Below are 144,179 nucleotides of genomic sequence, written 5' to 3' on the forward strand. Positions count from 1 at the left end.
TATTAGCCAGATAACTTTAAACCTACATAAATATTGGTGTTATCTGGGTAAGTTTATCCAGATAGCTTTGGGTATATTCAGCGACCAACTTAACTTGTGATGGATATTCAGCAGGACTATCTTCAGCCAGATATTTTGCCCACTGGCTTACTTAATATAATATATGTAGAAAAACAGAGAGATGTATGTACAGAAAATATAACCGTGAAGATTAGTAATGATGTATAATTTTTATTACAAGCAACTGTATTGTTTTTCTCATGTGATATTAATAAGATTACTATATTTTCTTTTGTTATAATGAATTTCCAGATATAGTGAAATGTTTAAGAAGGAATAGTAGCTCATTTTAACACATTACCACTTACCATACCCTATTGCCATGCATTATTGCTTAATAAAATCCTCAATAAAAAAAATAAGCACATAAATAGATAAAGCATGCAGAGGCATCGCTTCAAAAATGCTTTCTAACATAGGAGAAGGTATGTTTGGGAGGAATAGGGGTGTAGGTGGGGTTTTGTATAATGGGTATAGGTGGGGTATGTGTCTGTTTTGTGTGCATGGGGGTAGAGTATTGTGCATGTGTGTGGGCTGTGGCAGGGTTTCAAGAATGTGTATGTTTGGTGGCATGGGGTATGTTATATGTATGAATGTGAATGATATAGAGCTATATGTAGTTGTGGGTATATAGGGGAATGTATGTGTGTGTTTAGGTGCTTAGGGATTTGTCTGAGTGGATAAAGGTTTTGCAAGGGGCTGGGTATTGCAGTATTGTGCATGTGTGTGCGTTTTAGGTGAGGTATGTAATTGTGGGGATGTGAGGGGAGAGTGTGGGATGGGATGTGGTTAGGACATGCGTGTGAATTTAGGTGGCTTAGAAAGTGCTTTACTGCACCTTCCTTCTCCATCTTGCATCAGTTATTTTTCCTATATCTGTCTCTTTGGGTGTGTGTAGGTGTGGATTTGCGTGGGTTTGCTAGTGGGGGTGGTGGAAGGCATGGGGGTATGGGTATGTAGGTGTGAGAGTGTGTGTGTGTCTACAAATGTTTATGCATTTGTGACTTTGAACATGTGAGGGAGGTGACGCTGAAAGCCCCTTTTGGGGCCACCCTTTGCCAGCTGCTTCAGGGTTTCCCTGTGAAAATCGGGCTGACTATAGGATTGGGGCACCATTTTTGGCACGTACATTTGCACAGACATTCCCCTCCCCTGACCTAACCCCGCCACTTCCCCTCCTCCTTTCCAATGAAGGCAAAAGTACCTACTCTGTGACCAGCGCAGGTAGATTTAGTCACAGAAGGGGTTGGGCTATTTTCTCTGGGGCTTCTCCTGTGGGTAAACCATTGTCTAATTAAGGCAAAAGGTTTGAAAATTGCCCTTTAGTTGACCAGCTAAGCATCAATGCTGAACACTTTCAGATGAAAAGTTCTGAAAGTCCTCGGTGAGGAACTTTTTCCTATTGTAGATTTTCAAGGTAAGAAATAAATTAAATGGTCTGAGGTTTGTTCTTTTTACAGAAAACAAAATCACCAGATTGGTATAGAAAGTTCAGAAAGGCCAGTAGGGCAAACTCTGTTACATTAATGAGTAGCTGGGAGCTGCCAAGTTGCAGCAGCTCAGGAGAAGCCTGCAGTGGTTTCTAGACCACCTAGACTCCGTTTTCTTTTGTCTATGAAAATAACATCAACACAACTAAATAATACACCACAAGGGGAATGTTTTAAAGAAATTAGACAAAAAGACCTCATCAGAAACAGCTAACAGAGGATCATCTGCAAAATTATTTTTAGGGATGAGCACAGACAGTTTTTGGTTTCATTTTGTTTTTCATTTCATTTTTTTTTTTATCTTCTTGTTGGTTATTTCATTTCTTTTCATATTTTAAATGAAAAAAAAAAAAAAAGAAAATCAATAAATGAAATAAAAATCAAAGAAAAAAAATAAAGCAAAAAGGGTGGTCTGGGGCGGAAACAAGAGTTGCGCATGTAACTTGCTATTTTGTGAGATGTGCATAGATTTGGCATCTTACTCACATATATTTACCCCTGCTTATTATCTGGCATAAGAGAAATTAAACATCTTTATTGTGAAGTACTAAGGGGGTGAGGGGTTTGAGAGAACTGAGGGGAGTTCAGGTTGAAGAACCAAGGGGCAAACTGGTGCTCTAATTGGTAAAAACTGGTCATTATGCATGCAAATCGCATGCAAAGAAGGCAATTATAACAGGGGAGGGAACCCTGATGGGGAGATTCAAAATATAGAAGCTTGGAAATATTTATGAAAAAAATGTTTGCGTCTGACTGTCAGCAAAATAACTCTCCAAAGAAAAGATGGAAAGTTGTCAAATTTGGCTTGCTGGCAGAAAACAGGACTATTTCCAATGAGTTCAAAAACCAGAAATATTGGGTCAGTATTCTCAGAGAACAAACCCTTTCAAAAAAAAATCCCCATTACTCACAGTCTCCAGCAGCGTCAACTGCAGCAACAAGGCAGACAGAAACATACAGCATCAACAGGAATCCGGCTGTACCTACCGAGTCTACCTCAAACAAGTGCAAGCAATTGGAAACACCAGCCCAGTGAGACTCTGGGTTCCCTGCCATCCTAGGTCCAATTCAACGCCTTCAGGAGCTCTTCAATGGGACACATGCTCCTCCCACCCCTGTAAGTGCGATAGGGAGTGGCCAGGGTACGAATATCACAAACACATCAGTTGATTCTAAATGAAAAAAAAAAAAATGGTGCATCCCATGACTGGCGACAGAACACAACCAATAGGTAACATAAACCTTGCACAAAAATGCGAGGCACTGTTTCAAACCCCAAATGATTTGCAGGTTCTTCCAATTATCCCACGTGTGATTTATTTTTATTTTTTTTTGCATACCTTTGACTTTTTCAGAATCAAATATTTTGCAGAATACATGCCCTACATTTGTCTAAGAAAGGCATTTACACTCCTGGCAATGGTATCGTGCCTTGAAGCAGAATGCATGTTTGATGGAGAGAGTATGATTTTTGCACTTATTCATTCTGGCAGTCTGTCATCTTTTCTAACTCCTCTCATTGCAACATCAACATAAAAAAAAAACCTTTATGTAATTACTTGGTCTTCAAGAAGAAATGTTACAAATAAACTGGGGAATTTGTCTATTACTGTTGCTAAGAAGAAGATCATGAAATTAACCCTTGGTCTGTTTCTTTCTATGAATTTTATATGGTCTTTTCGTTCATCTGTATTTTCTGCATTCCATATTGTACAGGATGCTGCAATATTCCCTGATTTGCTGCTCACTATTCACTAGCTATAGTTTTTAAATAGGGTGCCAACCACTGCTATACTTGACAACTCTGAAAGCAGCTGCGATACTGTCCAGCATGGCACAAACTAGTGCTGTTTATTATTGGGTGGTGAATGTGTCTGTGACAAAAGATGTAATGCAATGTCAGCAGAAATAGTAAATGTTACCACTGTGTCACAAAGACCAATCATGAAAATAAATTGAAGATGGGCAAAGTTATTATGCTCTGTTATTATGATTAAACCCCATCTCTGAACCAGGTATTTGCCTATCCACATGGTTCACTGGATTGCAATTATTGATCATGGGGGGGGGGGGGGGGGGGAGGAATGTTTAATAGGATCTCTGTAGGCAAACTGAAGCATCACACAGGAGGAATTCCGCCAGGTGCAAAAATCTTGAATTAGATGTTTATGAGGCATCCTGAATTCTTCCTGCTTCTCACGGAGAAGCTGCACCCCTTCGCACCTCAATGGAAATTCCCCGCTATTTTCCTGCACCTCTCTACCAGGCCCTTCAAGAGTAGGCTCCCATGGTCCTCAGGCCCTAGCCCTGGGGCATCCCTCACAGCAAATGTGCAAAGCAACAGATACCCCAAGAGCCCCTTCATTTATTGACCTTATCACATTTTTCTCCAACATCACAGAGTAATCTGCCTAAAGACTCCTGCCTCTCCATGCTAGCTGCCAACCCTCCAGCAGCTTTGTTATTGCTGATAGAATATATTACATGAGGTATGGGGGCTATCCGTCACCTGGGTGTTCAGCACAACCCACCTGTACCCTGATGCTCGGACCCTGCTAGAACTGATGCCTTGCCCCTGACTCAGCCAAGTTCCACCAGTGTGCCATCATGGAGAGGTAAGCATGCAAAGCATTTGTGCTGGTCCAGATATGGCTGGTGAAATGAACGCCACTCCCCTTTACCTTAATCAATTGTGCCTGCATGCGACTACAGCACTGTTTGTACAGGGTGGGGATAACCTGCCTACTACATGTAGTCCTGGAGGGTACTTTGTAATTGAGAGATAATACATACAGCAGACACTTAAAGCCCACATTCTCCACTATTTGTAGGGGCTGGTCATCAAGGGAAATCATTTCCCTGATGGGCTTTATTACTATTTTAAATGCTACCTGTCTCTTAACCACGGACAGTGATACAGAACACCACCCCATTTCCTCTATAGTAGGTTGCCACTTGAGACTCATTGCAGGAGGCTGCTGGCCTGCCACTTGACTGCCTGAAGGGGCCATGGGATCATCTTGGTGAAAAGTCTTCCCCAATTCAACCACTTTCCTCTGGCTTTTACTTTGAGTAGCAAAAGGCATCTCCAGGCTACTACTGCCACCATTCCTTGATGCCAATGCTATGGGTGTTACTTCTGCAGGTGATGTTGCATACCAGTGTTGTTAGATGTCCCAATAGTTTTCCTTGACTAATATCCTTACTTCAGTTAATACACTGGACAAATTGTAGTCTTCCCTCACTTTATAGTACCTTTAGACTAGGGATGTCTTGCATGATCTCTTCTCTAAATCCTTGAGGGCTACTGCTGACACTGGAGTTGAGGTTGAAGTTAGACCCTGAGGAAAAAGCCCAGGGGCATTGCTCATGTGCTCTAACTGCACTGCTTGCTTTTCCTGGGAATTGATCTCAACACTGTCAGTATAGTCTATCTCCCCTACCACCTCACTGGAAGCTAAGTCGCTACTAACTAAACCTCCTAAATTTTCTTCAGGTACTATCTCAAGTTCTGATTCATGGAATCTCAGACAAGATTTTTCCTCAGAATCATTTGTTGAAAATACTGCCTCTACTGCCTCAAAAGCAGTAACCATAGAAGTCGAGGAATGTGCTTCTGGTTTAGCTGTTGCATATCTATTGCCATTGTCCATGCCCTTGCCATGCTAATGCCAGCCTTGGATCCCTCTCCTGCCTTTTCCCTCTGCTTCTAAACAAGAGGGAAAGGAATATGTGGTGGTAGCAGCACCATACTCTCCAAATTTCAGTTTCTTCTGAATTAAAGTGGCTTCCACTCCTGCTGATCTCCAGCTAAAAACATCCCTTTCCAGTTTAGGGGCAGGATGGCCTTTTTTCTTTCTGCTGCTACTGCTGGCTCTGCAGTAAATCCTCTCCCTTGGTATTCCTTGCTCTGCCCTTTTCTCTCAGTGTCATGATGGAATTTGAAGTTCCTACTGGGGGTTTTGATATTCCAAAGGAATTTAAATATATTGATACTATGCCACCACTCACAGTACTATTCTAGTGCGTGAAAAAATGCCTGTCTTACACACACACACACACACACACACACACACACACAGATACAGCATATATGTGGCACTGCTTACTGATTCCTTTTACACAAAAACAAAAAACAAAAAACAGAACCAAGAAGGCTGGCAGCCTGGTAAAATTCTTCTTCACTTCAATGTCTCTACTAACCTTACTGCACTACACTATGCTATGTCAGACACTCAGACAAAAAGAGAGTCTTTGCTCCACTCCTACTCTCCCCAAGTGAACAGAGAAAATAAGCAGTGCCAATGCCTCTCTTTTTCTGTCCCAGTGAGTGAAACCACTGTAGCAGAGAAGATCAGAAAAAGCCCCTTACCAGTGCCAAAGCCAATTTTTTTAAAGCTTTTTTTTTTTTTTAACTCTCAGATTCTCAAAGACAGATCCTGTTCTTCCAAATGGTAGAGAGGAAATAGTTTCTTGCACATGCTCAGACCTTTCAGTGGGAGGGCATCAGTGTCACTTGATCCAGATGGTAGCTGTAGGCTAATTAAAAAGATGCTTCACTGTGATTTGTCCTCCCATCTAGTCTTCTTGCCAGCTTGTCCTGCCTCAACTCCCTGGAAGTTGTGATGTCACAGGCAAGAGTTGGTTGCTGTAGTTACCAGTTGTTTGATCAGCAGTGCACAGCCATGTTCTTGAATGGGAAACATAAATGAATGAAACAAATATTTTGGTTCAAATTAATGAGACTCCTCCATTTGTTTTTGGGATCCACAAATGAAACAAAAATGGACTCATTCATTGCATTTTACTCAGGTGATAGGGATGTTTATTTATCAAAAACACATCCCTATCACCTATACAGGAAGGACATGCAAAAAATTGACGAGAACAAGCACACTATTGGTTGGTGCCAGTATTGGGGCTTCAAAGCGTCAAAGTTTTACTACTACTTTGAGTTTCAATATTGTAATGATGTCACATCTTCTTCTTCTGCTACATTTTCTATATGTAACTTAGGAATAAAAAACAGTTCTAAATGATGATAATATTCTTGCAATATTAGGTAAAACAACAAGTTAACCCTGTAATTTAAATATGATGGGTTAGTAAGGTCTTCAATATTAAACAGTTATTACCTTTAGCATTTTTCTCATTCATACAATTACACATTCATGCAAACATATACTACCTAGTTTGTGGCAAACCGTTAAATACTTAACTTGGGAAGTACTACAGAAAAAGGTTGAACTTTTATGAGTTCTTGCTAACTGGTTTCCTGAACATTATTTGATTTCTATTACAAGACGAGAACAAAACTGAAAGGAAAATCAGCAATTGTTATTTACTGTCAAACATGCTAACTGTCTTTCTTTTGACTAATTATTTTACTATTCAAAAGCTATTAAGTTGCAATGATGTGCTTCTCTCTTGTATTCCTCCACTCTCAAAAGATCATTCATTATGCTAATTGCACTGTGGTGACAATAGGCCCCCAACAGTTGTCAAATTTACAGAAAACGTGTCTTTAATCTTTCTCAGGCAATAAACATATGCTCGGGATATACTCCTGGAGGCTGCTTTAAAATATGCTTTGCACGCTGTAAATTGGGCAATCCTTTACAGGAATTCTGCACAGAGGTTTTTTGAAAGCTCCAACTGTTGGCTCCCTAATAAGCAATTAGGAATCCTGTATTCTTCTTTATTGTGTATACCACTGATTAACGGTGCCTTTCATTTTTAACTTATGCTTCACTGAGGTTTTACGTAATCTTTTCAATGCATTAACAGTTATGGGAAGAAAGACATAGCATCTAAATAATGCACAAACTAATAGAAATATGTGACAATATATGTACACACATCTTGCTGCTTCAGAAATCTTCTGTTTAATTGAACCCTGGTGTGTGAGTGAGTGTATATGGAGCTGTACTGTGCTACTAAAGGTTAGCATGCACACAGGGTGCTTTTGCACTAATAGACTGATTTTCAAAAGATATAGATCCCCTAAATTTTGAAAATTGAATTTGTACTCTGTCTGAGCCCCTACATTTTGGTATCTAAATTCACAAGGCTCCCTAATTTAGGTGTCTTAAGAAGGCAAGAGGCCTGGTCAGGGGGGGTGAAGTTAGGGATTTAGTGCTGATTTCCAGTGTTGGGTAACTAAAGGTATGTGAATCAATGGCCGTCCTAAATTTAAGTGCCTCACTTTCAGGCACCAGTTATTTCATTTAGAGACCTATACACGACCCATAATTAGGCACCTAAATGTGACAGAAGGCACCACTCTGCACTCACTTCAGAAGCAATTCATATCCAGACCCACACTACAGCAGCGGCATCAGAGTCTGTACACCCCCAGTCCTTCAGACATAGCGTCAGTCCCCAGCCCTGTACTGAAATATCCAGATGCAAGCCCACCCCCACTCCCAAGATCCAGCCAGTCCCCCAACACAATTTTTGAGTCTAGAACCACACATAAACCCCTTCTCTTTCAGTACTTAGTACTCACTGTTCAGCTTCATCTCACTGCACACAGATGCAGCTCTTGAGATGGTACAACCCCCAGTCCGTCGGAGCTTGGTGTTAGTCTCGAACCCTGCACTGAAATAACCAACTGTGACCTTCCTTTTAGGTCCTGCCAGCCCCCTTCCCTCCCCACAGTACAATCTCTGTATCCAAATTCCAGACTTTGTCTTAGAGTTGTCTATGTTACTTCAGAAAGAAAAAAAAGGCCTCTGATGCGTAGTGCTAAGTAGCTAGTTTTCCAGCCACACAAGGCTGAATAACTAAGAAATCTAACCAGTTATATTCAAACATAGCCAGTTAGATTTTTTAGTTATCCGATTACATGCAGCCCAATAGCTTTAGACAGATCCATTCAGTGGGATGTTTATCCTGTTGAATATACGAGACAAGCTATCAGGCTAACTTGCCCACTCACCAGCTTATTGAATATGGACTCTCCCCCTCCCCCCGGTGCTGAATTAATATTGTGAATTTATTTATATTCTTTGGGATCTAGTTTACCTGTTTAACTAACATGATTATCGACAACTCCATTTAATTTCATATCCTTTTCTGATCTTGCCTCAGTCTGTGATCTTTTATGATCAGATATGAATTGAATTAAATTGGTTTGTTTTTCATTTTATTTTGGTGTTTCTTTTTTAGATTCTGGCTTTTTTTGTTCAAGATGCTTTCTTTGGTTTGTATTAACTAAAAAATCAATATATATATAATTTAAAAAAAGATTAAGAAAGAAAGGAGACAATCATTCCGAAGAATGGAAACAAGATAGCATAATAGGCAATATATATATAGATGGACTCTGGCACCTCTAAGCACATTATGCTTTTAACCCGTCTTCTCTATTGTATTATATTTATATTACTGCCTGTTTTAACCTCTCTTTCTAGCTGATTAAGCTTCCAAGTTCTTACTCCTTGTTGAATGTAACTTTTGCCTCTTCCACTTCAATTGTTTATTTACTTAGTTGTCGCTTCAGTTTTTTTACCCTTGTTCGATGTAAACCGATCCGATATGGTTATTACTATGAAGGTCGTTATAGAAAAGTGTTAAATAAATAAATAAATAAATAAATAAATATTACACATGGATATTTTGATCATTGCGTCCTAGGAGTATGGAAAGCCAATTCAGTATTTCCTTTAGTAGAGGAAATAAACTATCTTAAACTCCCCTCTAAAAGGTAAATTTTGAAAGCAATGAATGTGTTTAGATTAGCACATGGGTGCGCAAATAGCACATATTTGAGCAAATGCTATTTTATAAACCTCAAACATACATGCGCAAGTAATAGTGCATGAGTAAATTTTCTCATATAAAAAGGGGTGGGCTAACAGTTAAAATGTATAAGTTGCTATTTTATAACCTGCAAAAGCAACGCGCATAGGGCTGTTACCTGTGCATATTTACACCTGCTAATTATCTGGTGTAAGTCAGAATAAAATTATTTATAGCCAAATACTGACTGGATGAAGGGTCTGGGGAAACTGGGGAAGAACCTAGAGCTAGACAAACTGGTGGACTAAGTAGTATAATTTCCTTCATGTGCACATGTTGCAAAATTTGATGATTTACACACAGAAAAGCAGATATGAGAGTTAAATTTCCTTATGTAAATAATTAAAATTAAGAGCACAAATACATGTGCATAGTAGATGTGCACCACTTATCCGGATAAATCTTAAAAAAGCCCTACTTTGCCAGATAAGGAGGTCATTTTCATAGCATATCGCCTATCTTGATGGACTCTCTACCTGGGTAACATCAAGCTAGGCTGAGAGAACATTGCACAAATCTCATTTTTGGGTGAGTTTCCTTACTCTGAAGGTCATCAAATCTTCACAAGGGAGCACTGTTCTGTTCGTATGTCTCATTTTGATTGTCAAAGTGGCCCCTAACCCCTACACTAATACCTAAACCTCACCTCGAGTAACTAGGTGGGCCTCCTATAGAGATATAAATACCTACCTAGGATGAGAGCATTATGGCTAGCTTCTCTCTCTCTCTCTCTCTCTCTCTCTGTGTGTGCAATAAAGTCCTATCACACAGCTTAATGCTAATGAAAAAGGTGTAATTAAAATACATGTTAAAGCTGAGCAATAAGGCTTCACAAAATTGTAGGGATGTGCAGAGCAAAATTTTATGTTCATATTTTTTATGTCCGAAAGGGGGTCCCACTTGCGGCCAATATGGACATAAAAAAAATCCAATGAGTTGGGTATATGTACATATGTGCAAAAAAAAAATGTAAACCCCCTCACCCTCCTTAATCCCCCCCCCAGACTTACCACAACTCCCTGGTGATCGAGCGAGGAGTGAGGACGTCATTTCTGCAATCCTTGGCGAGAAGCATGTGACGTCGGCGGCACGTCGAGTGACGCGGCGTCACGTGATTCCCGGCTCGTTCGCGCCGGACGGCTCGTTCGGCCCAAAAAGAACTTTTGGCCAGCTTGGGGGGGCCTCCTGACCCCCCCAAGCTGGCCAAAAGTTCTTTTGGGCCGAACGAGCCATCCGGCGCGAACGAGCCGGGAATCACGTGACGCCGGCGTCACTCGACGTGCCGCCGACGTCACATGCTTCTCGCCAAGGATTGCAGAAATGGCATCCTCACTCCTCGCTCCATCACCAGGGAGTTGTGGTAAGTCGGGGGGGGGGGGATTAAGGAGGGTGAGGGGGTTTATATTTTTATTTTGGCTCAACAATCGCGATTTCCCACATATCGAACATATCTATGTTCGATATGTGGGAAATCCGATCGTTTATGTCGAATCAATTTTTTAAGTAAAAAAAAAATATGAGTTGCGTTTTACTAATGCGGTCAATCCGAATGCACACCCCTACAAAATTGTTAACCCAGCCCACTGTTTTACAAATCACACCCCAAACTCCTCCCTTTTTTCTTATTTGCAACAAACCATACATTATGGTGCTTTCGCAGGTGTTAAAGGTGTTTTCGCATGCATTAAAGGGGCTTAACACATGTAAAAATGCCTTAACACATGTGAAAATGCCTTATAGCAATTTGATAAATGACCCTGTTAGCTGGATAAGTCTTAGACAGCTCTTAGCTGTAGAATTTTGAGACTTTTCTATGTTGAAAATACATGCTGCATATCTTTTAGATACATGAACATGTTGTTAGGTAGATTTAAGCATATTTATATAGTGTGTGTGTGCATTTGCATGTATGATATAAAATATAAGTGCATGTACATGCGCATTCATATAGTTGTGTATATAGGTGCACACACACTTGTTTTAAAGTTATACTCCCTATGAGGAAAGTGAAGAAGCTAGTACATAATATAGATTCCCTTCCCACAGCTTTTATTTTGCCATCTCTTGGTAAAATGTTCTTGTATTACAATGACAAGCACCCTTGCCCCTCACCCCTCGCTCCCACCCACCAGCACGCGCATGTGCACACTCACACACATCTTGCTAACATATTGTCATCTTAGATTTCATAGAAAAGGTTGTGAAAATTCTATTCTTACAGTATATATGCTTAAATTCACAAATGGCTAATATTTGACAAAATTAACTCAGGGTTTGTTATGCGCCCTGCAGCCGTCCCGCGCACGGGCCTGCTCACCTTCATGGTTCCACAGCGGGTCCCAGGATGACCTCCCTCACGGTAGTTGCCAGTCCTGCCAGGCCCCGGCGTCCTGCGACGGCGGTCGCCGGGCCTTCCACTGTGCGCCAGGCCTCACGCAGAGGCTCGGTGTCCTCTGCCATGTAAGCCACGCCTTTACGTGCGCGCGGACCGCCCGGACTCAAGTAGGGCCAGGGGCGGGTCTTAACTCCGCGGCGCACCCTGATTGATCCCTGAATATAAGGAACTTCCTGTCTCTGCTTCCTTGCCTTGGCAATCGGGTCGGTTTGTTCTAAGATTGCCTCTGCGTTTGTTCCTGCTCTTGCCTGTTCCTAGTCTCGTTCCAGGATCCTTCTGTTCCAGTTTTGTTCCTGCATCCTAGTTCCTGCTTGTTCGTCTGTCTGTCTACCCAGGTAGTACCCTCGGTCTGTCTTACTGGTACTGACCTCAGCTTGCTCCTGACCTGCCTGCCGCCTGCCTCAAAGACCTCAGCTTGTTCCTGACCTGCCTGCCGCCTGCCTCAAAGACCTCAGCTTGTTCCTGACCTGCCTGCCGCCTGCCTCAAAGACCTCAGCTTGCTCCTGACCTGCCTGTCGGTCTGCCACCTGCCTCAAGACCTCAGCCTGTCTTTGACCTCGTCTGACCTCCGGTATCTGACCTCTGCTTCATTTACCATTCCTTGGACTGACTCCTGGACTCTTACCTCTGCCTGTTCAACCTCATCTCCAGATTCTGGTTCTGTTCCTAGCCTTGTCATCGCTTACGCTATTCTGGTCCTCCTTGCTCCACCTGACCTCCAGTCTCGAACTTGACTGCGCTCCCCCTCTGTCCATGAGCACGCTGGACTTTCACTCTCCCAGGAGACCCTGCAAGGCCCACCTAAGTCCAAGTGGCCCGGGACCCTATGAGCTTCTCCTGGGGGGGACCTCGGGCTTCCAGTGGGGAAGCTCTTCCTAGCCTCTGTCTCCTCCAGTGCTCCGCACCCTGGGGACAGTTCCCTCTTGGTCCCTACAGGAGGCAGTTCTCCACTACCTCAGGACAAGGGTCCACCCCTGAGCGCAACAGGGGTTCTACATAGAATATTTAAAATTCAGGATCAAGAGCATTTAATGTTATCATGTTTCTGTTATTTAAAATAAACACTTTGCTGGAAAACTTTGGCAGTCTTTCAGAACTCATTAGGGTATTTTCTTCATTTCAAAATGCCTTTCATTTATCATTGCATATGAAGTTGCAACATGGAATATTACACTGCTTTAATACTCAACAAGTTATCCTGTCTGCCTAATGTTAATTTTTTTCTTCCTATTCTAAGCGCAACTTCACTGCTTCATACTATACACAAGAGGAAAATAAATATGTATGAAGGGAATTTCAAAGTCTGTATTAATGTGTACAAAAATCTGTATTCTGCATGCAGCTTAAATGTTGTTATTTAATGAATAGCAGAAAATTGTTCTAAACATGGAACTGCATATCTTTCTGCCTGGCATTCCAAGCGATGCACATCCTGTGTAACGCTGCCGTACCTAAGACCTTAACTGCCTTTACAAATAGGGACTGGCATGCTTCTACTGTAGAACCTGGCATCACACGTACCAGTGTTTACAAATTGGGTCAATACGATAAAATCATTCCAACAACTGTGGTGTGTGCTCTTCCAGAAATTAGACATAGGAAATGCAGTTAATTAACTATTAGGATAAATATTAGGTATACGGAGTTGGATATCTAGTGAGATTGTTGGGTTATGTTCTTTGGAAGAAATTGCTTGCAATCATTTACATGGGTCATGCACCTTGTTTCTGAAGCCACATTATGTGTCTGGATGTATTTAGCAGAGGTTTGTATTTTCTTCTACGTTGTGTTTGTCTATTTATACTATGCCTCTGCTTAATTTCTTCACATGTATATATGCATGTGTATTATATATAATACATCATAAATAAAGAACATACAAATATTAGGTATAAAAGGAATACAATTAGTATAGGATACACCAAATGATTAAGCGATACAAAGAAGATGACTAACACATTGTCAAGATGTGCATGCCAAACCAATGCTGGAAATCTGTAACAGCTTAAAATGAACTTTGTACAATTCTAACTTCCCTTGCATGCAACTGTAGTTCAGACTATGCCACAACATCTTAGAGTTGCATTGGCCTCTATTATTTCCACAGTTGAATCATTTTCATAAAAGTTTATCTTTCTAATGATTAGACAGGACTTTCTAAACCTGTCCTGGTGGCCCCACAGTCAGTCAGATTTACAGCAATAAGAAAAGTGCATGACGGTTAACATAATGATCTCATCATTGGACTACATTTTATAATGGAAAGTTTTCCATTTTTTCGAACAACGCATTCTCTATGGCAACTGGGCAACATTCTATGGCAACATTCTCTATGGCAACTGGGCAAATACCTAGAGTACCCAAGTGTAATCCGCTATGAAAAGTAGAATCTAAATCTAAATAAATAATATCGCTCAAGTCTCTCCCATTCCCTGAAATTAGGTATTCAACTTTCTTGCCCTTATGGCAGGAATCCAAAACCTCTTCAACTTCGTACACCGCATCTCTGTCAGAAGCTATATCCTATGGTTCATGTAGCACTCTGGGCCATGAGAGTATTACTGATGCTCTTTTTAAGATTTTAATATGTTCTTACTTAGTTTAAATGTTTTATCAAGTATTTTATGTATTTCATGCCTATTATTTGTATTTGGAAATTCAAATGTTTTTAATTGTGCATTTGTTAATAGAGTCTGTGTACAATAGCAGGAATAATGCACAATGTCAAAAAACAGATTCTGAAAAAAATGTTCCAACTTTATGTTTGCATATTTATTGCCTTATGCCTATGGATATACATGCAAAAATAAAAATGGACGGGGAGAAAATCGTCATCAAATATCATCATGAGAGCTTTCAGAATGAAGGAATCCCTTATTACACGGCCACAGGCAGCCTGACTCTACTTACATACATACAGCTGCAGCAGTAAAACGGCTCCTGCTAACTTCCAAATAAAATGTTTTAAATGATTGAGCAACCTGCTTTATAGGAGAGAAAAGCTCTGTTCAGTATAGAATTAATAATGCAAGGATTTAGACATTTTGTTGTCTGAAGAGATTTTCTTGCTCAAAGAGCATGAAAAAAAATGTTCACTTAGTTCATTGTAAAGGAACTTTTTTTCAAAAAAAGACAAATATCAGCTTGCTCATTCAAGCTGTCTGTTTTTGAAAGGGATGTTCTTGTTTGTTGCTGAAAGCCTGCTCTTTCACTCTAGTTGCATTCCACAGGAAGTATACAAAATAAAAATGTACAGTTCTACATATGAGAGCCATTTTTTTTAAAATTAAATTTCAAACTTCAAATCATTGACGGAAATTTTGATAATAGCTCATGGACACACATATCCGCATGTATGCCGGCTCGCACTAAAGGTCATGGTAATTTTATAAGATATGTGTATATATGTGCGCATGACATAAAATAGGCTGGATGGCTGTGGGCATAATTTTATATGGACACGTGCATGTGTGCACAAATGCTTCCTCTATTGCTTAAGTGGGTGAATTTTTTAAGGAGTGTGTGCCGATGCCATAGGGAGTTTTCCCAGTTCACCCATTTAAGGGCTAGGCCTTGCCAACCTCACTCCCCCAGTGTTTGTACCTGAGGCAATGGAGGGTAAAGTGACTTGCCCAGGGTCACAAGGAATGACAGTGGGACTTGAACACTGGTCTCCTGGTGCTCTAACCACTAGGCTACTCCTCCACTCCTCTTTGTGTTGTCCACGTTAAATTTCATCTGCCATTTGGATGCCCAATCTTCCAGTCTCACAAGGTCCTCCTGCAATTTATCACAATCCACTTGAGATTTAACTACTCTCCAAAATTTTGTGTCATCCGCAAAGTTGATCACCTCACTCACTGTACCCTTTTCCAGACCATTTATAAATATATTAAAAAGCACCGGTCCAAGTACAGATCTCTGAGGCCCTCCACCGTTTACCTTTCTCCATGCGCGCGCGTGTTATAAAATCGGGCGTAGATTTGTTCGCGCCGGGTTGCGCGAACAAATCTGCGCCCGAGCGCAGGTTTTAAAATCTGTCCCTTAATTTCAGACCAAGTAAAAATCTCTTTAAAAGATGATGTTTTTTGAGACAAGATGAAAGGAAGGTGATAGGATTAGAGTTCCAAGGTATGGTTTAATAGACTGCAAAGAAGGGAGCTGTGGTCTGTATTGAAGAACTCAGTATTCCTCAGATAAGCCATCTAGTGCAAGAGTCTTACTCAATGAGAGATGCGTTATATTAACTTTGGCTAGGGCTTTGTCATTATCCAAGGTTATAGTTTCCTCAAAAAGATGCTATAAATTATTCAAAAGGACATAAACACATTGCACACTGCTAGAAATTTCTCAAGTGTCCAAAGGCTTGAAATATTGCTCAAATTTGTGATTAATCACCTGGAGATTTGAAGTGATTTCATTAGTATGTATTCTAATTCAGATATCAAGTTCCATCCTGTTTCTTGTCTACCCTGCTAGAAGAGCAGTTTTCCTTTCCTAATCACCACATCAGTATAGCTTAGTGTAAATCAAAGCAGTACCGATTTTCTGGAATGGTTGCTATGTTTAATAAATTCATATTCCTGCTTTCTTTCCTTTCAGGATTTCTTACATAAGTAACACTGACAATACTTCTATGATTAAAATACAGAGGATTAATTTCCTCTAATATGTTACATGTATTTTATATTAAAAATAAAATAAGTGAGATCAGGGGCGGCTCAAGGCAATCTGCTGCCTGAGGCGAGGAAAAAATGCCCCCTCCCCCTCCCCAAGATATGTTGCAGGTCAAATCACAGAGAGAGCAGGGGGAGGGGGTTATCCCACTAGGAGTCTATCCTTTTTGGTGATTTGAAATGCGAGGGTCAGGGTTCCCAGAGGAGTGGCAGATAGAATGCTAGAGATATTCCAGGAAAAACCTCGCAAAAAGCAAGATACTTGCAACCCATTTGGTATTAGACCTATTGTAAAGTGCATTAGATGTGAGCTTGGCCCTCAGAAAGCTTTGAATAAACCGAATGGCAAATTATAATACAGTAAACCTCCCATACCAAGATGGTACTAACTGCCAGAACTCAAACAGTATCAACCCTATCCATGAAAATCAACACTGCAAATATTACATCAGGCCCTAAAACACCAATACACCTCCTATTAGGAAAGCAGAACAAGCCAGGAGCATAAGAACATAAGAAGTTGCCATACTGGATCAAACTGAGGGTCCATCAAGTCCAGCATCAAGTCTAGCAGTGGCCAGTCCAGGGTACAAGTACCTGTCAAGTACCCAAACTTAAATAGATTCCATGCTACTAATGCTGATAATAAGCAGTGGTTATTCCCTAAATCAGCTTGACTAATAGCAGTTTATGGACTTCTCCAGGAGCTTGTCCAAACCTTTTTAAAACCCAGCTATGCTACCTGCCTTAGGCCTGGATTTATCAAAATGCACTAAATATCGCATGCGATAGGAAACGGGGTGTGTTTTATGGTAATAGGTAGTTTAGCGCAATTTGCACTAATACCTATGTGAAGCACTATCTTTTTCACACTTTGTGATAAGTGCCAGAATTGTTGTATTTCCTACATACAACCACTGGGGGGACCATGTTTAGTAGTTTTAAGGTCCTGGAGAGCCACCTCCTACCAACACTGGAGAGAGAGAGAGATTAGCCATAATGCCCTCACACTAGATAGTTATTTATATCTCTGTGGGAGGCCCACCTAGTAACTCGAGGTGAGGTTTAGGTATTAGTATAGGGGTATGGACTCTCTACCTGGGAAACATCAAGCTAGGTTGAGAGAACATTGCACAAATCTCATCTTTGGGTGAGTTTCCTCACTCGAAGGTCATCAAATCTTCACAAGAGAGCTGTTCGTCTCTCTCCCCCTCCCCCCTTGGTGGTAGGAGGGCCCTGATAGCTAGGCCTCTGACTGTGTATGTAAAACTGCCCCCCCAAACCTCACCCCAAGTTAAAGGTGCCCCCCCTCTTACAGTGGTATAAATAGCAAAGTTACATATTGTTCTCTACAGAGTCTTTCTCTCTCTCTTTCTTTCACAGCTAACATGGGCACACAGGCCCTAATAACCCTGTAAGTTTGTTATATTTTTTTGTTTTTCTTAAATCTGTTGAATTATCTTCAAAAACATTAAATTGTTTTCTTGCTCCAAAATATACATAGGGGTAGATTTTCAAAGGGTTACACCGATCTCCAGGTTTAAACTCAGGTGACTTTGCTATCAAACACACTTTCTTTCATCTTTTCCTAAGAGCATAGCTACTGTTTTTTCCTCATTTCTGCTCATTTAAAAAAAGTACTATGTGCCAAATAATTTGTATTGAAGAAGTCCCTCAGTAAAGTTGTTTTATGTTCAAACACCACCACCAAGTATTGACTATTGGCACAAAGACATAGTAAGAATCAATCTATACTTTAGGACCTGTACATAAATCTTTCCCCCAACAGAGAAGCCACACTAGGAAGTTGGAAGAGTGAGTTCCTCATTCTTAAGACAAGCCTGGTAAGGGACTACATAGACAGAAAGCTTCTTTTGTTCATATTCTGATGATCAAGAACAAAATGGTAGAAAGTTTTATTGTATGTACTATTGCTCAATAAACAGTTGTGATAAGAACTACAAAACACACTCAACAATTGTCTTAAAGAGCTTAACACAGATATATACCAGAAATATTCTACTAAAAAAATATAAAATCACAATTGAAATAAGCTTATAGGACTAATAAAAATCATACCCATTTGTTTCCTTCTCAAATGTAAAGCCTTGAACTTTTCCATAAAGTCTAGTTAGACAGAGATTGGCATATTTTAATTCCCCTTCTCTGACATATTATAGATCCTCAAATCATTACTTTTACAAAATCTGGATGTTTTTTCAGTGGGTTTAAATGTTATTTCCTGTGTCTGTCTAAAAATTATAATCAAGGAACTTTAGAAGTCAAATTGATAGACAACAACCTTTTACTCAAACAAGCTATAGAATTCTGGTACAACATACACAATTTCCACTCTAGAAATACTGTAAGATAAGGGTTAAGGAGTGAGGCAGGGACAGGAGTCTTTATTATTTATGTATTTGTTTGTTTATTTATTTATTTAAGAACATTTAGACATCACTATCCAATTAAAATGTTTAAATTCCCAAAGCAATATACAATTAAAATAAAAAAGAAAATGCAATACACAAAAGAAAAACTAAAACATAAAAATAAAATAAATCACAATCTATATATTACCCTTTTGAACACTGCCCACCATTTGTTAAATGTCATCAATAACCTTATTTCCCTGAAAACATCAGCCAAGTTTTCAACTTCTTCCAAAATTTAATCAGATCACACTCCTGCATTTCTAATGGTAAAGCATTCCACCATTGTGGAATCACAGTTGAAAATAAATGGTTTCCCAACCTGACAAGTTTAAAAGTTTGAGCTGAAGGAAGTTGAACTAGATAACACCAATATCCAACTTAGGTAACACCTGCTCCATCAAAGCTGCCATAGTAGTCTCCCTACTACAATGCCTTCTAAATCCCACTTGAGCTAAATCAAGTGCCTCTGAGGCTTCCAAAAAAATCTTAAATCTGGGCTGTTACTATTTTTTTCCAAAATTTTAACCTCAAAAGGAAGGTTTGATACTGGATCCATTTTAAGATTCTTCAGAATTACGTTACAACAGCTTTCTTCAATACCATAAGCATCATGCCTTCCTTCAATGATAACATCAAACTCCACAAACCCATCGAACCCTGATCTGACAAACCATTAATTAGCCAAGAAGGGCAAGGATCAAAGGGAAAATAAGATTACTTCACAAATTCCAGATAAGTCTTGAATTCCACAAAAGAATCAATCAAATTCAGGCAAAATCTTGTAACCTATCCAATTTCTGAGCACTATATCCTTCATATATCTGAGCTCTCTCTTGCATCCACACTATGCCCCTATCTGTAGCCAGCTCCTGTTTCAATATAAATATTTTAGACTCAAAATAGGCAGCTAAAGAATCACAATCCAGAAGGTCACCGTACCCCATTGTCATATCACTGTCTTTATCCAAAAGAGACCTCACTAAACTAAACACTACCCTGGGGTTATTGTCAGCTTGGTCAATAATCCCAGATTAGTATTTCCTCTTAATTTGTATAATGTTACTAAAATCAATGGTAGCCACAATTCTCCACCTAATTCTGTCTTTCTATAACTCAGATTTCCTTCAACATTGTTCTAACTGGCATAACTTACACTTCTGTTCTTTTAGATCAAAATTATACTGGGGGTCCTTGAACTTTTATTAGGTCTCTTAACAGGTCCTAGAGCTGAAGTAACTAAAGCTACCCCTTACTCATTAATTTATACCATTTATAGGTTAAGCCCTCCACATTTTCTATTTCTTCCCTAATCCACTCTTCCTCATTTAAAAGATATTCAGTTACCTCCTCAAACTTCAATGAATCAAACCTACCTAAATGCACACTGACCCCTGAAAACCAAACTTTCTCTGCCTTGAGAAATAGTAACAAAACCTAACATAACTGCATAATGATCAGACTTGACCAATGTAATATACTATCATCTGAGAGATATATCATCAATACTAGATCTGATGGACGGTGAATATCATGGCAAGCTAACTCAGACCTGAAAACCAAATCCAGGGTACAACCCCCCTTCATGAGTTGGATCCTTAACTGCATCAAATTGTTAATGGATAAAGTAGCCAAAAATTGTACAGGTTTGGAGCATCACCCCTATATACCTGCAAATTAAAATCTCCTAATACAATAAAATAAACATATTTTATTATCTGAGCTCCAATCACTTCTGAGACTGCCCTTAAGGATTCAGAGGAGAGACCTGGTGGACAATACCATAATAAAATAGCAATTGGTATAGAAAAATTATGAAACTCTTTATTTATAAACTTTCAAGGCATACAAACATTTAGACAACAAGAATTACCATTTGCAGTTAAACTGTCAGTAAGTGACAAGTGTAAGCAAAGAAATCAATGAAAGAGACATGCAAAAAAGACATTCACCATCCATCTGATCTAGTAATGATTATATATCTCCCAGACGATAGTATTTTTAAGCTATTCATTTTTCAGAGTATATCGTAGAAGTTCAAAATTAGCCAACTCCCAAACTTGAGCTCATCAGTGATCTGTACAGGGGTTACTCTTCCAAAACGTTGTGATAGTCAATCGGGCAGCCAATAGCAGTTGACCAACTAGCATTCTATGTTTGTGTGGATCCATTGACCTCTCCTACCTAACAAGTAAACCTGTTATTGGTGCTGTATATATAGGAAGGCTTAAAATATCTGCAATTTCTTGGGCAACCTTTATCCAGGAGTTTTGAAGTCCTTGACAATGCCACCACATATGAATATAGGGTGCCTATTTTACCACAACCTCGCTGGCAGTAAGTATTGGAGTCGGGGAACAAATTGAAAAAAATGAAAAAGGGTTCAATAAGTTCTGTGCAGCAACTTAACCATTAGTTCAACCCACTGCATGCACAGTGAGCTGTGATGAGCCGCTGACCAAATACTTTTCCAAGTCTTAGTGTCTAGGGTTGCACTCAGATCCACATTCCATTTTTCTATCAATGATGGCGAGATCGCTGTTTCAAACTAGTCAAACAAGATACCCCAATACATAGCAGTGATGCCTCTGGCACAAGCTTCAGAGCCTCCTAGATAATTGACCATTTCATTTAGAGATTACAGAGGTACTGAGAGGTCCATTATGTCCGCCAATGCAAATTTCAATTGCAGGTAATTAACATGAGTATCAGAGGGCAAGTCAAATTCCTGATAGAGAGAGGTAAAGGTTTGGCCCATCTTCCCAAAGTTGAGAAAGACATTATAACCTACAATCTCTCCAGCCATGGAACGTGAAAGAAAAGGTATTACCTGAGACGAGAGAGCTCCCATAGATAGGAGCCAGAGGCGATAAAGCTTCACCATGCTTACCAACATAAATTCACATCCAGACACAGATTCAGTAAAAGCTTTAGTAAGAGGTATACCATCCCTAAAAATAACAGACACTCCCCCCTCTTTTCATAATTCTGTTTCGCATCACTAACGTAAAACACACACAGGGCAAACCTAAGAAATGGCCACAACTCTGTTACTGGACAGCCAAGTTTCACTAACAAATACCATATCCATACCCAATTCTAAAATCAAATTATGCAAAAAAAAAAAAAAAGCCAATTCTTCTGAATAGCATAAAATTCAGCTTACCATCAACACACTGAACCCCAGCCAACCCCTTCAATATACCCTGACAATCTGAAGCCACCAAACAATCCTCCCTCCTTACATCCATCCCCTCTACAATTCCTGAAAAAGCCTCTTTATCCTTACCATACCTCCTCCTCCCACTACTACTGTAATTAGTTCTCCTAAATCTCTACCCATCCTTCTCCCAAACCCCTAAAACTCACCTCTTCAGCTTACTGGGGCAGCTCTTCTGAAATATTAAAAAGTCTAAGCTGGTGACATCAGAGGTAGGAGGGACTGCTAGCCTCATTGCTATGCTGGGGCAGGGCTAGGGAGCCTAAATTAACACAGGGCTCACCACTTATGGTCTACTCAACATAGAAACATAAAAGCAATGGCAGAAAAGGACCAAGGGTCCACCCAGCAAGCTTCTTATGTTAGTAACTGCTGTGCTGTGCAGTTTCTCTTAAGGGTAGCAATTGCTGCGCTGTGCAGTTATTCCCAAACCTTAGAACTCATAAAAATGTACTGCTAGCAATATTTTTACTGGGTAATGAGCCTTTTTCAAAATTCAGACAGTGCTGCTTGATGTGCTTTGCTATTTGGCTTGGCTGTAGAAGCGGTCCTGTGTTTTTTTTTCTCTTATGTCTGCGCATCAGTACCCCAGACTGTAAAAGTCAGGGCCCGTGTTGGTTGTCGCTGAATCCAATTTCTCTTTCCCGCCACCTCCCGAAGCAGAGAGCGATGTTGCAGTTGCATCAAATGCATCAAGGCTATTGGTTAAGGATAGTAATCCCATGCCTTCTGTTAAGGGTAGTAACTGCTGGTCTCTGCTGGTTAACCCCCATGCTTATCAGTTCCCCAGACTGTAAAAGTCAGTGCACTCATTGGTTGCTATCTGAATCCAATACCCCTTTTCCCCCCTGCCATTGAAGCAGAGAGCAATAATGCAGTTGCATCAAAAGTATCAAGGTTTATTGGTTAAGAATATTAACCACCGCATCAGCAGATAGATGGTAAAAGCAGTCAAATGCCCTCTTCAGGGATATTGAGGCTCTCTTTGGAATATGTTAGCCAAACTTCAGAATTCCATTTCTAAATCCTCCTCCAACATTGCTGCTTTAATATCTACAGTCAAATTCCAAGCTTCTTCTCAGGGGCAGGCTATGCAAGACCTTACAGAGAGACCTGGGGAACTGGGACAAAGTCTAGAGAATTCTACAACTTTTCAAGCAATATCTACCCAAGGCCGAATGCCTTGGGTAGATATTGTTTAAAGAGGTACTTTATTGAAGTGTTTAAGCCTCCAAGTACCTCTGCTAAGTAAGGTCAATTTCCCGCCCTATGGTAAGCGGACTGAGGGACAAGTCTCTCAAATGATAGCTTGGAGGAATCTTTGGTGAAGAAATGGAATGAAGCCACTCTTTGGGAATTATTTTCAGTAACACAGAGAGATGATTCTCTGCTTGATTTTTTTGTTGAAGGACAAGTTTATTTCCTGGACAGGGAATCTGGATTTCACCTCTGTAAAGTGACACAACACAGGAAAAAAGTTCTAGTACTGTTGCCTGGAAGAGCAAGTAATTGATGCAGAGATGTTGGTTTAAATCTCCTTGTAAATGCCTTGTGAAGTATGACAATGTGACATATGGTTTGGGTTTGTTTTTTTTTTTAACTGTCCCAATTGCATTTCTTTCTGAACGCAAAGAAAATTTCTGGGGCTAATATTATGGGTTCTGATTTGAGTCCAGACTAGTCCCTGATGTGTGGGGATGTGACATCTTGCAATGTGTACTTAGTAGTGGGCACGCCGATTTCTTTTCGCTGCTGTCCTTTATCTTCCTCCAGGCCATTTCCTTTTTGATCTCCCTTCACATATTTTGGTTCGGTAGTAGAATGCCATCCTTTTCTTTTTCTGTTTGTGAGTTTGATGTTTTTTTTGCCTTTGATGTACATTCTTTTCTTCTGTAGCAAGTATTCTTGTGTTTTAGTAGGTTGTTAATTTTTTTTAAATGACCGATTCACAGATTCTACATTGAAGCATTTACTATCAATATGATTGTTTAGATATTGCATTGTAGATTTATAGAGAAAAGCCGGAGAGCATGACAAGAGACTTTATGCCTTGAAAAATGTTTCATTTTCCCTAGAACAGGAATGACAAATTCTAGTCCTTAAGTTCTGAAAATGGGTCTTGTTTTCATGCTAGTCATTAGCAAAAGTGGCTCATCATTAATAACGTGCATTAAATTAAATTGCTCCTAATATAGCTACTTGTAATGTAACTTACTGTAGTAAGACTGGCAGTGACTCGTGGGGATATATGTAATACACATTGTTTAGCTACAGCCCCCGTTGAGATTAATGGAGCCTATTTACAAATAATGGCCCTGATTCACTAAGGTTTTTCTACCATTCTGTGTCTATTGGAGAAAAGCTTAGTAAATCTGCTACAATCTGTATTAACATGTGCAACACATGCATATTATTAGTGCATTTTAGTAAATATATCACATAGTAATTAGCTTACAGAACTCAGCAACATAGGGAAAAAGTTACTAATCTATCATCTGCAATTTACTGCATGACCAGGAATGAGTCATTTATTCTCCACCATCTTAAACTTAGGGCCCAGTCCTCAAATGTCCTCCCCCTACTCAACATATGAGAAAACTCTATGAAATTGGCCCTTAAATTGTAAGCCCTCTTAGACTGGTACCTATCCAGCATGCATGTTCCCCCTTATTCCAGTAGCATGACTGGGTAGCTCAGACACTCTTGCCCACCATGAGTGCTGGAGCAAAAAATCTTCCAAGAATGTCCCTCAATACTGATACATGACCAGCAGGGGGTCTTCACCATAGTGACTTTTCAGAGAACCACAACAGTGGCAGTCATCTCCCCTCTCCGAACTTAAGTGTATTACCTCTATATACTACACACAAGCCATGAAAGTACAAGCACAAGTCTGTTGCACTATGGCATGCAATATGACTTGTATCACAGGTCTGGCTAGCTATCTAGCACTCTTAACACTGATTGTGCAATGCAAGATGGTCTTTGTTCCATATAAACACAAAGTTCTAGTAAACCCAGTCTGATACAATGCCTTATATGAATTTCTGCTCTATTTTATGCCATGTTTTGAATTTGTGCATGGGCATTATTTATTGCTATATGTGCTGTAGACACTGGATAAATGGGCATTGGACATCCGAACAATAAAAAATCTGCCTGCCCTTGCAGCATGATATGAAATGTTATGGGAATATTTCCAACAGTACTTGAACTCTTGCTCTCTAATTTTGAAATAGGAAACATAAAACCTGCTAGCTATAAATCATATTGCAGAACAAGTTCCTAATGATCTGTCATGTTCAATGATGCAGTTGGTTGCTACCCATCATCATATACAATGACTCTTATCATGCCTGGATCATGGAATTTTATAACCTGTGATACTCTACAATTCACAATTTGCTGATCAGATAATATTTTGAAGTCTGGAATCAATGGCTACCTTTGTTGCCTGTGAGTGTTGTAAGGTATTATCCAAACTGAAACAAATCCTCAAACTTAACAGTAGTTCCTTCCTGCTGAAATTTTTCATTCCTGCTGGTTGTATCATATTATTAATATTAATGATAAGTTAAAGCTAGGATGGATGAATTAGTTTGGAGGGAAGGTGTTTTGGACAAATTGGATAAACCTGAGCCAACAGTGGCTTGACTCGAATAAATTGTGATCTTTTGCCTTTGATTTTATAGCTCCACTTGGGTCAGTGTGTATGCAAACATATCACATGCATGTTCATTAGGGATATCCTGAAAACCTCACCAATATCTGCCCTCAAGGAGTATAAGTTCTCTGCCCGCTTGTTAAAGAAAAAAAAAAAAGAGTTAATCAAAGCAACACCATGTTCCAATAACATTTAAGAAGGGTTGTGACTTCACCCATTTCACCTCAAAGAGCCTAATCCAGTCCTAATTTTGTCTCAGTGCATGCAAGGAGATGTAGAACTACATTCCTTAGGGAACTAAACTAGAGTTACATGCATGCAATGAAGCAAAACCAGAACTGGATTAGGCAACAACCCTACTCAAATGTAACAGCAACATTTGTTTTAATCTCCTTTCCCTCTAACACAGGGGAAGGGAACCTCCACTCTTCAAAAGCCATATACCAGGATTTTGAGTTTTTGGGAGACTGTGCCCATTCAATTGATATGATTTAAACCAAACTAAAAATTGACTTATTTGGATCCAATTTAATATTTAGATCATTCAAATGCATATCTCTAGTACCCACAGACTTTTTTCACACAGTTTGAAAGTTGCCTATTTTATTTCCAAAGCAGTTTAACTTTCAAAGTACACCATAATATGTGCTTTTTCTTGGAATACAACATGCCTGTTTGTGAAAAACAGTACACAACATGGAATATTTTTATTTTTCACTGTGAAGTATCTGTGCCTCACCATTTCTGACCTCAAAATTATCTTTCATTCAGTGAATTTCTTGTCTATTCTTTTTTATAAGTATTTTGTCTGACTTGATGAAGAGAGGATAACTCGAAAGCTTTTCACAAATGTGTTAAGTCCAATAAAATGGTATCGCCTACAGTTTGTTTGCTGACTCTTAATTCCACATGGATACTTGCAAAATTCACCATTGATTTCAATGGAAAATCACAAATTTCTGTTAATCTTATTTTATTCATGTTGTTGGCATTTATTGTTTTGTTTTTTTTATTAAGACTGTTTTTTTATGTACTCCACCTTTTACTGAGGATAAGATTGTTTTTTATTTAAAAGTATTTGTTACCAAAGAAACAAGTTGCCACACATTATTCCTAGTTTAAAAAAAAAAGAACTGTTACTTTAATGGATTATACTGTATTCACAACTTGTGATCTACTTTTAGTATAGGGTTCATTCTTACAGTAGGGTTCAGTGTTGGATTATATTCTGACTCCAGTGTCATAAATATTCATTTGACAAGTATTGCACTCTTTATCAAATTCATGGCAGTCAGTGACCTAGCTAAGGCCAATCGATAACTGACTTAAAGCTGTCCTTATGGTCTTTAATTACAGTGCTCCAGTTGAAACACTACTACAGACTCAGTGCTTTATTTGCTCTTTGGTAATACAAGTATTCTATTTTAATTAAACAGATGTATTCTAGTTCAGGATGAAAGGGCAATTGCATGAATACAGGACAATTTGCTTCCAGTCTGGACTTTTAAACTCTTGTTCCAAAGCCTTCTGGGTTTTATATGAGATTTTTGCATTGGGTTGTTTTTGGATTGTTTTTTTTAGTGAACTGGTTTCAATTACATTCCAACCAGGACAGATGAGGAAAGGGAGGATTATATAACCAGAAATGAATCAGCACAGTTAGAATATCGACTGATAAATATGAACCAGATTTATTGACTCCCATATTCATAGTTTCATAGTCAGCCAGTTCAGATTTTTTTCACTAGGTTTGGATTCAAATATTCACAGATACCCAGCCATTGCCAAAGTACTTGGAGATTTGTACTATGTCTGAATAACTCAATATGTTTACTGTCTGCAAATATTCATAAATGCACACATGTTTCATGCAGTTCAGGATTCACATTCTCTTCATTTTCTTTTGAATCTGCAAGCATGCACATAAATCTGAACCAAATTTTTGGAAGACAGGGCAGGGGATGATGAAATGCTAACAGAAATTAGGGAAGCTAACAGAAATTTGGCAACACAGTAATAATGGGAGATTTCAATTACCCTGATATTGATATAAAGACAGGAAACAGAGAGTAGGATTAAATGGACAATTTTCTCAGTGGAAGCGAGTGGACAGTGGAGTGCCTCAGGGATCTGTATTGGGACCCTTACTTTTCAATATATATATAAATGATCTGGAAAGAAATACGACGAGTGAGATAATCAAATTTGCAGATGACACAAAATTGTTCAGAGTAGTTAAATTACAAGCAGATTGTGATAAATTGCAGGAAGACCTTGTGAGACTGGAAAATTGGGCATCCAAATGGCAGATGAAATTTAATGTGGATAAGTGCAAGGTGATGCATATAGGGAAAAATAACCCATGCTATAATTACACAATGTTGGGTTCCATATTAGGTGCTACAACCCAAGAAAGAGATCTAGGTGTCATAGTGGATAACACATTGAAATCGTCGGTTCAGTGTGCTGCGGCAGTCAAAAAAGCAAACAGAATGTTGGGAATTATTAGAAAGGGAATGGTGAATAAAACAGAAAATGTCATAATGCCTCTGTATCGCTCCATGGTGAGACCGCACCTTGAATACTGTGTACAATTCTGGTCGCCGCATCTCAAAAAAGATATAATTGTGATGGAGAAGGTACAGAGAAGGGCTACCAAAATGATAAGGGGAATGGAACAGCTCCCCTATAAGGAAAGACTAAAGAGGTTAGGACTTTTCAGCTTGGAGAAGAGACGACTGAGGGGGGATATGATAGAGATGTTTAAAATCATGAGAGGTCTAGAACGGGTAGATGTGAATCGGTTATTTACTCTTTCGGATAGTAGAAAGACTAGGGGGCACTCCATGAATTAGCATGGGGCACATTTAAAACTAATCAGAGAAATTTCTTTTTTACTCAGCGCACAATTAAACTCTGGAATTTGTTGCCAGAGGATGTGGTTAGTGCAGTTAGTATAACTGTGTTTAAAAAAGGATTGGATAAGTTCTTGGAGGAGAAATCCATTACCTGCTATTAAATTCACTTAGAGAATAGCCACTGCCATTAGCAATGGTAACATGGAATAGACTTAGGGGTAGATTTTCAAATAGTGCGAATTGGCCTACTTTTGCTGGCGCATCAGGCGCAAGCAAAGGTAAGCTGGATTTTAGTAGATACGCGCGGAGCTGCGCTTATCTGCTAAAAACCTGGATCGGCGCGCGCAAGGCTATTGATTTTGTATAGCCGGCGCGCGCCGAGCCGTGCAGCCTACCCCCGTTCCCTCCGAGGCCGCTCCGAAATCGGAGCGGCCTCGGAGGGAACTTCCTTTTGCCCTCCCCTCACCTTCCCCTCCCTTCCCCTACCTAACCCACCCACCCGGCCCTGTCTAAGCCCCCCCCTTACCTTTGTCGGGGGATTTACGCCTCCCAGAGGGAGGCGTAAATCCCCGCGCGCCAGCGGGCCTCTTGCGCACCAGGACGCGACCTGGGGGCGGGTACGGAGGGCGCGGCCACGCCCCCGGACCGCCCCGGGCCGTAGCCACGCCCCGTACCCGCCCCCAAAACGCTGCCGACACGCCCCGATAAAACGCCGCTGCGCTCGGTCCCGCCCCCGACATGCCCCCGACACGCCCCCCTCCAAAAACCCCGGGACTTACGCGAGTCCCGGGGCTCTGCGCGCGCCGGTAGGCCTATGTAAAATAGGCTCACCGGCGCGCAGGGCCCTGCTCGCCTAAATCCGCCCGGATTTGGGCGGATTTAGGCGAGCAGGGCTCTGAAAATCCGCCCCTTAGTTTTTGGGTACTAGCCAGGTTCTTATGGCCTGGATTGGCCACTGTTGGAAACAGGATGCTGGGCTTGATGGACCCTTGGTCTGACCCAGTATGGCATTTTCTTATGTTCTTATGAGTGGGTAAATGTCACATCAAGACATGCTAGGGAGGTAACATTTCTAAATTAAATAAATGACTGCTTCATGGAACAGTTTGTCAGGGGAAGCCATTTTAGAACCAATTCTTAGTGAAACACAAGATTTGGTGGAAGAGGTAGCTGTAGTGGGGCCGCTCAGTAACCATGTTCATAATGTGATCAGACTTGACTTAATGACATTAAGTAAATCTACAGCTCTAACATTAAATTTTCAAAAGGGAGACTGATAAAATGAGGAAAATAGGAAAAACATGAACAATACAACTACAAATATTAAGAGGCTTGGACATTGTTTAAAAATACCATCTTAGAACCCCAGACCAGATGCAATCCATGCATTAAAAAGAGAGGAAGGAACACCAGCATGGTTAATGGGTGAAGTGAAAGAGCTTATTTTAGCCAAAAAAAAAACTTCTTTCCAAAATTGGAAAAAGGATCCATCTGAGGAAAATAGGAAAAAGCATAAGCATTGGTAAGTTAGATTTAAACATTGACATGAAAAGCTAAGAAATAATTTGAAAAGAAGCTGGCCGTAGAGGTAAAAACTCATAATAAAATCTTTTTAAAATATAGATATAAAGCAGGAAGCCTGTGAGAGAGTTGGTTGGACCAACAGATGATCAAGGAGTTAAAAGGGCACTTAGGGAGGATAAAGCTATGACAGAAAGGCTAAATGAATTCTTTGCTTTGGCGTTTACTGAAGAGGATGTTGAAGAGATGCATGTGCCGGAAACAGTATTCAATGATACTGATTCGGAAAAACTGAAACAAATCATGGTGAACCTGGAAGATGTAATAGGGCAGATTGACAAAGTAAAGAATAGCAAATCATCTGGAATAGATGGTATACACCCCAGAATTCCGAAAACTCAACAATGAAATTGCAGTTCTATTGTTACGCTCCCCACCCGCGGTCGTCCCGCAGAAAGGACCGCTCACCTTGGGGGTCACACAGCGGGTCCCAGTCCTGTCTCCCTCACGGCCCTTCAAGTCCAACTAGGACCCGGCGTCCCGCGGTGGTGGTCGCCGGACATTCAGTCACGCGCCGGGCCTCACAGCGTCTCAGCAGCTAGCCATGCCCCTACGAGCAAGCGTGCGGACCAGCCACCCTGATATAGGTTCCAGGGCGGGGCCTAGTTCTGCGGCGCACCCTAATTGAATTCATGTTATAAGGAAGTTCCCGGCCTCACTTCCTTGCCTTGGCAATCGGGTCGGTTTGTTCCTGAGATTGCCCTTGCTCGTGTTCCTGCTTGCTTGGTCCTAGTCTCGTTCCAGGATCCTTCTGTTCCAGTTCCATTCCTGCTTGTACCTACTTCCTTGTCCTGCTTGTTCCTGTGTTCGTTGTTCGTCTCCCTGGTCTTACCTCGGACTGACTTTCTGGTAAAGATCTCAGCTTGTTCCTGACCTGCCGCCTGCCAAAGACCTCAGCTTGTTCCTGACCTGCCTGCCTGCCTGCTGCCTGCCAAAGACCTCAGCCTGCTCTTCGACCTTGTTTGACCTCTGGATCTTGACCCTTGCTTCGTTGACCACTCCTCAGACTGATTCTTGGACTTTGACCTTGCTCACCTGACCTTGCTTGATTCTGGCTCTGTCCCTAGCCTTGTCCTCACCAACTCTATTCTGGTTCACTCTCCTCCAACCTGTTTCCAGCTTCAAACCCGATAGCGCTCTCCCATTGTCTGTGGGCATGCCGGACTCTGACTCTCCCAGGAGACCCTGCGAGGCCCACCTAAGTCCCAGTGGCCCGGGTCCCTACAGGCTCCTCCCAGGGGGACCTTGGGCTTCCAGTGGTGAAGATCTATACTGCCTCTGTCTCCTTCCATGCTCCGCCCCGAGTGACCAGTCCCTGTACTGCCACAGGAAAGGGGTCCACCCCCGAGCACAACATCTATTACTAGTAATTTGTAAACTATCATTAAAATTGTCCTTTGTACCTGAAGATTGGAGGGTGGACAGTGTAACCTGATCTTTAGAAAGGGTTCCAGGGGTGTTCAGAGAAACTATAGACTGGTAAGTCTGACTTCAGTGCCAGGAAAATTCATGGAAACTATTTAAAGAACAAAATCACAAAACATATTTATTTATTTTATTTATTTAAAAACTTTTCTATACCGTCGCTAAGTTATATACCATTGCAACGGTTTACAAATAGGCACATAGACTAAGGTAAGCAAATGTAGGGTATCTTACATTCTAACAGGTGCCAATAAAGTTCGGTTACAATTTCATAAATAAAATCATTATTTGAGTAATGTTGGTCAAGTCCAGGTATATTATTGAGTTACTATCGCTTTGAAATATTATTTCTTAAAAGTAGGATTGATTAAATTCATTCTCATCTGCATTACCTTGTACTTTCATTCTCTACCCTCCACACTCTTTAGTGAAGGCTTTTTTAGAGAGCCATGTTTTTAGATTTTTCTTAAAAGTTTTGATATTATTCTGTAATCTGAGTTTGGGTGGCATCGTGTTCCATAGTATGGGCCCAGCCAATGATAAAGCCCTTTCTCTCACTTGGGTTAATTTTGCTGACTTTACTGAAGGGATTGTTAGTAGTGCTTTGTTTGCTGAGCGGAGGTTTCTTTGTGGAACGTGTACTCGTAAGGCTGTGTTTAGCCAGTCTGCTTTTTTATCATATATTAGTTTGTGTATGGTGCATAAGGCTTTGTATTTTATCCTGTATTCGATGGGTAACCAATGTAAGTCTGCTAGAGTTTCGGTTATACGGTCCCTCCTCTTTTTTCCCGTTAGTATTCTGGCTGCAGTATTTTGAAGTATCTGGAGTGGTCTTATCGATGTGCTTGGGAGTCCTAGTAAGAGTGCGTTGCAGTAGTCAGTGCTAGAAAAGATAAGTGTTTGCAATACTGTTCTGAAGTGGGCAGGTGTGGGTAATTGTTTCAATCTTCTGAGGACCATAAGTTTTGCATAGCCTTCTCTTACTTTTATAGATATGTGTTGCTTCAGGTTGATTTCTGGGTCCATTATTACTCCCAGATTCCTTACTTTTTTGGCTAGCTCAATTTTTTGGTTATTTCTTAGGGTTATCGGTGTTTGAATGATTTTAGTATGTTTTCTCTCAAGGTGAAGGAATTCAGTTTTGTCAATGTTGATAACCAGTTCCATCTGGTTTAGTAGTTGTTTAATTATGTCTAGGTACATGTTAGCTAGACTTAATGTTTTTTCAATTGTGTCGCTTATTGGTAGAATTAATTGAATGTCGTCTGCGTAAATGTAATGTATTATCCCTAGGCCTGCCAGCAGATGACATAAGGGTAGCATATATATGTTAAAGAGGGTAGCAGACAGCGCTGAACCCTGAGGTACTCCTGTTTCAAGTTTAAATTTTTCTGATAATGTGTTTTTATCTGGACTCGAAAGAACCTGTTGTTTAGGTAGGATCTGAACCAGTTTATTGTTTTGTCACATAATCCAATTTCTTCAAGTCTTTTTAGTAGTATTTTGTGGTTTACTGTATCAAAGGCTGCAGATAAGTCGAGCATTATAAGGATATAATGTTTACTGTTATCAAAACCTCTTAGTATGTTGTCTGTTAGTGAGAGAAGTAATGTCTCAGTGCTGTAGTGTTTTTGGAAGCCGTGTTGTGAAGGGTACAGTATGTTATTATTGTCTAGATGTTCAGCTAGCTGTTTCTGTACTGTTTTCTCTATTAATTTAGCTAATAATGGAAGGTTTGAGACTGGGCGGTAGTTAATGAGGATTAATGGGTCACTGTTTTTCCTTTTTGATGATTGGCTTAATGATTGCCCCTTTTAGTGTATCTGGCATTAATCCTTCAGTTAGGGATAGGTTTATGATATTACTTAGTGTTGGGGTTATTACATTGGTAATCTTTTTTATCTCAGTTGTTGGTATTGTATCGATTTTGTGTGGAGCAGGGTTTATATAGAGAGACATGTATAATGGGACACAACCAGCATGGATTTATGCTACATTTTTTGAAGAATTTATTAAATAGATCAGATATTTTCTACACATTAAAAAAAAAGTGGAAGAAAGGCAATTATTTTAGCCAAAAGTACTTCTATCAAAAATTGGAAAAAAAAATCCAACAGAAGAAAATAGGAAAAAGCATAAGCATTGGCAAGTTAGATGGAAATCACTGATAAGGCAGGCAAATTTCAAAAGAACCTGGCTGTAGAGGCAAAAACTCATAATACAATTGTGATTGAGTGACCCTATTTGCCCTCTTTAATCTGTGTGGGTCTAGGCATTTATCCTGGTCCACCTTAAATCCTACTGAGAGAGAGAGAGAAAGACAGAGCTCAGTGGGTGGAACCCTGCTGGGATGGTTTTGGAAGTAACATTATTTTGACTGTACACGAGAATATACAGAATATCTGACTCAAAGAGGCTTGAATTCTTGTATGGTTTTGATTGCTACTAACTCTGTCCGTAGGTTATTCCAGGCATCTACCACCCTTTCTATAAAGAAGTATTTTATCATATTATTACACAAATGATCTGAAGCAGAAAGGCAATTAATCTGATTATGTGCTGTTTCTTATCACCTTAATTTAACAGGACAAGCACTAGATGTTCTCTGTGACATCAGTAATTTTGTACTTTTCAGCATTTCTTAGCTCCTCACTATAATGACCACCGCTTGTAATACACAGGCTTTCAAAATAAAGGGTGGGGGGGGGGGGGGGGTTGTTGTTCTTTTGGTACATTAGCAAATCAAAATATTATTAGTGGCAACATTCAAAATCTGAGCTTCTAATACTAGCCAAGTACTTTTTACAATAAGTCACTGCTCTGACTCATCACACCTACACTTCCCTTCGCTGCCAGTATAATGCATTTACATGGAAAGATGAACTTTGACAGCTGGCATCTCCTGTTCATTATTTTTATACTAGCAGGTCTGCAAATAATACTGCGAGGCAGAACCAGAGACAGAGGAACCAGAAACTGCCTTATGTCATTGTACCAAATATATTTGTGTTGAAAGAATGCATCTTTCCTCTTCAACACCCAGAAATAGAACCATGAATTGCTTTCTTTAAGCATTTATGTTCTTTTTATTGGCAAAACTACAGGCAGATAATATGTGGTTTTCAACTGTACTGATTTCCACAAACCAGGCTAATCCAGATTTGATTTGTAATCAGTTCCAGCTGCAATGCATGGAGTTCTGTCTGCGTTCTTTTTCAAACAGGTCAGCGTGAACCATATAAACTTTACTAGCACACATTTGGGTGGGAGCAATGAAGTCATTCCTGGAAAGCAGAGAGTTATGAAATGATCCTGCATCTGTTAAACAGAGCAAAATGAGTGCACATGGTTTGAACACATGCTCTTTCAAATTTTTTTTCATTATGAGATTGATAATAATTTGTCCGATTTTATACCACCCAACCACATATTTCAAATTGAACAGTTTAATCTTCCATATCTTCTTGTGCCCATTCCTGTTAAATGCAATAGCAACATGTGTTATTTGAAATCTTGTCGCATTATTGGGCTACTGCACCACAAAGCAATTAGCGGGACCAGATGTCCTTATTCTCTGAGGGAAAAATAACTTCCAGTTAAATACAGCTTAATGAAATATATTACACAGTACTTTTCAGTGCTTCTTGTCAACTTGTCGGTTAGTGGATTCCACTACATGATATGCAACATGGGCAGTCAGGATCAACTTAACCACACCCTAGCCCTCAACAAGAACAACAAATCAGCAACTCCTGGCAGGGGGAGGAGACACCACTTCTCATGCGGGGGGGGGGGGGAGAAGGGGCTATCAGGCCCGATGGTTGCTCCTTCTTCCTTCAAGTCTGAGGTTGGATTGGGGGTTGGCTGGGTGACAAGATTGGTGCTACCTCCCATGGCAGTCACACAGCGAGTCTTTGCCCAGCACTTCTGAGTACACTTGGTAAGGCACAGGCTCCAAGGAATGCCAGTTCTGGCATCCACTGCACAACTCCTGCTCAGCCCTCCTCCCTTCTTTTTTTTTGTTGTGTCCTGCCTTGGCCATGGAACGATACAGCTTGGACTGGAAAGATGCCATAGACTGGCACAGGCATTGATAGACCAGAGGCAATGGGAGTGGAGACAATAACCAGGCAGTGCAAACCAGGAGTCAGGAACCAGGAAAGGGAATCATTACACTAACAAAGGCCTGACTTTTACTTCTAGCCTTACATCCTGCTCCTCATTAGGGCTCCACCCTCTCTTTCTCCAATCACTGGGGACAGATAGCGATTGCCATATACAATAGTACCTTTTCATGGAGAAAATGATAATGGTTCTGACGTTCAATGTGGTCATTACTACACTGTAATGCTTTTTTCACAGTACATACAAGAAATAGTGTCACTATAATAAGACAGAGTCTGGACTGAATTTAAAATGAGGATCATTTTTATCAGATGAGTTTTTAAGAGGAGGAATTTTCCCATTGATAGGGACATATTTATGTTGAGATATGGCCATGTCAGGGGTTTGCCTTTAAAAAATATAAGCGAAGGGATATAGTGAATGATTTTCACGAATATATTTATCAGTCTGTAAGGAGAAAAAGAAAATAGAAAAATGCTGGTACTGTTGCATGTATTGATGAATAAAGTGAATTAATAGTGAAATGTATTCACCTTCTATTATCAAATTATATCTGCACAGAGAATCCCTCTCAAAATAATGAATTGGATGCAGTCAGTGATAGTAATTGTCTTTATTTGTTTAAACTATGTTATAGGGGGATTATTGATATGTTCTATCATTTTGTTGATAGATATGGCACAAGATTACACTCTTAGTGGATTATACAGAGAAGTTATAACTTAATTCCATTGTTATATTGTATCTTTTTTAAAAATCTACCCCTTTATTTGCAAATAGAGTGCAAATAAACTGCTTAAAGTGAATTAATCGTACTAAGAAGTGAACATGGTAACATAGATGCAATAACACATAAAGCATACAAACAATGTTAATATAAACGTAACATGACTGTTTTTACATTATGTTTGTATATAACTGTTTGACTTTATTGTTATGTGCTATTTTTTTTCTTATGCTTTGTCAAACTTGCTTGCTATATTGACTATGTATGTAAGCTGTAACCCGCTGCGATTAGTGGATCAGCAGGCTATAAATTGCTTAAAGAAATAAATAGCGTGCATTGTTTCAGGTGGCATTTCACAGACTTTTTCTGTGAATATTATACACTCACTGCTATATTCTCACCCATCACACCTGGGATTTCTATTCATCGGGCTCCCAACGCACATTTTATTTCCTGGAGGACTTTTATCTTGCTTGACTCTAAAGCATTCTTTATATATCGTCCCATCCCTCCAGCAATTTGACATGCATCAATCTTGGAAGAAATAGTCACGGCATTAGCACCCAAGTTATTTCCTCCCTTGTTCTATGTAAGACAACTTTTGTTACTGTCTGTTTTGGTTGTAATGTAAACTGGATTGATAATTAACTCTGTTATTTGAACTTTGGTATAGAAAAAGTTATAAATAAATAAATAAATAAATAAATAGATTTCTGTACTGACAACTTCTTTGTAGCATAGGCACAATCTGTTGTCCAGTTGTGGGATTTGCAACATTAAAAAGAAAATGAGCTGATCCTGAAGAACCTCACATGAGCTTTTAGTGAGAGACTCCACAAAGGATTCCCTGGCAGCACAGAACACATCTGAAAGCACTTAGGATCTGAAAAGACTCTTAGTAACCCACAGGACAAGGGTACAGGTGAAACATTAAACAGTCTCGGAGAAAGGTCTGTCAAGATCCATGCCCACAAGAAGACGACAGAAGATGGACCTGCTTGTCTAGTTTGCTTCACACTACTGGGAAGATTGCATCCAGACATTTCCATAGGCCTCCCAGAGTCCATGGATTCAGCATCTGCAGTACATCATATGGATGTGCTCTTGTTTTAAAATGACATGAAGCCACCAACAACATTTTCTTATTTCAGATGGGTATAATACAAAAACAAATTAAAATTTTGGTTCATGCACAATGTTGCTTTAGTGTATATTAAACAGTTTCAGCACATATAAAACAAAATAAACAAATGGAACAATATTCAGGGGAAAACACAATTATCAAAATGTCAAAAATCCATAAAGATATGATGACACAAAGCAACATTATTTCCCATGCACACTGCTACTACATCAGGAGTGACCTCGTGAGACACTGGCATTACAAGGAACACTAATTAGAAACACACAGAGAGCCCACTAACATTCTTTTGCAGGGTTGTCTTACAGGCCCTGACCTGTCTGTGGAACCCAGCAGGTGAGGAATATTTGGAAGGAATGGGGACAAACCAGACCCACAACCTTTAAGTTTGGGGACTTGATGAAGTATTAACATATTTCAGGGAAGGGGAGTAACAGGGTAGGGGTCTTGCTGTAGAGAAGCCAGAGTTTTCAGATAGAAATATGTGCTACAATAATGAACTTACTCATTTCCTTATCTTCTCCAGGTCCCAACAGATTTGTGGAGATCAAGCCAAACTACTAAATACACAGGACCCATGCCAGAGAAGCCCGTCAACTTATAGAAGAATCAGAGGAGGATGACGATAATTCCATCATCTTGAAGGCTATGTCACACACATTGTGGACGACCAACCATACCATCGCACAACATCATGCCTAGAAAGTTAGGAAGAAGAAGAAGGACTGACCTCATACAGAGCCTTGGCCAGCCCCAGATAGAACCATCCCATAAATGCCTGGGAAGAACCTGACTGCCCAGAGTGAGGCGGCCACTGCCATATGAACGTCTACCTCTTCAAAATCCTGCCATGAAGAGGCAGCATGATGACCCAATTTATGAGGGTCTCAAAGCTATAAAAAAGAAATTGTATTCAATTTCCATAGTAATAAGCTGCTTTGTATGCATTTGCATGTGATACAGGTCATTACCAGGCCTTCATGGCAGTGGGTTTACAGGCCAGAAAATAATGCATGGAAATTGCCACATTCCAAGACTTTATTTCCATGCAAACCTTTCTGAGCAGTAAACATATATAATTTATATAGTTAGGGCCTAATTTTCAAAAGCATTTATTCACACATAATTGCAGTTTTATGCACATAAATGATCTTTTTGAAAATTGTTTACAGATACATCATGTCCTATCGCTCAAGGAAAAAAATATGCTATTTACTTTTATATTATTCTTTGAATAGTGTCTCAGCACTGAACTTGCTGAATGGAATATGACCTTGCCAAAAGCAGAAAGATTATATAGTAGGATACATTTTTCATTTAGCAAACTATTTAAACTAATCTTATTTGTATCTTGGATTTTTGTGCTAGAAATTTCCACAAATAAATTGGTTAATGTATCTCAGAACAGTTCAATGCATTTATCTGTAACCCATGGTGCAATATGTTTTAGGAAATCTTGCTATAGTCTTTATACATTTACTTACTCCACTATTCATCACATCATACTGTAGCTGGAGCTAAAAAAAAAACTTACATACCAGTGCTTATACATTACCCATATTCTTATCACCTCCAAGGTCTTCTTGCTTGTCATTTTTTGCTCAACCTAAAATACCTGGCACCATCTGCTTGGAAGGATAAGGCCCATATACAATACTTAGTAGTAAGATTACACGGTTTCCCACCATCCCATCACATCTAAGGATGAAATCAGAAGTTTTTGAACATGGAACTGATTTTCTTTTCTGTGTTGCAAAAGCATGACATGAATTCAAGTGAAGAAAAAATAAAAACAGTAAATTCTTGACAGTTGGTTAGTGCAGGGATTGTCTGGTACATGTAGAAACAGTTTGCTGTTTTAATACGGATCATTTGATCTGGCTTGATTTCGAATCAGTAAATTGCTTTTCATCTATTTTCCAATGTGGAATAATATTTCTACATTTGACATGTATATGTATGTTGATTTTAAAACCACTTATAGAGCATTAGCTAATTCTGCAGAAGAGAAATTCATTAGATAAATAAATACATAACCACTAAGGATTCCTATGTTCAAAATATTTCTCCATCTGAAACACAGCATTGGGTTTGCCTTGCTACCAAGAAAGAAATTATATTTCTGGATCACAATTTTATTTTATCTCAATTACATAGTCTGGGTAAACAAATAAGCATGGGTGTAGCTTGCTTATTGCGGCGGTTACTACCCCTAACTAATTAAGCTAGATATTTGCGATATGTATACTTTACAGGAACATCGGTATAGAAAAGTTAAAAATAAATAAATAAATAAATTTCTCACTTAGATGCAGTTCCAACACTGCTCTCTACATTAATGGTGGGGGTGGAAGGGAAATAGAACCAAAAGGTTACTAAGAGCCAAGAGAAACAGATAAGTATGAGAAGAAAAAAAAAAGTGCGAAGATTGCTGGGCAGACTGGATGGGCCGTTTGGTCTTCTTCTGCCATCCTTTCTATGTTTATTTTTTTTTTTTTTTTTAACATAAATAGCTTTATAAGGAAGGACCTTTGTTTTCAGTTATTTTATTTTGACAAAAACAAGAGTCAAAAATCAAAGAATGCACACAAAGGCATATGGGGCATTTACAGTCAGTATTTGGATGTTTAACAGCGAGGTGTTTGCCATTTTAAATAATCTTGGAATTTCTCCTTCACATAGAGAGATGCTGGCACCGCCGATAAACTTACCCCTGAAGCAGGGTACAGCTCGAAACATGACATCGTGTTGGGTGACCTGTATTGCTGTGGCTCCTCTTCACTCTTATAGAGCCAGCAAGGGGCGGATCATCGGGACTCCTCCCAGGGAGTTGCCTGCTTCTGGGCTATAAAAGCCTTGCTCTAGCAGTCATGCTTTGCCTTGCATTGGAGTTACACCTCTCTGGATGTCTCCTCTTCCAGCGCGCCATCAGGCCTCCATATTTGCTTCAGCTTGGTGTCAGTGTCTTGCACGTCCTGATGTTTCATGATGTTCCTTGGTGTTTGTCCCTGATCCTGATGTTTTTAATCTTGCTTCTGACTGCCAGGAGTGCAGTACTTTCCCTGAACTGCTTGTGCAGCGCTTTTCCTTTCCTGCACGAGTCCCGCTCCTGTGGGTATAGGACAGGGTGGTTCGTGACCAGACCAGTGGTACTAGCTGTGTAGGGTGCCCTGAGGGACCGTGCCAATGTCTCAACCTTCCTACTTGTTTCAGCGTCTATGTCTACAGTACCTTGCTTTAGAGTCTACGTCTACAGTCTGTGGTTCCTGAGTCTTCGTCGTCTGTTTTTGAACCTTCGTCTGCCCACACCCTGAGTCCGGCCTGCTGCCTCTCGCCATCTCAGTGGCAGGTCCAAAAGGGCCGGGAACGGTCGGAGGACTGTTCATCACCAACACTCCACATGTTGGTTCCAGAGGCATGCAGGTCCGGTTGGGGGTCGGGCTCACGCTACACCTACCCCTGGTGCGGGATCATGCCAGGGGACAAGGGCACACTCTCTCTAATGGGGACCGCTCTCCTAGTGCTCCCTGGTAACACACTCCTGGATAACTTTAACCTTAATCAGCAATATTCAAAGAACACAGCGTTAAGTGACCACCAGAAAAAAAAAATTAAATCTGAGTGGACCTAGTGGGCCCTAACGCCCCTCTTCCTCCAAATCATGATTAAAACCGTAAGGCCTCTCAGCTGATTGTTGCTTTCACTCCCCCTTCACCAGCCTCCCACCCTATTCACCATCCAGCTTTAAGCCTCACATCCCAACAGGCACCCTTCCAGAGCTCTCCGTTTAGTTGGGTTCACCAAAGCGTGATCCCCATGGCTTCTGGAGTTGTTTTTGCTGGAAGCCACCAGGATCAGGGTACAAGTGCACCACAATCCTGGCTGACCATAGGGTTTTGGAGGGTGGAGGTGGGAGTGTTAGAGTTAGGGTGGCAGGGGATGAGTGAAGGTGTCAGTCATTTTGGATAAATTAGTAGCGATCAACCCGAGAGGGCTTACACTTTTAATCATTCTTTAGGGGGCCTTGAAGGGGGGGATCCTGTCACAAGGCTCACTCGGCCGCTTTTTTATTTTTGTTTGATAGCCACTTAATGTGCTATATTCTTTCAATATAAATCGGTAAAAAAAAACAAAAAACAAAAAAACATGTTCCCGATTACTTTAATCTTCTCTTGGCCATGTTTTCAGTTACCTGAATAACTGACTAAGTAAAAAATATCAGAGTTACTGGCTAGGTTATTCCGCTAACTTTATTCCGCTCTGGAAAACCCCAAAATACCTCACACTTATCTGGATACATTTTATCTGGCAGGTGTTTCTTTGTGCGGATTAAGTTTGTGTGCATTATTGCAGATCCTGGTGCTATGTTAGGTGCCTTCTGTTTCCATTTCTCCTTAATTGTACTGCATGCAGAGTAGGTGTTTTGGGTTTCCATTCCAGTTTCTGCATCCATTTTTGTAATTTGTGGTCTTTTAGTACTTGGTGAAGGTTGATCTTGTGTGTATGACCAAGGTGAGTTATTTAACTAGCACGTAGGTTAAATAGCTCACCTTTATTTGTTGTGTTTTCTCAATAATACGTGCATTGGTGGTGAACTGCTGTCTTTCTATAGGTAGGGCTATTGCACCTGGTAGTAGAGGGAGTTTGTGTTGCTGTTATTGAGATAACACCAGAGTATCTTTTTGGTATGGTGAGATGTACAGGGAATGTTCTAATTCTGCTTTATACCCACTGCTGAGGGTCGGGATAGGTTCCTGTGGATGCAAAATGGTCATTTACATTTAGCCTTGTGACTGTCGTGTGTTCAGTGTGTCACGCATGTGAGAACTATCTATCAGGTGTGTCCCGACAGAAAAAAAGATTGAGAATCACTGTTTTATAAACATACAATGAGAGAAGTACATTTTTAAGGCATTTTCCAGTTTGCAGTCCACACTTGGAAAATCTCCAATGAAGCAGTGTATCTGGTAACATTAAAATTTTTTAAGACAGTTGGCAGCGTGACAAATGTACCAATGTGATACTGAAAACAGACTATATCATGCAGAAAATTGATGCAGAGGGTCTGAGGCACCCTCCAGGGATAAGGTACAAAGCAGTTTGGAAAAGCTATCGTTTTGCAAAACTCTGTATACAATAAATCAGTGTTATAAATGTCTGCCAGCTGTTCTGTTCCAATCCACCTCTGGCAAAACAATATGCTAGTGACTTACTTATCTAAAAAGAAGCGTTTGAAAAATAAATGTGTGCTTCACAAATGATATCATGAGAATTTGGTATTTAAAATTTATCATTGGATTTCAAGCTAAGACTATTTTGCGAACGATAAAATTCTGATGAAAGTAATTACAAAAGAGAAAACAGTGAAATCCAAAAATAATAGGGAAAATGCAAATTATAGTAAGGTTTCATGAAAAATAATGTCATATAGTCATTAGTTTGGAGCAAAAGGTCTACAGTTTAAAAAAAAATGGCTGGAATTCTAGTTTTTCATTTTTAATAACAATGGGATTGGATCATAACACAGAAAGAGAGCAAAGAAAGTGAAATAAAAAAAGCAATGTCTATTCCTTAAACCCCCCCAACACACTCGCACAACTATAGCTTAGAAACATTTCCAGCTACATTTTATTCACCTTCACCAGTAAATAAATGCAATCATGTCATACACTTGATTTTGAAAAGGCTCCCAAAAGCCCTTCTTCAGCATTGAAAATCGCCCACCGCCCATGTGCCCTCTGGCATATCACCACGCTGGCCCTGTAGCCATTTGGGGACGGCAATGTCCTCGGCACCAACCAATGACATTGTCCTGCAAAAAAGTCAATCTTGGGTTGCTGCATCATCAGGGTGTGTGTGAGGAGAAGAGAAGCAGCTTCCCCAAGCTGATCGCATGGCTTATGCAGCCGTGCCATGAAGGTACTCTCTGAGCCTAACCCCCCACCCCCACTCCTGAAAGCTGGAGCCCAGAGGCCGGTAGGTGCAACAGTCTCTCTGACAGATACATGTATGTCCCGTCACAGGTAGCACGTGGGCATTTGTGCTTGGGTGGGGGCGGCCTCCCATTCGTTTTGTTTTTCATGTTTCATTTTGTTTTGCGCGTATTTAAATTTTTAGCTTGTACCAAAATAATTTAGGGCACTCTAAAGGGGTTATTTCATAATACAGCACATTATGAGGGTCATTTATCAAAAACACATTAGGGCCCTAACGCCTGGGAAGAGGGAAGGGGGAGAAGGAGGGACTCACTTATATCTGAACTTTTTATATCACCGTAAGAGAGGGCATTATGAACTCAGGGTAAAGGTTTGTAGGGTGAGTTGGGTTTTGGGGGAAGTTTTACATGCACAGTCATATGTACAAACAGCACAATTACCATCAGTGAAGATTTAATGTGATTTGGAGGAATGAAAGGTGAAAGAAGAGTAGATTTGTTCCATGTTTTCTCTACCTAGCTTGATACACTCTTTACCTAGCTGCAATCAAGCTAGGTAGAGAGAACATGGAACAAATCTACTCTTCTTTCACCTTTCATTCCTCCAAATCACATTAAATCTTCACTGATGGTAATTGTGCTGTTTGTACGTATGACTGTGCATGTAAAACTTCCCCCAAAACCCAACTCACCCCACAAACCTCACGCCGAGATAGTAGTGCCCCCTATTACATTGGTATAAATAGTTAACTTTTGTGTGAGTCTCTCTGTCTCTCAACACCAATTGTGATAAAAGCCTGTCTAGTCAGTAACACAGCATGCAATGGACTTCTCAGCTTACAATGTAAAAATAACACAGGTGAGATAAATTTAATATGCATTGCAGTAAAATACCAATGCAGCACCAGGAAAATTATCCTAACCACACCCCTTTTTTTTTTTTTTTATCGCGGGTGCTATTTTTGCTATATTTATAGCAAAATGATGAATCTAGGACTGAGTTAGCTAACAAAAATGTGCATAAGTTAACACCAACTTTGAAAACGAACTTAACTTATCCTGCAAAAACTATGTGCACAAAATTATACTTAATATTTGGTACACCTAGTTTTGCCAAGAGAATTTGAATGTATGTCAAAAAACTATGAGAAGTCCCAATCCCCCTGAACAACATTTCTGATGAAAGAAAGCCAGGTTTTCTGAAATATTTCAGTCATGCCGAAACTTCAGTCCTTGTTGGGAATGAATATTAAGTTCATTGGGAGGCTGATATAAACTGCAACATGGTGCACTGTCAGCTATTTAACATCAACTGACATACTGTACAATACCTGAGAAGGAATCATACTCCAGAGACCCTATCCTGTTAATAGGAAGGTCAGCTACATTTCCTATCACGCTCCTGCAGATGATGGAATATGCTTTTAGGCAGTAGGGAGTTCAGTCTTTGTTTAGTTTTATGTCACATGCAGTTTGCCTCGTGTGCACATTCTGAACACAGCAGATAAGAATGCTGCAACTCCAAATGTGCTTTTAAGTTAGAGATGGATTCAATATTTCTACCCATTCTCATTTTCGTATTGTCAAATGTCGATGAAATACAACACCTCTTTGAAATTGCTTGGTGGTAAGATTGTGCAAATGTTGTGAATGCTAGTTTGAAAACTGAACTAAGCTCATGCTGGCACGTTTGCGCCAAGAGATTATTTGCCAGATACTGTGTGTCTTTGCAAAATGTGTTTCACTAGAAAATGTGTAACATTTTCTAATGAGTTTGATCAACCTTTCCTTCACTGAGATTGATGCATTATGTCAAATCACAACAAGAGACATACATTACACACACACACATCTAGAGTCCGATGTACTAATCAGTGACATTTTTTTGCAAATAACAAAAATTGCACCCAATATTCCTTAAATAGTGCATGTTATTTGCGATAATATACATCATTAAGGGATTTTGCACTCTATGAATATTTGCAAAAAAATGTCACTTTCACAAATGTAAATATTTCGTACAGTTTACTATACATGAAATTGTATTCATATCCAAAATGAATGATCTTCTGTGATGTACAACGTGGAGAGATGCTATGCTGTCCCATCCCTTTTTACCATATCCACACCCCCCCCCTTTACCCTGCCCACCTAACTTGTGAAGGATTGAGTGTTACATCGTTGTTCAAGAAGGTAAAATTGGTCCTTTCCTGCTGATTTCCTTTCCTTTAGTCCTAACAGACCAATCCAGACCAATGGGGGTTTCCTCCTATCAACAGAGAAAGGCAGAGGACCAATCTATTTGCTCCTCTCTATATTACATGGTCCAGTTGGAGAAGGCATCAGTAGTCTATTGCCCAAGCTTGATATGCGTTCCTTCCTGCTATGCCTGAGCATTAGCATATCCTTTTTCTGGATATGTACTTTGTTTTATTCTATCTTCTCCTCCAAGTGACTTTAAAACACTCTATATCTTTGTGTCTTAAGGTCAGACGAAAAAAACAAAATGCATTGAGAAAAAGAAACCAAAATCCGAGCCTTAATGTTGCTCTTCCCCTTCCTTGGGTTTTCACGGTATAGGGAATAATTACTCTTCCTGCTCCATATCTGTCAATATTTTCCTTTCTTTTATAATTACCGTAAATAAGGCATGAGAGGGAAAAAAAGAAATGAAAATTCCTCTTAGGGTGGGTTCTGGACTGGTCTGTCAGGAATAAAGGAAAGGAAATTAGCAGGTAAGGACCAATTTCACTTTCGTTCATGTACTGCAGACCAGTCCAGACCAATGGGGATGTACCTAAACAGTACTCATCCCGGCCAGGGATGCTCCATAGCTGCCTGTCTCATTCCCCTGGCAAACACTGCATCCTTCTGTTCCTGAAATCTAACCTATAATGTTTAGTGAAGGAATGCATCAAAGCCCAAGTGTTGGTGTTTGAGGTAGTTGTGGCTGGATCGTTGGGCCGGTGGCAGATGACCACGCCCCCGGGGGAAGATCCCGAGAAGGACCACCGGTCAGGTTCACAGTATGGAGACAGACACACACTAGTTCCTTTATTAAACAGTATATTGAACCACCAGAGGTGGCAGTAGTGAGCTGGAAGTGCCCGGCAGGGCTGTAGTCCCTCAGGTACTGGAACAGCGATCCTGGATAACTGAGCTGTAGAGAAACTGAATATAGTGAGTAGACAGGGTATGCAGAGTTCAGGAACAGAACCTTGATGGTAACACTCACACAATAGTCTCTAGAAGTAGTCCAGGTGTTGGAATGAGTTAGGCCCTCGAGGAGCGAGTTCCTGGTTCCAGGGAAAGCTCAGAGAGAGATGGTAACTCACTGGTGTAGTAGGCAGCGATGACTTCCAGGCAGAATAAGTATTCAGCAACCAGTCTGGGAACATGGGCCCTCGAGGAGCGAGTACCGGTTCCTGACTGTGACCTGAAAAACAAAGAGAGAGCGAGGCCCCCGAGAAGCGGGTACCCCTGGTAAGTCCAAGGAGGCAGAGCAGCTTAGGTAGAGTAACCCCCGCCCTTGCTAACTCCATAGTTAGTGATTTCTGAGACTTTATATATCCGATACAGATGACGTCATCTCAGGGGGACGCCCCTGAGGTTCGTGCCACTGCTGGTACATCAGTCGGGGCCGCGCCACGCGCGCGCGCCCTTAGGCTCTTTATGAATCATGGCGGATTGGCAGCGTTGAGCCATTCCGGGGACGCCGGGAGGAGTCGGCAGAATGACGCCGCAGCAGCCAACCTTCCATTTGAGCAAGAGGGAGTCGCCAAGGAGGTAAGGAGGGCGGAGTGGAGAAGTCGAGCAGCGACGGTCGCAACACCAAATAGCTGCTTTGCAGATATCTAGTGGCGAAATCTGCTCTGACCCATTGCTGCAGCTTGTGAATCCTCTGCTGTGGCAAAAATACTTTGCCCACTCGTATCAAATCGAGCCCTCGGATGCACCTATTCCTGAGATGGCTGCATGTGGCTTTTGGCTTGGTTCACTATCCAGCCTAAGCTCTGCAATATCTGTATCACCCTCTGAGTTGCTTGCACCCCCTCCTGGACTGAGTTGGCTCTTATCAGTCAATCGTCCAAGTATGGGTGGATGCAGATTCCCTCCTTGCAGAGGAATGCCACTACTACAACCATCACCTTTGTGAAAGTTCCAGGGCCTGTTGCATGTCCAAACAGTGGTGCCATGAACTGAAAATGGTGCCTATCACGAATCTCAGAAACTATTGATGGCTTTGCTTGATCGGTATGTGCAGGTATATTTCTGTGAGATCCAAGGAGGATAGGTATTCTCTTTTTCTCATTGCTGCAATTACTATCCTCGGTGATTCCATCCGAAAATGGGGTATACTCAGGTACGTGTTTGCCCCTTTTAAGTCCAGTACCAGTTGAAACATGATTGCCTTCTTTGGCACAATAAAATATAGGGAAAATTTTCTCTTCATCACTCTTGCTTCAGTACTGGAACAATGGCACCTAACTAGCAACCTGTGTACCGTCTTCCAGACCTCTTTTTCTTTGAGTCCTGAACATGCATCTGACATAACTTTTGCATATTGGAGCTTTCAGTTCCATCGCATAACCTTGATGAACCACCTGCAGCACCCATTTGTCGCCTGTGATCTGGGCCCACTCCTCATAGAACATCTGTAGGCAGCCCCCCTCTAGTGGAATAGAGGAGTGGCTTCCACCATTATCAGAAGGCCCTTTATCCTGAAGGTGCCACTCTGAACTTACCCTCATGGTTTCCCTGCCTGCTGCTTTGAAAAGACTGCGACTTCCCAGAGGACCTAGGCCTCTGCGGCCCAGCTGTCTCTGGCCTATACTCTCTGATGTCCCTCAGACGAGATCTAAAGGCAGTGCCTCTGGCCATGGGCTTCCTGTCTTCTGGCAGTGATGGCAGCTATGATTCTCCAAATTCCTTTACCATTATGGCCAAATGCTCACCAAATAACAGGGTTCCCTTTACAGCCTGAATCTGTAGCCCAATTTCTTAGCCATAGCAACCGCCTCAAGATAACTGCCATGGCCACCTACTTAGAAGAGATCCTTATATCATATCATATAATGTGTCCACCAAAAAGGCTGCTGTTACTTCCATGGTTAACTGTTCTGGACCTCCTTGGTCCTGGTCCTTGCTGCAGCCAGAAGAACATTGCCCTTGCTACATAGCCCCTGCAAATTGCCGCTTTAGGGCTAAACTAGCCAGATCGAAGGATCTCTTTGTGGATATGTCTAATTTGCGATCCTGTGGATCCCTGTGACTGCACTACCTTCCACAGGAATTGTGTTTCTTCTTGACACGGCATCCATCTGAGGTGTCTTAAAGCACTTCTCCTTTCCTGCAGGTGATACAGGCCTTCCATGGTTCTGAAATTCTATTGGGCCAGCTCCAGAGTGTCCCACTCCACTGCCATTATATCTTGAATGGCCAAGTGCAGCACAAATGCTTTGGCTGGCCTCTTAATCCCTGTAAGGATTGGGTTACCCTTGAGTCTATCCTCTTTTAGTTGCCCCTCCTCCAACTGCATCCTCTTAGAGACTTTAGAAATGAGAGCACTTATTTCTTGCTGACTGAACAGCCTAACCACAGAGTCATCGATCGGAGAACACAGTTCCCCCTCTTCTAGCTTCTTCTTATCCGATTCCCCAGGGAAAAGATTTCTTCCCTTAAAGGGCTGGGTTCATGGCACTGGGGAAACATTCCTCCTTCTGGTTCCCATCGTGCTCTCTTCCTGGAGGGACTTTGTCTTTTCCCCTCGGAGCCTGGGGCTGATGACTCTTTTGCCCCTTTAATTCCAACTAGACCTTATGCATCTTCTTTATGAAGTACACTGAAAACTCTGGGCTCCTGGAACCTTCCGACCCCGGTGACCTCTGGCTTTCCTGCCCTGGTTCCCATATCAGGGATGGCCTATGTAGGTCTGATACTCCCGGGGGCCTTTGTGCCTTGTGGTAGTGAGAGGGGCTGGGACTGGAGATATGACAAGAATGCTCCCCTTCCTCTTGGGGAATGTGCTGCTTCTTTTCCCCATCGCAGTTTTTGCAAAAAGAACTTACGATACTAGGCGTGCACTGCACCCCACACAGCCCGCACGTCCTCCTCCAAACCTGGTCTCTGTGGGGGAGGGGAAAACCTGGGCCAAGTCCTCCATCGCCACTACTGCACATGCTGGGAAATCCCGAGGCCTAGGGGAAGAGAAGAGCAGAAACTGCCGGCTGTCCCTGAATACGATCCTCAGACTCGGCCCCAGCCCATCAAGGAGGAACACTACCCACTTTCTGGGTGGTTAGATTCTGAGGGTGTGGTTTATTTCTTTTTTTTTTTTTTCTCATCAGACCTTCCACCTACCCTCTGCTGGAGACAGAGGACTACTGATGCCTCCTCCGACGGGACCATGTTATATAGAGAGGTGCCATGAAGGCAAAGAGATTGCTGGTAGTAGAAAACCCACGTTGGTCTAGACTGGTCTGCAGGACATGAAGGAAAGAATTTCTTTATTGGATATATATGACTGCAGCATAAATGATTGTACATTGTCATTTCAAATCACCAAATACCAAATTACACCCATTATCTATGGGATAACCACACTCTCGCCTGTAACACACCCCATTGCCAAATTTTACATTCAGCATCATTTCAATATGCAACAGACTGTCATAAGATTTGCCATAAAAGTGAAGCCCTTACACTGTTTTTGCTGTGTAAGATGTAGGGCTATCTAAGTCTTGTACTGTTGCCCTGCAGTCCAGTCCTTGACTGCCGAATAAAAACATCCTCTTCCATGAGTCAACACCCTGGTCTATAAAATAGCAGGAGTCATTTCACAAATATGCAGTACAAATGGGTAGAGAGGCGGCCAGGGAATTTTTTCAAAACAGGCACATAGGTTATATGTCTGACTCCCTTGCATGCTTTCTGCGCAGTATGTACTTCAACAGCTCCCAAAAGCATGTCAAGCCAACCCTTGAGAGGACCATCATGTGACCTGGAGCCAAAATCTCTAATTCTACATTTTTTCTTAAATAACTAAGTAGAAGAATCCACCCTAGTCCAGGGATAAGCAAACTGATCTATAGTCCCTCTTCCATCCATTTAATTGGTTGGCCACCACCTTTATACCCACCCCCTGCCCCAAGTTTTGTTAAATCTCTCTTGCATATTTATCCTGAATTTATGCCCAGGGTTAAAGTCTCTCACCAACCAATCAGCTCATGAACCAGTTGACAAACAAAGAGGCAACCATACTGCCAACCTGTGATTCAGACACAGATACACACACTCTATCTAACACAGATACACATTCTGCTGTTGTGCTGCTGTTCATGCGCTCACCCATTGAGTGCCTCCTGTATCATTGCATAAAGTTCTTGCTTTCTTGCTGCTAGCCCTTCTCTAGCCTGCAGCACCCTCTGCCTTACTAAAAATGCACAGGCATTTCCTCCTGGCTTACCCTCTCCCTTTGTGTAACTATAGCTTGCCTCCACTTCTCTGGCTACATCATCCCCTCCCTACGTCAGAGCATTCTCATTGATTGGGTGCTACACAAGATCTGATGCTTTTACACTTATGGTTCTCCAGACTCTACTCTGCCTACATACTCCAGGGTAGGGAGAACCAGAAATGATCTATGCTGCCAGCTTCTAGTGGGGCTAAAAAAAAAAAAAAAAACCAAGACTGCATGCATCACTGCTGCAGCTGAGACTGAGGACAGCCACTGGCCCAAAGCAGCACAGTTTGAAATGGAATTCTGATTTCCAGAGCTAGTGCATGAATATTAGGCACTCTAGGTGCCTAGGTGAACCTTACAGCTTGCATCCCCAATCCTCCCCACATATTATGATTTATAATAACAGATTTTACATAAAATTGACATTCAAAGTATAGTCTTCTGAGGTAAAAATATAATTTACAGCAATATATATATATCTTATATTTACATGCACTGATGTGATACCAACCAGAAAATCTACTAACAAAATAGCCCACTAAATAAATAAACATTCAAAGAAATGGACTGAAATTATGCTATAAGGAGGAAAAAGACATCAGAACCTGAGCAGAACAGATACAAAACCTTAAAAATGCTCTCCAATGTAATTATAAGTAAAAAAAAATCTCATTTATTTTAATGTGCTCTCTTGTGTATTCAAACAAAACTTTTTTTTATCCATTTAGATAGTAACATTTCATAATGTAAACTGAATTACAATATAGTAAACCTCCCAAACAGTAACAATCCTCCCTATGAAAAAGCAACACTGCAAATATTTCACCAGGTCCTAAAACAACTATACATCTTCTATTAGGAAAACAGAACAAGTTAGGGATCTATAGCAGCTGACACAAACTACACACTAGCAAAATACATCATGTCAATCATGCATGCAGAACACAGATAGACACGCAACAAATACAGACTAAAGAGATAAAGTATAAATAGAAATGTGCAGACAAAAACTGAACTGGAAAGCACAACAAACCAGACTCTGTATGCAATACAACAATGAAAAAATACTACCACTCCTCATAAAACATCAAACAATAAAATCAAGAAATATAAAACATTAATCATAATAGTAAAACCATACAAATATGCCAAACTATTGATGAATAGACTAACCAATAAACACTTATAAAAATTTTAAAACATTTCCCAAAACCCCCACAAATATTTAAAACCAGCAGCCATTTCATGATTCAAGGATATGCCTGTGGCACAGAAATGAGTGGTCAAGGCTTTTTCCTCTTTGTGCACTTTATTTACAATGCAAATAAACCAACAATATTCCACATTCACAATTCCAACTCAAAGAGGTCAGCTATCTTGAGAGGCTGCCTTGCCCTTTTTACTCACAGTCAGTCCACAAGCTGTTCTTTCCTAAAGTCTGGGGCCTCCTCTTTGTTCTCCTCTCAGCCTACATAATATCCCCGGGGCCAGAGGAGAAAGCCTGTACCCAGAATTCCCTGTCTTAAGGTAGACCAGGTTTAAGATAGCTAAGCGCTGCTCTTAAAGTATTCCAGGGTTCATCCCCTGTCACAAGGCCAAGCACGAGATATCTAATGCCTACTAATGTTTTTGTCAATATTATGCAGAGAAAGTTAGGATAACATCAGATTAATAATATTCATGCCACAATTTTCTTTACTTATTATTGCCTAATGTGTCTATATAGAAGAGAGAAAACAAAGTTGCAGTGTGTGAATTTAAAACGGATGATTTATTTCATTAATATACAGCATCTATAAAAGTACAATAGATACTTTCCTACAGGGCTTCCCACCCTTGTCCTGCGGACCCCACAGCCAATCTGATTTTCAGGATCTCTGATTGGCTATGGAGTCCTCGGGACAGGGCTGGGGAAGACCTTCTTTTGCACATATCGGACGCAAAGCACAAAGGAGCACCTTTTCTCTGGAATGGTTAGAAAAAAAGCCGTTCAGAGTAACGAATGTTTCTGGATAATGGGAGTTCAAAAATAATGATAAACAATAAACATGGGGTCAACTTGCACATGGGGAGGACAATTTTCAAAGCCATTTACCCTGGTAAATAGATAATTAACTGGGTAAATTGACTGTCTCAGAATTCCCCTCACGCTATCTAACTAAAAGTATATATAGAAACTTGGAAACTTGATGGTAGAAAAAGGTACCATACATCCTATCTAGACTGCCCATCCACAGCAACTATACAGCTCTGTAACCCATATGACTCCATCAGAGATCCTCTGTGTTTATCCTGTGCTTTCTTCAATTCAGACACCATCCTTGTCTCCATCACCTTCACAGAGACGCTGTTCCATGCAACCACTACCTTGCCTGTGAAGAAATACTTCCTTAGATTACTCCTGAATATAACCCTTTTCACCCACATCTCATGACCCCCTCATTCAAGAGTCTCCTTTCCTTTTGAAGCTTGTATGGAAACATAAGAAATTGCCATACTGGGTCAGACCAAGGGTCCATCAAGCCCAGCATCCTCTCAAACTTCCCATTCACTCTAGCTTGTTCATGGTCAGCTGCCTGAGGGGAGTGCCCAGGCGGGGCAAGGACGTCCACAGGGGCCAGCAGCCCACTAGTCTGAGATCTGGAACCCTAGCATTTCAACAAACAACCAGGGGAGAAGAAAGGGGGCAGAGCATGAGCAGTGCTCAGTTGAGTACAGTCCGGACCTCAGCCTGCCAGTGGCTCTGTCAGCACAGCTGGCTTCTATAGCTGGGTTTCCCTAGGCTGTCAGTGGCTTGTTGGCTTATTGATTTGGGGTGCTGATCACCTGGGATGAGAATTCATTGATACCTTGATATGCTAAGGTAGGATGTTTTATGTATTAGTTCTATTATAATTGCATTTGTTTTTTGGTTGTTGTATTGCTCTATTGGTGCGGCCATAATCTAACCATAAACATTGTTCAAATTCTATTTTGTGTTTGTGGTTTTTCAGGGTGGGAAGGGGAGTGGGGCATGGGGTGGTGGTAATCGGGAAGCAAGGTTGAAGGCCTAATCCCTGTCTATACTGTGCCTGAATATCCATTGTCACCAATAATGAATCCTCATTGATCTGTCCTAACTGATCTATAAACAATAACATTTGTGTTGAGTCTTGTATATCAGACCTAGCCTGCTGTACAAAAGGTTTAAGAAATATGTCCACAAACTCTGAAATGGACTCCAAAATCAATCCTCTTGATGAAACTATTGATTTTACCAGTGGTATAGATAAAGACTTATGTATTTTAGGCACAATATACAATAAAGGAGTATTGGGATGAATAACTTCTAAAAATATATATATTTCTTTCTTAGAAAATTCTTTCTATAGCTATTTTTAATAAATCTTCAATCCTTAATTTCAATTTTGTCATGGGATAGTGATCAAGATTTATACTATGTCTCATCTGCTAGTTGCCTATATACTTCTGCCTCGCTCTGTTAACATGGTCTGTCAGATCACAATCCCCCAGCTCTTATCAGCAGGTTTGATGATTATATTGTAGCTGGATGCCAATTCTCTCAGTTATTGTTGCGGCCTGGGAGCCGCGGTTCGAGAGTGGACCCTTGAGCCGAACCACCCTGGGTAGAGTAGCTTGGAAGGCGGAGCCTCAAGCACAGGTCTTCGCCCGGGAACCAGGAACCCCCCAGGAGGAGCCCGTAGGGTCCTGGAGCCTTGGGACTTAGGAGACACGCAGGGGTCTTCACCCGGGAACTGGGAACCCCCCAGGAGGAGCCCGTAGGGTCCCAGAACCTTGGGACTTGGGAGTGCAGTTAAGCTCTTCACCCGGGAACCAGGACCCCCCAGGAGGAGCCCGTAGGGTCCCAGTCCCTTGGGACTTCTGCACAGTGATAGTCTCTCTAGGAAGGCCCGGGCAAGGGTGAGCACAGAGTCCAGTAGCAAGAGCCAATAGGCCAGGGAGCACAGAGCAAGCGGAAGCAGGAACAGAGTCAGTGATACCTTGACTGGAACTTGCAGGATGCAAGTTGGAATCCAGCAGCGAGTAGGCCAGAGCCCGGCAGGGAGCAGAGGGTGTCAGGACCTAAGACAGTCTGGCAGTAGCTCCAGTCCAGGCCTGCAGGAGGCGTTGTCCGGAGGACAGGAGTGTGGCAGCTGCGGCAGGCAGAAGCAGAGTCAGGAACGAGCAGAGGTCGGTGGCTGGCGGCAGGCAGAAGCAGAGTCAGGAACGAGCAGCGGTCGGTAGCTGAGGCAGAACAACGGAAGTGCAACTAAGAACTACGCACGGTAGCGACCTTCGTTGCAAGGTAATGAGAGGACTGCGGGACGCCGGTTATATCGGGCTTGGGGCGTGGCGTGGCTGGCTCAGGCGGGGTCAGGCTTCCGGCGAGCGTACGTCCATAACGCGCGTCCCCGCGCACGCGGGGCGGCAGCGAGACGGCCCAGCAATGGCGGACGCCCAGCATGTTCAGCAGAGCCGTGGAGGTGGCGTTCCCGGCCTCGGAGGTGAGCCCTGAACACGGCTAGCAAGGGGGAAGCGGTGGAGACCGCAACAGTTATATGCATATCCCTTGTTAAATTAGAGCATAAACATTGTTTGCTCTTCTTCAAACTTTCAATATCTTGCAAGATCATGTCCTAAAAAGTGGCAAAATGAGGATCAATGGGACCAGTAAAACAGCAAATAGCAGAATAACATTGTAGATGATAGCAGATAAAGACTGTCAGCTGCGCTGCTTTGCAGCATAGTCCTGTGAGTGACCTTACTCACCCCGACACCGCCAGACCCGTGCTGCTGCCTCTCGTGGCATGAGAAGTTGCCGCTGGTCATCCATTTGGCTGTACGCCACTGACATTCTTCCCTCACACTGACCTCTAGGCACACTGGTACATGTCTCTGCCTATCTTAAAGGGCCCATGTCAAGTAAAAGCCCATGGTGCCCTTGGATGATGTCATCTCCTGTTGCCCTATAAAAGGGCTCTTCAGTCTCTGCACTGGGGCCTTTGCAAGGTCACTTGATCTTTTGTCCTGGTCTTCTGTGCTCGTCAGTTCCTGGTCTACTCTGGTCTACTATGGTCCTTTATCTGTTCCAGGTCTCTTATGGTCTTGTCAGTCCTGGGTCCGTCTTTGCTGGATTAAGTCTTCAGAGTTCTCTTGGTTTTAGAGTCTTGTTCCGAGTTACAAGTTCCTGAGTTCCTTGTTCCTGAGTCCTGTTCCTAGTCTTTGGAGAGATTGTTCCAGCCTGCAGTCCATCCTGGTCTCCACTGTCCACCTGGTCCTTGTCTTTGGTCTTCACCTGGCTCCTTGTCCTTTTCTGGATCCCTGTATTTAGTCTTTGCCAAGTTCCTTGTCTTTGCCTGGATCCTTGTCTTCATCCATCTCCTGGTTCCTCATCATTGTCTGGACCTTGTCTTCAGTCTTTGGTTCTTTGCTTCACTTGGACCTCTATTTTCAGCCTGCTTCTGTTTTCAGCCTTGATCCTGGTCTCGTATCTCCTGCTTAGCTCCACTTCAGTCTTCAGTTCCAGCTTGGTGCAGCTGCAGTCTTGGATCTAGTCTTCAGTGGATCCTTGTCATCACCTAGCCTGTGCCTAGATATGCTTATCCACCAGCAATGTGGACCATGTCCAGCCCCGGCATTGTGTCAGTTCCATTGTGGACCAAGGGCTCATGCATACCTGTGGTCCAAAAGGAACTTCAGAGTGGCCAGAGGGCTACCCCCAGAGACCAGCCCTGGCTGCTGGTTCTCTGACAAAGACAAGTTGGCCCATTCAGTCTGGCTGGATGCCTTCCTTTCTGAGCTTAGAAAACCTTGAGCCATACAACGAAATGGGTTCAGCCTCCAGGCCGGGGCAAGAGTGACTGAGGATCGGTCCTGCTCCTTTGTACATCAGAGATCCCTGCAAAAAGGGTAAATGAGGTACTGGGGGAGGGCAGGGGGTCTATTTCTTTTGGTTTGTTTTTTTGAAGGGGGGGATAAGTGTAATGTTTATTTTGATCCAGAAAATGAAACAAACGGAAATGAATATTCAATAAACCAAAACCTGAATTATCACTCCCTCCCCACCCCTGAAAAGGAAAAAAAAAAAAAAAAGAATGTCCCTGCATATCTCTAGTAAACATGCACAGATTTTCACTTATAGGTAAAGTTTTTGATTCGCACAGTCAATCATTTTAATCGGTTCAAAACCCAGGATATTCATATAAATCAAAAGCAATCGGAATAATTCCATGTTTTTAAAAAGAAAAATGCCATCATATTATGCAAACCAGGTTGAAACCGGCTGATTATCCAAGCTAATTTATTTCAAATCTTCTCTGATTCAAACTGATTCACAGGAGGATCAATCTTTCTCTGTTAAACAAGCAATCACCATTGAGACACAGACCAGAACAGTTTTGATTGCCGTATAATATAAAGTCATGATTTTGTGGCTGCTCTTGGCAAAAAAAATGGAAGAGATGCTTAATGATGTCTGCTTGTATTCCCTTATGCTTGGAATAGGCACATATAGGACAGCCATACACAACACATGTTAAAAGGTAGTGGGTTACCAGTAGAGACAAACACCACCACTCTCATTTAGTCTGCATTAGGGATGTGCATTCATTTTAAATGAATGTGTAAAATGTGACAAATAAGGCCATTTTTGGATTGTTTTAAATGGAATGGACTAAATGGCTAGTTCTTCAGTGGTGGATGCCTGGAATGCCCTTCTGGAGGAAGTGGTGAAGTCCAAAACTGTGAAGGACTTCAAAGGGGCGTGGGATAAACACTGTGGATCCATCAGGTCTAGAGGACGCGTATAAAGAGGAGGCAGCAAAACACTGCACGGAGCGGCAGTAGCCACAGAGGCATTCACGGAGCGGGATGCCAGTGGCCAGTGGTTGGTGTTCCACCTTCACGGAGCGTAAGGATGGAGGGCTGCCATCTCCAAATTAAAAAAACAAAAAAAAACAAAAAACAGGGATGGGTTCATGGGCTATAGGTATTACCAATTATTAGGCTTTTCAATATTTGATGATAGTTAATATGACTTTCAATGCATACTTCACTTTCAATGCATATCCAGCATAGCTCCCTGCTTCAACGGCAGGGGAGAAGAAAAACTAATACTTCACACATATCCAGCATTGCTCTCTGCTTCAACGGCAGGAGAGAAGAAAAACTAATACTTCACACATATCCAGCATTGCTCTCTGCTTCAACGGCAGGAGAGAAGAAAAACTAATACTTCACGCATATCCAGCATTGCTCTCTGCTTCAACGGCAGGGGAGAAGAAAAACTAATACTTCACGCATATCCAGCATTGCTCTCTGTTTCAACGGCAGGAGAGAAGAAAAACTAATACTTCACGCATATCCAGCATTGCTCTCTGCTTCAACGGCAGGAGAGAAGAAAAACGAATACTTCACGCATATCCAGCATTGCTCTCTGCTTCAACGGCAGGGGAGAAGAAAAACTAATACTTCACGCATATCCAGCATAGCTCTCTGCTTCAACGGCAGGGAGCTATGCTGCCGCTTACCCAACTAATCAAACTTAATATTTCACTTGGAAGCAGCTCCATCACTGCTCTCTACTTTAATGGTGGGGGTGGAAGGGAAATAGAACCTAAGGTTACTAAGAGCCAAGAGAAACAGATAAGTATGAGAAAAAGGAAGTGTGAAGCTTGCTGGGCAGACTGGATGGACCGATTGGTCTTCTTCTGCCTTCATTTCTATGTTTCTATGTTTCTATGTTTCTAACAGAACAAAAATGTTTATTGTATTCTTTTTCAACAATTTGTGCATGCCATTCAGTAGCTTGCATGCTTATCATTAGTTGCACATGCAAACTGTGTGCATAACTACAATATGTGCACAAGCCATTCAACTGTATTCACAAATTGCCGAAAACATGCAAATGAAAGAAACAAAACAAATCAAAACAAAAATCCCCACTGAAACAAACCAAAATGAAAATTTTGGGCCTGCACATCCCTATGCCTACATAAAGTCTTAGAAGAAGGACACAGAGTAAATATCTGCTACTTGATGCCAATAAGACATTGATAAGACAGGCTAAGAGAGAAGTTGAAAAGAAGTTGGCTGTAGAGGCAAAAACTAATCATAAAAACTTTTTAAAACATATCTGAAGCAGAAAGCCTGTTAGGGAGTCGGTTGGACCATTAGACGATCGAGGGGTTAAAGCAGCAGTTAGGGAAGATAAGGCCATCAAGGAAAGATTAAACGATTTCTTTGTTTCGGTGTTTACTGAAGAGGAAGTTGGAGAGATTCCCGTTCTGGAGATTGTTTTCAAGGGTGATGGTTCAGATGAACTGAACCAAATCACGGTGAACCTGGAAGATGTGAGAGGCCAGACTGACAAACTGAAGAGTAGTAAATCACCTGGACTGGATGGCATATACCCCAAGGTTCTGAAAGTTCAGACCTATTTCAGTTAATTTGTAACCTATCATTAAAATCATCCATTGTACCTGGATATTGGAAGATGGTCAATGTAACCCCAATATTTAAAAAGGGCTCCAGGGGTAATCCGGGAAACTATAGACCAGTGAGTCTGACCTCAGTGCCAGGAAAAATCATGGAAACTGTTATAAAGAATAAAATTACAAAACATTTAGATAGACGTGGTTTAATGTTACTCAGCCAGCATGGATTTACCCAAGGGAAGACTTGCCTCACAAATCTCCTACATTTTTTTGAAGGGGTTAATAAACATGTGGACAAAGGTGAACTGGTATTTGGATTTTCAGAAGGTGTTCGATAAAGTCCCACATGAGAGGCTTCCAAGAAAACTAAAAACTCATGGGGATAGGAGGCAATGTCTTTTTGTGGATTGCAAGCTGGTTAAAAGACAGGAAACAGAGTAGGATTAAATGGTCTGTTTTCACAGTGGAAAAAGGTAAACAGTGGAGTGCCTCAGGGATCTGTACTTGGACCATTGCATTTTAATATATTTATAAATGATCTGGAAAAGGGTATGACGAGTGAGGTGATCAGATTTGTGGATGACATAAAATTATGCAGAGTAGATAAATCTCAAGCGGATTGTGATAAATTGCAGGAGGACCTTGCAAGACTAGAAGATTGGGCTTCCAAATGGCTAATGAAATTTAACATGGATAAATGCAAAGTCTTCATATAGGGGAAAATAACCCTTGCTGTAGTTACACAATCAGGCCGATACAGTACAGTGCGCTCCGGCGGAGTGCACTGTTAACCCGCGTTTGAACGCGTGTTTTCGACGCGCTAGCTTTACTCCTTATTCAGTAAGGGGTAATAGCATGTCGAAAACGCGCGGCCAACCCCCCCCCCCCCCCCGAAACTAATAGCGCCCGCAACATGCAAATGCATGTTGATGGCCCTATTAGTTATTCCCATGCGATTCAGTAATTAAAATGTGCAGCCAAACCACACATTTTACTTTCAGAAATTAGCGCCTACCCATTTGCACATATTTGTCTCTACATAATAAAATAATCCAGACTGGACATTTGGCTGCTTAAGAAAAAGTGCGGCAGTGCCGGGCGCCCGCTCGTTTGACGCGCACATATTTTGGTTCACAAGCCACTCGATTCAGTATTCAAAGTAGATGCAAATCCAAGCGGCGGCAAACGAGCGTCCAAAGCAAGTCAATGAAGTGGTAGGTGTTCGCAATCCATTTTACTGTATAGCGCGGTATACAGCGCCTATACAGTATCCACGGTGCGCTGATACCTGTCATTTCAAATGTCATTTCAAATGTCATTCCACCAGGTAAGTGGATGGTTCTTTTCTACAGACCCCGCATGGACACCACTGCCCTGAGCCTCCAGACGTCCTCTTGTTCGGAGGCCACCTCCAACCTTCCACGTCCGGACGCCCGGCCGAACATCCAAGGTCGGGGCTTCCGTTCATGGACCTTCCCGCCTCTATCCAAGCGTCCATGATCGGAGGCCCCGCTGCCTTCCAACGTCCATGGCCGCTGCCTTGAGTGCCCAGCCGGACGTCCAAGGTTGGGGCTTCCGTTCATGGACTCTTCCCACCTCTATCCATTCTTATTTAAGCATTCACTACAATCAGCAGCCTCAGAGATGCCTAATTCTAGACGCAGGAAGAAGGCGTCCATTTAGGCGTCCATATAGGCGTCCGCTGGCCCTCCCCCAAGCCTCGGGATGCCTAGCAGATGCTAGAAGAGGCGTCCATGTCTCTGCTGGACCCCCGGAGCCTCAGGGCACCTAGCAGATGCCGGAGGAAGGCCTGGTGTGGCTCCTATCTGTCCGGCGTCCGTAGAGGCGTCCATTTCTGGAGCCTCAGAGACGCCCAGAGATGGATGGTTCAGTTGAACACATACCTCCTCCGGTCTTGCTGCAGGGTCCTCCGGTCTTTCTGCTGGGCTCCCCTGTTGGCCTCTCCAATCTGCCTTGTAGAATTCGCTTGCCGAGCATTTTGAGCATTTCTCATTCTGCTTCTCAACCGAATGAAAAAGATCGCCAGAGCCAATATATGCATGCTGTCCATGATGCTGTCCGGTCTGAAGCTGACTGAACACCACACTAATGCCAGGGTCAGGGTAGGCGGTAAATATTGAGGTTAAAGACGCGATAAAAAAGCTGGTTAAAAAGGCGATAATTTGGGTGCGTGTTACTGTATCGGGGGGGAATAGCTAATCCGATCATTAACATATCATATACATGCAGCGGGCGGAAATGGATATGCGTCTTTTTCAGCAAACGCTAAGGATGCATAAAAGCAGATACTGAATCACTGGTATGTCTTGAGCGCTCAAAACGCGCGTCCAAAGCGGGCTAAAAAACGGACAACCACGGCCGCGCTTTACTGTATCGGCCCGATAGTTAAGCTATGGAATTAATTTCCAGAGGATGTGGTTACAGCAGTTAGTATAGCTGGGTTTTAAAAAGGTTTGGATAAGTTCTTAGAGGAAAAATCCATAAACTCCTATTAATTAATGAGCAACAATAGCTTGAGATCTATTTAATGTTTGGGTACTTGCCAGGGCCACTGTTGGAAACAGGATACTGGGCTTGATAGACCCTTGGTCTGACCCAGTATGGCATATCTTATGTTCTTATGTTTATTCATAAGTAGTTGTGCACTTTTCCCAACCTCTCCTCATAATGTGCAGTCCAGGACAGTATCATTTCAAACACATTGCTTGCTGTATTTCTAGTACCACTTCTCAACTCCCATTATTTAAGTACTGTACGATGGTGAAGCAATGCACGCTGCAAAAAGACCATATCACTCCTTCATAACCTTTACTCAGAATATCTTTATTTCCAAAAGCTGCAGGCTGATCTCAGAAACTATTTCCAACCCTCAGCAGGATGCTATAGGACTAATCCAGAGAGTCTCAACAAATTAAATTAATAGCCCTAGAAATCCATCATGGCACAGTGATGTTTTCTTTGTGTCTCTGTTCCATAACTTGCTGATCCTTGGGGATTTGTAAGACTTTACTTTATCCCTTTAGTCTTTCTCTGTTTGTTTTTTTGTTGTGTTGACTTTTTGAATGCAGTTCTTGACGGCTGGATTGGTTTTTTTTTAAGGGTACACATCCTGACTTTCTCACTCTGGATAAAGCAACAGCTTATCTCATCCGTTCAAGGCAGGCTGAATATCAGATTCTTAATTTAAGATTTTTTTCTTTCGCAACTTGCTTGTATAGGGGAAGGGGGATGAAATGGACTTATTAAAGAACCAGTCCAGGCCATGGAATGCTGGCATTAAAGATTCAGCTGTTTGTATGAGAGAGAGAAAAGTAAGTTGATTCTGAGTCATTTCTTTATGATTTTCACAGGAACAGGCTGCATGTGCCAGAGATTGCAGGATTAGGACTTTGAAGTCCAGCATCAGCTAAAGAGCCTCACAAACGGGCTGATACAGTAAAGCGTGGCCAGGCTTGCGCACTTTTGAATGCGAATTAGACGCGCGTTTTAGGCGCGTAAGACAGACTCGCGATTCAGTATATGCTCTAACGCGTCCTTAGCGCGTGCTGATAACGACGCATTACAATTAGCGCCCGCCGCATGTAGATGGTATGTTTATGGTATTTAATGACCGGATTAGCTATTCCCCTTGATACAGTAACCCGTGCCCAAAATAGTGCGTTTTTAAACTGTACATTTTCCACGTCTTTACCCTCTATTTTTACCGCCTACCCTGACCCTGGCGTTAGTGTGGTGCTGTGCTCTTGATAGTCAGTGAATATCCAACGAACAGCATCATGGACTACATATATATATATTGGCTTTGGCGATCTTTTTTCTACCATTGAGAACGAGATTAAGAAATGCTCTGCGAGCGAATTCTAGATGGCCTATTGGAGACAACAGCCAACAGGAGAACCCAGCACAAAGACCGGAGGAGGTATGTATATGTGTTGTTTTTTAATATCCAACGGTAGCATTTTTCTGTCTGGGTGGTTTGAGTGGTTTTTATTTCGTTTTTTCCTTTGTTTTTCAATTTGCTATTGTTTCATTTTTTTATTTAGATTAAAAAAAAAGGAACAAATGAAAGCAAAAATAAAATAAAATGACCTATTGGAGAAAAACGAATTCCTCCCAGGTGTCCCCTCTGATTTCCCCCATCTGCCCTCCCCCGAACCCTACTACCATATTTCCCTTTTTTTTGATGGGGCAGGAACATTCCCCAGTTGTTCCTGCTCTGCCAAAGGCCTGCTTACAAATGGTGCTGGCACGTCAAGTGCAGTGTCATCGTTCATTTCTTCCTTACGTCATGGCACTGGGCTGGGTCTTGACCTGGCTGACCCCACTTTGTATGTTAGAAATTAACATTGGTGCTGGCCTTGGGATGCTGGTGGAGACGGAGACCAGGATATGCACTCTGATGGGGCATGAGTGACCGGAGACCATTACTGTCCCCAAGAAGAAAACTAAAAATACGGTAAGACGAGTCAGAGGGTTAGAGAAGGGGTGGCTGTCAGCAGCGGAGATGTCGTGAAGCAAAAGAAAACAAAAGCAAAGAAAATTTCATTCGTTTTTCTTTTGCTTTTGTTTTAACTGAATTAACGAATGCACATCCCTTAGATGGTAACTTTTAAACCGGCGCACAGATGCACATGTGCACACGTTTGTCAGCCTGCACCCAGAAACATGGCCATTTTCTGCCGTATATATGCACATGTTGTAAAAATAGCCTGATTGCACACACATGTACACAGAATTTTAAGTGGACGCGCATCTGTGCCTGCAAATGCCACTTCTACCGCAAAAGTGTGTGGGGGGGGATTTTAAAAGACACACGCGCCAACGCCATTGCCAGTTTGCACAGTTCATTCCCAATTTGCCCAGGTAAGGAATAGGTCTTCCAAACCTCCCTAGTTTAAGAGCCTCACTTCTCCCCCGTTAGCCCCGCTGATCTCCCTAGAATTTTTAGTTTTACAACTCGCACATCATCCATTGCAGAAGTAAAGTTACGTGGTAGGGGACACCCGGCGTGCGTCTGCGCGCATAAATATTTGCGTGCTTATTTCAAGGTAAAATCCAGGAACGCCCATACCCCACCCAGTCCATGCCCAGGCCCCACCCATTTTCTGAAATGTTTCATTTTATCACATAGCAGCATCCGGGCGACTTTTAAAATCTGATTGGCGTGCGCCGGCCCAACTTGTGCGCGGCCCAACTTGTGCGTGTGTCTCCCGCTTTTGGCATGCGCCGGGCTTTTAAAATTCACCTATGTTTAACTGACCCTTACAATCCGAAAGGAATTTAACTATAGGAATACAATTTAGGTTTGATATTGTTTTCAAATAGGATAGACAGGGTTGTTTTTTTTTAAAGATATTGCAATACAAGCTTAGACCTACTTCATTCAGGGGACATCCAGAAGACTGGTGGCGGAGACGGATTTAGGAAGATTTCATTGTGCTTCAGCTTGTTAGGGAACATAAGTAAATCTGGATAGGACACCGAGGATCACCGGAGTAGGAGAGAACCTGCAGTGTGGGACTGAGCCACCAGTGTATGTGGAGGAGGGGGGGGGGGGGGTCAATGCATGAGCTACAGGGAGTTTACCCAGAAGTTCAGCTGCTTGGCTTGTGATCATTTACCAGGCTAATGGGACCTGCAAGCTTAGAAGAATAATTCTTTTCAAAATTTTCTTTACTAGGGCCCAGAGTAATAAATTCACCTAGCATTGATCTGAGAAGGTAGAGAGGTTAGTATCAAGTACAAACAATCTATCTTTAAAGGTCAAAATTAATTGGAACAGAACAGATTTTGTCAGAGTGAAGAAAAATCGCACGTACCTGGGTAATCCAAAGGTACAGTTCTTCCGGGTATCTGAGGGGAAAAAATATTGTTGAGAAAAAAAACGATCTAATTTGAAGTAACAGTTTTTATTGCTGGTATTATTTGAATGACTTGTGGAGTACTTATTAGGAGCATTTTATCTGCATCTGCAGCTTCTGCGACTTTCCAGATAAAAAAAAACAAACCAAAATTTAAAAAAAGTAATTTGATGTCAGTTTCTTTAGATATAGGTTTATCAAAGTTTATGAAGGCAAGTTAATGATGCAACCCAAATATAAGAATCATGGCAAATCTTTCCCTCCCTACCTTTGGAAGAGGCCAGGGCTGTGCGGGATACCCATTATTTCATTACACAGTCGAGAAGTGACCCCGTGGGAGGTCTCTGCATGAGCCCTTCTGAGAGGAAAAAGTCAGAAATCAAAATACATTTTTATCTGTAAGGCTACTGAGTCCTGGGAAATACTTATCGGCTCCCTCATTGGTGCTGTACACAATCTTTGAAGCTTAGGGAGCTAAATAAGCCCCTTTGAAAATTTATTGGGGGGGGGGGGGTGAACAACTGAATTTAGCTTACCAGATCCACGAGGCAGCTAAATTTAGTTGCTGAATAAGTGGGGCTTCCCTGAAGGGTGGTCAGCTCAGGGCAAGAAAGGGAGGCGACTAGGGTTCATTTTCAGCGCTAGGTGTCGCTGGTTTTAATCTAAGCCAGCTATCCCCGCTTCTAGAGTCAAGTATCCACCCCTCCCCCCCTCCCCCGCCCACCTGATATGTAAAACGTTTCAAGCCCCAACCCATTGGGCCAAAATCTCTCAAGGCCCCACCCAATCTTCAATTTTTAAAAAAAAAAGGTCTATCCTGACAGCCTCGTCCCTTTCATTCTCTCGATGCAAAGCAAAAAAAACCCCAAAAGCTTGCAACCAAATCCCCCGCCTGCACAATTTCACAAAATCTTTCCCCCTGTGCCTGCCCTGAACCCTCTTCCACACCCAGAACGCCCCTATAAGCCCCAAATGCCAAGTCAGCAGGAATACACAGGCCTACCTCATACCGACCCAGGGTTTGGCTTTGCTCCCTCCCTCCGGTTTTCCAGATCAGTGCTGGTTGCTGGACTAATAGAAGATAAGCCTTTGTCGTCCTACTGGCTTAGCATTGGGAGCTTTCGGGGCAGTTGTGAGGGGTAGAAGAGTCAGGGATCGGAATAGGGATGGAAAACGTTTTTGATGAAACGATACCGGTGGATCGGGCAATAATGCCACATATTTCTTTTTACCTTTGGTGGGAATCCAGTATTGAAATCTTTTTGCATCGGTTGGGTGGTAGAGGGATCCGGGGAGCTGACAGGGTAGGCATTTTTATTGCAGATCAGGTAGGTGAGATGGTGAACTACAGATATGGGAGGATTTCTCTGTGAGGCATTAGCTAGTCGTGCACTGATGTTCAGCATTAACTAGCTGAGGGCCTGATTCATCGAGGCAGAGACAGAATGGGAGAAAAGTGTTAGACAATAACTTTGATACTGACCTGGGGGGCGCACATGTACACGCGTATGCCCGCTCACGGCAAAGGACGCAGTCATTTTATAGCATAAGCGCGTTTATGTGATTGGTATAAAATAGGCTGTGCGTGCATCAAATGCGTAAAATTTTATATGGACGCGCGCATTTGAGCGCAAATGCCACCTCTACCGCGTAAGTGGGAGAATTTTAGACACGCGCGCCGACTCAATTACCAGTTTCCCTAGTTTGTTAACAGCTCACCCAGGTAAGGGATAGAACTTCCTAACCCTTCCTAACCCTAACTTCCTAACCCCCCCCCCAGTTAAATAGTTTTATCCTGTTATCACCAACCCTTAAAACCCCACCAACTAGCCTAGACTTCTTAATTTTATTACTTACACGCCATCCATAGCAGTGGTAAAGTTACACGGCAGGGGACTCCGGTGCGCGCTTGTGCGTATAAATACGCGCACGTTTCATGTTGAAGTCCCGGAATTGCCCATGGCCCACCTATGCCTTGCCCAGACCACGTTCACAACCTGCCCCCTTTTTTTTCCCCCACTTTTTATCTGTGCGCGTATCAGGAGATACGCACGTACGCGGGCAGATTTTAAAATCTGTTCGGCGTGTGCTGGCCAGATGTGCTCGTGTATCTCCCGGTTTTGGCACGCGCCAGGCTTTTAAAGTTCACCCCTTAATGAATCAGGCAGTAAGCTTTTGTGCGATTTGTATTTTATACACGAACGTCGGTATAGAAAAGTAAATAAATAAATAAATACGTTAGGTCCCCAAGACTGAATGTCCTAAACCTAGATGGCCTGTTGTGTCCTCCTAGATTTATGCTTGCAAACCCAGGCAACTGAAGATGAGCTTAATTTAGCTGGCTAAAACCTGTCCGGTTAAGTTAGGCAATCTGGCTCATTTTGAAAACTGACCCCCCTATAGCACGACTGAAATACCGAGTAAGAGATGGAGTTGCAAGAGAGCCCAGGGATTCAGACAAGTCCAATGTCAATAAAACTGAGCAGGAAGAAAAAGAAAGGAAAGCTGAAGGCAGAGCTTCTGGAAAGGGAGAGTTCAAACCGCACCCCCCCCCCCCCTTCTTATGCCTCTAGCCAAACCCTGGGAGCTACATGAGGAATTTAGGGCAAAGCAAAAAAGGGGATGCATCGGTGAGAGGAAGACAGAAGGATATGACCCCGAGGAGCAAGTTAAGGAAGAAAAGACGGCTTCAGCCCCAGAGCATGACCCAAGGGAAAGACAGACAGGATAAGCAAAACAGCAGCTAGCTCACTGAAGTGATATCACCATTATTTTGTTTTGAAACTACATGTGAATTGATTTATATTTTTATAAATCATAGAAATTTGTACATGTGAATTGGGCATTTCTGCTGTATTGTTTTTATTATGCATTATTCTTATGGGGTGGGACTATGTCTAAGAAAGTTGGCATACGAATGTAATATAACTGCCTGCCCAGAAGGATCCAGGGAGGTGGCCAGAGGACAGCCAGAGGTCCAAGAGGTTAAATAGTTCTCTAGTAAGTTAAACCTCTAAAAATGCCTTGCTATCCATTCATTTCTACAGATCTCCTGCACCTTTTTCTGCGTTACAGTGTCATTTATACTTGTTTTTTTCCTTTATGCTGGCCTCTAGGAGAAACTCTTATGAAATCTTTATCATTTCCAAAAGTATTCTGAGGCAATAAAGCAAAACAAATCACATGTGGTATTGTTCCAAGCAGTTTGCAATTTGAAGACCATCTGAAATCCATTTGCGATTTGATAATTTTGAAATTGTTTCCTGGTGGTTTCTCCAGTTTTCTCACTTAGTGGCCTTACTCAAAAATAGATGCACTGTTAAAGCTACAGAGCAAGCCTATAGTGTTACAAAAGCTTATGTATGACGCGACAATAGAAATTATTACATAATATTAATCTTTATAACGTATGAAGCCTTTTGACAAACTATTCATAAATAATGAGACAGGATGTACCCACTTTCCTAAGGGCATGTCCCACTATCACAGAAATTGGGACCTGCAGCCCAACTGGTTGGGAAATCTCAGTTTTCGTTTTTTGATGGTTTTGTTTATTTTCATGTATTTAAAAGAAAAAAAACCCAACAAATTAAATTTTTTTTTTAAGTTGGAGCCCTGATGCGGTTGCACCATTGCTGTTTAGGTCTATAACTGCCTCTCCATCCAGGTTGCCCCCATACAGTGGTACCACTGCTGTTTAGGATTGTGAGTCCTACACCATGCAGGTTACCCCCAAGCTTTCTTGGTGCCCTGATGCAATCGTGCATAGATGTTTCATGTTGTAACTGCCATTCCATGCAGGTCACCTCAATGTACTTCAGGTCCATCCTTGTGCCACAATGGATACTCTCTGCTTATCCCGTGCATGTTTAAATTCCGCTACTGGTTTTGATCCCATCATCTCAGCCATCAGGACTTGCAAGTCTAGAATTCTATCTATAACCATTTGTGCTTGTAGTCTTCCAGTTATTTTTCCTTGCCTTCCAAATATTCCTCCTTACCTTGTCTTCCCATTGTATAGCCTCACACACCTGCTCTCCTTCTCTTCCTTGTTAAGTGGCCTTGTAAGAGTTTCACTTTTGTGCTTTTTTTTTCCAATGACTTGGTTTGTTGAGGATGGCAGCACAATTCAATTGGCTTTCATCGGCCATCCCCCTCATCTTGTTCAAACTCCTGATGAATGTATGATCTGAAATTCTCTTATAAGATCTTGGTTCCCCTCAAAGAAAGATGTAGATGATCTTTACAGTAGAGCCCTCCATTCTTCCACATAGAGCCTCAGCCTCTGAGTTATCCAAAACTCTTTGCCTGGCACCAGTTCTTAATCCAGGCAGAAGAAGGTACTACCTTGGAAAATGCTACTATCTTTGCTTGCTATTTAAGACCCTCCCTGGAACTTGGTGTCTAGCCCAGTCACTGGTCCTCGAGGGGACAAGGGACTATAGTATCAACTTCACATTCTTTTCTTTCTGCTTCTGTAATATTAAGAGCATGGTTAGCACCCATGCTAGCAGAGGATCCCGGCAGGCATTTAACTTTGCTTTCCTCTTATGTCCCCTAGTCTCCCATCAAAAGAAATCGTCTGCCTCCTTGGGGAGTCCTTTGGTGTTACCATTTCATTCTGTTTCACAGTGGGTGTCCTTCTTCTACTCTGAGAGCACATGGATGATTTTTTAGGAGTAGAATGCCACGAAGGTATTCTGCATCAGTATCATTTGGGGGAACCTGTCTGTTTCACAGATGCTACTGTAATCTGTCTACTCCTTATTTATTTAGATTTTTAGATTCTGCTTTTCACACTTTTTTCAGCACTTCAAAGCAGATTACATTCAGGTAGTGTAGGTGTTCCTAGCCCTTCAGATCCTTTGTGGGACATGGGGGGGGGGGGGGGGGGGGCAGATGCACCTCTAATTCTGGCCAATTGCTCCCTGAGCTGAGCCATCTCTGTCCTCATTGCACAGAGTTGTAAGACACCCTCTAAGCCTCCAGAAGGTCTATTTAAGGACGAAAACCCCATATTTATGACACTAAATAGTTCCCGTCCTATGAGATCTAATCTTTTATTTCTGTGTAGGGTTATTTTTATTTTTTTATATTTTACTTATGTCCCTTCAATCTGTCTTTTGCTAATCACATACTCTAATTCAGCAAAGTTATAGAAAAAGCTGGCCTCTGTTCTTTGAAGGGTCTCTAAAAAAAAAAGAAAACAGATAGTGAGATGAGTGGAGCTATAAACTACAAAATCTGACTATTTTAACTGTGCTCATGCTAAGCCAGCATGAGCACAGTTAAAATACCTTTTCTTTCGAAACAGGTTATTAGTCTAAACCCAAACTGGCTCCAAAGCTTTTAATAGCGGGCAGGATATATCAAGCTTACAGGCAATTTCTAAGCAAAGTTCTCTGCAAGATCTGTAGAAATAAGATGATCTTTTTCTCTCCCAGAAGGTTAGAGAATTGAAATTGGTATACACACCGGTTCTGGCCCACAAAAGAAGGGCATCTCACCTGCTGATAAAGAAAGCTCTGCTAAAAGTAGATGGCAGGGGATGGTAATCAAGCTCCATTTCTGGAAGCCAACACCTTTTCAATTCCCTGTTATCATACGGAGGAGGCGGGTGACTCCCCCTTCCCCTATTCAGGCCACTCAAAGGGATGGTTCTCATTATTGCAATATAATTTCCGTTTCTGTGCTCTCGGGTATCTTTCACTTAATTTCTTTTTTTTTTTTAACTCTTTATTTATTATGCTGTAGAGTATGTTTTCCAAAATACCAACTCTGCTCCGATAATTAATATCTTTCTTAGAGAAGAGCAGCAGACTGTACTCTATCCCTGCACAAATAAAGCAGGGAGAAACCATCATTTTGGTCTTTAACTGCAAATGCAAAATTGTTGACAAACTGCACTGCCACCCTCTCTTTTAATTCTTGCCCAATTACCTTCCCACAAAGCCCTGACGTTTGAGCGTAATGCATTGCCATTACTTTCTCATCCATTTTGGCAATTAGGAACGGACATCTTTTTTTTTGAACAATCTGTAGACCAACTTAGTTTTAGAAAAGTACAGGTTGGAATTGCCCACACAGTTCTAGTCAATGATGCCCTGGAGACCTTAGTCCGGAAGAGCCTTCCAGCATATGCGTATTACCTGCCTATGCTTTCCAGTGGCTATTAAAGCTCAGTGAGGTCTTATTTATTTTAAAACCCCCTTCTTCCTTCTGATTAAAGAAGCTGAAAGTTATGGCATGGGTGAACACAGCTATTGATCTTGAGGCTAACAGATAACTGTTTCAGAATCATTAAAACTGTGGCACGGAGAGTGAAGATGAAAAATAGCTCTGCCTTGTGTCAGGATGGATGAAAAGTAGTCGAAAGGCAAGACAGAGAGCCTCGAGGTGGACGAGTGTTCCGCAAGAGTTAATTGGCCCAAAAAAAATAAATAAATAAAGGCTCAAAGAGGAGCAGAAGAAAGAAGACTAAGCAGAAAGCTGAAGCTTTAAGCAACACAAGTGACTACGGGAAACACTGTAAAGGAGAAATAAAGGACACGGTTGAATTATTCCTAGAAATACTTACAAAAGGCCCGAAAACCAAGATAAATGATTCCTGGATTAGGCAGCTATGATAAATGACCCAGCCAAAGCCCTTTAGTAACAAATATGAAATCCATTCCTGTTCCCCGGGACTTTGAAAATATTTATCACTCCTCAGAAGCAAAAAAGAGAGGATTTCATAAAGCTTGACTTTACTCTCATCTAAATTTAAGTGGAAACAAGGCAAGTGTCAAATTTTTTTTTTTTTGAGCAGGCCTTGTTTCTGGCCATTTTAATTTAGGACACTTGTAATTTGATGCGTGCTTTCTTTATACTTTGGGAAGTGCTGGAAGCAGTAGCTTCAACTTTTCCTAATCTTTAAATCTCAAAATACATATTTATATTTTTTTTTTTCTTTTTTTTACACCTAGCTTTATGTCAGCCATGTTTCATATTAAAAAATGGGTCGGTTTTGCCTCAAGATAAATTCAGTTGTTTGACACGTGCCTTGATAACAGATGTGTGCCTCCTGCAGGTATCTTTTAGTGCAAGGATTCTTGACATTTAAAAAAAGGTTTTATTTTCGTGGCACAAGAAGACAAATGGTTTGTGTTGTATTTCAGATTGGAAAAACTGAACTTACAGCATAACTGACATCCCAAAACAGTTGGGAAGGAAAACCTTGTGAGGATTTGAAAAGCAATACCATATCTCTTTACTGACACGCCGCCAATAGCTGTGGCCATCAAAGAGACATCACAAAAAGAACCTATGTGAAGTATGCACGGCATCAGGCAAAGATCTGTCCTGCTATTAAGATGCACTCATTCTTTTTTGGGTACTTGCCAGGTTCTTGTGGCCTGGATTGGCCACTGTTGGAAGCAGGATGCTGGGCTTGATGGACCCTTGGTCTGACCCAGTATGGCATTTTCTTATGTTTTCTTATGTTTGGTTTTTTTGTCCCAGCAGTTTGCTCCAACTTTTGTGCTTTCGGATCAATTGGAAGCGGTTTCTGCTTGGCTACACTACCACATGCCTTCATTTGCAACTACCAATTGTGTTATCCCTCTCCCAGCTCAGCCCAGCCATTGCAGGAACAGTCCTCAGTCAAGGGCCCTGAACCGTGGCCTCTTACAGAATCTGGATAATGTGGACCTCAGGTCTGGCCATTACGTGTCATCACTGAGAGAAGGCTGAGATTCCCACTTAGTATGAGACTGCAGCAGTGGCTCCTCATGTACAGTGCACAAGCTTACTAAATTGGCCACACGCAGCTTAGTGTGATCAGATTAGCCTGGACTCCTTCCGCTTACCATCAGCATTGTAGCAAGTACCGCATGAAAAAATGCGTTTTAATACACACATTAAAAATCAGCAAGTTACCAGCAGAACCCGCCAATTTTAAGACCGGTTAGTACATTGATCCTGAAATTTTCGTTTTTAGAATTGCCGTTGTTAAAATGCATGCCGTCGTCAATTGTATGAGTTCTCATGCCTCCCTGTGCAATGCTACCACATAGGTTTCTGGGCCTTAAGGACTGGAATTGTGCACTCTTTCACTTACAGGTGAATTTTAAAAGCCCAGCACGTGTCAAAATCGGGAGATGTGTGCACAAAGTCAAGCTCGCACGCACCCACTGAATTTTATAAGCTGCCCAGACACGTGCAAACCTCCTGCTGCAAGCATGTCTTGCTCAATTTCAAAAGCAGGCGTGGGGTCTGGGCAGGGCACTGGCAATTTGGGCCAAGAGATGGGCACGTAAATATTTTCTCACCCCGGTCCACTGCCACGTAAACTTACTTTGCTATGGAGGAGGTGTAAGTTGTAAAAACTAAAAAAACAGCTGTTTTGGAGGGATTTAAAGGATCTGGGGTAATTGGGGGGGCATGCAGGCTATTAAACCAGGGGGGTTTGGAGGACATAGCGCAACACTGGGTGAACTGGTGGATGAACTGATAAAACTGGTCATGGTGTGGATACGCGCTATTTTTAAAATGCCATGACTTCCCCAGCAGGAAATGAATTTACGCGCCTAGGCACACACTCATTTAAAATTAGGCACACGTGTTCATGCGCTCAGGTTATTTTCTAAACATGCATGCATATGTGCACACAAGTTACAAAATTGCCAAGTCCTGGGAGCGCGCCAACGCACACGCACGTCACTTCGAAAGTTACCATCCCATGATGACTTTCAAAAAGGCAAGGAGGGGCTCACATACATGCGTTCATGGGTGCATGGCCAGATGCACGGCAATTTTATACCCTGCGCACACATTCGCATGCATGTTGTAGAATAGCCCTGGCATGCGTACGTGTGCTCCTAATTTTAAGCTTATGCGCGCACAGCAGTGTAAGTCGGCTTTGGGATGCGCAAGCGAGGAAACTTTATAACAGATGCGCGCCCAGCCCATGACCGGTTTCACCAGTTCATCCACCAATTTGCCCAGTTTAGAGCTAGGCCCTCCAACCTCCCCCCCCCCCCCCCCAGTTAATTAGCTTGCAGTTGCCCCAGTCAACCCAGACCCCTCAAGCACTTCAGAGATGCCTGGAAATAGTTTAATAAAGACTTCCATCTCATCCATAGCAGAAGTTACTTTGCATTAAAATATACCTGGACGGGCACCCAGGCGCGTAACTACTTGCACGCAGATCTCTTGGCCTCACCCAGGAACACCCATGCCCCATCCACATTCTGCTCCTTTCTTTCCCCAATGCGAGATATTCATGCAGCGGTACTTGTGCCTGCATGTGGGCGGCTTATAAAATCGTGTGAACGGGCACATGTGCTAGATGAGCGTGCATCGCCTGACTTCGGCACGTGCCCAACTTTTAAAATTCACCTTTAAAGGAAAAAAGTAGAATGTACTCATGCTCTTTCCCTGTTGTCCCTCCCCTCCTACTTCACTCCCATGACCACTCTGAGTGCTTTCAATGTATCTGAAGTTTGCAGAGTGTTGAGATTGGCGGTCCACGGGGCGGGACTGCGGACCACCATTCTTACCTCCAGCCCCAACCCATGCATGAGCTCACGCAGTGCCGCGGCAGGTCTCCCGGTGGAATATGCGGCTGTCTGCCAAGCCTGACCAGGCCCAACACACACCACATGAAGAGACCACCGACTCAAGCAAGAGCTGCCCCCTAGGCACGCGAACTGCCTGAATTTAAAGAGCCCCTGCGGCGCCTCCTGATGACATGGGTGGCTCCTGCCTAAATAAGGCTGCTGCAGCAGAACTTCCATGCCTTGGCAATAGGTCGACTTCTCTTGAAGTGTGCTTTGCCTCAGCTTTTCTGCGTTCCTATGTGCTCCATGTTCCTGTTCATGGTCCTGATCCTTGCTCCTGCTTCCTCAGTCCTTGTCTCCCCTGTGGTCAGTTTCCAGTCCCTTGCCTTCTTCGTGGTCAGACCTCTCTCCTGCTTGTGCTGCTCCTCGTCCCCCATCCACCTCTGCGTTCCTCCTGGTTCCTCGGACGGATCTTTGGCTTGATTTCTGCTTAGACACAAACTCTGATTGATTTCCTCCTACCACCGACTACTGCCTTGACACCAATTCTGATTGACCTCTGCCTGCCACTGACCACTGCCGGGACACAAACTCCGCCTGCATCCCACCAATGCTAGACCCTGACCTGCGACTTCCCCTTCTCCGTAGATCTTCACCACCGCAGAGGCCCACATCTAAGTCCAGCCGGCCTCGGCACTCGAGGGCTCAACCTAAGGGGAACTTGGGCTGGTACTGGTGAAACTCTAGTTGGGCATCTGCTTCTGTCTGCTCCGCAATGATGGGGACCAGCAGGGCTCCTCCCTGCAGATTGTGTCAACTCCACCTCGGCCCAAGTGTCCACACCTGCAACACAGTGGAGCTAGAAAATCCTATACCAAAAAAGTGCAGTTTCTAAAATTGCAATTCCTGCGTACTATCATAGCAATTTTAAGAAGCCATTTACTCGCTAATAAAGTGCACTTACATGTGAATATCTTATGTTCAATTCAATGACATATATTGTAGTAATTTTCAAAAGCCCATTTATACATGTAAAACCCAATTTTAAGCATGTAAATGCTTATTAAAATTAAGCACTAAATTAGGTGATCATTAAAGAATAGCAGGGATCACATAAGAAAAAGAGATTTCATTATCTTCTGCATATTCATGACTTTGATTTTAATTTTTCAATAAATTACTTAAGTTACTAAATTTCATGATAGAGCTAGAGACTGGTAAGGAAATTTTATTGTAAAATATGTATCTGAACATTTTCAATGGGGCAGATACCTGTTTTGTATTTGAAACAGCTCTTGCATCCAGCAATCACCTTATCACAGTCGTCCTTGGTTGTCAGCTGTCTGCTTTCCCCTATGAAAAGAAACAACACATAGTTGTCAAGTTTCTTTCCCCGAGACGCAGCACTTATCACCTCTGTAGCCGATGACTATCTTCAGAGGCTAGGGCACCTTCAATGATATGCTAAGTCATAAACGGATGATTGTTTTCCATATTACAGCTTGATATTCTTCTCTATTGCATCAATCACATTTAATGTAAAACTGGTAAACATTTTGCTATAATGCGCATTACTGATTCTTAGCCATTTTTTTTTAACTTAGCAGCAGGCATGTAAATCACGCTTTATGACCCAATGTCGTTAAAATTATTTTTTTCATCTGAATAAACATATAACTAATTACTTCACAGAGAGAGATGAAGCATAATATTTTCAAATCCTAATTTTACTGCCTCCATAACATATCATTGATATAAATGCATTCATCAAAATGTAATCAATTAAATTCATAAATTATGCTATAAATTATAAACACAAAAAAATGTAATTTCTATACAAAATTCACTTCCTACAACAAATACAATTTAAAAATATAAGGCATCAACAGAAATTACATTTTCGTATATAATAAATTCCCATTGAGAAATTTAAGTGGAACAAGAGGTAATGGGATGAGGGTGAAAGGAGGTGGACTTGAGAGTAATCTAAGGAAATATTTCTGTATAGAGAGGGTAGAGGATGCGTGGAACAGCCTCCAGTGAAGATGGTGGAGACAGGGACATTATTTCAAGAATGCCTGGGAAAAGCATAGGGGGGGGGCTCTCTGAGAGAGTGGTAGGGACTGAAGAGAGGAGTAGTTGGTGGATGGACAGACTAGATAGACCCATGCTGTCTTTTTTCTGCCATTACATTTCTCTGTTTCTATTTTCCTATTCAGCAGCACCCTAATATAAGCCATGTTTCACTTGTGGTGAACTTCACCAGAAGGATAATACATATATTTATTTAAAAATGTTTCTTGCCTGCCCTTCCTACATTCAGGGAGGGGTACATGATAACATCTAATATCAGTTACATTAAATTGTACAATACAGTCATTCAGACTGTTGCGTCGGAGGTGGACCCTTGGGCCAAAGTGGAGTAGTCAGGCGTAGCAGAGGTTCGGGTCTGGAGATAGGCTGAAGCGTAATCAATAGGTCCAGACAATCCCCCGTTGCACACATGCGTGTTTCCTCACAGCACACACGCCATTGAGGTGTGACAGTATGAAGTCTCTTGCAAAATAATGGAGAATTTGTTTGGTCCTAAGTATGTGGTCCTTTTTCTTTAACTAGGTTACGTTATGTCAGGCAGGAGATGAGGTGTTTTGCTCTTCCAGGTACCCAAGTCTGATGCTATTTTTTGTGATGCTGAGAAGGAAACCTAAGAACCGCTCTGTCTTAGGTCCCTACCCCAGACTGTGATGCTAATGTTGGTTCTGGCTCTCACTTCGAGGGGCTTTTCATCATAGCTCTATTATGTGGCTCTTGTTTATTGTAGGAGGAAGTTTTTAAGCTAGGCTGGGTAGGTGGTTTATGCTTGTATGCTGATATTGATTGCATAAATTGGTAGGGATATTTTTAGAATATTTTATTGTACTAATTTACATTGCATTGTATTTTGTGCTATATATATTTTTTAGTTTGCACTGTGTTGATACTGTAATTCATCACTTTGAGTGTTATCACATACTGGAAAAGCAAGTTATACATGTATATTAAAATGAAACAATAGGCTCTCTAGATTGTAATAGATTATTTGAGCATGAATGAGGGAAAAGTGGGATGAGGAGAAAGATGAGTATCCAGAAATGTAAAATTTGAAGATCAGGTAGAATGAGCAGAGAGAGAGAGACTGCAGGGGGCCGAATGGGGATCTGGGAGGAATAGATGGGTATAGGCTGTGTTTCATGGAGATACAGTATAGCCCCTGTTTAATGTTTGCTCAAATGAGTTTGAAATACCTTCTATTAGATTAAATGTATTGGGAACTTAAATGAAAAGCATTTGAAACTCATTTAAGAGACAATTAAATGAGGACTGTAATATAAATCAAATTAGTAGGATCCCATTAAAATAAATTACATTTTTAACAAATAAATGGGGTGGCACTTTGCCATTTGCTATAAAAAGGAACCAAATGAAAATGAATTCCCGATTTTCCAAATTACATATCCAATCATACTAATATGGTGAGAAGTATTTTGTGACCTATATCCCACAAGGTAAGAGCAGAGACCTCTTAAAACTTCAATAACAAAAAAACAAAGGAAGAGGTCATATATCAATATTACATCTATTTTAAATGCTTCTAGAAATAACCAAAGAACACAGCACCAGACAAATCTAAAATTTGGTTTGAGTATGATATTTTTCGCCGAAACGTGGGCCTATGTCGGATTAGACTTTGTAACAGTAAACAGAGCTAAGGTGTCATAAGAACATGCCATACTGGGTCAGACCAAGAGTCCATCAAGCCCAGCATCCTGTTTCCAACAGTGGCCAATCCAGGCAAGTACCCAAAAACTAAGTCTATTCCATGTTACCGTTGCTAGGAATAGCAGTGGCTATTTTCTAAGTCAACTCAATTAATAGCAGGTAATGGACTTCTCCTCCAAGAACTTATCAAATCCTTTTTTAAACACAGCTATACTAACTGCACTAACCACATCCTCTGGCAACAAATTCCAGAGTTTAATTGTGCGTTGAGTGAAAAAGAACTTTCTCAGATTAGTTTTAAATGTGCCACATGCTAACTTCATGGAGGGCCCCCTAGTCTTTCTACTATCCGAAAGAGTAAATAACCGATTCATATCTACCCATTCTAGACCTCTCATGATTTTAAACACCTCTATTATATCCCCCCTCAGTCGTCTCTTCTCCAAGCTGAAAAGTCCTAACCTCTTTAGTCTTTCCTCATAGGGGAGCTGTTCCATTCCCCTTATCATTTTGGTAGCCCTTCTCTGTCCCTTCTCCATCGCAATTATATCTTTTTTGAGATTTGGCAACTAGAATTGTACACAGTATTCAAGGTGTGGTCTCGCCATCGAGCGATACAGAGGCATTATGACATTTTCCGTTTTATTCACCATTCCCTTTCTAATAATTCCCAACATTCTGTTTGTTTTTTGACTGCCACAGCACACTGAACTGTCTATTTCAATGTGTTATCCACTATGACGCCTAGATCTCTTTCTTTATAAGTGGTGGATAGTTCTTTCAAGTATTCAAGATAAGTGTATATTCTAAGTATTTCTTCATATACATGAGGTTCATTGTTAGGTGTTAGACTTCGAACCAGCAAATGAATGAGCCTAAGGTGCCTTTTTCAGCACATGGCAAGGCAAGAGGCAGTAGATTGGACCTTGTGTGCACCATTTAGATCTGTCTGGTGCTGTGTTCATTGATTATCTCTAGAAACATTTAAAATAAATATAATATTGATGTATGACCTCTTTGTTTTTTGTTAGAGAAGTACTTTCTTGTTGTAGTCCTGCCCGCGAGGAGCACGGGCAGGCTCCCTTACCCCACGCGGCCAGTCGGGCCGCTGACACTGCTTTCCTCGCAGCAGGTGTGCCGCTGTCGCCGGGCTCCTCCCCGGCTGCCTCCGACCCTGTGCTGCAGGGTTGGGCCGACGAGAGCTCTCCCTCATGGCCGGGACCTCCACTGCCACTCCGGCTCTCCCCCGACGCGCTGCACCACTCCCGAGGTCTTCAGCCAGTAGGGAGGCCGTCCCTGCCGGTGCCTGCTTCAGCCAAGGTCCTTGCCCGGCAGGGAGGTCATCCCTGCCAGTGCCTGCAGCCTTCCTCTCTCTCTGCCTGATGGTATGGAGCCGCTCCAGCAGCCTGCCTTCCTCCAGCTTCCTGGCAGGGCTGCTCCTGCTACCTGCCTTGCTTCCTTTGTGCCTTCCATGTGGCAGGGATGCCACCAACGACCCTGCTCTCTCTTCCAGCTTCCTAGGGTGTGGGCGCGTGCCTCTCTCCTGCTTTTGAAGGGCCAGCCAGGTGTGGCCCTCTGCTGACCCCTCCCTGGGCATTATCCTCTTCAGCCCTACAAAAGGGCTCAGTGTCCATTCCAGCTTGGCCTTCGCAAGGAGTTGACACTCCTGGGATCCTGCTGTCCACTCCTGGAGTCGTCCTTATTCCAGCACTTCTTCAAGGTCCTGTGTTTCCTGTTCTTTGTCGGAGCTCCTTGTCTTGCCTGATGTCCATGTTCCAGTCCAGATGTCCGCCTGCTGTTCCTGTAATCTATGTTCCAGTCCAGGTGTCCGCCTGATGTTTGTGTTCCAAGTCTAAGGTCTGTCTCCTGATCCAGTAATCCATGTTCCAGTCCAGATGTTTGTTCTCCTGAACCTGATGTCCATGATCTAGTCCAAATGTTGTTTCTCCTGATCCTAATGTCCAGTTATCCTGAACCCCTGGTTCCTCGTTGCCACCCTTCCTGGCATGCAATATCGTGGTCCGCGACCAGCCCCACGGGCGGGCTGTGTAGGGCGCTTCATGGTGCAATGCCTGCCTCACTTCAGCAGCACTTGCCTCCGGGAGACTTCTGCTTCTGTCCTTATCCCTAGTGTACGGAGTCCCTTGTGCTTGCCCCGTCCATGCCAAAGACTCTGCCAGAACCTGTACCGTCAGCGTGGTCTGCAACCAGCCACTGGCGGCTGAGTAGGGTGCACTTCGGTGCAGGCCTCTACAGCTTCTGAGACATGTCCCTTTTCATTGCTCCACATCTCGTCTAGAGGCTCTTTGAGTCCAGCGTGGTCCGTGACCAGTCCCACGGGTGGACTGTGTAGGGCGCGCTGCGTCGCAGTCTCAACCCAGTACTTGCCTGAGTCTTCTGAATGCCTTGTACCTCATTCCTGAATCCTCGTCTGTGCATCCAAGTACCTCGTTCCTGAGTCTCGTCTGTGCATCCAAGTACCTTGCTCCTGAGTCTTCATCTGTAGCTCCATGTTCCGGTCTTCGCTGCCCTGGCCTCCATCCAGCCTGCTGCTTCTTGCCGTACCCTGAGGCAGGTCCGAAAGGGCTTGGAATGGTCAGAGGACTGTTCATAAGACCACCATTGCATTGCTGGTCTTCCGAAGCATGCAGGTCTGGAGGAGAGTCAGTATCTCCAGTCATCTGTCTTCAGTTCAGTCTCGCTCCTGTCCAGCCCATGCTCGGGCATGCCTCGCCTGCCGTGGCACCTCTTCGGAGTTCCTCTGGGGTCGAGCCGTGGTCCAAGAACACACATCTCCTGGTAAGCGGGACCGCTCTCCTAGCGCTCCACAACACTTTCTTACATGTTACAGGAATGCACATGCTGAGAATTTCTTAGCTCTTTTAATCTGGATCAGATTAGATTCTGACCTTTCCATGGTTTCCCAGATCTTCAGAGGGGTAGCCTTGTTAGTCTGGTGTAGCAAAATGAACTTCCAAAAGTGCTGACGAACTCCAGACTCTAGCGTCAATTTTGACAACTAAGACACCATGTTCTAGTTGTCAAAATTGACGCTAGAGTCTGGAGTTCATCAGCACTTTTGGATATCGATTTTATTCATTTGAGAAAAAAATATATATAAAAAAATACATAAAAGTAAATGAAATAAAGTAATGTGACCCTACACCACTTTAGAGTCTGTTGGATATCACTGACTCTACGAGTAAGGGGCCTACAAAACTTGATGGCTTTATTGATTCATGTATGAATATATACCTGTTTAACCATCATTTTTGATTTGTTGGACACAAGCAAGGTTACTGGAATACACTTGTGTGTTTGTGGGTGTTGTATGTGATTGGTAGCAAAATGAACAACAGGCATGTGGCACCTTATAGACTAACCAATTTATTGAGGCATGAGTTTTCGAGGACAGAGTTTCCCAGGTTGTGCAGAGGGTCTGTTTTTAAACTGTGCTGAATATGGCACATTTGTTCTTTACTTGATCAAAATTCATTCAGACTGGAAGTGCAGAGAGTTTAATTCTTCCCCATTACTGCTTCTGAACAGGATTCAGATAGTTTCAAATACAGCAGGCATGGCTTATTGTGGGCTGTGCAAAGGGTGTATTTGTCATACTGCTGTTCCAACACTTACACAGGTTGCTAGTGGAGTTGCGCACTCGCTTTCTTTTACTTGTGTTCAAGCTGCTACAAGGTCCTGGACCATCCTATTTGAAGAGAATCTATGCTGGTACACTCCATCCCATGATCTACAATCTTCCCAGCAGGCTTTACTGCCATGACCTTCCTGTAAAGTATGGAGGAAGTCTAGGCTGCACTGTAGAGTATTTTCTGTTGCAGTTCCCCACTTGTGAAATGGATTTTCCTCTCTCTGTTAAGGCTGAACATAATTATCTCACATGTAGAAAGCAGCTCAGGACATGGCTGTTTCCACGGAATAATCAATTTTCACCAGTGGATTACTGTTATAGAAGGGTTGGGTGGCTGTGCTTGCAAGCTGATGTGTTTTCCTGGCTCTCTGTGGTTTATTTTAATTGTGATGCTTTTAGGTGTATTGTTAGATATATAATTTTATTGCATACCGCTTTGGGCATCCAGCAGTGGCCAGGTAGGTGGATAAAAAATACATTTAAATAAATAAGTTGCTTGAAATTACATATAAGAACACATATAGGACATTTAATATTAATGCATGGGAGATCTAAGCCCTATAGCAGTTTTTGCTGAATGGTGCTCTAAGAGCATTTAATAAACTTTTATTACAGATATTAAATGTAATTATTGCAGGGCTGCAAAAGACTAATGGTAAAAAAAAAAAAAAAAAAAGTGATTACTGCACAGTTTCCTGCTGAACTAGGGTAGCAGCACTAGTAGCATTTCTAGTCTCCAGAGATTCTCATAATGTAGTCAAGGGCAAGAAAAAACGTTGCAACTGTAAAGGCACACAGACAAGTTTATTATTGGTTATATTGATCCACACAGAGAAAATTTTGCTTTGCTTTGCCTCATTCCTATTACCTTCTTTTTGTTTTGATTACATAAAACCTGATACAATGTTTCAGAAACTTATGAGACCGGCAAGTGATATTTTGATTTCTTCAACTGTAAAGCTATGAGGTTAGAGCCAGAATTTATCCCAAGCATAAAAATATTCAGAGGCAATGCTTATGGTACTATGACCATATGTAACCTGATTACAGTGGATTATCACCTGAGGTGTCCCTGCATTTTTTTTTTTTTTTTTGGGAGAATGGGAAAAAAATCTTGCAGGCCAATTCACAGTCTGTCCTGGTTTATCCCCAATTATCCCTACCCTGACCCTGGTTCAAATGAGGGTTGAATTTTAATTCATGCCAGTTCATGCCTCCATACTACAAAGAAAAGTACAGTACTTAAAACCCCCCTGCTGTGCTTAATTTGAGGAAGGGGTTTAACTTTTAGACTTCTCGGATTGATGCAAAGTCTGCCAGTGCATTCCACCCTCGGACTTTGCACCGATTATCAAAGAGAACATAAGCACATAACCTTCCCCATGAAAACTGCCTCAGCTGTGCCTGCATTTTCTGCAGGTAGAATTTCCATGGAAAAATATGTGCAAAGCTTTAAAAATGTGGCTAACTTTTCCTTCCCTGACCTAACCTGAGAACACCTTTTCTCAATGGATGTGAAAGCAAAGCACATGTGTTATGGAACAATAATGCTTGTTTTTTTTTTATCTGCAGCCAAGTGGGCAATTTTTCAGGCTGCCCTTTTACCAGGATAAATCAGCATTTACCCGGGTAAATGGCTTTTTAAGACTGCCATTGACATGTACTCATTTTTGTAGATTCATTTTAGAAAGCATCTCATTCTCCGCCTATTACAATCAGCGCTTATTTGGCATGATCACTACTTATTGATGCAGGAGCAGTTATTGCTACTTTACAGCTACCTGGAGATGATAATGTAAGGACATACAGACCTTTCTAATGGAAGATACTAGGAATTTTCTAGCAATGGGAGGTTCCCTGGGAGGTTATGGTGAGCAGGCAGGTTCTTCAAGGGTGCTTCCACGAGGCACCAGAGGGGAGGGGAGAGATCTTTTAGGGGGGGGGGGGGTTGAGGAGTCGTAGTGTTTGTGTCTTGCTGGGAACCAAGCAGGGTAGCAAGAAGCTGTGGTCTGTCCTGGCGTTCCAATTCTTGGGACATAGAAGAGAGAGGATCTCCTCCACAAGAGCCAAAGGTCAAGTCAAGAACTCCAGACCCATCAGAAGCCAGTAGGAAAATGTGTCTTGGGCCAGACAGCTAGTTTGAGAGCAGGTTGAGGAATTTCAGGAAGGATTCTTTGATTTTCCTTGGGGCTAAGCAGCAGAAAGGCCTTTAGGAGACATTGTAAGGGGGTCCAGCGATTTGAGAAGACAGAAATCTACAGGATAATAACGGTGGCTGCACAAGGGGCTTGGGAAGTTTCGAAAGAGCCGCAGCCGTTTCTGATTCCTGCAGTGTGGGATTTTTGACTTTGCATCTTTTCTTGTATCTGCTGGAGCTCTGACTGTTTCTTGTTTGATGTACACTTTCTGTTTTAGAACAAACGTTTTTGGCGTGGACCGTTTTATTCTTGTGGACCGCGTGAACTTGCTACTGGCCCTGCGGGTGTATTCTTGCCCCAGTACCCCCACCCTGCTTTGAGTTGTCCAGTGCTCCACAGGACTGGGAACTGTGGCCCCCCCCCCTCACCGACGGGGGTGGGGATTATAATAGAATATCTCCTCCATCACATAAAAGAGCTGCTGCAAGAGCTGAGTTAGTGTAGTTCAAAGCAGAGCGATGCTGTGGGAGGAAGTCCAAAGAGTAATGGAATATGTTTTATAACAAGTATGAAAGGAATCAAATACTTCCACTTTGTCTCTGTCTGAATTTTTTATTGAACTTGAGTCAATTATTTTTACCACCCCAGCAAATTCTGTAGGTCAGCATGTGGGCAAGATCATTATCATGAATCACGAAAATTGCTTCCTTCCATTCAGCTGCCACTCATTGTACACCAACTGCACACCAAATCAATGGCAGGAATAACCGTCAGATGCAAAGCGATCTTCCTAAAGCTCTTCGTGCCAGCTTTAATATCAAAAACATCGTATTTCCGCTGAAATACCCCACAGCCTCTCTCAGCTTGAGATATCCTGGAGAAACTTTAAAAAAACACTCTCACCTAACCTACCAGACAAGTAAGAGCGTCCGAGACCAGATTTACTGGGACGTTCATCAAAACGCGTTAGGCTATTATCGCAGGCATTAGGGTCCTAACACCCCGTGATAATGCCATAACGCCTGTGCTATCGCGTCGCACAAAAGCAAATGCAAATGTTTTAAATTTACTCAAAGGGGAGGAATTTGGGCGGGGTTTATGAAAATGAGGGGCATTAATGGGGCATGCGAAAGCATAACACATGTTATTGCATACTTTTAACGCCAGAAATAACTATACCTTTTTTCCTGGTGTTAAACTGCATGATATTCCTAAAATGGGATTTGCAATAAATATCATGAATCTCATTTCAGGCAGAGAGAGAGAAAGAGAGAGAGCCTCTAGGGTGGCACACATAATTGTCATTAATTTATACCACTATAGGAGGGCCACCTAGTAACTTGAGATGAAGTTTTGGTGGTGCACTAGGGTTTGGGGGCCAGTTTTACATGCACAGTCAGAGGTATGAACAGCACAGTACACATCAGTGAAGATTGGAAGTGATTTGGAGTGGGGAACAGTACATAAAGATGAGATTTGTACCTTGTACTCTTGACCTAGCTTGATAGTATCCAGGTAGAGATACATCAAGCTAGGTTGAGACAACATTGTAGAAATCTCATCTTTGTGCATCTTTCCTCATTCTAAATCACATCCAGTCATCACTGATGTGTACTGTGCTGTTACCAAAGAGTGGGGGATAAGAGAAGGTGATGATGATGCTAGTGGGATGGGGGGAGAGGGAAGAGAAGAGAAAATGATGAAGGGGAAGTGGGTGGTGTGCCACGATGAAGTGAACCCAGTGCCAGGTGTGCTGCTGAACAGAAAAAGATTTGGTACCACTGTAATGAAGCATTATGGTTACCATGTTAGTCTACTTGGATATGTAGAAATAAAGGTCAAGAAATATATTATCCTGCTGAAGGCAGCATAACTCTCAAAAGCTAGTCACAAATGTATTAGGATAGTCCAATAAAATGGTATTACCTACAACACTTGTTGACCTGTATTTTAAATATTATTATAATTGATTATAAAAAAAGTACTGGCTGCAATGTTGAATTTAATGTGTTGTTGATCTATGGAATCATGTGAATAATTTATAGGTTGCACAGCCAACCCGCTGTCAACACCACTGAAGTCAATGATGCTAGTCACAGCATCTCTGCTGCTCCATACATGAGCCAAGAACTGCATAAGAGGGGCAATCACCATTCTTATTAGTACATCTCTACAATATGCTAAGCTATCATACCACTAATTACTATTCAATAATCCTGTACCTCGCTCTGACTACTCTGGTAGGAAAGCGAGTAACAAATCCCTATAATAATTAGATTATGCACTGTGGCAATTCTCTACACTAAGCATTTCAGTTGGATGCGGAACTCATTAATGCTGACTGGTATTTAAAAATGGTGAGTATCACAAGAGTTGCTATGCCTCCTCATATTTACTGAAATTGCAGATGGTTGTGGGAATCTCTGGGCTGCGAAATTCATGGCAGTCCCATTGACATCAATGAAGCTGCCATGAGTTTTCTAAAGTCAGGTGCAGGTGTTCTGATGACTCAACTCTCCCAGTTATAGCTGTTCGGTCAATATAGTAACTGTAGAACTATAGACTTAGATTTGACAATAAATATTACATCATAATTGTTTTTCAAATATTCTTCTTTGGTTCCAAATGTTAATGCCCCAGAGAAAGGACTGTGGCATAAAGTACAGTAAGGTGTTACAAGAATTCATTCTAAGTCAACTCAAAGACACTACGCCCAATTTTTCCCGTTGGATAAAACTGTTACAGGCTAATGTAGAAGGTTTCACAAGTAAGGCTGGAAACTTCCTGTTTGAATTAATTAGTGAAAAGGGTGCAGGGCATCACGTACAAACTAGGCTTTTGTTGTTGAAAGGAAGAACAGAAGCAGTGCCTGGGGAATTTGACACAACTATGCATCAAGAAGTGATGGACTACCTGCAGTTATCACCTAATATGATGAATCTCCAATCTTAAAATAGAACAGGAGAGTATAACTAGCACAGAGTATAGTCACTGTGAAACATCTTAACTTCCTTTTGTCAAGCTCTAATAGTTCAGAGGCCATTTTTAATGACTTAACCTTGTTAATAATAGATTTCTTTTGTATGAAGACATATGGACTTCATTGAACTACACAGCAAATGCAGATTTAAAGCATTGTCAACAATAGAAATCAAACCAATTAGGTGTTTCTGTACTTGCTAAACTCATTAGCAATTAGTTGGTAATGCAAAATATTCAAGAAAGAAGGTTTAGAGGGTTTTTGTTGTTTTTTTTTAGAAAGACAAAAAAGTGAAATTTCATAATGGTACAGGAACATTAACCTTGATGAGAGGGTTTTGTGATTTTTAAGGGCATAGGAAGAAAAGCACCTGTTAATATCTAATTGCTAGTTGAGAGACATCTATAAATGACCTGCCCAGTGCCCTAGGGTCACACAGATCCGTTAGCAAACCTTATTTTAGCTACTTTACCCTCTTGTACCTTTTGAAAATTCTATTGTTCCATACTGATGTCACCTTTGAGAAATAAAATATGATGTTATCAACTATGCAAAGTTTATTACAGCATGATAGTGAGAGAAAACAGACTTAAAATATACTACATGAAGTCTGACAGATGACAGAACCTTATCAACATTTGCTGGTTTCTGTGCATATTATTTGAATAGAAACTATAGGTAGCATGTAGGATAGCCGAGCAATCTTCACTGGCTCCAGCCAGAAATCACACTGACTCCAGCCTTTCTTCATGCGACTTAAACTTTATTCTTCCATTCAATCAGCAAACAAAATAGTAGACTGCCTATCTTCTGCTAGCAGTGTACTCTTACATAAACACTTAGTAGACGACCCTACCTACCTTCTTCTAGCAGTGTACTCTTTCAATACCTTCATGCAGAGCCCTCTTGATCCCAGCTGAGCTCTGTGGGCGGGACCCCAGTAGGGTCCCGCCCACAGAGCTCTCTCTGTAGGATTTAAGGTGGACCAGGCTAGATGCCTGATTCAGCACAGGTTAAGGAGGTGAAGTAGGACCACGCCTTCACAGAACATACTAAAGCACAGGCAGTGCAAGCGTATTCACACTTCTGCCAATCTGCCTTAGCTTTTCTCCAAAAGGACCACCTTGAGAGGTGAAAGCACCTTCAAGCTGCACCTTGAGTTCTCAGTCAAGACTGACAATGCGCATGCTAATTATTGCCAGATTAGAGATAAAAACTTTCAGTTATGACTTAACCTGAAACGAATTTACAAAGAAAAGCTTCGTCAACCTTGAGCCAGTCCACCAGGTCCAGTGCAAGCATATTTGGTACACTAAGCGAATCTTTGATCATTCACCCCCTCCCCTAACTTAACTACTGGCAGCAGTGGCTCCAGCACAGCGCTCCCTTCTTTGACGATATTGGCTCTGGTGCAACACCCCTCCAGACCTCACACTGGCAGGATTTTGCTGCCCCCAAAAACTTGGAGCTCTAGGCAACAGCCTAGTTTGCCTAATGGAAGCACTGGCCCTGCAGTTCACGGAGTCTTCCAGGAATTCCATGTTTTCCTAGAAGGCAGCTGCAGGCAAATTATTGTTGGATAAAAATATATTTAAAAAAATTAGGGCAGGGTGAATCTCTACTACCTTGATTTATATCCAAGTTCAGACCTTCAGACTGTTCCATTGCTTTTTGCCCAGTTCAAATCTGATTTCCACTTCTTTGTAAACCCAGATGTATTTGGTTTGGTTTAGAATCTAAGGGGGTTTATCCAGCTAAATATTGACTATTTAATATTTTGGGCACTTATTCAGCTACAGTTTTGCCAGGTATCTTATTATTCAGCTAAAATGTAGCCAGATAACAAGGAATGTTCTGTGGGTGTTTCTGGGGAGAGTTAAGTTAGCCAGATAAACTATTCAGCTAACTCCGATATTCAGAATTAGCTGGATAACTTATCTGGCCAACTCTGGTCGTGTTATACAGAGGTCCTAAATTAGCTGGATAAACTTAACCAGCTATCTTTAAGATAGGCGGATATATTCAATGGTGCAACTGCACTACTGAATATCCCACCAAAGACAGATGGATAGACAGTAGGTGTCATTTGTGTAAAGAGAGCTTCACCTTTTTACTAAATATTTTTGCCTCTAGCCAGCTTTGGGAGTAATTTTGCATTTTTTATCCCTCCCTGGCGGGATATCCATGCACCTTGTTTTGATGGGACTTGCTCCTTATAAATTCTTGGGTGAGCATGCTCAGATTCCGAGGCAAGGCAAGGTTGCAGAAGCCTGGAGGTGTAAGGAGACCCTTCTGGTTGGAGGAGGTTTTTGTGGGTCTCTGCTCACCAGTGACGTGCTATTGAGAGGATTTTGGAGACACTGGAGGTTTTCTACCATTTTGACTAGTTCCTAATACAAGGGCCAGTTGTCCCCCTTGTTGGAAGGTCTGGAAGTTGATGATCAGTCAATAGTGGGTTGAACCTGCTTTTTTGGAAAGATACTTTGTACCAGCTGATGAGAGAGGGATTTTATTTTTTTTGTTCCCTTCCAGCACATGCTAGAGGAAGAAGAAAATGTCCCCTTCTTGGGGACAGTTTTTGCCTGGACACTGATTCAGATAAAGGTAGCACCCTGGATAAAGAGATTGTGGCTTTTGTGATTATGATTTTACAGATGCTATTTATGATTTTTGCCATACTTGAGTGAAATTTGTTTTTCAAACTTAAGTAAACTTATTTTGAGTTGAACACCACAGCTGAATTCTTGCTATGATTGGGACTGGTTTCATCAAGAGGACTCCTCTCTCTGTGAATACAAGCTGACCAGTGATTGTGATTAGGGTGAAAGCAAGTGACAGTGATATAGACCCCCACTACTACACTAAGGGCCCCAGAGGAGTGTACCTTTTCCCCGCCATTGCACCCTGGAAGCTTGATGCATTTTGAGCAAGAGATCTAAGAGAGAAACTGTGGTCTGGGACTTAGCTGTAGCCTCTCAATTAGGTAGTCCAAAACCAAGAGGAGGTTACGCTTGAGTGATAGCTGGGACTATATCCTTCCTTGAGGCAGTGAACACTGTTCCACAATATTTCTGAACCTCTGCTGGACCCAGGAGAAATGGAGTTGAACCCAAGCTTCACTCATGACTGCCATTAATGCTGCTACTGCTGCTGGGAGATTGACCACATCCCTCCCATGCAGACAGGGTTTGGGAAGCCAAATGCCATTAATATTCTTTGTGATCTCGGGCAAGCCACTTCATCCTCCATTGCCTCGGATACAAACTCAGGGCCTCATTTACTGAGCACTAGTCCCATAGATACAGAACGGGAGATAGTAAATCAGGTCCTTAGATTGTGAGCCCTCTGGGAATAGGGAAATACCTACAGTACCTGAATGTAATCCTTTTTGAAAGGTGAAATAAAAATCAAATAAATATGTAAATAAATAACTGATATACACAGGTTCTCCCAATCCTAAAAAAGACATTGTTTTTTACAGTAAATATAAAGTATTTCAGCAGCAAATTTTTGTCCTCTATAGACAAACATAACAGTTATTCAATTTGATTGACCACTCTTTGGTACAGTGTCATCAAAATGGTAAAAAAAAAGCTTGCAAATTCATCCCAGAGTGAGATAGAGTACCAACCAAAGTACTACTATTTTATTTATTTATTTATTTAAGGATTTATATACCGGAGGTTCCTGTATAATATACATATCACCCCGGTTTACAATGAACAGTAACTATCGCTTCAAGTTAGCGGTTTACAGTGAACATAGTTGATCCAAGAAACAGAATAAATATATATATAACAATGCTAACAATTAACAAAAAACAATAAATAAAATAACAATTAATAAATAAATAACAATATCAATACTATATATAATATAATATAATATAAATACTATATCAACCTCAGTAGTACTGTATTAATGCATTCATGCATTGTAAACTATTTTAGCTCTCAGTTCACTTGCTTATTGGATTCAGTATCAAAACACATCTCTTTGGTGTGGATTTACTTCTATTGGTAAAGTTTGGCAGTGCTACTGCTTATTGATCCCTTATCATAATTATTTTAAGGCTGATGATTATTCCATTATATCCTTTACAGGTGCATTTATATTAGCAGCGGACAATAAGTATAATCTAGATTGGCACTGAACGACTTCCACTGCATACTGCAATTTCAATTTATGATAGCATAATACATCTTTTTCTGTCTCTCTCTCTCAGTCACTTGACCTTGCCTCCTTCTACCTTTCTAAATTTGATGACAACTCTTTTATCATTCCCTGTAATACTTCAGCAACACATGCATTCACCTTTTCAAGTATGTACTGGAAAGTAGCCTTTTGTATTATTCCTATAGGACTAATCTATTTTATGGAAAGCAGAAAGGAAATAGATTGATACTTGATATGTTTTCTAACAGATATTATAATTCTCTCTACTGTACTTGCAGGTGAAGTGGCTGCATCTCTGTGTGTTTGATTGGAAGCTTGGCCAAGGAACAGAAGTGACTTCCATCAATTTATTTTCAATTCACTGAACAGGTAGATTAGCCAAGGAAGGAGCAGAATACAAAACAGCACAAAATGATCATCCTCATTGACAAATCCCTCTTTCCAGATTCCAAGGCTTTTTTTTTTTTTTTTTACCTTTCATTGCAAAAGACTAAATGGGAATGAATGTTTAATTATGCAGGTTGTCTAGTTATAGTAATAATAATATACCATAAATGAAAGCCCACCACTGGAAGGAAAGCAGAGAAAACGGGAAACGGAGAGCTGGAAGATACCGCAGAGAGTCTGCAGCTGGCTGAGTGCAGAGAGAGAGAATAACTGGAAGAGGTGGTTTGTTGAAATTCTCAGCCCACAGAGCTAAGAAGGTGATGCACTTGGTTTCCATGGTTAGGGAACGTGCACAGTTCCTCCCGTTACGAAAGCTGCCGCCTCGCTGCTAGTGGGGCAGCACTTTCAATTAATCATGCTGAAGGCAACTGGGCTGCAAAACTTGACAAAGAAAAGGGAAGCCAGGAGCCAGGAAAGGCAATTCCATATCCTGCAGGTTACGTTACTGTATCCTTGTTTGGAAAGCTAAACAAAAAGGAAATGTTTGTGCCTTGTTTTGCTTTTTTTTTTTTACTTTTGAAGTCTGAAATACACAGAGAACTTAGGGTCCATACAATCCAACCAACCCAGTGATTCGTACGTTCCACTGCCAAAGGGGGGGGGGGGACGACCCAATATTAGCACCTGGTAAGGCTTCTCCCTCCATAGTAACCATGACTGAAGTGCTATTGAAGCTGCATAAACCAATCCTATTGCACAGAATAAGACATGGGGAGGATCTTTTTCAAACCGCCCACCCCCATGAAAGACTGCAGGTGCTAGAATTATCAAAGTGGATTTATGCACATAATTCTGTTTCAAAAATTCAGGGGTGGGTGTAGAACCCTGGACAGCACCCACGTACAAAGTTTGTGCAGGTGGATTTACGTGCAGACTTTTGAAAATATGTGCATAAATCCTAACCTCCACCCTGGGATGCCTATTTAATATTTGCATACAAGAGGTTGTTCTGCATGTATTTTTATGTGCATGCCTACCAGAGCTGCCAATTTGTTAGAGAGAGAGAGAGAGAGAGAGAGAGAGAGAGAGAGAGAGAGAGAGATAGAGAGACTCTATCTACAAGGACCTCATAGAGGGAAGTATTTGTATCTCTATAGAAGGGCCATCTAATAGGTCGAGGTGAGGTGTTGGTGGTGGTTTAGGGTTTAGGGGCCAGTTTCTCATGTAGAGTGAGACGTACGAACAGCACAGCACACCTTGGTGAAGATTTGTTGTCATTTGGAGTGAGGAAAGTCTCAAAAAGATGAAATTGTGTACTATGTTATCTCACCCTAGCTTGATGATACCCTGTTATAGAGTTTTTATCGGGATATCCACAATGAATATGCATGAGAGAAAATTTGCATGTTATGGAAGCAGTGCATGCAAATTGTCTCTCATGCATATTCATTGTGGATATCCTGAAAACATGACTAGCTGGGGGGTTCCCAGGACAGGGTTAGGAACCACTGGTCTAGCAGCTGAATTCTGCAACACTTGTAGGACATGTAAGGCAGGGCTTTCCCTAACCTGTCCTGGGGAACCCACTGCCGGTAGGGTTTTAGGCATATCCACAATGAATATGCATAAGATAAATTTGCATATCATGGAGACTCAGTATATGGAAAGGCAGGTTAGGTTCCATATTAGCAGCTACCACCCAAGAAAGACATCTACTAGGCGTCATAGTGCATAATACATTGAATTTGTCGGTTCATTGTGCTGCAGCAGTCATAAAAGCAAACAGAATGTTGGGAATTATTAGAAAGGGAATGGTGAATAAAACAGAAAATGTCATAATGCCTCTGTATCGCTCCATAGTGAGACCACACCTTGAATATTGTGTACAATTCTGGTCGCCGCATCTCAAAAAGATATAGTTGCGATGGAGAAGGTACAGAGAAGGGCGACCAAAATGATAAATGGGATGGAACAGCTCCCCTATGAGGAAAGACTAAAGAGGTTAGGACTTTTCAGCTTGGAGAAGAGACGGCTGAGAGGGGATATGATAGAGGTGTTTAAAATCATGAGAGGTCTAGAATGGGTAAATGTGAATCGGTTATTTACTCTTTCGGATAATAGAAGGACCAGGGGGCACTCCATGAAGTTAGTATGTGGCACATTTAAAACTAATCAGATAAAGTTCTTTTTCACTCAATGCACAATTAAACTCTGGAATTTGTTGCCAGGGGATGTGGTTAGTGCAGTTAGTGTAGCTGGGTTTAAAAAAGGATTGGATAAGTTCTTGGTGGAGAAGTCTATTACCTCCTATTAATTAAGTTGGCGTAGAAAATATTGCTATTACTAGTAACAGTAACATGGGATAGACTTAGTTTTTGGAAACTTGCCAGGTTCTTATGGCCTGGATTAGCCACTATTGAAGACAGGATGCTGGGCTTGATGGACCCTTGGTCTGACCCAGTATGGCATGTTCATATGTTCTTAGGTTTGGGAGGCCCTGGCTTAAGACATTCTTAGGCAGACCTATGAGTAAAAATTGCAATAATCCAAAGTTGGTAGCATCAATGCTTGAACCACAGAACGAAACTTGGAATCTTCAAGAAGAGAACACAAAGGTCACAATAATCATAATTTATAGTACCCTGACGTAACAATTGCTTTAAGTTGAGTTAACATATTCAGGTTAGAATCTAGCATATCCCTTAAACTCTTTACATGTATGACAATTGGAATTATCTGATTTTGAAATAAGGATGAAGATGGCCCAGTCACCTTATCAGACCTTTTTAAGACCATAACCTCATTTTTTTCTAAGTTAATTGCTAGCATATTGCATGTCAGCCAGTGTCTCATTGCAGATAAACAAATATAAATCATTTTAAATGAAATAGGGATAAAAAAAACTAGATATCACCTATGTAGAGCTGGTATCTTGAGCAGAGCCCAACAAGCAGCCTACCCAAGGGAGCCATATAAATGTTAAATAATGTGGTGGAGAGGGCTGAGCTCCATGGGACACCAGTCTTCAATGCCTGCCAAGAAGAGTGTTGGGATGATAAGCACTTCCTCTGAGTCCTGTCTGATAAATAAGAAGAAAACCAGAAAAGGACCGCAGCATCCATACCACATTCCTTTAACCAGTCTAACTAGATGGTATGATGAACAGTGTCAAATGCTGCTGAAACATCCAAAAACACTAGCACATAACTTTGGAACTGTTAAAGCCATGCCTAGTCTCATCGATGCATAACACAATACACTCAAGAAGCGTCAACTGCCTTTGGTTTACCCTTTCAGGGGCAATCCATTTTGACTTATCGAGACCCTACGAAAGAGGTAAGAAGTGTTTGGGTAGAGTGAGGGAGTATAGGCAGGCCCGGGGGTGGGAGCAGAGGGTTTTCAATTTGTAAATGGCAGCAGCAGGGAGTGGTTTTCAGCAGGTGAAGGGCGGCTTTTTTTTTTTTTCCTTTTCACTTAGGTGTTTATTTTGTGTCTAATAAATTAAACAACCCAAAATAAAAAACGAAATGAATTGAAAACATATTAAAAATAAAACATAAAAAATGAAGCGAATAATTTATTCTTAATGAGTACTAAATAAAACAAACAGTATGCCCTGTTACATTACATAAAATGCATCACCTCCAGGATAGCAAAAAGGGAACAATTTCTGTATTTAGCCAGCATCATACTGCACCAAGCTGGGAAGCAACAGAGCATCATACTGCACCAAGCTGGGAAGCAACAGAGCAGATAAGAACGGGAACGTGAAGTGACTCAATCAACTTCACACAATAAACTGCAATTATAAGATTAAACTGGAGTCTTTGGGTCTAAAAGATCCCTGTTCTAACCACTAAGCTTCAGTATACACGGTGACAGGTAAAATCTTAATAGAATGGCTACAAGAAATTGCTGTGAGTTACAGAAATTCTGTGGGAAGAATGGCATACAGCTAATGCAAGCAAATAAGATGTTTCAAGTGCACTTTTAGTTCATGTGTACATTACATGCGTTGCAAACAGTGCATGATATTGCTGAGTTGTTTTTTTTTAGTATATTTGATGCTAATTGTAAAGAGTAATCATATCCACTGACTCAAAAATACTAAAATCTATTATATCAATTAAAACCCAATTCATCACTGACATGTGGCCTTGTACCTTAGTGTTATTTGCCAGAAAGGTCCAAATTAGTCAATTGGATTGGCAAATAATTGAAAGTGCTTTATTTTGAAGCAAATTGGCTTCAGTCCCCACTACCAATTACTATAGTCCAATAACCAGCAAATCCAACTTTAAGAAAATAAAAAGAGCTAGTATAAAGCTGTGAAATGTAGTCTTCACCGGGCTAACGAGCCCTACTGATGAGCAGGTTAATACTGTACTTTGCAGTAACTTTTCACTCAATACTCCATGCATAGAAATTTAGCAGGACCATCTGCTCTTTTTTATAGGGAGGGTAATTTTTAAAGCCATTTCCCCACATAAAACAGTGCTTTTGTAGCCTTGTAATATATGTATGGCACTGGTTTCTTGTAGTTTATTACTTCAGGGTTAACCAGACTATCCAAGGTTAAGGCTGTAGAGGCCTGCAGTTCAACTGATAGCCCAGCACCAATAATGAAGTTACACACGGGCCGATACAGTAAAGTTCGCGGGAGTCTCCCGGCGCGTGCACAAGCCAGTGTCCTGTGCGCGGGATTCAGTAAACTAAAATATTTAAATTAGGGCCCCCAGTAAAAAGAGGCGCTAGGGACACTAATGCATCCCTAGTGCCTCTTTTTCAACAGGAGTGGCAGCTGTCAGCGGGTTTGACAGCCGACGCTCAATTTTGCCGGCGTCGATTCTCGAGCCCGCTGACAGCCACTGGTTCGGAAACCGGACACCAGCAAAATTGAGTGTCCGGTTTTCAACCAGTGAGCCGCGGGCTGCTTTTAAATTTTTTATTTTTTTTTTACTTTTACTTTTTTTAACTTTTGGGACCTCCGACTTAATATCGCCATGATATTAAGTCGGAGGGTGCACAGAAAAGCAGTTTTTACTGCTTTTCTGTGCACTTCCCTGGCGCTGGCAGAAATTAATGCCTACCTTTGGGTAGGCATTAATTTCTTAAAGTAAAATGTGCAGCTTGGCTGCACATTTTACTTTCTGTATCGCGCGGGAATAACTAATAGGGCCATCAACATGCATTTGCATGTTGCAGGCGCTATTAGTCTCGGGGGGGTTGGACGTGCGTTTTCGACAAGCTATTACCCCTTACTGAATAAGGGGTAAAGCTAGCGCGTCGAAAACACGCGTCCAAATGCCGGTTAACAGTGCTGTATCGGCCTGACACTGCGTTAACATATAACAGCATTAAACTTTACTGAATAAGAATCAGACTTAATCATTCTGCTCACTCTGCAAACACATGCAAACTGTAGTAGCTTAGACATGAAATACTGCTCAAAGATTTCAACTGGTGACAATTCAGCAGCTATCTCCAATCTTTACCCAGTCTTTGCATTTATTTCAAAGTCCCAGCTTGTGTCCTACTGTGAAGCCCTTTGAATGCTGAAGGGCGGGAGATGATGTCAGCACTTCTTTTGATCCTAAACTGAACCTTCATTGCAAAGGGAACCCTCAGTCTCTGGCAATTCAAATTACTAATCCTTCACAGCATGGATCCTTAATTAAAACAAACAATTTTCTTTTAGTTTCAGGGCAGAGCAGAGAACTTCCTCCATCTTGCCCAGGAAGTAATGATCTGTTTGCACATGCTTAAATCCTAACAATTTGTACCATTATACAGGCAAAATAATAATGAAACACCATTACAAGGCTCCTAAATAATCATAGTTAACTACAATACAATTCACATCAATGCACATATGAATGGATTTTCTTTCTTTACCTTAATTAAAACAAACAATTTTTTTTTAGTTTCAGGGAAGAGCAGAGAACTTCCTCCATCTTGCTCAGGAAGTAATGATCTGTTTGCACATGCCCCAAACTGACCTCAGCTCTGCTGTGAATTTGCAGCCCTTAAAGGGACAGCACCCAATTGGCAGTTCTTCAGTGTCATTTTACTAAAGTGGGTTACACTTTGTCAGTGGAAATGGGCATTTCATTTTTGAAAATTGCCCTTTCTATACATGGGTAAAAATATGCACCCAGGGCCTTTATGCTTGAACTGTCACAAGCATAAGCCAGCAGTGTTCCTGGGGATGGGACTGGGACTGAGGAGGGGGTTTGTATACATATGCACTTTGAGGTAATTTTCAAAAGGATGTATGCGCTTAAAACTGAGTTTTATGCACGTAAATGCACTTTATGCGTGCAAGTGGGCTTTAGAAAATTGCTACAATATCTGCCATTAAATGGTCAGATTTTAAATCAATTTATGTGGGCAAATGGCAATTGGTCTGTCTGAAAAATACCCTCAAGGCAGCTAAAAAGTAAATGCTGGGTCACAATGTACACATTTTTAGCTATATTAAAAGAGGCATTACACTTTGGCTGTTTTTAGGCTGGGTGAGTAAAGCAGCACATATGCTTGGCATTTTCAGAAGTGCATGTGCTTTTTCCTCTCCTCCTCCACCTACATAAATAGCCTTTATGGGGCAATTTTGAGTGGCCCATGCAGTTGTAAAGTATGCAGGTACTTTTAATGAGCACTAAAGCTACCTAATATTCCAAGGGAAATGCTTTGAAAATTAGCTGCACGATTCATATAGTAAAGGTAGGAACATGCATACTTTTCAACTACTGCACATGGTCTACTCAAAACTGCCTTACAAAGGTGCAAGAAAAGCAAGTTTGCTTACTGGAAATGGTGTTTTCCGTAGATAGCAGGATGGGATGTCCTCTGGCGGCCCTGAGGAGGAGCTTCTCCTAGCAATCACAGAGCTTTGCTCTGAGCGGCTGCGCACGTCTTCCCGTGCGCGGCCTCCCGCATGATCGCCCTCTACTCCTCAGTCTGTATCGTAGCACAAACCATCCGGAGTGGATGCCTTGAAAGGCTGTCCAGGGAGGCGGGTGGGCCAGCATGGCCACCAGAGGACATCCCAGACAGCATGACTAGCTCATACTGCTATCGACAGGAAAATGAGAGGAACTTTCCTGTGCAAAATATACTTGGCAAGAAAACCATCCTTTGGGAGTGGAAAGAAGAGTAGACTAAAGGCAAGCACCAGCAGATACGTGAAAATCAATCAGAGTCATCTTTACCTTTGAATTGCTTCATGAATATCAATAAGGCAAATGTGATATTGGGGAGGCCAATGCACTAAACCGCATTAATGGTAACCCAAGCATTAATGTGCTTCAAACGCACTTAATATTTATTTATTTGTTTCTTTGTTTGGTTTTATATACCGACATTTGATCGAGATATCACATCGGTTTACAGTAAACTTGTTAGGTCATTATTTTTACAAAATAACTTAGTAACTTGATAGCTTAATAACTTAAACAGTTTTAATGGCATGGCGTAACTATACATTGACAGAGTAACTGAGGAAATTTCAGAATAACTTGGAATTTACAGAGAAAGTGGGTAACCATCTTGATATAATGAGTGTCGGTGTACACTTTAAGGAAAAAACTTATGAACTTAGTAATTTGTTGCTATCGGCGAATATTAATGTAGTTCTTCTTGGCGATTCTAGGAGCGGTATGATGGAGTTCTGGTGGTCGGTGGATGGGTGGGGGTTAGGACTCTGGAGGAAAAAGCTTTTTGGAAGAGCCATGTTTTCAGAAGTTTTTTGAATATTTGGGTCGAGGGTTCGGTTCTAAGTTGTAATGGAAGGTTGATCCAGAGAGATGGTCCTGCCACTGATAGAGCGTGTTCCCTGACTGTGGACAAGTGTACCATTTTCGGGGGGGGGGGGGGATTGGGAGGAGCCCGTGTAATGAATGTTAATACATGTTAACAGCATTGATGCTTCTAAATTAACTAGCGTTTAGCATTAACATGAATGAGAAAATGAGATGCAAAGGTATATTAAATAACTCATTACCTATTAGTGCAGTGAAAAAATAATGCACATTAAAAAGTGCAAAATGAATGCAGACACATATAAACAAGAAACTCTACTCCTCAAGGATAAACGGTTAATGCTTTGTATTGCTGTCTGCATTAACATGCACACTTTAATGCGCATAATTTCCCCTCAGTGTTAATGCATGCCTCATTTGCATCAATCATTAATACCCATTTAATGTGCATTAACAGCTGAATTTAATGTAGTTTAGTACATTGGCCTCCGTCATTAGATACAATTTAATATGGGTATGATCAGGCTAGCTGGACTTTGTGGTTCTTATATGTCACCATATTCTCTATTTCTATTTAGATGTGGTATAAGCTTTGACTTTAAGAAAAGGTTGGACAAGATCCTGGAAGAAAAATCCATAAACCATTATCAAGGTGGATTTAGGGAAATCCATTACTTGTCCCTGGGATAAGCAGCATGGAATCTATTGACCTTTTGGGATCCTGCCAGGTACTTGTGACCTGGATTGACCACTGTTAGAAGCAGGATACTGGGCTTGATGGACCTTTGGTCTGACCCAGTATGGCAAATCTCACATTCTTATATAAATATATGATATAAATTGAATGTGACACACATATATATATATGTGTGTGTGCGTGGGTGTGCACATTTCTTCCTGCTCCTATAGGGGTAGATGTGGGCGTACATGTGCGCAGGCTACCCAGCGCGCACAGGTTATAAAATTGGGGGTCGGCATGCTCAAGGGAGTGCACAATTGTGCACCTTGCGTGTGCTGAGCCCACGCTGAGCCTCACTGCCTTCCCCCCCACCCTACCTTCCCTTCTCCTACATCCCCTGCCCTTTCTCCCCTACTTTTTTCTTTTTTTGGATTCTATTTCAAAACTTACTTCGGCCCGATCCCAAGCACAGCGACAAATGGCAGCTGTGCCCGGAGCCTCTGGCCCCGCCCCTGCCCCGCCTCCGGATTTACGCCCGTCACCTTTTTAAATTCCGGCCCATAAGCTTTCAGCTCCCTTGAAACTGACCTTTTTTGGGATATAGCACACGAGTCTTCACTGACAGCTAACTGGGATACTTTTTACCCTTTCTTAAACCCCTGTCATGTCTAGCCCAGTCGTTAGTGACAATCCTTAACTGAGGCCCGCAGACCGTGGATCCCTCTTGAGCATGGTACCCGAGCACCTTGAGTCTGGCCAGTAGGTGTTGTCATCGTTAACGGCTACATCCCTCTCCTGCTTCACCCTGGGGGCAGTGAGCGCCACCACTGAAGCATCTCCGGCCAGTTTAGTGAGTAAAGAAGTTTATCTGACTTTGGTTTGGGTTGCTAATTGCTAAGCTGATTTTGACTGCTTTTTTTGTCCAATGGATAATTCCTCTACTGCTGTCATGATGAAAATGTTTTAGTACAATATCATAGACCTCTTTGACATCCTGTATTAGCTAGGGGATCATTTAGGTACACAGTGTTTCTCGCTAACTGTACACTCATCTGAGCTGAAATAAAAGTACAAATTGTCTCATTAAAGTGATTCACTTACATTTCAGATTTATGATAGTATATTGGCTTTTTTTTTTTTTAACCAATGTGGGCTATAAAAATCTATTCAGGGGCACAAACATCAACTGCAATTGATTTAGAAAATGCAATTATCCTTACTGCTGAGATAAAGTCCATCTATATTTTACATTTATACTGTCTACCTAGAGAGACTAAGGGTTTCAAGAGTAAGAACAGTTATCTAATTTGCTTATTAATCTTTTAATAAGATCAAATAAGGGCCAGCTTGATAGTTTAGCGGTAGTACTATGTGCTGGTTTGGGAGAGAGTTGGGTTTGGTTTCCCAGATCCGGCTTCTGCTCCTCTGGCCAGATGAAACAGGAGATGCTGAGGGAGGCTCAGCGCTTGCGCAACAGTGACACTCAGAGGAGGTATTCGGTATACGGGCAGAGTTGTCTCTGATGGATGTATCGCCCACTGAAGACAGTCACTGCAATAACTGGATTAATGATGAAAGACGACGAGGAAATAAATCTGGGGAAAAGCCAGGGTAGCTTCATGTTACCATGTTGAAGAAGGTGATGGGTTTTGTGGTTAAGATTTATGCAGTTTGAGGGCAACTTTCAAAACTGTTCGTGAGGGTAAACAGCAGTTTATGCAAAGCAAACTGACTTTTTGAAAATTGCCCTGCCTTCAACACGACTAAAAGTGCACAGGGTGTACTTTAGGGCTGCACTGCCCAGGCTGTTGAGGTGGGGGAGGGAATATAACGCACATAGATTACATTTTCAAATCTACATGCATGGTCCATGAAAACTGTGCAAGTGCACGAAAAGAAAGTGCAGGAGTCCATGAGGCCTTTGCACCCAGAGCAAGTTCCAGAGGGAAAGAATGCGCGTTCATTCCCTCCAAAAACTGGTACAAACTGCAGATTAAAAGCACTGACTGTGGCCCAGTGCGGATAGTTTAAAAATTACAGAGCCCCCCCCCCCTAGGGCCAGGGTTTCCATTAGGCAAACTAGGCAGTCGCCTGGAGCGCCAACATTTTAGGGGCAGTAAAATCCCACCAGCACATAGCCCGGGGGGGGGGGGGGGGGGGGGAGAGAGCCAATACTGCCAAAGAAGAGAGCGCTGTGCTGGAGTTGCTGCCAGCAGGTAAATTGGGGATGGGGGGATTGCATGACTGAAGGTTCACCTAAGGAAGCCAAATGCTCTTGCACCGTCCTTGGCCCCCCTCATGCACATAAGGAACCAATATGAAAGCTAGTTTAATAATTTGCATAGTGCGAATAATAACTAGAGAATTATATTTATTAGAATCTGTCAATGTGTAAGACGCACTTGACAAAATGTTCTTCATAATCAAGGTAGCATTGACATCTGGCATTTACACAAGGGAAAAGGCCATAAAAGCAGTATTATTATTATCATCAACAGATATTATTATTGCACACTTGGAATATTTTGTTACGCTCTCGCTCGGTATGCTAAATTTCTTGTACAATATATAAGGCTCCTTTCCCCTACATCATGTCTGTTATGTCATTTTGCTTCACCGTTTGATTTTTGAGCGTGCTCTATGAGATTTGGTACTTTCTCAGATTATGTGAGTCAATTTTCAAAGAGATTACACACAGAAAAATAGGACGTGTCTGAAATTGCATGCATGCTATTTTATAAAATCAGTATTTTCAGTTTCCCGTGCACATTTACTGGCGCAAGGAAGGGGCAGTCTAGGTGTGCTCCGGGGTGGGGTAAAAAGTTATGCGTTGAAGTTTCTGTTTTATGAGAAATTTACCGGGTACTCACAAGCGATCAAACTTGCTTGTATGTTTTCACCTGCTAATTGACTAGCACAAGTGCAATCAAACTTGCCTGTTGTCTGCAAATTTTTGGGTTTGTGAACTGGGGGGAGTTTAGGGGTGAAGTACTAGAGGGTCTAAGTGAACTGGAGACAGACTGGATAAACTGGGCAGTGGTATCAGCAAACTGACGATTTCAAGTATAATTGCAAGTATTTTCAAAACCGTACATGCACAGACTTTAAAATACGCTGCCTCCGCATATAAATCAGGATTTTTACGTGTACATGTAAATTTTTTTAAATTTAGATTTCACTTGTAAAACACACCTGTGTATATAATAGGTAGAGAAAGTAAATACTATCATCATATTGCTATTGTCCATTGAAACATCCGCATGTACTTTGAGCAAAACTATTCTGTATTTTATAAACTATGCAGCAACCCACTGCACACTTTATAAAATACTAGAATAAATCTCCAAGTTAGACTCCCTTTGTTTACTTATGTTTTGATTATTTATGGGGGGTTTTAAATTTATTTTTGTGTTTTTATTATACCTCGCCTTGAACGATGGTTTCTGAAATGAAGTCATGAATAAAAAGTAGTAGTAGGAACAGTAGTAGCAGCAGCAGTAGTAGTATATTCTAGGATTTAATAGTATATTAGAGAAATATGATGAAATGATTCACTATCACCATAGCAAGGAAAGCAATTACAACTGAAAGTAAAATAAAATCCATTTTGGAAATTAAGTCTCTGGAAGATAATAAAATAACATTTTAGTTCTCTCTAGTTAGAACGTGACAGCATCTGCAGACAAATTCAATAAATTCAGAAGGTAGGAGATATTTTAGAATGTCAAAATATGAAAAGACATCTATTGGAGACAATTATCTATCTTTGCATTCAGCCTCATCTCACTAGACAGAAATGAAAAGATTACAATAATGCGCTAGATGACAAGCTGGCATTTTTTTTTTACAATCAGTTAGGATGGTTCACTAGTTACACAGGAAAACTGATGGGGAGCAGATAATAGGACTGGAGTAAGGTAACAAATCTTTCTCTCACCAGCCTAGTGTTTACAGCGGCAGAGGAAGTGAAGCCAGGGTTCCCCGTGACCTTGGGCACGTCACTTTACCCACCATTACCTCAGGGGAGGTATTTAGGGGTCATTTACTAAGCCGCAGTATTTTCCTTTGGAGGAGAAAATACTCAGCTGCGGTACTTGGGGAAAATACCAACGGGGGGAAAATACCAAAGCGTAGCTTTCCCCCACATGTAGCACAATGGTGGCCTCTTTGTCCAGGGCCTCCATCTCATTAAAGGGCCAGCAGTGGGCCCTAAGCAACCCTTCCCATCTGAAATCCCCCATCAGAATTCTTATTAGACCTCCATCCTAGTCCCCTGCCTCATCTAGAGAGGCAGCCCACAGTGAGTGAAAAATCTCATAAATGTTGCATGGCAATGGCCTCTTTTCCCTTCCCCACCTTGCCTCCTTTAACACCAAAGACCTTCCTCCCCTCCAGACTTCAAAACTCTCCCTCTAACAACAGCAGGGCCCTCCCCATATCCCCCCTACCCAACCCAGACTTCTCACAGGCTAATCTTAACATCCATGGTGGTCTAGTAGGGCTCAGAGAATGCCCTAGGTTCTGGGCCCTGCTCCATGTAACAGAAATGGCGTCAGTGAAAATGCTGTCCCTTCATCTTAAAACCAGAAATGTCATTAGTTCTAATGCCTTGTCTCTGTTTCTTTGGCAGCTATTGGGGGGTGAACAAGAAAAGGTGAAGCCTAGGGAGGCCACTGCCAGTGGCTACACCAAAGAAGAGACCCGGCAGGCTGCCATGAATCTCATCTCATGATGGCAGAAGGAGAGGCCTAGCATGGCTACTATGGATCTCCTCCCATTGTGGCCAAAAAAAAAGCCCAGGAGAGGGACTTCCGGATTGAGAATCTGTGTAAGTGTGTGAGAGAAAGCCTGTGTAAATGTGTATGTGAGAGCATGAGTGTGTGTGTGTGTGTGTGTGTGTGTGTGTGTGTGTGTGTGTGTGTGTTTGTGAGAAAGAAGAAGGTGTGGTTGAGAGACAGGGAATGTATGATAGAGCATGTGTGTGAGAGAGAGAATGAGAGAGAGAGAGGGAATATGTGTGAAAGCAAGTGTAGTGTGTAAGAGAGATTGAATGTGTATGAGGAAGCAAGAGAGCCTGTGTAATTGTGTATGAGAGCATGTGTGTGTGTCTATGTATGTGTGTGAGATAGAGGGTATGTGTAAGAGAATGAACATGTGTGTCTCTATAACAATAAAGGATAAAGTTTGTTTGTTCTCTCTCCTCTCTCACCAGTAGTCCACTACAATTTCAGAGTCACTGAAAATCAGATTTTCCCAGGTATGGACAGCAGGGAATTTTTAGTTTCAATTATTGGTTGTTAATTGATGTGTTTGCTGTTTTAAAATATTTTATTGGTGTTTGTGAAATTTTTCAAAATGTTTGTATGAGTTTTTAATTTTTGGATATTATTCTATTCATCAGTTGTTCTGAAATATTTATTCTGTTTTACTATTATTATTATTGCTTTATATTTCTTGATTTTATTTTTTGATATTTTATGAGGAATGGTGATGTTTCTCTTTTTCCATTGTTGCACTGCACTCAGAGTTTGGCTTGTTGAAATTTCCAGCTTAGTTTTTATCTGTGTTTGTATTTCTGCTTTATGGTCTCTTTATTCTGTATTTAGCGAAGGTCTGTGTTCTGCATGTGTGACTGAAGGGAAGTATTCTCCTAATTTATAGTTTCTGTATAGATATATATAGCAGCCTGACTTGTTCTGTTTTCCTAATAGGAGGTATATTAGTGTTTTAGGGAATGGTAAAAAAATATCCCTTTTCAGTGAAAGGTTTTTACTGTAGCATTTGTGTTTGATAGCATTTTATGGCAGGTTTAATATAGGTTCTGAGCAAATTTTTGAGTTAGCCAATTAAATGCTTTTGAATATGGACCTCCACATTCCTGGTACTGGAGAGAGTTTGTGTTGCTGTTACTGAGGTGACACCAGAATTTGAATATTATTTTTCTGTAGTGAGTGGTAAGGGGAAATGTCCCTGTTCTGCTCTGTACCCTTTGTTGGGGGAATTTCTGTGAATGCAGGGGAACTATAGCACTTGAGGTGCAGGGATTTATATTGAGATTCTGTCCCACCTTGAGTACATCCCACCCGAACTTAATTCCCATATGAAAGAATTTGTATTGATTGATGATCTCGAATAATTTTAGTGGTCGTTTTTACTAGATGGTTGAAACTGGCCAGGGGGTTTCTTTGTGGCTTAGAAGACTCTTCTGTCTAGAGACGCCACTGATGATGCTTGTCCAGCATCTTGCAATAGTGCAAATGTTTGTAGCTGTGCCTCCTGCTTTATTCGCCTGGAATCTGGGAAGAGACGGGTGTGGGAAAAGACATTGGACCCCCGGCCAGGATTGACGACAGCTGCATGGGAACATGCAGCGATCATTTGTGGGCTGTCCAATTAAGTGTTTTTACAGGATTGTTCTTGGTGAAGAGTGGCAGGAAGGGGAAGCTACTGATCATGATTGGGTTAGTTATCAAAATCTCGGGAGAGGGGGAAGGGAGGAAGAATGTTTACGAACCCATGCCCTAGATCTTTCAGGAGCCTATTAATGCCTCTGCTTAAAACTCTATTTCTATCAAAAGGGAAAACAATCCCTTTTAATGCCAATCCTGGTAATTTGTTTTTTAATAAGTGAGATTTTAGAAATCTTTAAGATGGTCCTCATACACCATAACTGAATGTTAGGTTAGTAGATTTGTAAACATTATTATAAATGCTAAAATAGAACACGCTACATAATGATGACTAATAATCTTCTTTAAAAGTGGTATGGGGTTGTCTAATACCTGTTCACATCTGTACATCTGAAACTATAGAAAATTTAAACAAGAAGGTGGCATAAAATGAATCAGAGACCAATTCTCCACAGCAGATGTTGAAGACCCAAAACTAATTGTGCATACTAATTTTAAACTTTCCTGTACTGTGGGTCACATATGAATGCACACATACCAAGGAACAAAACTTTACTTCAATTTAAAGATTTCCTAGGTGTCAAAATGTTAATCATTGTACTGCTTATTAACAACAAAAGAACCTAGTCTCCCCAAAGAATAACTTAAAGGAATGAAGCTCGACTGCTGCCACAGATAACATGCAAAACACCAGAATGAATTGAATGAAAACAATTATTCAAAGAACAAGATTTTCATGCATCAGGCTGTACAATTAATAGCTTTCCTACTTGTGGAATTAAAAAAATACCAGATAAAGTCAAACTTAGCAGCAAATAGGTATAATTCTCTACTTTTCAAGCTCTGCAAACATTACTGTTATTGTCATTCATCGTTTTGCTTTGCTACTTTTTCTTAATATATCAACATTTCGATATTGAGGTCAATTTAAAAAAAACCCAAAAAACTCATGTTTTGAAGACAAATACTGTATAGTTCATTTGGACTCCCTCAGTTCATCTTGTCTTATTTCAATATGTCCCCTGATTTTCATCATGTTAATTGTTAACTTATCTTTACTTTACTGGAATTAAGAAGCCTCACAACAGTAGATTCCTGTTAGGCAGGAAAGTAGTATAGTTGTCATGTTAGTCCACTAGGATAAGTAGAAATAAAAGTTAGCAAGCAAGTCATAGGGGGATATTTTTTTGTTGGTCTGATTCAATACATTTCTGAAAATGCAGATTGACTCCCTCAAAAAACAGGTGACAGAGAGGAAGTGGCGAGACTGATAGGCATCCGAGAGAATGAGGACTATATTGATTAAATGCTTATCAAGGCATAAAAGAAGATAAAAAACTCAAGCAGAGGGGAAGGTGAAACTAGACCACAAGGTGACAATAGGATTCAGATTACTATAGCTACTAGACCCTACATTATGACGCCAATTTCCCTTAAGCTGCAGAACTGATATGCAGCCCTGGAAGCAGAGAAGGAGAAATCATCCCTGGATTTGGAGGAACCAAAATAAACAAACCCCCAAAGATGTGAGCTCAACAATCACTTTACCTAGGAGCAGAGAGTAGTGATGAGGAGTATGGAGGCATCCGTCTGCCAACCTCTGAGTCTCACAATGCCACTTTTACACTTCTTTCTATCAGGTCCAGAATCACCCCCTCATGTGGATTCCGCTACCAGTTAACAGAACAATTCTCCCTGCAGAGCATCCAGGATCCCCCTGCTTCTAGAAGATACTGCAGCCATGATACCCAAATCGACATCTGGCAGACTGAAATCCTCTAGCACAGAGATAACCAAACCTTTCCTGGAGGACTCCCAGCCAGTCAAATTTTCAGGATATCCACATGAGGGGGCGATACTGGACCTGGTACTTAACAACAGGGACAGTATCTCTCATGTTGTAGTGGACCATCACCTGGGATCCAGTGATCATTGGATGGTGTGGTTTAGTATTTGATCATGAGATGAAGGTTCATTTAAAGGCGAAGGTCCTAGATTTCAAGAAAACTATCTTTGTTAAAATGGAGAAGTACCTCAATGATTTATCAGCTGAATGGAAAAATTTAGGGAGAGTAGAATAGCAGTGGGCAAAATTATAAGGAGTTATCATAAGGGCAACTAATCTTTTTGTTAGGACAGTAGATAAAGAGAAGAGGAAAAAGAGGCCATTATGGATTTCTAAAGAAGCAGCTAAAAAGGTAAGGGAGAAAAAGTTATCATTCGTAATCTACAAAAGACAACAGAAAGAGTAAGTCAGTCAACAAAATCTAGAAAAGCTAAGAGAAGCTGGGAAAGTAGTCAGGAATTTAAAAATTCAAATGGAAGAAAAAATTGCAAATACGGTAAAAAAGGGGGCCAAGGCATATTTTAGATATGGTAGTGATAGAAAGAAATGTAAAAGTTGCAAGGAATATATAGAAGATGAGAAGGGAAAAGCAAAATTGCTTAACTGATTAACAGGGGCATCCGAGAAAGCTCCCACCATCTGCACTCCATGTTCCTTAACCTAATCCCAGCTGATTAAACATACATTCTCACAGACCAACACAGACTAGTAATTCGATTTAGAAATGTAAATAGCCACAGCTTTATTAACAAACAGGAACAATTACAGGTATAAGCTGCTGATCCTTCCAAATATTCAACACCCCATCCCTCCCTGCACCCTCCTTTGGGTGCGTTCTGCATCAACCCATGATCCAAGAGCTATTACAAGGGGTCAATGATGCAATGCACCCTGTCCATGCCACTTCTGCACTATCACTCTCTGGCCCACAAGGACATTTATTTCTGCCCTAAGGAAGCACTTTCCCAAGGATTGCCATGGGTCACAAGGTCTTGCTCATTAATTGCCTGAGCTGGGGACCTCTCTGGCTCATGATTCATGTCACTATATAAGCTGCAGCCTGTCACATCCAGCCAACAGAACCTCTACCTCCCCATTCCTCCCAGAGGTGCAGACACTTGCTGTGGCAAAGTATTATAATTGTGAAACCATGATAAAACACACGCTATACCTAACATCGTGAATCTAACAATAACCCGAAATTATAAAGCCAGGATAAGAGTGAGTGTGCAAGAAAGTAGCAGCTGGCAGGGGAGATGGTGATCAAAAGGAGAAAGGGATGGGCTCCTCTCCCCTATATTCTTGTCAGACAAATCTGATCAATTCCTGTGATTCGGTGACTAGAAAGTTGAATCAAGGGAGAGTGCTAAATATAGTTTACTTGGATTTCAGTAAGGCCTTTGACATGGTTCTGCATACGCAACTTTTAAATAAATTGAATGCCCTTGGTATGGGACCTAGAATGAGTGACTGGGTTACAAATTGGCTAAGTGGGAGGTGACAAAGGGTAGTGGTAAATGGAGTTCACTCTGAAGGGGTGTTACTGACAGTGTGCCTCAGGGATCAGTCCTTGGACCAGTTCTCTTCAAAACTTTTGTAAGCGATATAACAGAAGGATTGTCAGGAACAGTTTGTCTTTTTGCTAAGGATACCAAAATCTGTAGCAGGGTGGACAGCCAGGAAGGAGCGGAAAACATGAGGAGGGATCTAGCAAAGCTCAAGAAATTATCTCGCAGATAAGATTTAATGCTAAAAAAAAATGCAGAGTAATGCATTTAGAATGCAAAAACCCAAGGGAAAGGTACAGTATGGGGGGATGAAATTATTCTAAGCTCAAAGGAAGAGCGGTATCTGGTGGCCAAACAGGTGGCCACACAATGGTATAATCCAAAAAAAGATACTTGGCTGCATAGGGAGAGGAATGGTCAGCAGAAAAAGGGAGGTGATATTGCCCCTGTATAGGTCCCTGGTGAGACCTCGTGTGGAATACTGTGTACAGTTACTGATACTTATGACTTTTAATTTTAAGTTATGGCCCTACTCGGGCCTTTTTTACTCTATTTACTTCCAAGCTGTAAAGCCTCCAAGTTTATAGTCCTTGTTCAATGTAACTTTCTTGCTCTCTTTCTGATTATAACTTATTGTTCCGTTTTTTGTTACAAGTTTCTATCCCTCGTTCGATGTAAACCGATCTGATATGGTATTCAACCATGAAGCTCGGTATAGAAAAATGTGAAATAAATAAATAAATAAATAAATAAATACTGCACCTTCAAAAGCATATAAACAGGATGGAGTCGGTCCAGAGGGTGGCCACCAAAATGGTCAGTGGTCTTTGTTCTGAAGCATATGAAGAATAGACTTAAAGATCTAAACTTGTATACCCTAAAGAAAAGGCGAGATAGGGGAGACACAATAGAAACATTCAAACATCTCAAGGTTTCCATGCACAGGAGGTTCTAGAATGAGGGTCAGGAGATGAGTTTGAATTGGGGTAGACTCGGGAGTAATCTTAGAAAGGGTTTCTTTACGGAGAGGCTTGTGGATCAGCCTCCCAGTGGAGATGGTGAAGACAAAAACGGTATCTGAAGTCAAGAAAGCACAGGATAAATACAGGGGAACTCTGAGGAAGTGATAAGAATTATAATGTTAAATTAATTGAATGGACAGGCAGACAGGAGGAGGGGCCATAAGGTCTTTTACTGCTGTCTCTAAGAATACACTAAACATCCAATGTAAAATTTCATTTCAAATTATTATTTGCCAATCAATTGCAATCATGGAAGATATTTCTGCCAGTTATAAGAAACTGATATGGAATGTACTCAGTTAAAGTTACCCAGATAAAGATATGCGGGCAATTTTGTTGCTTACCAGTTTACAGCATATTGCCAACAAATCAAAAAAAATGATTGAACAAAGTGTCCCCCACCTCCAGGCCATCAACAAATATAGCACGGGGCTGAACAAACACATTTTCCTCCTTCCGCAGCTGAGTTCTGACCGGGGTTTAATCCTTTCCCTCGCCGCTGTCAGTGAAGGGACCAATCATAAGCCTTTTAGCCAGAGCAGAGTGAATAAATTAATAGCTGCTGTTAGAGGAATTGGCACTAAGTGGTCAGCAGAGTGAGAGGAAGTAAAAGCCTCTGCTTCTCCTGCTGAGCCTACCAGGCACCTTTAGAGATGAGGGGTGAAAGGCAGGGATTTTGCTGGCAAATATTTTTGTAGGGTAGGGGAAGTGAGAGTTTGGACCATTTGGGCCCCCACTACTTGACTTGGAACTTGGGTGAGAAATGGGAGGAGGGAGCTCGGACAGCTGCCCACCAGCAATTCTTTATTTTTGTTATCTAGCGGACTTTAGGACTGCAGTTTTTCCAAATAGCTGTATCCAGCCAGGCTGAATATCAGCACCAGCTGGATAAATTTAAATCATGCCCATGCAGCTCCTCCTTTCAGTCTCTAAATTATCCAGCTGAAATTTAATGGGGGTAAGGACTTAAGTTTAAAATGTTGCCACTCGGTGCGGGGGTGGGATATTTAAACTTTGGGTTTTGTTCAGCTAAGTCCCGAACTTAGCTGGACAAACCCCCTTGGAATATCAACCTCTGTATTATTAAATAAATGCCAGACAATAGGATAGTTGTAGCCTTGCAGATGAATTAATGCTGTGCTCACTAAATGGAAACTTTACTAAATAAATACTTCATAATTCAATTTGTAAAAAATATTTATTTATTTATTTATTTATTTATTTATTTAAATCAATTATTTCTCACCTTCCCACAAAAAACAATATACTCAAAGAGAAGCTACAAAGGCAAAATATACAACTAGAGCAAACACTGCAGTAGCAATACAATAAAAATAGAACTTCCCATCTAGGAACTGTCCACACAAACACACAAAATCACAAATCACAAAAGAGTAAGTTAAAAAAAAACAGCAAAAGGGGAACAGCCCAACTCCCACACAGACACAAAAAAAATCTTTCACTTCTGTTTGGTTGCGATTCAAGAAGTTCTTCTGCTGTTTTTTTTTTTTTACTTATGCTCTCTGGGAACAATTGTTTATTTTGAGTGCTCAGTGCTTTATCGTCCTTGGGGACTTCAGAATCTGAATTAGCCAAATGTGCACGGAAACATTTCGATTGGCTCTTATGCATTTGTTTTATAAAATGATCAGTCTCAAATAAGAATAGATACTGCTGACAGAGGGTGATGTGATATCATAGTAATTATGGTACTATGCAAGTAACGTCACTTTATTCACTAGAGGTGCAGTATAATTACCGTGAACCATTGGATTAGGCAGCAATTATAGCAATTAATGTCATCCATATAGCTTCATGGAAAACAGGATTTGTTAAAAAAAATGGTAATCATTAAGAAAAAAGACACAGTTTTAAAAGGTAGATTGTTTCCTAATTTGCTAGTACACGAGTAGGGAGTGTTAGATTTAATGACAGAGGAAACCAAGAAACCCAAAAGAAAACACTAAATACAATTGCTTAATTGTATCCTACAGGAGTGGGATGGTGCAGGAAACTGCCCCAGCAGATACTTCAGTGTGCAGAGAGACTATATTTAAAGGAAGGCAGGACAACAGAACACATAAAAAGGTATTCTCATTGACTTATGCAGCAGATCTCCCAATGTGCTATATGTCAATAAGGGAAAATTTTATAACAAACCGCCTAAATTAAGTGGCAGACACACCAATTTTCAAAGCAGTCCTGGGCACGGATCCACCTGAAAATTATCCCATCAAGTTTACTTGTGCACAATTACTTCTGCTATTATGTACATGGAAAATTTGGGGGAAAATATATGTGCAGACTTGAGAAAAATCACCAGTATGCACATAAGTCCAAATCCCTGCCCAGCTCTGGCCTTGGGAATGCCAGCAGTGTGCATGAGTTTACCTGCATATCAGGTGGGCAAATTTATCAAAGCAAAGATCAAAGTGGACAAAAAAAAAAAAAATCAAGCAAAATGAATCAAAATGAAAAGCAAAGGTTAGTAGTATAATCACGTATATTGTCCAATCAGCAAATAAACTTAAACCAAAAATCAATTTAAAGCATTTCAGCCTAAATAAATAAAGGGAATCATTCCATCTGCCAGCAGACCGGCTAGTAAATAGCAGTGACCAAACTTTAATCATGGTGAATTCCACAAAATTTTAAAAAGCGCAATAACTTCATAACAACAAAACGTAACATAACGTAAAGTTCAAACCCACGAACAGCTGAAGCTTGTGCCGTAGCTTGCATTGAGGAGGCAAAGTAATACAAAAGGCTCCAAAGCTTTCAGGAAACCCATTGAACTGCAGCCACCAGCAGCATAAAGTCTAGCAGGACACTGCAGCGGCCCCGAATCCCTCCTCACGCAGGCTTCCTCCTACCACAGAAACTCATGTTGGGGCCTGTGAGTGAGTGCGTGCTGGCTCACAGGCCCCCCCCCCCCCCCCCCGCTGACTTCCACTGCTAATGCTTCCGCAGGTACCTGAAGAGCTCCTGCCGTCTGAGGCACTTGTGATCCTAGCTGAAGGTTTTGTGACACCCCCTCCCCTCCCTCCCCAATTTGGGGTCCCAATCCATAGTTTGAGAAGCCCTGTCCTAGACTATACTGCAGGGTCCCTCATGCCACTATGCATTGGCTACACACTCATAGGGTTGGCACATGTAAAGTCTTTGAGGATTGTACATTTTGCAGGGGAGTTTAATTAGAGGGCTGTAATAGACAGTCATATGCATGAAAAAGCGGTACAAAAACTTTTTAAAAATAAATTAATAATAGGAAGAAGGGAGATGAGGGGAAAGATGTATTTTGTCATATGTGATATCAGTTGCTTACTACAATGTGTTGCAGGCGTGGACCCTTGGTCCAAGGTGGCATTGATGCAACCTGCAGGGAGGAGCCCTGCATGACCCCACCATTGGCTGACGGAGCTGGCAGAAGCAGATGCCCAACTGGAGCTTCACCAATACCAACCCATGTTCCCTTTAGGTTGAGCCCTTGGGTGCTGGGGCCAGCTAGACTTAGGCGCAGGCCTTTGTGGAGGTGAAGATCTGGTGACGTAGTGTAGTTGCAGGCCAAGGTTAGCACCTGTAAGAATGAGCAGGGTCAGAGGCTGGCAGTGGTCAAGAAAGGTGGAGAACAAGCAGAGTGGCAAGCTGGCAGTGGTCAGTGGCAGGTGGACTTCAGGAGCAAGTCGTGGTCCAGGCCAAAGTCAACACCTGGCACGCATGTGCAGACGGAAATTGATTTTATAACATGCACACGCCAACGCACGCATGTTATAAAATAGCTGTGTCCATGTGCATGCATTGGGAACCGTGTGCACTTGGACGCATGCATGGGCATTTTAAACATCTACTCTATAGTGTAAAATGAAGGACAATTTACATAAATTTCCAGCCAGTAAAGAAATTAATTAAAATACAAATAAATTTAAATACCAAAAAGTGACTTAAATACAAAAAGAAAAAGAAAAAAAGAGGCATGTATGGTATCAAAAAATTATATAGACAAAGCAACATAACAAATATATATATACATACATACATATATATACATATACACTAAATATCTCAGTGTAATGTTGTCAAGGCTTATACATCAGTCTTTTAGGAAAGGCAGGTTTTATCAACAACAAAGCTGACTTAAAAGGATACCTGTATAAGAAACAGAAGGTAACTGGTGAAAAAAAGAGAACAAGAAGCAAACATAAAGGTCAGATAATATTTATGTTGCTGTGGGCACGAGCAACGGATGCTTATTGATACAGGAGGCAGAACCACATGGCATATAAAAAATAAAGAATAGAAGGAAAAAAGAAATAAATGATATCGCTGCAGTTCCAAGAATGCAGAGGCAAAAACCAGCATAGCATTACTGGAGGATAGACACAGGAGGACGGAGAAATAGCGAGGCATATGTCTATATCACTGCAGGCAACAGAGTAAGAAATAAAAAGTGAAATTTCTGATTTATGTGCTACCGTTTGTATCTGCATAAACATCTCTATGTGCGAAATATTAGAATTCAGAAATCTAGCATTAAACCATGAGAGAGAACAAGGAAACAGCATCGGGCACACTGCCATGTGGAAGGCAGGTAAATGAAAAGAAGAGGTTCGCGGAGAGCAAAGACTCACGAGACAGCCATGCTGGCCCCAAAAAAACTTGAAGGAATTGTTACCTGCAGGGGAAAATAAAAGAGAAGGGTTCAGAGAAAATGAATACATTTGAGGGTCAATGCCAATGGATGAAACAGAGGTTGTATCGTGTACAGGAATCAGCCACGTGAACCAGGACAGACCCGGTACCATGGGATAAACAGCTTTGTCAATAAAGTGGAAAGCAATGCGTTCCACATGAAGGGTGTTGCGTTCAGAGGTCCCCGAGATGTACCGCTCTGACAATCTTACCTCCAGCCCGGATCCTGGTGCACAGTTCTCCGACATTGCGGCCGGCCTCCCTGGAGGGTCACAGCCATCCGATGCAGCATGGCTAGGCTAAAACTGCCACTGCCACCGACAGCGCTGGAGGGATTCCCTAAGCACGTGCGTGTCCGATTGGTCCAGTATTTAAAGGGTCCATGGTGGGAAATCCCCCAGGGTGCCTTTTGATGACATTAGACCCCTCCAGTATATAAGGCAGCTTCTCCCTGCAGCTTACGCCTTGGCAATAAGTCAATTCCATCGGAGTAGTACTTTGCCTCCACATATTCCTGGTTCCTGGCTCCTGCTTCCTATCTCCTGCTGTGTGTTCCTGAGTTCCCGTGTCCTAATTCTGGTTCTGTTTGGCAGTCTGGTTTGTGCTGAGTTCTTGTCTTTGTGGTCAGTCTCCTCCTCATCTGTCTTCAGCGTTCTGTACTGCTCCTGTGGTCCATTGTTCTTCTCATCCTCCTCTTCATTCCTTGTCTTCTCAGAATGGACTTCTGGCTTTGACCTCGGATCAGACTTCTGGCTTTGACTTCAGATTGGACTTCTGGCTTAATCTTGGACTAGACGTTTGCGATGCTTGATTTCCATCTGCCTCTGACCACTGCCTGTACCTGACCCTGTCTGCCCGTCACCTGCCCTGACCACTGCTTGATCCCAACTCCGCTTTCCTCTGTTGTGCTGGCCTGCAATGTCTCCTACGTGATGGATTTTCACCTCCACAGAGGTGGCCCTGGCAGCCAAGGGCTCAAGGGGTATGTGGGCTGGTATTTGTGAAGCTCCAGTTGGGCCTCTGCTTCAGCCAGCTCCGCCTGCCCATGGTGGGGACTTGCAGGGCTCCTCTTGGCCTAAGGGTTCATACCCCGCAACAAAGGGTTCCAGTTAGCAACCTTTAGAGGTGCCTTGATGAGAGTAATCCTGCCAGGCAAAGGTTCCCCATAAATTATTGAGATAATCAGAGGATCTTTCCGGGGAATGGTGGGCAGCCATATTGAGTGTCAGTTTTCCTAACTCATGCACAGCCACGTCTCCTGGGCACCCAATGCTTTGGAGCACTAGTGACACACAATTTCCCCTAGTGCATCCTTTTTAGCATGGCAGCTCATTTGATTATTGCATTGGGCGCCCAGAGAGGTAGTTGTGTGCCTGACAGTAAAATACAAATGCCCGTTTTATCATGTGGTTTTATTGCATTGGCCCCACAGAATATTAAGAGATTGGATAATTTTCTGAGCTGTTGAGTACATGGGATGGATGAGGAATAGTAGGATAAGGGTCCACACTGGTGTTATTTTGTTCACACTGCAAGACTACTTATTTCAATGCATTGATATCTAGTACTTTCTGGATAGCTCTTGAAAACACTTTCATACTTAGTTTAATAACTCAGAAGTGTTTTTGGAAACTTGTGATGTGATATTAAACAATAACTTAAAAAAATTACTGCAAGTGTACAAAAACCAAAACACCTACCTACTGCTATTACATTATAAATACTGATTATAGACTGGAAGATGGATAGTCTGGAGAGTGACCATGATGATGTTGACCTCAGATTGATTTATTACACTAGTTTATCAATTGGCTAAACACATTCAATCAGTTCTGTAACCTGATGATTTATAGTTTGCTGCTTGCTGTATCCAGCATGAGATAGTGAGCTTAGCAGATATGTTATAGATTTAGGTCAACAAGTGAACGTCAACATGACAACAATTGTGGCAAGCTTTGACCAACTCAGCAGAACTGAACCATGAGCCTATTATGTTGAAAGCATTATTGAAAGCCACCTACTTTACAAGGCACTTTGTTTTTTTCTAAATTGATTTCTGCTATCTATTAAGAATTTTTCATTCAAGGACAATTATTTTTAGCTAGAGCCAAGAATAGACTATACAATAAAGGCAGCAGGAATTAATCTATTTCAAATGAAAAAAAAATTCACATAATTCTAAAAACCCTAAGAAAATAACAAAATGAGGAGGAGAAACACTGTATAAATTGATCAACTTAATGCAGTGCTGGTGGAATGTTTATGGGTTTATGATCCTTTTGCAAGGTTGCTTTACTTCTCATCCAACTCAGTGAGTTGGCCTTTCATCATTTTATTATTTCTTTCCCTCATTAGAGTTGCCTGATCACAAGGGATATGCCGTAAGTTCTGAATTTGCCCAATTGCATGCATAGACTTAGAAGAACATTTTCAGACATTTCTATGCAGGTAAACACAGTTCACCTGTGAAGAAAGTGCGCATGAAAGTTGCACCCCATGGCAGCTGACGAAAAGCGGGCATCAGAAAGTAGGTGCGGTGATTTCATCTTCCCCCCAGCTAAGCTGAGCTGGAGTAAAGGCCTCCACTCTGAAGCCAATTCATTGCAAACACCAAGCACTGGTTTCTATTATGAAGGTTCATTTACATTTTTTTGTTTCAGTTTTGGGAGTTATTTTTTTTTTTCCATTGCTTTTTGTTATGCTCAGGCTTGTGAACCCTTGGGCCGACAGGAGGATGGTATACCTTAGGAGGAAGATCCGTAGGTTCTCCCGTCAGGTGGCGAGGCAGGAACAGAAGACGTGACCAGCTGACCCTCGGCACTGGAGACGGAGGCGACTGTGGAGGCAGACGAAGAGTCGTGACGTCGAGGAAAGGAACTGTGTCTTCGCCACTGGAAGCCCGCGGTCCCCCCAGGAGAAGCCCGTAGGGACCCGGACCGCTGGGACTTAGGTGGATCTTTGAGAGGTCAAGAAGTCAAGCGTTCGGTGCAAGGGCTGATTGGAGCTTCGCCCCTGGAAGCCCGCGGTCTCCCTGGGAGGAGCCCGTAGGGACCCCGGCCGCTGGGACTTAGGTGGGCCCTTGGAGACGATGGTCAAGAAGAAGTCCAAGGTCAAGTGCCAGAGGGTCATCACTTACCAGTTCGAGGTCACACACCAGAGAATCACCGCTTGCCAGTCCGAAGTCAAACACCAGGAATCACCGCTAGCCGATCCGAAGTCAGGAACCAGGAACACCAAGACAAGACAGGAACAAGGATCCGACGTACAAGAACTCACCGAAGCAAGCAGACCTGACTAACCCAAAAGTTGCCAAGTCAAGGAATGAGCAGAGGAAGCCTCCTTTTATACTTCCTCTGCTCTGGCTCATTGAAGACAGCTGGAAGTAGTTAAAGGGATCAGGTCCCTTTAAATCTAGTGAGAAGGCGCGGCCTCGTGTCTAAGATGGCGGCGGCCATCTTGGATTCCGGCCACGGGGGAGAAGCTGTAGATGCCGCGCAGGAGGAACAGGGACGGCTCCCAGCCCTGTGGTCACCCCGGGGGCCCGCGCCGAGACGTGGGAGCAACGGCACCGGACCATGGCTCACCTGGTACTTGCTGTGGCGGGTTGCTGTCGCGGTCAGGTAGGGGGGGGCGCGCCCGCGGAAACACTTTTCATTTGGTTCTATGGTTTAATTTCATTTGATTTTATTCGTTTGAAATGAAAAAAAAAAGAATGAAAAACAAAACAAAAAGAAAAAAGAAAATGAAATGTAATGCAAGGGGGGCTGGGGTCCACCATCCTCTCCCCCACAAAAAACAGCACCGGTGCCCCAAAATTTAAAGTGGAAGGCCCTTCCCCACCCGTGCCTTTTCCCACTCTAGAGGATCCATTTTACCCCATCTGTGAGGTTCATAAATCTAAATGGAACAGGACCGGGACCCACTGAAAATGGAATTTAGATGGCGAGCTCGTTTATATCTCGTGAATTTGTTGTATTCAGTTCACCTATGCTGTGGCCGTATACATCCAATAGATAGCTTCTTTCTCGAGCAAATGGCTGATTCAGAGATTCCTTTCCCAGGGGCAGATTAAAAAGGGGGAGACTCAAGTAGGGAGTGAAGGGATTATAAAGAGGCTGGAGAGGGGAGGAGGCGGGTTGCACCTGTCATGGTTGTGCTCCTCGGGACTATGGTAGTTGATTGCCAGAAGGCTCATTTATGACACAAAAGAATTGCTGAGTCATTCTACACAGCGGGGCTCGGTATAAAGGACGGACCAGGAAGGGGAAATGGAAAGATTAGGCCAGGAGAAAGAAACCCAGAGAGAAGGCTCCAATGAAAAGCCAAGAAGGGGGGGGGGGGGGGGCGGGGGATGGGAATTTAAAATTGTGCTGTTTCTTAAGAGAATTTTAAACTGATGAGTTTTCGTTGGAGCAAACAAGCTTAGCTTGGCCGCTTCCAGTGAGGGAACTGCCAAAATGTTATGTAGAGGGACGGTAACTTTTAAACAGGCGCACGGGCACACATCTGCACGCATTTGCGGGCTTGCGTCCAGAGACAAGTCCATTTTATGATTTTAATTGTTGTGCTTATAGTTTTCCATTTGGGATTTCCTCTCGGTTTTCCTGAAATAAACCTGCTCAAAGGAGACAAAATTGGAAATATGTTATGTTTCTCCTGGATATCCAGAACCCTGAGGCCACAAGTTGGCCCACTATAGCATGCTAGAACCATCCATGTACTTTGCACCTGTTATTTGTGTCGGTGGTAGGAGAGGGCAAAATAGCACACAGAAATTTGGAAATTGGACGCACTATGCTGTTTTCTTCCCCTGACCTAAACATGCTTACGGGAATACATATAATAGTGTGTCAGGTCATTTTACCATGCCTTTGAGAATTGCCCTCAGGGAAAGTAATTGCAAAGTGACGTCTGTGGGTAAAGTAGTATTTGACCTGCTGAAATGATCCTTGAGAAAATTGTGCAACTGATATGCATATAGGGAAAAATAACCCATGCTATAATTACACAATGTTGGGTTCCATATTTGGTGCCACAACCCGAGAAAGAGATCTAGGCATCATAGTGGATAACACATTGAAATCGTCGGCTCAGTGAGCTGCGGCAGTCAAAAAAGCAAACAGAATGTTGGGAATTATTAGAAAGGGAATGGTGAATAAAACGGAAAATGTCATAATGCCTCTGTATCGCTCCATGGTGAGACCACACCTTGAATACTGTGTACAATTCTGGTCGCCGCATCTCAAAAAAGATATAATTGTGATGGAGAAGGTACAGAGAAGGGCTACCAAAATGATAAGGGGAATGGAATAGCTCCCCTATGAGGAAAGAATAAAGAGGTTAGGACTTTTCTGCTTGGAGAAGAGACGGCTGAGGGGGAATATGATAGAGATGTTTAAAATTATGAGAGGTCTAGAACGGGTAGATGTGAATCGGTTATTTACTCTTTCAGATAGTAGAAAGACTAGGGGGCACTCCATGAAGTTAGCATGGGGCACATTTAAAACTAATCGGAGAAAGTTCTTTTTTATTCAACGCACAATTAAACTCTGGAATTTGTTGCCAGAGGATATGGTTAGTGCAGTTAGTATAGCGGTGTTTAAAAAAGGATTGGATAAGTTCTTGGAGGAGAAGTCCATTACCTGCTATTAAGTTCACTTAGAGAATAGCCACTGCCTTTAGCAATGGTAACATGGAATAGACTTAGTTTTTGGGTACTTGCCAGGTTCTTATGGCCTGGATTGGCCTCTGTTGGAAACAGGATGCTGGGCTTGATGGACCCTTGGTCTGACCCAATATGGCATTTTCTTATGTTCTTATGTTCTTATCTAATTTTCAGCACATAGGCCCTGTCTGCATGAAATTCTGTGTCCATGGAGAGAGGCTTTTTGGGGATGGGGTCTGTGCAGGGTTGGTACCTACGTGCGTACCTTTTCAGCCCAACTTTCAAAACTGTCTGCAGTACACCATTTGCACGTGTAAGTGGGCACATGGAGATTTGTGCTAGTATTTTTATAAACTGTGCGATGGGAGCCTCACAGTTTATAAATTATTGCCTATTTCTGCCCTGAAAGTGCATATATATATATATATGATGCGATACGTGCTTTGTAATGCAGGAACATGTACAGATTTTCTACTCATTTTAAAAAATATATGCTTCTGTTTCACACCCAAAATGAATATAACAATTCTTGTGTAATAACACAATGAAATGCTTTGGGTGACGTTTAATTTGAAAATTGATCAAGAAATGCTGTTACATAAATAAGTAAATAAAGCATGGGGGTACACCGCTCTGAAAATCCTTATTTGTGCACATTCTTAAGGTCACCAAGTCTCCGGTTCCTTCACCACTTCATCCAGACCCTCTAACATATCACCCTGAACCCCCACCAGTTCACCCAGACAGTGCTAGTGCGAGGGTCTGCAGCCGCCCTAGGCGTTGACTTCACCGTGTCACGTGGCTCTCTCTTTCTGACCCCAAACCGCCAAATCCTGCAGCGCCATCCCTGCCAGCCAATATCTCGACAAACCTCCATTGGCGCGCTGCTGCTGCTGCTGCTCTCATCCCTCCTGCGCGCATTTGAAAAAATGGTGCCCTCGCGACCTGCTACTCTCATCCCTCCTGCGCGCATTTGAAAAAATGGTGCCCTCGCGACCTGCTACTCTGCCCCACCCACTTCCAACATCCTAGGCGATCACCTAGTCTCGCCCTAATACTCACGCCAGGCCCGCACCCAAACCTCTCACCCAGAAGTTGCAGACAAAAGACACAGCCAAGTTCAATTGTAGAAATCAATTAGCAGATGTAAAAGTGTTCAGACAAGGTCAGCAATATATGCATGTATCCCTTTTTATAAAATAACAACTTGTGCAAGTTTTTATGACCCCCCACTCTGGAACGCAGCTAGATCACCCCTTGTGTTTCCCTGTTAAAAGTTACACATGATACTGCAAGTGCATGCGTGATCTTGAGGTTTCTAAAAATATCATATAGGCGTGTATGTTACATACGGGTGTATGGGCTATTTTTATGCACGTAAATCCAACGTAACTCTTTGAAAATTCAGTTGTTCAACTTTGTACAAGTGCACATCAGTTCTCTCAGCAAAACTAGGCACACCAAATAATAGGTGTAATTGTGCGTGCCTAGTTTTGCTGGAATCATTTTCAAAGCTGACTTAGGTATGTAAGTCCACTTGGAAATTTGATGTAACTTATGTGTATAATTGCCAGCTACCTCATTTATTTATTTATATTTATTTCAGATTTTTATATACCGGCATTCGAGACAGCAGTCACATCATGCTGGTTCACATAAAACAATTAAAAAAAACCACCTTTGATGGCTTGGGATTGAAAGAAAAACATGCTTTGTTTTAGTGTCGAAAAATGTAACTTGTAAATCCATTTTTACTGTACATTCAACTGTTTCATCTGAAACCTCAGTGAGCCTACAGAATCCTGTGTTGATGTTAAGCAGTGTTGCTTCCCCTTAGGTCTGTAGCTTATCTCACATCATGTTGGGTCTACAATGAAAAATTTTGAAGCATAACCTTAATCATGCTTTCTGTCTAAAATATTACTTGCAGAATCTTTTAGGTTCTGCAGTTTTCAAGAACATGTCAGGTATTTACATTAGAATGATCAATATTCCTTGTCTAGGGAATCCACTTTTAATAATCTTTCATTGCTCAGGTATAATCTTATCTTGTGTCTGTCACAGCCCTGTTAGAATTTTATGTCCTTAACTTATCTTGCCTTATAAATAAGAAAACTAATCTTTCGGTTCAGGACCATTTATTAAATGACCTGGAGCTATACATTTCTGAATTTCTTATTTATCAAGTTGCACTTTTATGTACATCATTAGGTCAGCTGTTCATAAAGGACAGTACAACCTTAATTTTTCCTATCGCTTAACTGGGAGAACTCGGAATGAGCTAGGTAAATTGGGCAATGGCGTTGATATGCACCCATTTTAAAATCACCCCACTTACATAGTAGAAGCAGGATTTGCGCGCATAGGCGCACACCCACTTAAAATTAAGTGCACATGTGCATGCAGCAAGCCTATTTTATAATAGGGCAGATTTTCAGAGGGCTATGCACGTAACATACGCCCGTAACTCGAGAAAATCTGCCCCTGTGCGCGCACAAGCCCCGGGATGCATGTATGACCCGGGGCTTTTGAAAATGGGCGGATCGGAGGCAGGGCCGGGGGCGTGACAGCGGTCCAGGGGTGGGGCCGGGGTGTGGAGGCGGTCCAGGGGTCCTCCGGCACAGCGGCCATGCTGGAGGTTCGCGCGCCGGCAACTGGCCAGCACGCGCAAGTTACGCCTGCCAGAGGCAGAGGCAGGCGTAACTCCATCAAATATGGTAGGGGGGGATTTAGGTAGGGCCGGGGGGGTGGGTTAGATAGGGGAAGGGAGGGAAAGGTGGGGGGGATCCAAAAAAAAGTTCCCTCCAAGGCCGCTCCGATTTCGGAGCGTCCTTGGAGGGAATGGGGAAAGCCATCGGGGCTCCCCTTGGGCTCAGTGCGTGCAAGGTGCAAAAGTGTGCACCCCCTTGCGCACGCTGACCCCGGATTTTATAACATGCGCACGGCTGCGTGCGCATGTTATAAAATTGGGCGTAGATTTGTGCACGCCAGGTTTCGCGCACAAATCTACGCCCGCTCATAAGTTTTAAAATCTGGCCCAATGTGCGTGCATATATGCGTGTATGTTATAAAATAGCTGTGTCCCTGGGCGCGAGCCGGCAAACGCGTACCACTTTGAAAGTTACCGTCCTAGTGTGTGAGTTTAATTATGACTGTACAATTTAAAAGGTAAATAATACTTCCAATAATATTTATCCATTTCCTTACCATTAAGAATATTTGCTGCAGACAGAAAAAAAGGAAAGTAGGCAAAAGCAAGACTATGGATACAATGAACTTTCAATGAATAGAGGTTCTCTCACTCACAATTTCTATATCTTGTATAGAAAAAAAAAATAAAATAATCGCACATTCAACATTGCTGTTAAGGGTTGTTCCTATAACTCAACAGCCACCCAGAGCATATCCATGCTTGAGGAGACTGAGGATATTGCATAAGTAGAAATCCCAGTCCCGGGGTCCAGGGAGTCCTAGCCAAACCTTACTGGCAACTCCTAAATAGCTGCCTTAAGAACACACTTGTTCTGGGCTCTGTTAAGGTCCACTCTTTTTCTTTCACCTGCTGCAATAACTGAGTTAGACAGGGGAGTGGTATTAAAAATAAGTAAAACACTAGGCTGTTGAGAACGAAGGCCATGGTTCCTCAGTTCAAAAACGGTCTTGGCAGTAAATGTACCTGGAGCCAGTTCTGAATGGGCTGGCATTCTAAGGAGTAGGAAAAGAAGCCAGATCAAAGCAAAAATCATGATTATTTGATAGTAAAGAAAGGTAAGATGGACAAATCTCATATATCAGCAAGACCAATGCACTGGCTGAAATGGGGCGAGAATGAAGAACAAACATAGAATGAAGAATCATTTCTATGTTTAACAAACCTATTGCAGTGAGAATGATAATGCAAGGCAGTAGGAGCGAACCTATAGAACTTGGGAGCAAAAAAAAATTTTCTGATAAAGGCCTGATTGACAAGGTATGCCTTTACCAAGGAAAATAAAAAGAATATATGTCCTGGAGTCGAAGAGTATTGATTTCTGTATAGCTGCTGTAAAATGGATTACTGAAATACTGATAAGGCAGCATAGAGTGGACTTCCTCCCAGCACATCTGGCATTCTAACAACTTATATACATCATACCCAATAATATATTGCCATGGCCAATAAACCCTACTGTAGTGCAATCATCCGGTGCCAGTAAAACAAAACTTAATGAAGAGAAAACTGATTGAAAAATGTTTACATGATAAATTCTTGGTTACAGTAGTTGCCGTGTTAGTCCACTCAGATTCAGAGAAATAAAGATCAGTTTTATGCTTTGCCTTGATCTGCTGATTTTGCTGTAATCTAATGACAGGGACAGGCTAGTCCCAAATGTATTAATTTATCCCAAATTGAATGGTATCACAATACAAGTTTTTAGTTGATATTTATTGTTATGAGAAATTCTGAATCAGTAAATGTTTGCTATTAGAAATGAATTTAATTTGACGAACCTGGAAACATTTAGAAATCTCAGTAAATTGGTTTTTGCTACTTTCTAATCCATTTTGGATTTTTTTAGATCACTTTCAAATGTTCCCCAAATATCCCTGGTTTGGGTTTGACTTGTTTGCCCATATCTATTTATTACTGAACATCTCAGGATACATTCCCCATTACACAGTGTTGATGATGCCAGAAAACTATCATCCATTTATATTTTGAGTTTGTCTTTTATTTTAATCTCCTTGTGTGCTGAAATCTATTTGGAAAAGCTGTTATAGAAGTAATTTAGTTGGAAATCAGTAAGAGCACAGCAGTCTAGTGCAATTCTCATCTGTATTGACTATTATGGCTAACAGATTGGATTTTCATATCAAATGTAGTGAAGGATGAATATTATGAGGCTTGCCATGATGCCAGTGTTATGAAATATTGCAAATGGTTCATTACTTTAGGGGTGGGGAAGTCAGTTGTTTCCTGGCTTGGATTTCATATCTAAAGTTATAATATAAGATTCCAATTTGCTCAGTTATAAAATAATATAGAAATGTCAATTCTTAGAATGCTCATCAATTAGCCTTACAAGGTTGGAAATTAAAAGTGATAGAGGAGTTTTTAGAACAGATAGTGGTTTCTCTTCTACCAACCATCCCCATCACTAGGGCACACGCTAGTACAGACTAGAGATGTGCAATCGTTTTTCACGATTTAGTCAATGCCAACGACATTGTCTAAATCGTCATTGTTGGGGAAGTTGGGAAAAAGAATCAAAATTCCACGAATTTTCGGGTTAAAGTCGGTTTTTTTATTACTGCGCACTAACGGATGTTAGTGCGCATGGACTATCCGTTAGCGCGCAGTCGCTGGACGTAGTGCGCAGTACATGGCGCCTCACCATACTGCGCACTAACGGATTATTAGTGCGCACTCGGTACATGGCAGTGCGCGGTGATATATGTTAGTGCGCACTAACGTAAATTGATACTAAATTGACACTTTTTTTTAAATTGAAGGTTGAATATGTATTCCTATTGGGTGTCTTCTTGTTTTTTATTCATTACCAAGGTTACCAACAGCCAAGGTGCTGTTTTTTACAGATTGTTTTATATGGGGGATGGGGAATGGGAATGGGGGATAGAGCTATTAGCTTGAAGTTCTAATCCTACTGTAGTAGTGTGTCTGTGGATATTGTGATTAGGTCATCAATCATGTGACTAGAATTTGTTTGATATATTATGCATAATATTCATTTGCATCATTTTTGAATTGGCCACTTAAATTAATAGGTTTATTTTCCCTCCTACTTTTAGTCAATAGGTAGCTATAATAGCTATATAATAAGGGGTGCTCTGCTTATGTGTTGCTTTTGTTTTGTGGGTTTGAGGAGAAAACATCAGTCAATCAGTCATTATAGCTAGCTGCAGCTGTTGATTGATAGCTAATATTATACAGCCTTTATTGTTATTAATAAGGGGTAGCTGCTAGCTGGCTTAGCTGCTAGCTGATACTAGTATCAGCCTATGATACTAGCCAGCCAGCCAGCCAGCCAGTAGCCATTGCCACTAGCCACAGTAGCATATAGCTACTGCTAGCAGCCAAGTACCACTAGCCAAAATAGCCAATAGCCACAACCAGTGAGCTGAGCTGAGCTCTACTCTTTTTTTCTGTTTCTTGAGTGAGCTCTTCGTTCGCAGCATTCCTAGCCTAGGCATAGGCAGGCACCAGCACTCCAGTCCAGCAGCAGTGCTTGCTTATAAAGGACAAGGTAGGTGCTTTGACTGCTTTCTGAACATTGTAGCAGTAGAGTTTTAATAGATTTATAAATATATAAAATTATATAATATTATATTTATCAATATTATATAGATGTATGTGTAATCTACTAGATTTATCACTAATAGTGTTTATAGCTAGCTAGCCATAGCCAGTGACACTAGGCTAATAGCTAGCTTGGCTATTAGCCTAGTGTCACTGGCTATGGCTAGCTATTAAAGCCAGTGAGTCACTACTATCAAATCAATTCTACTACTAAACCTATAATTGGCCAATAGTCTGTCCAATATCCTATATTATGTTTCTTGTGCTTGGCTTAAGGCTTCTGCTCCTGTGTGTGAGATTTGTGGGTAAGACTTGAAGTGGGAGGGAGAAGTTATTTTAGTCCAAAGAACAGAATAGGCCTGAAAAGGATATGAAAAAATAAGAATAGGACTTCTCTAACCTCAATGCTTGGCTTGCATGTAGTATTAACAGAAAAGCCTAGCCAGTCCTGCCAGGAGGCTAATGTAATGAGTGAACTGAAGTATTGCAGCCTAGTTTCAGTCTCAGTCTGCTGCAGTTTGATGCTCTGGCCAATGCATGGTATAAATTGCAATATAATATATTAGTAAGTATACTATATCAAATTATCAATTGTCAGTGTCACTCACTGACTAATAAAAAATAATCACTATATCCTTCTTTGTCCTGTGGTCTGGGGGTAGCCTTAGCAAGCAATAGCTAGCTAGCTAGCTAATGCTATTAGCTCAATAAAGTTTTAAATATGAATACCAAACTAATTTATTAACTTGTTTAATGTACTATATTTATTATATATTTCTTTGACCACAGGATCATAATGCCCCTACCAGTACCCTCTGGAAAAAAACGTGTTGCTAGTGATAGTGCTACTGGAAAGAGCTGTCTGCCAGTCCCTAGGAAAAAACTGCGATTTTTTGAGAAGAAAGAGGATGTAGAAGTGCAAGGAAACTTGTTGCAAGGGAAGGAACGAGCAAAATTTGAGGGAAAGGTGAAAAGATTAGATGAAAGAATGGTGATACAGAAAATATTTGATGATGATGAAGAATCAGATATTGAGGAGGAGGAGGAGGAGGAGGATGATGATCAGGAGTTTTTGGCTAGTAAACATTCAGAGGAGAAGGAGGAGGAGGAGGAGAACAGAAGCAATGACAATGTTAGTCAGATTGCAAAACAAACAACTACTGCCAGTGCCAGCAGTATTGCTGGTACCCTGTCCCCTACACCATTTGAACATCCACGTGTGACTACTACTACTACTACTACTATTTCTACTACTAGTATGAAAATGACAAGTATCCAGCCTAGAGTAAGGAACAGTACAAGGACATCAAAGATTTGGAATCATTATCATGTTGTGGCTGACCAGAGATTTGGACAATGTATCCATTGTAAAAAGATGGTGAGCCGTGGAAGAATTATTGGACATCTTACTAACAGCAACATGAAATATCACCTTGAAAGAGAACATAGAGCACTGTTGCTTGCAGAAGAAGCTGGTCCCACCGTGCTTGCCCAGGCTTCAAGTAAAGCAACAGGGAAGCAGCCACAGAAGGAAAGTAGTAGTACTAAAGAAGATACAGATTGTGTGCATCTGCAGAAGCAGCAGTCTCCTCTTCCTCATCCCCAGCAGCAGCGGCAAGCTACCATGGAGCAGATGGGGTGGTGTTCTTCTGCAATGTCACAGAGCAGGAAGCAGGCAATGTCTAAAGTGGGTACACGACATATTGCTCTAATGATTGCTTTGGATGATCAGCCACTGCAGATTGTAGAAAATGAGGGATTTAAGCGGATGCTCCATTATTTCGCCCCTTACTACAAACTTCCTTCAAGAAGTACATTTAGCCGTCAGGTGCTTCCTTCCCTATACAGAAAATGTCGTGCTGAAATGCAGATTATGATGGCAAGGGCAAAGGGGAGGAGCATCCATCTCACCACTGATGTTTGGACTAGTATGAATGCAATGCATGCATATTTGTCTCTAACAGCACATTGGTGGCAGCTGGATGAGGCATTAATACCTGTAAGCACTAGCAGCATTGGCAGTGGCAGTGGCAGCAGCTCCAAAAAGGTTTCACCAGGATACCATTGGGCTTTACTGCATGCTCAAGTGCTAGACAAGAGACATACTTCAGAAAATATCTTACACGCAATTCAGGGGATGATGGAAAAATGGAATGGGCTCCTTAGAAGCAGTGATATGGAATGCTTAAATGGATTTTTCATTACTGACAATGGTTCCAATATTATTAAGGCTCTGGCTGATGGCAGATTCAGCGGCATCCGATGCTTTGCACATACCCTGCATCTGATAGTGAGGGATGCTTTGGGGCTTAGTGGCAAGGAAGGTGGTACTACTACTAGTTGTAGTAGTCAACTCCTGAAGCGGTTGATTGAAAAGTGTCGCAAAATAGCTGGGCATTTCAATCGTAGTGTAAAAAGTGGGAAGCAACTCAGAAAGAGGCAAATAGCAGTTGGCGCACCTTTGCACAACCTTCTTCAGGATGTGCCTACCAGATGGAATTCCACCTATCTTATGTTGGAGAGGTTGTCTGAACAGCAGACACCTCTTCATGATTTGGCAATGGCAACTGAAATTGGATTGGAAAATCCTCTTGGATGTCAGGACTGGACAAACATTGCACACATGGTGCATGTCCTCAAGCCTTTCAAAGTATATACTGATGCATTGAGTTCAGCTAATGCCACTTTGGGTGGTGTCATCCCTGTAATAAACTATCTGGAGGAGGTATTACAGGAATTTCTGCATCATCCAGATTTCTCTAAGGAAGTGTTAATGCTTGTTAAATGCTTAAAAGAGCAAGTTGAAAAAAGATTGAAACCTCTCATGCAAAGGGATTGCTATATGTTAGCCACGATGTGTGACCCACGTGTGAAAGGCAGTATTGCTCTCAAGAACAATGCTCTTACACATTGGAAAAAAAAGTTGATTACAATGGTTGAAAACATAATGTCTAACAGGGTCTGTTCCACTGGTAACGATGAAAAAGAATTAGTATTATCCTCTCAGTCTCCAACTCCATCCTGCTCAAGTACTAGTATGATCAGCTGCTCCCCTACCCCTTCCATAACACATCAAAATATGAGTCATTCCACATTTAATGAACTGCCTGCCATGTCACAAGCAATCGCATCAGCTGTTGGCAGAAGAGTTACTACTACTGAGTCCTACCTGCAGGAGAATGTTTCAGAACTGCATGTTAAGAGTTTTCTGTCTGAGCCAATTCAGAGCATGGACTCAGATCCCTTGAGATATTGGGCACAGAAAGCTTCAATGTGGCCTGATCTTGCAATACTAGCACAGCACTTTCTTTCCTGCCCGCCAACAAGTGTGCAAAGTGAAAGAGTATTTTCAATGACAGGGAACATAGTGAGTCCACACCATGCACGTTTGTCTCCAGACTTAGTCGAGCAATTGGTTTTTATCAAAACGAACTTTCCACAGCTTGGGTATCCGAACTTTCCCTGTGACTGGGAGGAGTGAGCCTCTTGTCGAGGGCCGAGATCCAAGGTCAAGGGGTGGAAGAGAGGCTTGGCTCTATGCAGCTGTGCTCCCCGCATCGCTTGCTGGGGTGCCCGGCCACAAGAGGCAGCAGCGGCCACAACACTGCCGCTGCTGCCTCTTGTGGCCCACAGGAGAAGCCAGTCTGGGAGTCACAAGACATGAACACTCTGTCCTGCTGCGTCTCCAACACAGGCTTCTCACTCCCAGGCTCCTTTCCCCCAGTGTCCACCTCTGAGGCAGGCAAGTCCTCGCTGGGTTCTTCTGCCTCAGCGTCCATCTCCGACAGCATGATTGTGTGAATGAAGTATGAAAGAATTTCAGGCCAATACAATATAAAATTGCACTTACAGTGCACAGAGAGGTTGATACTCTAACAAAGTAGCTAGTGGTTGTACTAGTAGTAGCTAGCTACTAGCTAGCTACTACTACTAGCTACTACTTGGATATCCAGTTTATATCCAACTAGTAGCTACTACTACTAGCTACTAGTTGGATATAAACTGTTACTGTTATATCCACTACTGTAACAATATATTGATTAACCAAATATATACAAACACCCTTGAGTGTAATAAAAAGAGAAAACTGAGCACCCAGAAGTTGTACATTTCTGAAGGATTTTTTGTTCATGAGTCTGCTTTCTCCTAGTCCTTACTCCTACTTTAGTATCACAAGCATTAAAGTTTTTGCTTCAAATGGCTGTCTTGGTCATGGAGCAATTTTTGGCATTGACGTGTGAGTCATTGCAGTAGCTTGAGTGCTGCACACACTGCACACAGTGCACAATATTGTATTGGCCAGGTTGAAAGATGTGTGAATGGTCAGTAGCCACGGTTGAAGCCTTGACGTTGGCGCTACTGCTCACAAGTATACAACTTGTGCTAATTCAGCCAGACTGAATGTTGTATGGAAGTGTATGACTAACTTAGTTACTACTAAAACAATGAAATATGTTGGATTATAATAGACATACATCCGTACATGTCTGCTCTTTGTAATTTAGTAGTACCATACTATATTATTTATGAATAATTATTATTAGTTAAATGACTAATAAAATAATATATAAAAAAGAACAAACAAACATTTTGCACAATGTTAAAACATTTATTTTTTTTTACAAATATTTAACTATTAGAAGACATTAACAAATTACAATAGACAAACATTTTTGTCAAAAAAAATAAATTAAAATAAAAAAAAACCAGCCCAGCAGCCCAGGTCAAGGCGAAATATGATGCCTTGACTTCATGATGTTGCAGCAGGGTCAGGCTCATGTGGAGAGGAGGGTGCCGCCACTGGAGAAACCTGCTCTGAAGCAGAGGGAACTGGCACCTCCTCCTCATGAGGCATCTCATGAGGAGGAGAAGCCATTTCCCTCTGCTCCTGAGGGGCCTCCTCCAGGGCTAACAACCTCCTCTCCACATTGCTGACACTGGCCTGCACCTCTCCGACCCTCTGCTGCAACATCATGAAGTCGGCATCATATTTCGCCTTGAACTGCCGTACTTCCTGCAGGATCTCCTCCAACTTTGAATATTGTGCACAACAGCACTTACAGGTTGGAGGAGATCCTGGAGGAAGTACGGCAGTGCTGGTGCTGGTGCTGGCACTGGCGCTGGCGCTGGTGGTGGTGCTGGTGGAAGTGGTGGGCCGCTGGCTGGTGGCAGCTTTATCTTGGCCTGTAAAGAAATTAAAAAAAAATAATAATTCAACATGAGACACAGAACTATACATTATACATACATTACACATAGTCAGATATGACAAATAAAAAAGCAAATACTGGATGCGTGCGAGCAAGTTTATAAAATAATCTACCCCTTATTTAGTTTATTGACCTTGAGGATTATAGAAAAATGAGGAGTCCATTGCAGGGGAGAAGGAGTGAGGGGGAGAGTGGAGGGATATCAAATCTATCAACATAGATTAGAGAGAATACATAATTTGAAGGATTGGAAGGAGAAATAATAGTCAATCTCAGGTTACACAGAATATGATGGTAGGAGATACACTACAAACCTCTTCTTTTTTTTCACCTTCAATTCTTTAGTTTACTATCATAGCCACTCAGTGTCATTTAATATATACAAATAAATAAATACACACTTCCCCCCATTCCCAATCCCCAGCCACTAAAACTGATTGATATAAAAAAAAAAAGATTTTGTTTTTCAGCCTCAGATAATATATACTACTTTACTGGCCGTGCCAAGAGATATATTATTTCCTACCTAGACCACTACTGGTTGCTGCCTCCGTCCTCCTCTGGTGACAGCTCTGCCTCCCACTAGGCCCAGGAAGCCCCGCCTCGTCCCTGCCTGGGTGTGGTTCTGTACAAGACAAATCAAAATTCAGAGAACAGTTAGAATTTTAAAAACAAGAATGAGATCAGACACAATGATTCATTCACTGTTATAGTAAAGAAACATTTTTAAACACAAATTCCATTACAATTAATTGAATACTTGTGTAATGTGTGTTGTTCTTGTGTAGTATTCTGAAAACAACTTACCAGGCACGGAACGGGCCACGGTTCGGCGGACCTCCTCGAGCCACCTACCCTCGTGCAATCGCAGATGGCGACCTGAAAATTAGAGGGATATACAGGAAAAAGAATAACATTGATTAATTTTTACAACATGCCCATGTTTTGCCTTGACCTACTAGATTATTTTTTATGCAACATACAAAAGTTAGTTATACATAAATACTATTTTATTTATATTTCAATGTGGCTTTCAAAAAAATCCCAAATACCACCATTTCAAAACGATTAATATATAAATATCAATAATATACCACAGATAATTTTATTTCCTGTGTAGTCTAGTTATTAAGTATTAATACTAGTATAGTATAGGGTAAGGGTGGTACACTAGTAGCTAGCTAGCTAGTAGCTAGCTACTAGTATTTCTGTTTTTTTAAAATATATTTACTTAACATTATAACTTTTATTACTTATAGTAGTTAATTATTACATTATAATTATATAACTCAATGTATGCTACTAGTAGCTACTGTAGCTAGTATTACTATCATACTCTATTTAATTTTCAATGACAAAATAATATACATAATTTATAATTGAATATTATGATCAACATTATTATTTTCACCTTTCTTTTTCAGGTCTTCCACCTCACGAGGGTAGGAGGCCCGCCGGCAAAACTCCTCCTGGAGAGAGGCCCAGGCAGCAGTCTCCCTTTGCAGGTTAGGCCTGCTGCCTGGGGGGGTGTAAAGGTTCCCCTCATCCAGGAGCATCAGCCGGGCCAGGAGGTCCACGTCGGCCTGGGTAAAGCGGGGCTTCCTGGACCTTGCTGCCACCTTGGAGGAGGACGGTGGGGAGGAGTCAGACTCCCTCCCCCTGTCATCTGACTCCCTTTCACGTTCCATCCTACCATGAGAAAATAAAAAAGAAGATGAAAAAAAGTATGTGCTATAGGACAGCTGTTTGTTCAGAAGCTCACACACTAATGCAGGGAGGGGCTAGGCAGCTCCCCCCTGTCTGTGAAGCCAGCCCTCAGCCTTCACCCTCACAGTGACAGTACACTATTCAGTTCAGTGGCAGGGACATGGGGGGAGGGGAGGAGTGAGGGTCAGGCAGCTGAGCTCCCCCCCCCCCCTGTCTGTGAAGCCAGCAAGCCTCTCACTACGTAATGCAGGCAGGGAGGGAGCTGTCTCAGCCCTCACTGTGAGGGTGAGGGCTGAGACAGCTCCCTCCCTGCCTGCATTACGTAGGGGGGGGGGGGGGAGCTCAGCTGCCTGACCCTCACTCCTCCCCTCCCCCCATGTCCCTGCCACTGAACTGAATAGTGTACTGTCACTGTGAGGGTGAGGGCTGAGACAGCTCCCTCCCTCCCTGTCTCAGCCCTCACCCTCACAGTGACAGTACACTATTCAGTTCAGTGGCAGGGACATGGGGGGAGGGGAGGAGTGAGGGTCAGGCAGCAGCTGAGCTCCCCCCCCCCCCCTACGTAATGCAGGCAGGGAGGGAGCTGTCTCAGCCCTCACCCTCACAGTGAGGGCTGAGACAGCTCCCTCCCTGCCTGCATTACGTAGTGAGAGGCTTGCTGGCTTCACAGACAGGGGGGGGGGGGGGAGCTCAGCTGCCTGACCCTCACTCCTCCCCTCCCCCCATGTCCCTGCCACTGAACTGAATAGTGTACTGTCACTGTGAGGGTGAGAGCTGAGACAGCTCCCTCCCTCCCTGTCTCAGCCCTCACCCTCACAGTGACAGTACACTATTCAGTTCAGTGGCAGGGACATGGGGGGAGGGGAGGAGTGAGGGTCAGGCAGCAGCTGAGCTCCCCCCCCCCCTACGTAATGCAGGCAGGGAGGGAGCTGTCTCAGCCCTCACCCTCACAGTGAGGGCTGAGACAGCTCCCTCCCTGCCTGCATTACGTAGTGAGAGGCTTGCTGGCTTCACAGACAGGGGGGGGGGGGAGCTCAGCTGCCTGACCCTCACTCCTCCCCTCCCCCCATGTCCCTGCCACTGAACTGAATAGTGTACTGTCACTGTGAGGGTGAGGGCTGAGACAGGGAGGGAGGGAGCTGTCTCAGCCCTCACCCTCACAGTGACAGTACACTATTCAGTTCAGTGGCAGGGACATGGGGGGAGGGGAGGAGTGAGGGTCAGGCAGCAGCTGAGCTCCCCCCCCCCCCCTACGTAATGCAGGCAGGGAGGGAGCTGTCTCAGCCCTCACCCTCACAGTGAGGGCTGAGACAGCTCCCTCCCTGCCTGCATTACGTAGTGAGAGGCTTGCTGGCTTCACAGACAGGGGGGGGGGAGCTCAGCTGCCTGACCCTCACTCCTCCCCTCCCCCCATGTCCCTGCCACTGAACTGAATAGTGTACTGTCACTGTGAGGGTGAGGGCTGAGACAGGGAGGGAGGGAGCTGTCTCAGCCCTCACCCTCACAGTGACAGTACACTATTCAGTTCAGTGGCAGGGACATGGGGGGAGGGGAGGAGTGAGGGTCAGGCAGCTGAGCTCCCCCCCCCCTGTCTGTGAAGCCAGCCAGCCTCTCATGCAGAGAGGGAGCTGTCTGACACTGACAATTTCTGTTAAACTTTTTTTTTCACTAAATTAGCATAAAATTAAATGAAGTACTTTTGTGTGTTAAACTTTTAATTTCCCCTAATGTAAGTAACTTCATTTAATATTATTTTTATATTATTTTATGCTACTTCACCGAAAAAAAGTGCATTAACTATTTCTTAACCAACTAAGTAACTACTAGTAAAGTAATACTGTTGTATAAAAACTAAAACAAAATCTTATATATTTATTATATTATACACTTACAGTGGTAGAGTTGATGATAATGTGGGAAGAATGAATCAACGTCTGTTGAATTGATGATTATTATATTACTGGTGTCTGTAGTATGTACTGCTGCTCACAGTGCTCAGAGTCAGCTCACTGCGCGTGCTGCTCAGCTCACTGCTCTGTCTCAGAGACTGCACGTAGTAAGAAAATAATTATTAGTGCGTGTATTTTAAGCAAAATGGCCTCCGGGGACCTCACAGAGCATGCTCAAGGTAGTGCGCACTAATCCGCGATAGTGCGCACTAGCCAGCGATAGTGCGCACTACCTACGGATGATTTAAAATACTGGTTCTACATTCCCATTGCCTGTTTTCCAGGTGGTGCGAACCAGTGGGAGCTGGGAACCGTACATTTAGCTAACGGACTCCTTAAAAATTGATACGTTTTACTTAAAAGTTGCAATTTTTGGCTGTGCGCACTAACTTTAGGTAGTGCGCACTAACGGTAACAGTGAGCGCACTAACCCCGTTAGTGCGCACTAACTACGGATGATTTAAAATACTGGTTCTACATTCCCATTGCCTGTTTTCCAGGTGGTGCGAACCAGTGGGAGCTGGGAACCGTACATTTAGCTAACGGACTCCTTAAAAATTGATACGTTTTACTTAAAAGTTGCAATTTTTGGCTGTGCGCACTAACTTTAGGTAGTGCGCACTAACGGTAACAGTGAGCGCACTAACCCCGTTAGTGCGCACTAACTACGGATGATTTAAAATACTGGTTCTACATTCCCATTGCCTGTTTTCCAGGTGGTGCGAACCAGTGGGAGCTGGGAACCGTACATTTAGCTAACGGACTCCTTAAAAATTGATACGTTTTACTTAAAAGTTGCAATTTTTGGCTGTGCGCACTAACTTTAGGTAGTGCGCACTAACGGTAACAGTGAGCGCACTAACCCCGTTAGTGCGCACTAACTCCGTTCGTATAAAAAAACCAAAACACACGCGAAAAACTAAATTTTTAAACGAATCGGTCGACCGAAGCCAGACCCGATACCTAAACACGAAGCACATCTCTAGTACAGACACCTGGAAATGCCCTTCTACAGATGGAATCTACCATTTGATGTCAACATAAAAATCGATACATGGACACAGTTAGCCAAGTCAAGCAATAGTTGGTCTGAGGTTCAAGCCAGTGAAATCATGAACCTCCAAATGGAATGCAAGCTACTTGGCTTCATTACTGGGGTTCAGAAGCTCATTTAGGTTGAGTTAAGTCAAGCTAGGAGCAAGGATTCAGATGAAATTCTATCTGCTTTCACCATACCTAAATTGATCAATTGCAGTCATGTTCCTCCAGGACTTTCAAATAACAGTATTAACTCCCTGGTTAATAACATTTCTATATTATACAGGACTTTTATTTCTGAATGAAAAATAGCAGCAGAGTACAGTAAGAGGATAAAATTGAAAGAAATGTGAAGATGTATAACAGTGTTTTATAACCTGTGTGTATGAGGTACACAGATATTATAAATTATAGCCCAGATTTTAAAGGCCCTGTGCACGTAAATTTCAGGGGTGACGCACGTGGCCGGGTCCTGTGTGCATTACATGTATTTTCTAAAGGGCCAGGCACACGCTGAAGTGCCGGGCCTAAAGAAAGGGGCAGACCGGGGGCATGGTCTGGGCGGGGAGGGGCGGGGCGGGAGGGCAGACTGGGACAGTGCCATTAGATGCTGTCCCGGGGATGCGTGCTGACAGCCGGCTGGCGTGTGGAAGATATTTCTGCTCCGGAGAAGCAGTAAGTATGGAAACAAAAAAGTAAGGGATAGTTAGGTTTAAGTTAGGGGTCGGGGAGAAAAGGGGAAAAGGTAGGAAGGGTAGGGTTAGGGAACTGGTCTAGGCCCTATCGCGGCACCAAGCGTACTTAATAAAATTCCCCCCCCCCCCCCCTGCGTATGAGAGTCGCGGGCCGCCCGCACATGCAGATCTTAAAATCTGGCGCACATGTGCACGCAGATATCACATTTTATAACTTGCGCGAGGCGACGTGCACATGTTATAAAATACATGCGTCCATGTGCATGCACCGGGAAACATGCAAACATGGACACGCATGCGCTCCTTTTAAAATCTACCCCTAAATCTATACTCCTAAATACAGGCGCATATGTTTACTTACGCATGAATATCTGCAATGCATTGAAAGTGTGTACTTTTCCCACCTTATTTGAAAAACATACATGTATATATTTTCCATACAAAAAAGTATGACTTATTCGTGTAAATTCTGATTTACATGCCTAAGTCAGTATATTTTAAAACATAATTGAAATCACCAATTTGCAATTGTCTCCAACAGTCCACCCAATCCTTCTCCAGGTCATCAAGACCCTCCTAGTTCTTCACCCTGAACTCCCCCCAGTTCACCCAGACCCCCCACACAATTAATAGTAGACAGTAAACGAATCAAATATGAATTGTGCAAGATAATTAACAGTTGTAAAATTACACAAATAAGTTGCCAAAAATTTGTGCATAAATTCTTATAAAAGTAATTTATGTGCATTCTTAGTCTCACCTTGGAATGCCACTAGACTGTCCTTTTCTGCATATGTAAATGTGCACACAAAACCAAAATTACACTCTTTAGTTTCATGTTTATAAAATAGCATGTATGTGAGTAAAAGCAACTTATATGCGCATATGCTAATTTTATGTAAGTAACTCCTTTGAATATTCACCCCAAAGAGGATAACTTTCAAACAACTCAGCGCGGCTCCATGTACACACCGACATCGCCACACAGAGATCTACTACAGTATTTTATAACCTGCGCATATCATGCACGAGCAGTTTATAAAATATACATGTCTGTCCCCAGCATATACACACCGACATGGCCACACCAAGATATACTACAGTATTTTATCTTTAAAGATGGCGCTGGCCATCCAGTGCTCCTACCATGTGACAGGGGCCGGCCAATGGCATGGATACCCTGTCACATGGTAAGGGCAAAGGGCCATCGGCGCCATTTTTATTAACGCAGCCAATGGCCCGAGAGCAGGAGATCGCCCCCCGCGCCCCCACTGGACCACCAGGTAATTTTAAAACCTTTTTTGGGGGTTCGGGAGGGTGGAGGAGGGTTTTTTGATTATCGGATCGGGCGCAGCCGATAATCAAAAATCCAATCGGGCCGGGCGATAAAAATTTTAAGATTTGGATCAGAACCGGAACCGATCAGATTCCGGTTCCGATTCACATCTCTATCCCAAGTTATGGGATCAGTGGAACTGAAGGATGACAGCATAATTCACAGAAATAGAGAAAGGGGAAGGAGGGAGGTAGGTTTGGGATCTTAGCTAAGTCTGAGATTCAGTACTAGAGATATTTCATCAATAACAGGTCCCTAATCACAAAAACATGGGTCGTCGCTGACTGTCGTATTCCAAACTCCAAGAGGCAGGTGTGAGACTTCTTAGTGCTTACTGAATATTATCAAAAATGAATCCCCAAATTTTCAGAGCATGTAACTCCCTTAACGGACCTACTGAGAAAAAATAGTGTGGACAAAGGATTGCGTTCAGACATCTAATGTTCTTAAGAAGTGACTCTAAACAATCAGTCCGTCCAAGTGTCAACTTCAAGAAGACATTCATACTGAAGACCGAAGCCACAAATGTTGAGTTCAGAGCTGTATCTTCTCAATTATTTATCTGTAACATACAATTATTTATCTTAATGGGAAACTCACTCCCCCACAATTATTTTGTAGTAGAAAAGGAATGCTTTACAGCCAAATTGGTTGTGGAGTCCCTAACTTTTTTCTCCATGGGAAACCTTTCCTTTTGATGAGAGTACATGTCTCCCAGATCAAATGAAGGACATAAACATGCATTTCATCATGTTCATTAAGCAAACTTCAGGTGATATTAAAAAAAATAGTATCAATTCTGTAAAAGAGTGCATGAATTTTGCAATCGATATGTATTTTGAAGTGCATCATATTTGGTAAATGTTTGAGTGCGACTATATTCATTTTGTTCAACTTTAGATTGACCCTGCTAATTAAATAGGATTTAACAACTCTTTGAATGAAACAGAAGCCTACAATTGTAATTCTGCAAAGGTAGAACCAGTATCAGGTTTGAGAACTGATTCTGAGTCTCATAAGAACCCACAAAGAGTAGGAGGAAGATCCCAGGGGGAAAATCATAGTATTTCACTTTAAGAAATGCCTCTGTATCAATCCAATGTGTAACTGCACCTTAAGTATTATATGCAGTTCTGATCTTCCCATCTCAAAAATGATATAGCGGAACTGTGAATAGCACAGAGAAGGGCAACAAAAATGATAAATGGGATTGAACAGCTCTCTTACAAAGAAAGGTTCAACAGGTTAGGGCTATTGAGTTTGGAAAAGAGATGACTGAGAAGGGATATGATAGAAGTATATGAAGTCAGGAGTGGAGTGAATTGGGTAATTAGGGGATAATTATTTATCCTTTCATATAATAGTAAAACAAGATTGCATGCTATGAAATTAGCAACCAGCAGATTTAAAACAAATCGTAGAAAGAATTTCTACATTTCACTCAGTTCACAATCAAAGTAATGGAAGTTGTTGCCAGACAATGTGGACAAGGTGACCAATAATGCAGGAATTAAAAGAGGCTTGAATAAGCTCCTGGAGGAAAAGTCCATTATTAGCCAGACAAACTTGGAAAAGCCAGTCACTTATCCCTGAGCATAGGCAACAAGAAAAAGATCTACTTTTTGGGACCCACCCAGACCTTGTGACCTGAACTAGCCACTGTTGTAGACAAGATGCTGGGCTCAATGAACCTTGATCTGACCCAGCCTGGTATATCTTATGTTCTCGAGTAAGCTATCAATACTGCCAAAATACTGAACTACAGTCTTACAAAAAAATAAAGTCATGATGATATTCTTGCCTGCAAGCAATATTCTACTCACTGTATCCAGACTAATAATTAGAAACAATTCTGCAGTATCATTGTTCACACAATGCAAACAAATTGTGTACTTCAAAACAGTTGTTATGGTCATAGCTTCATGCACTGAAGCTATGACCATACGTGGACTCAAGAGGTTTTGCGCCCCTGCCACGGTACCCGCGGACAGGGCCTTACCTCCGCTGCCATCCGTGGCCTTGTGCCACCGCTGTTCTTCGCAGCCCTGGGAGACCGCCACTGAAACCTGGCCTCATGGTACAGCCGCCATTTTGCCGCCACCGACCAGGCCTTCCTTCCACGGCAGGTCGCCACCATCGACGGGCCTTCACCGCGGCAGGAGCCGCAGACTTTGCCCTCTTCTCTGTGGCCTGGAGGCCGCCGCAGCCCCTGGGTCTTCATGCGGCTTGAGCCACCTCTGAGGTTCTCCTTCAGCGGCAGGACGTCACCGCTCCCACGACGGGGCCTGCTCGCGGCCCTTCTCTGTCTTCTGCATAGCAGCAGCAGGGAGGCTGCTGTCCGTGATCCTGGATTTCCTGTTCCTGTCTCTCTAAGGGGCGAGGCCGTGCCTCTCTCCCATTCTTAAAGGGATAGGGAGGTGTGGGACATCTGGCAGCTCCTCCCAGGGAGTTGCCCTCTCAGCACTACTTAAGGGCCCTTCCATCCGTTCATCATTGTCTTCGCATCTTTTCAGATGCTTCTGAAGAGTTCTCTTCAGCCTGATGCCTATTCCAAGTCCTGAGGGTCCATGATCCCAGATCCTGATGTCTGCTTCTTGTCCTGATGTTTGTGACTCCGAATCCTGATGTCTGTCCCATGTCTTGATGTTCATTCCATGTTCTGATGTCCGTGACTCCAAAACTTGATGTCTGTTCCATGTCCAGATGTCTATGCTCCATGAGTCCATCCCAAAATGTCCGTGACTCCATGCCAGAGAGACATCCATGACTCCATTCCATAGAGATGTCCCAAGCCTTTCTTGATGTTCCAAGCCTCCTTGATGTTCCAAGTTCCATCATGTTTCTGGTCCTAATGCTCCAGGTCCTGTAGGACCCATGCCTCCAGAGATTCCCTGTTTTTAATACGAGTTGTCAAGTTCCAAGGTTTTAGCTTGTCTTCCTAGTCCTGACTCCAGTGGATCCGAAGGGTCGCTGCAACCCTGCGCTAAGAGTCTTCCTGAGCCTGTCCCGTTCTCCTTGTGGTCCGCGACCAGCCATCTGGCTGTGTAGGGTGAGATGGAGATAGTGTGGTCTGCAACCAGCCCCACATGCTGTGTAGGCCACCTGAGGGTCTTGCTCATCCATCCTTGTCTTCTCAGTTCCAAGTCTTCGTCTCCTCATCTCCTCGTCCAAGTCTACTTCCAAGTCTTCGTCTCCTTGTCTCCTCAGTTCCAAGTCTTCGACTCCTCGTCTCCTCAGTTCCAAATCTTGTCTCCTCAGTTCCAAGTCTTCATCTCCATGTTTACCTCCAAGTCCCCAAGTCTACGTCCAAGTATTCAAGTCCCCACATTTCCAAGTCTCCACATCAACGTCCAAGTCTTCAAGTCTCCATGTCTCCACATCTACGTTCAAGTCCACGTCCAAGTCTATGTCCAAGTCTCCAAGTCTCCACATCTATGTCCAAGTCTTCAAGGCTCCAAGTCTACATGTCTACTTCCAGTCTTCCAAGCTCCATCCAGCTCTGCACTTGTGCCACCCATTCCTGCAAACACACCTCACCATGGGTGCGACTTGTTTCCCGACCTGAGCTGCCCCGTGGCCCAAGGGCTCCGCTCTCCTATGAGCCAAGTGACGTGCGCCGAGCCCACACCATCGGCTCCCAAAGGCTGCGCTTGCAACAAGAAGTATTTGTGATTTTTTTTAAATAATGGTATTAATATGCATCAGGAGCTTTGCTGACCTAGTCACTGTAGATACACAAGGCAGAAATTCTCTGAGCACTCTGTTAATGACTTGAAGATCAATAGTATACTAACTAATAGAAGAAATTATGAATCATCGATGTATCGTTCAGTTTCCAGCTCCCAGTTTCCCTTCTGTCTGTCTCAATGCACTCTCTACTTAGCTTGTTTGAAGCTAGGTAGAGAGTGCATTGTACAAATCAACTCCTCTTGTATATTTCATCAATTCAAAGAGCAGAAATCTTCAGTGATGTCAATTTTGCTGTTCGCACCTCCTATTGTCTATGAACACCCCTCCCCCCCCCCCCCCCCCAAAATCCCACATTGAGTTAAAAGTGCTCCCCTCTTACAGTGGTATAAATAGAGAATGACATCTTGATTTCTCTAGAGAGGTGCTCTTTCTCTCGCTCACTCTAAAATGCTGTGATGCGTTGAATAACACAAGGCAACACATGTTGCAGAAATTAACACAAGGTGCAATAATATAGTGTGCATTGCAGAAACTGCCGATGTGATAGCTTGGAAATGAGCCTAACCACACCCCTTTTTTTTATTATGGGTGCTATTTCTGCTATAAATATAGCATTTTGATAAATCTAGGGGTTAGCCAAATAATTAGTGATATTCGTACTTATCTGATTAAGTTAATCGGATAAGTTAGATCTGCTGAATATCCCATGTAAGTTAGCTGGATAAGTCAATATTG

The sequence above is a fragment of the Rhinatrema bivittatum genome, chromosome 14, assembly GCF_901001135.1.
Source record: "Rhinatrema bivittatum chromosome 14, aRhiBiv1.1, whole genome shotgun sequence".
NCBI lineage: Eukaryota > Metazoa > Chordata > Amphibia > Gymnophiona > Rhinatrematidae > Rhinatrema > Rhinatrema bivittatum.